Source organism: Lolium perenne, chromosome 4, assembly GCF_019359855.2.
Source record: "Lolium perenne isolate Kyuss_39 chromosome 4, Kyuss_2.0, whole genome shotgun sequence".
Lineage (NCBI taxonomy): Eukaryota > Viridiplantae > Streptophyta > Magnoliopsida > Poales > Poaceae > Lolium > Lolium perenne.
In genome coordinates, this window is record NC_067247.2 from 363853509 (window position 1) to 363959281 (window position 105773).

The following is a 105773-nucleotide window of genomic DNA, read 5'->3' on the forward strand; positions in this document are numbered from 1 at the left end:
GATGTTTGTTCCCAAATAGTATAGTAGTTATGTGCAAGAGCTCTATTTGCCTCTGCCATTCTATGAGTCGCTTCCTTTTTGCGTATGGCACCCCCACTCCCTTTGGCAGCATCTACTAACTCGGAACTTAATTTGAAAGCCATATTTCGACCCGGACGCTTTTGGGATGCTTCTAATAACCAACGAATGGCAAGTGCTCTTCCTTGTTTAGATCCTATTTCAATCGGAACTTTCTGCGTCGATCCTTTTTTATTACGTCTTGTTTTTACTCCTATATTGGGAGTTACTCTATGTATTGCTTGACGTAAAACCAATAGTGGATTTGTTCTGTCTTTTGTTGAATCTTTTTCACGGCTCGATAGAAAATTTGATAAGCCAATGATTTTTTTCCGTCTTTCATAATACGGTTAACCACCATGTTAACTAATCGATTACGAAAAATAGGATCGGATTTTGCAGTTCTTTTTTCTGCAGTACCTCGACGTGACATGAGCGTGAAAGAGGTTCAAGAATCCGTTTCCTTTTTATAAGGGCTAAAATCACTTTTTTTTTGGCTTTTTGACCCCATATTGTAGGGTGGATCTCGAAAGATAGGAAAGATCTCCCTCCAAGCCGTACATACGACTTTAATCGAATACGTTCTATATCTATGAAAAAGATATGTTTCTTTCTCTTATTCGACAGAGCCTTTGTGTTGAAAATATTCTTACTGTTATTGTATTATTTTCTTTATAGTGAAACAAGTTGGAAAGAAGTTGTTAATAAGAGATTGCCCAAGGAAATAGGTAAAAGAAATTTCCATCCAAGATTTAATAACTGATCCATTCTCATCCTGGGTAAAGTCCATCTTATTGTGATAGAAATGAAGAGAAATAAATAAGCTTTAGTTAATGTAATAAAGATACCCATTGTTATTTCCAAAATTCCAACTGCGTTATTCATTTTGAAAAAATCAAAAAGGATATATAGGGAATAGATAAATCCCACCCACCTAAGTAGAGAACTGTTACAAATAAAGAGGAAACTAATAAATTTAGGTAAGAAACAAGATAAAATAAAGCATATTTTATACCGGAATATTCGGTTTGATAACCTGCTAATAATTTTTCCTCCGCTTCTGGTAAATCAAAGGGTAATCTTTCACATTCCGCCAAAGAAGAAATTAGAAAAACCAGAAAACCTATAGGCTGGCGCCATATTTAGACTGTGCTTCAACTATATCAACTGTACTTGAACTGTTAGATAATCATAGTCGATGATCTATGATCAGAAAAAAAAGACTGTTTCGTTTCGTTATTAGCCTCCGGAGCGTAGATAGAATTAGGGAAAATAAAATATATTGAAAATTCCTAAATTAGACCAAAGGAATTCTGTCTGCTAGAATAAAAAAAGCGCTTCCGAATTGATCTCATCCTTTATAATATAAGAATTTTTTCTTTGTTCAGTAATAACTTAATCTTGGAATAAAACACTTGTTATAGTAATTAAATTAATAAATGAAAAGATTTAGGCATTAGTTTATAAGGAATTCTGTATGAATATGTATTAGAGGAAGGAATAATTCCATTTTTTTTTGGATTGCACTCCATATCTTTTGTCGAGGAAAGGCTTGCGGTGGATACCTAGGCACCCAGAGACGAGGAAGGGCGTAGCAAGCGACGAAATGCTTCAGGGAGTTGAAAATAAGCATAGATCCGGAGATTTGATAAAACATTCCTAGAAAAAAATTATGCCAATTAGACTTTCATGATATTCTAATCAGATTGGATGGCAAATATTTCTCATTTTATTTCCTTTCTATTAATGTAATAAAGCTATAATTTAATATAATAAATAGACTAGAAAGTTTGAGAAAGTTTGGCTTTACTTCGATTTAGAATAGCGCGCTTACTTTAAATTTCAAAAAAGAATTTGCGGGTTCTTTTTTTATTTTGGAGTAGTAGAATTGCTATAAAATTTAGGATTTCCTTGTAGAATTATAAAATAAAGTAAGTCCTTTTTTAAGTACATGCCAATCTAGTTATCTACCTCTCCACATAGCTATGCTTTTCTTTTATCGTAATTTTTTTCACTTGGACAGACCAAGATAGTCAGGTTATACTCTATATCGGAGCAAATTTCCTTTTTTTATTCAAGATATTTAATGCTTTGAAAAATGAAAGCACGATTCCCCATAGAGATATGTATATAAGGGGGATCTTTGGATAATAATGCTGTTCAGGCCTAGAGTTTATCTATACACGGATTAGGCATAAAGCCATAATAATTTTTTTATGCCATTAAAAGGACGGGGGAGATAATACCTATTTAAGTTTAGGAAAACGCTTGCTTTCGGGAGACCGATCGTTGGCACGCGATCGGTCCCTTACTCGCTCGCTCGTCCGGCGGTCTGCCAGTAGCTTTTCCGCATAGGCCCATTAGCCCATAAACACTCCCTGCTGCGATTTTAGCCCATGCAAGCAAAGCAGTCAGCGCAGCCCATGCAAGCAAAGCAGCCAACGCCATTCTAGCTTCGTCATGCCGCATGTAGAGATGTTGTATACGTTCGTTAGTTTTGTAACAATTGCGTATAAAATTTATTGGACCTTTCTCTTCTGGCTGTGTGTCTATTTGTGCACCATTTTTTTTGTTGTAATTATTTGTGACTTTTGTAAAAAATAGATGCCAACTTTTATTGTAATTCAATCTATAGCAAATTAATTATTGATTGACCACTTTTGATTGTTTGCAAACATATGAATATTTGTTGTATTTGTTTCTAACTTTTGTAAAAATAGACGATGATTTTTTTTTGTAATTCAAGTTGTAGCAAATTAAATTATTTCTTAACAACATTTGAATTATTTGCAAAAATATTTTTTTTTAGTTGTAAATAGTCTGTGGTTTTTGTGGATGATGTTTGCGACTTTTGTTGTAAACACCCAAATTATTTGTGGCCTGTGTTGCTAATTATTGCTGTAAATATTTTACTGGTTTGTTCTAAAGATATTTCTGGAATGAAAGCATACTTTTATTGTAAACATCCAAATAAAATAATGTTGGTTTTTGTTATTAATTATTGTTGTAAGTATGTTTCCGATTTGTTGTAAAGATATTATTGCATGGAAACAGACTATTATTGTAAACACCCAAATAAAAAATATTGTTTTTGTTGTTAATTATTATTGTAAATATATTGATAATTTGTTGTACATATATGTGAAGATTTACTGTGAAAATTTTGTTGTAATACTTTTTATTTTTTGTACACAAAGCGGCGGGTTTTTGTTGCTATACTAAACAGCAGGTTTTGTTGTAAATATCTGAAAGTTTGGGGGCAAAGGGAAACACGTGTTCGGTTTAAACTGATAGGCTTAGGATCGCGGGTTGATTTTCCAAAAACCAGGGGGCAAAATGCAAAAATCAAAATGCTGCTAATTCTGCACGCCGGATTACGATCGAACGGCGCTGGTACTACCGATCCCCGCGCGCGGATCGGCCGACCGACGGCCAGCGCGCGCCTTAAGTTTAAGAGTCATTCACTACTGCAATTAAAAAAGATAGAATTCTAGTTAATGGTTCCAATTTGTTCTAAATTTTTCAGCCTGTGACTATAAATCCACTTTTTCTCCTTTTCTAATCTCAATAGAAAGAAACAGAAAGTTTTATTGCGTTAACAATGTATGTTTTAAGATAGAATCTATTGGAGAGAGTAATAGAAACTGGAGCAAAAAAAGCAGGAATCTTTTTTTTTAGATTGGAAAAAAGTAAGTAGAATTATATTCAAAATAAAAGGGTTTTTCGTAAGAAAACATGGATAAATAATGCAGTCATCAATTTCAGGGGGATTACCCCAGTTTTTCTCCTGGCTCTCTGGAATTTTAACATTCCTCCTAGAGTTCATGTTTTTCTGTGGTTAGTTTCTCATAGTAAATTACTCACTAGAGATAACTTAAGCAAACGCCAAATTAGTGACAAAACATGTCTGTTATGTTCTGAACTAGAAAGTGTACATCATTGGTTCTTTTCATGTGACATAGTGAAGTTGTTTTGGTCCGAGCTTTCTGGAATCCTAAACAATACAATGGTGGTAGATGTTGAAGTAGCTTGATTGTGGATAAGTAACAAGGTGAATGTTGTCATTACTATGGTGAATTCCGCTCTTATGTGGACGGTATGGAAAAATAGAAATGATATTCATTTTGGGCGATGCTTTGGGTCTGGTTATTTGGTTTCGCCTCACGAAAATGCTGAGGAGATGGAGTCCATTGTGGCCCAAAGACATACAGAATCTTTGAATCAATGTGTACGTCACCTCGAGCAGAAAGCAAGAGGGCTGCGAAACTGAAGAAAAGAAAACTGATGCATGGGCCGAGCATATCAGAGGAGATTTTTAAAAGGACCACAACAACCTCTTCAGAATATCCGTCTCTCCTCCTTATCCTCTCGCTCGTCACTGTAGCAGGCGATAAGGAGGCGAGTTTGTGTTCCCCACCGTGCCGCCGGCCAGGCCGGTGGTTCCTTCCCTCTCCGCCGGCCGCTTCGGCGGCGGGAGAGTGGGGGAACCCCGGTCCTGCGTCTCCGGCTAGTTAGATGTAGATTAGGTGTGAGTGCCCTGCTGGCGGCGTCGAGGACGGTGGCGGTGCTGTCGGCGTTTCTGGGCGTGGTCCTCCCCCTCCCTCCCCCGTTCCGGCCGTGTGGTCGGGGAGGTTGTGGAGGTTTCCGTCGGGCGCAGTTCGCCGTTTGTGCTTCTCTGGCCGGCTGTGGCAGCGAGGGGAGGAGCCAGCGGTGTTCTGTGGTCCGTTTTTGGTGGTTCCGTTGCTGGTGGTCTTCTTCTTCGGCGTCTCTGCTCTGGCCGGCCGCGGTGGCGAGGGGAGCAGCTTCTGCCGGAGCTTGGGCGGTGCGGCTGGTGGACCTTGAAGGCGTCGGGTCGGCTGGGAGTTGGGTGGAGCTGAGGAGTTGGTGCTGTGGCCGTGTTCGTTCAGAGAGCTCAGATTCCGTCTCTCGGCGGCGGATGGATCCTGCGGCCGTCTACAAAGCATGGTGGTGCCTCTTCTCCGGTGGCTGGTGGTACAGCGACGCTGGCGTCAACTAGGTTTCTCGGGAGCGTGGTGGTGGATCTGATCGTGATCTTTCCAGGAGGCTCGGGGTGCTTTGTGCTAATTGCAGGGTTCCTTTGTTTTTTTCTTTTCCGTTTGGATCTCCTTGTAATTTGTACTCTGCTTCTGAATATATGTGTCAGATCCTTTCCTCAAAAAAAAAAAAAATATCAGAGGAGATTTTGAGGTGTCCGATGATCTATGAGTAGAAGACAAGGAGACCTGGGAATCAGGAAAAACTATGTTCGTTGTAGTTTCTTTTCATGTTCCTTTGCTCTTTGAGTTAGTGGTGAGATGTTTCGAGGCTTTAGCCTAGAGTTTCTGAACCTTAGAGGTGATCTGGAATGTGCTGTAATGCAATAAAACAAACTTTACATTTTGTTTTTCTATGGAAAATGGAATGAGGCGGGAGCCTGTAGTTCTAAAAAGAAGGGACGTCGCATAATAATAGATTTAGATCTAAACTTCCTGGTGGTGAAAAGCCACGCGCGCTCATTTGTTTACAAGGAGCACCACCCTGTGCTGATCTCCATTGTGCTGCTCGACGACATCAGTTGTAGCAGAAGACCCGACAATGGATTGCTGGAGAGATATAGACTCTACTCAATGAACCCAATTTCTAACTACTGGCTGACCACAAACTTCGCTTATCCTGTACTCACTCTGCGTACCGCACGATATTCATCGGGCAGGGTAACGCGCCATCTCCCACCATTAGCCACAAGTCAACGACATTTCTCGGTGCCTCCGCCCACGGAGAGAGAGCGTATCACCCATTTGTTTTCTCCCCCAAAAACCTCTCTCCCTGTTGCTTTGATCCGGGCCCCCACCTCGTCGGCGCCGCCATCCACCACACCCAGCACCACAGCTCTCCCCCGCGCCTCCCCATCGCACGCCTTCACTCCGTTCCCTATTCCTGCTTCACAAGCGAAGTCTGGATGCCACGCGCCGCCGCTTCTGGCCGGCTCCGGCCTCTTCCTCCGCCCCCTCTCACTGGCACAACACCGTATCGAACTCCTCCATTGATTCCCCACCGAGTCGCACCTCCTCCAGGTCCCTCGCACCTCTAATGCACCTCGATAGCGGTACCCAAGCTCGGTAGTGGATGCATTGGATGCGACGTTGGGCGCATGGTGGGAGCACGGACACGATGGAAGAGGATCTGGCTGTGGGACGGTTCTCCTCATCCAACGATGACGAGAGGCGCACACTACAGTAGGGCAAGAGGGCAGTTTCCCTTCTTTCCCGTCAAGCTATGGTTCCATTTGTTACTTACTCCCTCCGTCCACAAATAAGTGTACATCTAGCCTTCTAAGAAATCCACAAATAAGTGTACATCTAGACTTCTTGGTATATTTTTTACGTTTAGATCTCTAGTGCATGCCTTGATTTCAACCCCCATTAATCATTTTCGGTTTCTCAATGTTGTTTTATTGGTTACTAGGCATGCACACCATTTATTAGCGCCTAAATCAAAGCATCTTTTTGATTAATGAGCAGATTGATTAAGGAATGATAATTTTTTAACAAAAAATTTAAGGTCTCTTGGAATCCGCACGCGTCCACTTATTTGTGGACGGAGGGAGTAGGTGTAATATCCCAGGTTTAGAGACGATCGAGGGGTAGAGTTTAGAAAGGGATGTGCATTGCATCGTAAAATCTGAGGAAATTTCGCGCTTTTATTGAAAAACTGCATAAAAGTGCGACAAGTTTCTCTCTCGACACCACACAGAATTAGGGTTTCGAGAGTGCGATAAACTTGAACCTATTTAGTCATATTTAGGGTTTTCGAGAAGAGAGAGGGACAACTTCTTTCTCAACTTAAGTTGCATGATTGAATTCCAAATTCAAACATTAATTAAGTATTTATAATTCAAATTTGGGAAATTCAACAAACAATTATAGAAATTGGAAAAGTATGAAATATAGAATAATAGAACATATATTAAAATCTCATTAGGGAAACTTGAGCTTTATTGATTATCACACAAGATACATTGTCATTTACAATATTCACATGAATAATAATAATTACAACACATTATAGAAATTGAAGAAATGAAAAAGAAATGGAAAATTACAAAGTATTGCAAATGGCTAAACTAGCTAAATTCTTCAAGAACTTCTTGATCAACACTTGATAAAGAACTTCTTGATCATCTTCTTAAACCCTGCATAAAGAAACAGCAAAGACAAAAACAAGAATTAGGCCAAGTGGCAAAACCACTTGGCAGGTTAGCAAATAAGTGGAATTGAGAGGATATGATCATGGATCAGCCGAGCTGATCCACACCAAAGCACAAGTCCCAACCTGTGAAGCACACAGGCAGCTCACAGGGCTTGCTGCATGCCCAATAGCACACATAGACCAGGGGAGAGTCACCAAGTGACCAGGTTTGCTGTCGACCATAGGAGCAAGGAGAAGCTCTTATAAAACCTTTTCACCAAGCCAAAACCCTAGCAACTCATCGATAGAATCTCCAAAGGGTAAGAACAGCAAGAACAGGAAGAACATCCAGAGCTGTTCAACCTATCCAAAACCACCAAATCATCCAGAACAGTTCCATCAGGAACTGTGATGTTGAGCAAACCACAAGGAATTGATCAAGCACAAGCTAGCTGGAGGAGCAGGGCAAGCTGAAGCCAACAATCAGAAGCAAAACCTCTACATCAACACATATTCTAGGAGCTGGAGTGAGGTATACCCAAGAATCATGAGCAAGCACTGTTTTGCTCATACAAATCAAGCATATGCATAAGCCACCAAGCCAGAGGGTTGAGATACCCTGTTTGTATCATCATTTGGCACCCAGCCATATGGTGCAAGCAAAATAAGGGAAAAGCCATTAGGAAATCATCCAAGGGAACACTGATTAAGTCAACCGAATTATAAGTGACATAACCAAGGAAATCCAGCATGGATTTAATCCCTATCTAGCCACCTAGACTCACCTAGCACCCTATAGCTAGCTATACCATCAGAATATAGACATTTACATGTCTATTTTTATTTCAACATCGAATATACTGGAAGCACTTGAATAACTACCAGTAGTATTGCACAGAAGCATACAGAAATGGCAGGAGGAACCATCACTAGCAGGCGAAGCTCTGCTAGGGTCACAACAACTACCCAGCCACACATAAAAGACAACCAGAGGAGCCTATCATCACTCCAAGGAGTTCAAGCATCACAGGAGGTGCCAACACATGTTGGTTTCCATCCAGATATTGCACAGAATAAACAGGAATCACCATTACATCAGTAGATCAAGTTTGTCTGTCAGAAATAGGAAGCAAAGCTTCACTGACAAGCACAAGTAATTGATATAGCTCACACAGAGACATCTAGGTGCATCAAATTAATGAAATAGCCAACAGAATTGCTTTCACGAGCAACAGTCAGGCACATGCAGGGAAATAGCAAGCACATAGCAAGGAGCTGATGACCACATGATCATCAGGGCCTGCTAGAGCATGCTGAGGCATGCTAGATTCAAGCCTAGCAACAATACATGAACCAATTATATGAAATGGCCACAGTTAAGCAACAATTGCATCATAGATAATCAGATAAAGCATATCCAGAAGCAAACCATCCACGGATGGAGCTATCTAGCAACAGTCATGCTCAACAGGGCATTTCTATGAAGCATAACACAATGAATCACACACCAAGGGCACTGGCACTTGCTAAAAGCAAGAACTACTCACAGTAGTGAGCCAGGAGGGCCAGAACCAGAATCTAGCACAAGGATGAAGCAACAGTAATGGCTAGGATCGACCAGGAGAGCATCTAGATAGACAGTAACATGCACAACCACAAGGATGAACAAAGACAGCAAGCCATGTCAGCAGTAGAGAGCCCAGCAGCATACGCACAGCAACAACAGAGCCATAGCAGCAGCACAGCAGGTCTCTCCATGAGGATAAACAGCCGCGGCTCAAGCTAGTAGATGGAGGAGAAGAGCAGAGAAAGAGAGAAGGAGGCGGTGGAGCACTTACAAGTGAAGCAGATCGAAGGACACGGCCATGGCGGCCATGTCGGCACACACGCCGGGGGCACGGCGGCGCCAGGCCAAGCCAGGCCAGGCACAACCTCGCCGCATCACCGCACCACCGTGGCAAGGCTCGCGGCAGCGCCACAGCCTCGGAACGCCGACGACCACCAGATCGCTGCGGAACCGTGCAGGCGTGCAGACGAGAAGGGGGCGAACGGAGGAGGTGACGAAGACCAAATCGATGCGGATCAATGGGTGCGCCGTCGAGGGGAGGTTTGCCAGCGACCAACCACGTCGCTGGGGATGGCCGGAGATGGCCGGAGTAATTCGACGACGGCGACGCGAGTCGCCAGAGCGTCGAGGAGATTAGGGTTAGGCAGGGGAGGCGTCTACGGGGGCGACTAAGTCGGTTGGACCGAGCCCAAAGGGCTGGTCCAACCTAACCAGCTCGGCCACCTGACGGGTGAGGCCCATAGGGGCATTATGGTCATTTCAAAATTGGCCATTTAAGTAAATCTTTCCAGGATTTTTAGAAAATAAATATAGCTCTAAAAAAATAAATAAAAATATGTAAACCAGTAAGCATAAAATTATCTATCATAATAAAATATGAAATGGAAATTTTGAGACAATTAAAAATTAAGTCATAATTAAATACAATAAATGAATATCTTTATCATTAAAAATCAACCTTTATATTTTTGATGATAAAATAAGTCCATAAATTCATTTGGACTTAAAAACACCTTGGCAATATTCCAAGGTAGTAATTTACTCCTAAGGAGTCATCTTGAAATTGTTCGTTGTAATCACCTCTGACATGAAATGATAAAACACCGGGAAGGGGGGAAACTAAACCCTAAAACTGAAAAGCATGCATATTTGCTTCTTTAACCATTGCCCTTATCGGACAATGATGCTATATTTCAGAAACAGAGGACAAGGGTGAGTCCACACCTTCCAACTGCAACACTTTGCAGTCTTCAGGCAAGTTCATCGCTTGCTCATGTCATTTGAGTATTTTTACCAAATTACTTGCAAAGTACTATACTTATCACTCTTGCATGAAAAGCAAAAGTACTATTTTCATAACTATGAATATGACTATGTGGTTGGCAATGGAACCATGGTATGTGTTGAAATGGTGGAGGTTCCATTGCAATGGTTTTATATCCATCTAGGATTGAACAACAAATGTCGTCCAGTGATTCTTGTGCCGTAAAACTCGTGTTAACCATAAGATCTGGAGTGGGACAGAGTAGTCAATTGTACTTCCACCTCTCGTTCATCAACGGATGCGCTTATCGTAGTCACTTGATCCATAGAAGGACAAGCGGAGTGGTTGGGGAGCCCCAAGTCCCCACGGTAATGCGGTCTATGATGGGTTGCATCTACCGGCAAAATTTATGGTAGAGCCCTGAATTGACGTCGTGGTCGGGGGATATCCATAGAGGTATGCACCGGCGAGGACCCAGGGTCGGGGATTGCAAAAAAGGGTGGGTGTTCGAGGTAGCAGAGGAGTATAATTGGCTAAGACCTTATACCGGGCCTCACACCAAAGGCAGTGTGGACGGGAAAGCTGCCCGGTTGGCACCAAGGTTAAGATCTCTTATGGGTAAAGCAACACACCTCTGCAGAGTGTAATGAATCGTGACCTGTCACTCCCTGTTCCAGGATTTGGAACTGCGAACGCTGCCGGAAAGGAATTCCATGAAGTTCTAGTAAACCGGTGAAGGCTGACAGACATAGTTCTTCTGAATAAAAGCAACCTTTTGAAGAAATGGTTATTAAAACATGCATTGGTATTAGACTTTCTGGTCTAGTATCATAGCTAGTGCATTAAACACCTCTTTCCTAATATGAACTTGTTGAGTATGCTCGTACTAATACCTCTTATAATCCCTTGCTTAGAATGTCTGAACCACCTCGAGGAGGCATCTGATGGACAAGGTGGAGCCGATGAGATCTGCTATGAAGAGCCCGACCTCTCAGGCGGAATAGAAGGAGTAGACTATCTTATTGTCTACGAAAACGAGGAGACACCCGAAGGAAACAAAGTTTAAACTACCTTAGTACTAGTGGTAACCGAGCAATACGAACTTCTTAGTATTTAGCTGCTCGGAAGGAAATAAATGTATAACCTGCTTGAACTCTTATATTGTAAGCTATGTCAGGTTCACCTCGAACCCAGGAGTATTCCTCTCTGGACCCAGGAGGAGCTCCAAGATGATGTATATATTTGATTTGCAATAATGTATGAATGAGTTATGGACCAGCTATTTTCCGTTGTACTACTCTGAGGGATGTAATATTTGCGGATTGGTACTTCACGAATGTTATATCAACGACTGGCATACTACAACATGCGGTGGTATGCAGGGTCACCACATTAGGCGAGTATGTGAAATCATACTAGATCTTCAAAATTTGGCTTATGATCCTATCGTTATTGAGCTAGATGTTTGATGTAATATGTTTTACTTTTTTTGTGGGCATGGGCCGTGATTTCCGCATCTAGTGATGCATATGTGGTTTCTACCTTGCAAACTGATGAACAAATGTTTGCTGCAAATCTGCAATAACAGAGGCTTGTTGGATTAAGCAAGGAGAAGTTACTGTGTTGTATTATGTGTTGTTTATCCTCTGTTATCCATGTTATCTCATTTTAACTACTATGGTGTTTTGCTTTTCCTTACCATGTATGTAAGCATTGAATATAAGTGGTAGTTTGCTTCAATTGCAGTGTGCACCCGTAAGGGGTCGTTTTTTTATAGATGATCCTATATCAGTTCATTTATAGATGTGTAATATCCCAGGATTTGGGGTTACAAAAATAGAGGAAACAAATATGTGCATTGCATCCGTGCATAGAAAATCCAGGGAATTTTCGCGCTTTCAAGTAAAACATGTCCCAGTAACTGAAGTTTCACTTGACCTTGATGGAATTGAAGTAGATTATTAAGCCAAGTGCTACAAACCTCAATGTGAACTTTGCTAAACCTTGTTTTGGGTAGAGATGATTGGATCTAAGGGGTTACATCAAATAGAACTAAAACTAACACGTTAATCAAGGATTAATTACTTGATCTTATAAAAGATCATAACATGGTATTCCTTGCCATAACATATGAATATCTATCCAATTGGAAATCAAGTAACAATAAAATGGAGAGACTATTCTTGCCTTATCTTTTCCATGTCTTAAACTAATCTATGTTCCTACCATGAATCCCATGGTATTAATTCCACTTAAATCTTGGAATCATGACAAGGAGCTCAACTCTAGAAATGTTCTCTAGGTACCATTTGTTATATTCTTCTCTATTCCAAATTATTATACATCAAAACTAGATAAGAGAAAGTTCTATATTTATTAGAGAAGCAATGTCAACCCTTGAGCTAAACCTTGAATATATATCCAATTACTCACATCATCATCTTCAAGAAGAACCCTAGGATATTGTTCAAGACATTTCCTAGAGAGAGAACCCATTTATGTTAAACATAGATATTGATGATCACATCATTATCTATGGAGCCTAACCTTAGGTTATTATTATTAAAGTCCTTCCCAAATGTGAGAAATCATTCATACCAACCTTAGTTATACCTAATAAAGATTCAAGGATAATTCTTGAGCTAAAGCATTATGGTATTTAATCTCATCTTGAAGTGGTGAGATAATCCAATATTAAAGTGAACAAGACTATATCCATGAATTGATGAAATAAAGTAGAGACTAGTTCAACTAAGTTATCCAGGTGGAGACTTAACCTTTTCATACCTAATGAGATCTTGTGAGTACACCATGAACCCTAGAACAATCCATTCCTATATAAGAGAGCTCAAGCTATGGTGTTACACTCAAGTTAGCTGAGCCAACACTTGAATTTGTGAGAGAGAACTATTCATAGAACCAGATGATTATATCATCATTCCTTGGAAAGAACTCTAAGTTAATATCTCAGGCATTCTCCTGGGATATAAACTATTGAGGCAACCATAGTCATGACCATCCATGAAAGTATAATAGAAGTATTGCACCCCAGTTGATCAAGACAATACTTGATCTTGGAAGTGAGAAACCTAGTTCATAAGAGATGCCCTAGGAAGCCAAACCCTTGATCATTATAAATTGAGTAATGATCATAAACCCTAAGGACTTGAGGTAGAAGACATTAAGAACACGTTGATCATGTCTAATTATGACCATGCTTTGGAGATATATATATATATATATATTTACCAATTAAACCTTAGTTGGTTAAGCAGATATAATCCAGCACATAAAATCATAGGGGAACTACTAGCAACCCTAAAACCATTTCCAATATATTAATTAGAGAAACAACTGAATAGTAACAAACCTTGCATAGTTTAGCCCTATATCAACCTAACTGATCTTTGATGGAACCATCCTATGAGTGGTGAGGAAGAGAAACCCTAGCTAAAGTAATATGGTGTTAAATTACATATAGAACCTATACCCATATTTCCAACTAAATTGTGAATTACTTGATCATTACAAGTAAAACCCTAAACCATACTTCAATATGAGTTTGTGCATCACTTGGGTGATCACAACTACAAACCTAGTCCACATTTGAGTTTCAAAACCATGTGCCATTAGGTGAATAGAATTAGAACCCTAGAATTGCTCACTAGTTAAAGCTTATGCATAATTATGGAACATAAGAAACACCTAGTGCTAAATCCCATAATTAAACCCAGATGTGGTGATTAACCACTTAGATACACCACTTATCCTCATAAACCAAAACCAAACCATGGTGAGAGTAATATCTACTCTAAGTATTTCAAGGTGTTGTTAAAAATATAATACTAGTGCTAACCTTGAAATAGGGTTATAATAAACCTTACAAGACCTTAATAAATAAGTGTTCACATAAAATCATGTGCAAGTGACCAAATTCTCAAATATGAGATCAAGTCCTTAGAAATATTTAGGTGCATGAAATCATGCCATTAAATCACCTTCTTAATAGAAATCCATAAATAAATATTACTTTGTAACTTGTTTCTTGCAAAGTAATACCAAATAAAACCCTACATATCACTAAGTAAGAAAATATCATTTGGAAAATAATTTGAATACTTCCAAGATGATATTCAAATTCATGCCCATATGGATACTTAATTCAAATCCCAATAGTAATTAATAAACCAATGTTTTAATATCCATATTAAATTTTCTAATACATAACAACAATCTTGAGTAAATTCCATTAGATTTCAAACAGTAAAGTTCTACAAAAGTGATTGAATTCTAAACATAATTTAGATCAACAAATTAAAAAAAGGGAAAAATAAAACAGAAAAGAAAAGAAAGAGATAGAGGCTTACCTGGACCTCACATGGCCGCAGCAACCCAGAAGCAGGCCCCAAACCGCAGCCCATGGTCCAGCCCAACCCAACATAAACTAGCCCACGTACCTATTCGAGCGGATAAGACTGGAGACGAAGCCTTCGTCTTCGCCATCCTCGACGCACAGGAGAGCGCCACGGCACCGAGAGCTCCACGTCCCGCGGTCACCGCCGCCGTTGCTGACCGCCAGCGCGCGACAGAGACACTATAAAACATGCAGACGCCCTCCATTTCCCCTCTCTCTGCTCTATTTTTCCTCGTAACCGAAACCCTAGCTGTACCGGCCAATGTCCATCGCCGTCGATTGGGACATTCCCGAGCCATGCCGAGGACGCCATCAGCATCGCCATGCTCGACTTGCCCGCCTGGCAAGAGGAATCGAGTCAGAGCCTTACGGAGCGTCGTTGTCGACATCGTCTTCTCCGACGACAGGAGCGGACGAATCTGGCGAACCCGACCGCCTCTAGCCTCGCCGTCACGCGCATCGTGCTCCTGGTGAGCCACTGATCCTCCTAGCATGCTCGCCCGGATCGATTACACACCGTAGCCTCGCCGCGCCATTCGTATGTGAGCAGCGCCGCTCGGCCTCGCCGGCGATCATGCTCCGGTGACCAAATCGGAGCGGCGCCACCACCACTAGCACCGCCTTGGCGTGCTCGCTCCAACGAGCCCCCACACAGCCCCGCGGGAACCCCGTAACGCCGGCGACCATCGCCAACTGCCGCCGGCCAGCAGCCCCGTCGCCACGGCGTGGCGGATGAGGTCGACACAACCCCACCAGTCAGTGACTGTGTGGGTAGATAAACCGGGTAGATTTAGTATTTTTTCCGTTCTAATTTAAATCCCATAAATTGCTGAAACTTTACATGAATATATAAAATTCATTTTAACTCAGAAAAATGTAAATAAGATATAAAAATTCTTGTAAAAGTAAATTCTATCGAATAAAAATATAATATGAAATTTTTATTTTAAATAAAAATTTAATTGTTAATACTTATTAATTAAGCCTTTTCTTTTAATTATAAATTCAATTAAAATTCAGTAATTAAGAAAAGTTTCAAAACTAAATAAAAATCAGTAAGTAAATAAAGAAAACTTTAAAACTAATTTTATTTATCATTAACTTATTAATTCCTTATTTGAAGGATTTAAACCCTAAATGTTATTTATCCTAATTAGTAATTCTTTAAAAATAATAAAAGGCCAAGTCCAATATTATTTTTAATTCAAAGTTATTAATAACTTTAACTCAATAACCAAATTATTACCTTAAGAGTTGCATCACAAATAGTTAACCCTAAATTCCATGTTGAAGAAAACTATGACCTCATAATTTCATGTGAAACTCCAAAACCCTAATTCCACTAGAAACCCTAGCTCCACTATTTCATGTGAATCCTAATTTGCTTCTAACCTAAACCCTAGGTTATAAAATATGATCATGGTAATTTATTTTCAATTATAGCTTCATAATTAGCAGCTAAATACATACCCATGTTCACATAAAATATAGGAACCCTCTTGATAATAAATTGATATTCCATGTGTTCATGCTAATAAAACCTAAAAGATCAAGTAGGGCCACTTATAAATGTAAACCCTAGTTCTTCTCATCCAAATTATAATCCTTAACTATCCATATTTAGCATCACACCATTGTGATCCATCCTAATAATAACCATGTCTAGTATTGAACCTTACATGTTTATACCCACTAAACCCTACTAGTGTTAGATACTTATGAACCATCCCATTTAGGAACCAACTATTCTTTACTTAGTGGATCCAATAGCAAACCCTAGACAACCTCAACCTTAATTGAGATACTTCTTATTACTTAAGAAGTATGTTCTTCAAAAGTTATTCTTTTGAAGTAAATAAAGAGTCATCATCAATCTTGCCTAATAGGACCTATAAACCATAGCTATCTACCACCAGTAAGATATACCAACCATAATAGTAACCATGTATTCTTAATTTCTTAAGATGTGCTTCACTAAAACCATATAAGCTCTAGATGTTAATGAATCCAACTTTGTTGTGATCCATCTAATCCTTATTTCAGAAACTACTTGGAACCATAGTAAACCATAGAGCCCCACAACCATCATTATCATACTTGTTCTTCATTCAAGAACATGTTCTTCAAAAGTTATTCTTTTGAAGTATATGCTAAGTAATCACGAACCATGCCATCTAGTACTAAAACCAACAACTTTTCATTACATGTTAGGACTATACCAAATCTTATTGTTGTGTGCTAGCAATATTATTGTTGTGATATATTGCACTACTTGTTTATGGTACCAAGTAATCAACCCTTAATAAGAACCTTGTTTGTGAATCACTCTAAAAGTGCAACACACCCTAAACCAATCATACCAACTCACTAATCCTAAATCATCGGGGTTAGGTCACACTTAGCGCGATTGCATCTCATACTTATGCATTATTGCATCCTTGCCAATCTTTTAAACATCGTCCTTACCGGACGATGATGCTATTTCAGAATTTGGAGTTACTGCGTATCAAAGACCTTGCCTGCATAATCTTGCAGTCAAGAAAGGCAACTTCATTGCTTGGTCATGTCAATTTGAGTATTTTTATCAAATTACTTGCAAAGTACTATACTTATCACTCTTGCATGAAAAGCAAAAATGCTAATTTCATAACTATGAATATGACTATGTGGTGGGAAATGGAACCATGGTATGAGTATGGTGGAGGTTCCATTGCAAGGGTTTGTATCCATCTAGGATTAACAAACAATGTCGTCCAGTGATTCTTGTGTCGTAAGACTCGTGTTAACCATAAGATCTGGAGTGGGACGGAGTAGTCAATTGTATTTCTTCCTCTCGTTCATCAACGGATGCGCTTACCGTAGTCAGTTGAAACCCGAGGGACAACCGGAGTGGTTGGGGAGCCCTAAGTCCCCACGTTAATGCGGTCTATGATGGGTTGCAGCGACCGGCGAAGGTATCGGGTCAGAAAACATGATAGTAGTCGAGGTCGGGTGGTATCTTATGGATACGCTGGCCCGCGAGGACCCAAGGTCGGAATTGCAACAAAGGGTGGGTGTGCGAGGTCGCGAAGGAATACAATATTGACTAGGACCTTATACCGGGCCTCACACCACGGAAGTGTGGACGGGTTGCGCGCCCGGTTGGCAGCAAGGTTAAGATCTCTTATGGGTAAAGCAACACACCTGTGCAGAGTGTATCAAATCATGACATGTCACTCCCTGTTCCGGGTTTTGGAACTGCGAACATGGCCGGAAAGGAATTCGACGAAGTTCTAGACACCCGATGAAGGCTGACGGACATAGTTCTTCAGAATAAAAGCAACCTTTTGAAGAAATGATTACAAAAACATGCATTGCCTTGGACTTTCTGGTCCATGGCTGTAGCTAGTGCATTAAACACCTCTTTCCTATAATGAACTTGTTGAGCACGCTCGTACTCATTCCACCTTAAATCCCCTTCTTAGATATGGAGTCATCGAAGGAGGATCTACAGTGCAACTCGAAGGACGAGGAGTTAACAACTACTTCAAAGGACATAACCCTGTCAGAAGAGTCAAACACCACATACACCACGGATAAAACCTAGATTAGCAGTAGAAGGGAACTAACTCCCTAATCCTAGCACGTATTTAGCTAGAATCTAGTCATAGCCTCTGTAGCTAGTCAAATCCTCTATAAATAGAGTTCGTGATAAGATTAAACTACGAGTCGTTCTTCTGGAGTTTATTTGTAGTTTTACCTCATTGTAAAGTAGGAGGTTGTGTTGATCTTCTGTAAACAGTCAGTGTTGTAATTCTATAGATATGCCTTGGACCCGCATATGTTTATGTTGTACCACTCTGAGCGATGTAATACTAATGGAACGGTGTTTCATTAGTGTTATGTCAACAACTTGCATACTACACCATGCAGTGGTATGCTGGGTCACCACAAGATGTATATTACGTATCTGTGAGATGGTAGCTCCAATTTGTAGATGTATATTACCTTCTATCTCAGTGTAACTTGTCTTATACATATGTGTATATCAGGACTAGGTGGATGTATGTTCTGTTTATACTGGATCCATCTTAGTTTCTAATGTTAGCTTCTATATGCATGTAAAATGCTGATATCTAGATGTAAAATACTCACTCAGTCCATAAAATGATGTCTTAACTTTGTCACAATTTGCATGTATCTAGACACAAACATGTCTAAATACATGTATATTTTGATAAAGCTGAGACATCATATTATGGACAGATGTAGTAGCATATATCTAGATGCATATTTAGGCTACTATGATGTATCATTTTACCTGCTAGTTAGATCTTTGATGTATATAAGTTTATGGTTATATGTATAATAGCTTTTATCTAGATGTAAAAAATCATATATCTAGATTATTTTAGCTAGTAGTATAATGTGTCTTTTACCTGCTAGTTAGATGTATAGATGTATATTATCTTGTATATGCATGCAAAAAAGCTTTGTATCTAGATGTAAAAGATCCTACATCTAGCTCCAATTTTTGATGTACATTAGTTTATGGTTACATGATGTATATATTTCTGCGATGTATATATTTCTCTGCTCACCCTGGTACATGGTGTTTCTGAATGTGTATTTTGTTTTGTTTTTGGCGTGTTGGATGTGACTCGAGAAAGAGTAGAAATAAGATGGGGTTGGTGGTTTCGTGTTTATACTTTATAATTCTCATTGCACCTTTTCCTGCTAGTCTGAGCCTCCTAGGTAGCTAAGGGCATGAGCTATGGTGGCATACGCTTTAATGTCGCTCCATGTCTAAAAGAATAATAAATAAAAATGAAGTAGTAGTTGAAACAAAACTCTCACAGCGGAAGCCACTACTTTACCTGGGACCCACCTTCTCTCTCCCAATATTATGTTTCTTCTCCATGTGAGTGCGCATGTCCCGTTTGGTTCTACCTTTAGGCTTGATCTCCTCTCTCTCTATAGCGTTTGCTCTTTTTCTTTCCATTACCGTCGAAGGCGGCAGCCTCCCCTGTAAGACACTAAGGGCCACTTCTTTTCGGCTTCTTCAGCGGCTTCTGGAAGAAGCTTCTCCCCACCAGCTTCTCCCAGAAGCCCGAACCTCAAATATGTTCTGGCTTATAATCTTATTTAGCCCAAACTAGAATATAAGCCAGAAAAAATTTAGGGTCCGGGTTTCTGGGAGAAGCTGGTGGGGAGAAGCTTCTCCCAGAAGCCACCGGAGAAGCCCAAAAGAAGTGGCCCTAATTTGTATGCGAAGCGACTACCGAACCTGAGATCTGACATCCGAGTCTGATATGGCAGTAAGTTGGAGATACGCGTTGGCCATGCCCTAGTTATGGGGGCAGTGGTATGCTGCTTTCCCATTATTTAATACAGGTTAAAATATATGGAGCTACTATTGAGTATCACAACCATCCAACGGTGGTAGCATTTTTTGTGATATTGTTTCAGCTTTTTCTCTGTCTCACATGGTTATCTTTCCCTCCTTTGAGTCTTGCATGCGTGTGTCTAGTCAACCTTTTGCTCTGAAGAGGTAACATCTCCTGCAGGAGACTACGTTGCTCTGCAAGCTACATGATTAGCACTTCCGGGCCACCCCAACCTACGTGGATAGCTAGAGAAGTAGTCCAGGGTGGAGTGTTGGCCATGCCCTAAACATGTTAGAGCATCTCCAACCGCGTCCCCCAAAGCGTCCCCAAACGGCGCCGGATGGAACGTTTAGGGGACGTGTTTTGTTCGTGTCGCGTTTGGGGGACGTCGCTCACCAGTCGCGTCCCCCAAACGCAGCCCCAAAACTTTTTTATAGGGTTTTCAAAAACACAACCATTTATTAAATATAGCATAGAAATAAATATGTTTGTCGATATTTGTTTTCAAATTAAAATACAACAAAAAATAAAACAACTAAACAAATGTAATAATAGCGCTAGATCAAGGTGTCACGGAATTTGCTGATAATCCTTTGATCCTCCACATATGCTCAACGAGATACTTTTGAAGTTGCTCATGAACATTGCTGTCACGGATATCTGCATGCATGGTGAGAAAATCGGCAAAATCTGTAGGCAACTCATGATCAACCTCCGCCAGAGGACCCTGATACTCATAGGGACCAACATGTCTCCTGACATGATTCTTGCGGTCATCCCCGATGATCATGTTGGGCATGATCACACAAGACAACATCACCTCCCACATTTGGTCGTGAGACCGACTTAGAGCAGGGTACCGAACAATTGCAAATTAAGCTTGAAGCACATCAAATGCACGTTCGACATCCTTTCTGCAAGCCTCCTGTCGTGAAGCAAAGTGGCAATTCTTTTGACCTAATGGAGCCAAGATTGTTTTGACAAAAGTGGCCCATTTTGGATATATACCATTGGCTAGATAATAGCCTTTGGTATATTGGTGACCATTGATCACATAGTAGCATGGTGGAGCATGACCTTCCACTAGTTTGCTGAACACCAGAGACTGCTGCAACACGTTGATGTCATAGTGTGATCCCGCCATACCAAAGAAAGAATGTCAAATCCACATGTCATAATCTGTCACAGCTTCAAGCACCAGACTGCAATATCCATGACGCCCTTTGTATATACCTTGCCAGGCAAACGGGCAGTTCTTCCATAACCAGTGCATGCAATCGATGCTTCCAAGCATTCCAGGGAATCCTCTGGCATCATTTTGTGCCATGATTCGTGTAGTCTCTTCTTCAGTTGGCCCTCTCAAGTAGTATTTGCCAAATTTTCCCACCACAGCTCGGCAAAACTTGTATGTGCACTCAATGGCAGTAGACTCACTCATGCGAATGTAGTCGTCTTGTGTATCAGCAGGTGCTTCGTATGCAAGCATTCTCATGGCGGCGATGCACTTCTGAATCGACGAGAACCCGACAACGGCTACATCATCGTGCTTCAGCTTGAAGTAGTTGTCGAACTCTCGAACGCCGTGGAGGATATTCATGAACAAACCCTTGCTCATCTTATACCGGCGCCAAAAAATTTCGGCATGTGTTGCCTCATATGCGAAGTAGTCGTTGTGCAGCATGGTATGCCCCTCCATCCTCTGCCGGGGCTTCGACTTCTTTCTCCCCGGCTTTGATCCTCCGCGGCCTCTTCCACTTCTCTGCCTCAGCGTCAATCATGTCCTGGAGGGACGCGATGATAAACAAATGCTCTCGGATGTCGTCGTCGAAGGCTTGCTCGTCCAGCAGTCGGACAAGCATCTCGTCATCGCCATCCATGTCTGAATAAAAATTAATGGTTAAAATTGCGTCACAGTAGACGAGGCAACGAACGGCGGCCTATCACGCCTACCTGACAAGTTGTCGAATATCTTATGTGCGCGGAAGTGGGGCGGATTTGACGCCGCGTTCTGGGACGCGCTGGCGAAGCGACAGAGGCGAAAGGTCAGCGAGAGCCAGCCGCGACGACGGTGCCGACTCAGAAGAGATCAGCTTTCGTAACGGCTGGCAAATCGAGCTGCGGCGGAGGGGTGGGAGGCGCGGGAGGGAAGACGCGACGAGAAATAAAAAGGCGCGAACCAATGGTTATGGAAATAGTCGCTGACAGGTGGGAGCCTGGCTTGCTTTTCGTTGTGTCCGGCGTGCCCAGAGCGTGTCTCCTGTGTAGCGGGGACGGACTCGAGATGCCGATACTGTATTGGGCCGCGCCGGACAAAACAATCCTTTGGAGGAGCGTTTGGGGGACGCAGCTGGATATGCTCTTACGGCCTGCCAGAAGGCCTGGGTGTGTGTGATATCGCCCGCATCATGCCTCCTTTTTTTTTTTTGGTAATATTTGATTTTGATTCCGTAACAAAAAAGAAAAGAAAAATCACCTAGTGTAAGAAGGTGTAGCTGACCACAATTTCCGATTTTTTTCTTAAATAGGGCTACATGTAGCTCGGTCTCCGTTTGCAGTTTTCGGCTCTCTCCGCTATGTCTCTCCAATTTTGATATTGTTGGGCTTTTTATGAACAGACGGACTAGTAATAATCCGGGAGAAAAAGAAGTTAAATCCGTTTAGGATACATACAGTACATGATAGTGCTGCGTTGAAGGTGGATTCCTAGTTTTACACGTTACTATCAAAACGTTTTCAAGTCCAACTGCACGGTCTACGCGCACGCTATATATATATAGACGGATGTGGTGTCTAGGGGGGAGTAGGGAGCAAGCATAATCATCAATACTCGGCGAACGCAAACATAATCGCCTTGCCTTTGCTTGGGCGCGTGACCGACGGGTGGTGTCGATCGTAACCGCTGGGAACAGAACATGTCGTCGCTGCCTCCTTCGCCGTATGTCCTCAATTGCATTATTATTTCGAGACGATCTAGCTTTCGTTTTCACCATCTTTTTCCGTTCAGTGGCAAGTATAGTCTTGAATGTCATTTAATTTGAAAACGGACGAAGTATTTTATTAATTTCCCTTCCGCTGCTTACTTATTTTGAGATGAGATTGGAAAATCGGGAGAAACTCTTTTTATCACCAACTTAGGATTTCTGAGATGAATACCGACGGGGTTGGATCCATGAGGAAGGAAGGTTCTCGTAAGTCGTAACCCATACATATTCTTTCAGCCAGTTTTTTTTTTCTCCTAGTGTGTTGTTAGCGCAACTCCCCTCCTCGCATGTCGCCCGAACGCAACCGCGGCGACCAGCGATACTCTTGGTTCCCCTATCGTCTTCCCAACGGCGAAGAAATTCTTGTCTACAAAGATAAGGATGGGGTTCTCTTCACCGACCATGGCGGGCCGACACGACCCGTCCAAGATGTCATCAGGGAATTCCTCTCCGGCCTCAGCCGCGATCCTCCACCGCCGTATGCGACTTTTTTATGCATTGGTTATCAATTTATCATGTGTATTGTCTCCTGACCAAACATACATAATTGGATAGGACTGTTGATGAATCTGGCTCCAAACGCCCCGAGGAAGATCAACAAGGGGCCACTCCGAACCCTGCACCATCCCCAGCGCAATACACCAAGGAATATCAACAAGTGTCGGAATCGTCCATCACCGCTGCATCTTCTTTCTCTCTGCCACAGCCTACATCGTATGAACCTCTCTCTTTCTCTCTCTCGCTTTAAATTGTGAGTTGTTTCACTTTGAACTTTTGCGTGGGGATAGTATGTTGATAGCTAGCGCTAGGGTTCATGTGTGTCTCGAGTGGTGTAGGTCACTGTGATATCAATATTTCTGCATGAACTTCTGACAGAACATTGCCACTTAAACTACTAAAGTAATCCAATGCCCATTTTGAACCACTTAGCCCAACTTCCTTTACTCCCTTGCCGGTGGCAGTTTTCTAACAGACAGATCAAGCACATCAACAGCAGTTCAAAGCGTGGTATTTTGATGAAAAGATCATTTTGATCTATGTTCCTAGCTTGTCGTTGCTTCTTTCTTTACTCTGTTGAAACCATATTGATTTTTCTACATGACAGTTTGCCCCTTTTTTACTTCAGGCTCTTGAAGTTGAAGGAGTTGCTTGACACTACAGCAGTGGACAAATCGTGCATCACTAGCGTTTCTCCCTCTTTGCTGCAGTCTCTATTGTATGAACCTCTCTCTCTCTCTCTCTCTCTCTCTCTCTCTCTCTCTCTCTCTCTCTCTCTCTCTCTCTCTGTTTTAAATCGTCAGTTGAGCACTAAAAGTTTGTTACGACTGGGGTTTCATTTTGGTCTAAGCTTGATGGTTTGGAATGGGCTTGAAGCGGGTGAACTAATTTTGCAATGCATGCATGAAGTAGCATTTGCTTCTGTTCCACCTCATTTCATATTTCTGATCTAATCGAATCATACTTTTTGGGTTTGGAGCGGGTGGACCAATTTTGCAATGCATGCATGAAGTAGCAGACTTCTGTTCCACCTTATTTCCTATTTCTGATCTAATCAAAATCATACCTTTTTTGTGTTCCACTTCAGGTCTGGGGTGCCAGATCCCTTGGCATTGAAGCTTGGCATGGCTCTCATATCATCTTCATTTGTTTCTTCGTTGGTGCCCACTGGTCTATTTATAAAATATTTTGTCAGAGTTGACAAGGAGGGATTTTTCCATACATATCCTGACCGTGGAGGGCCATTTAAGACCTTAGAGAAAGCCCAGGAAGCTATTGATTCACATCATGTTGTTCAGCGAGAAATGATGTAAAGTCACTCCACTTTACTACCTATATACTATGTCCGTGTGTACCTTGCATGCAAACTTATTACTACATTTATGTCCTTGTGCACCTGGAATGCAAACTTATCAACTCAAATCCTTTGTCACTGGCTATTATATTTATGTTCTGCACTTTCCATTTAATAAAATATGCTGTCGTTAACAATACTCCATATCTGAAATAGGTGCATGGATGGCCTTTCTGATGAGGAGAGGGCCGTACGGAACACTCTATACTGGTATCATGATGGCACAAGGAAGCACTCAGCAGAAGCTTTTGCTTCCTGTACGACCCGTTGCACAACACGGGAATTGCTTAAGGCTTTAATAGACATGCACAACGAGGACAATGATCTTCTGGGGGTCTGCTCCCTCTCTCTCTCTCTCTCTCTCTCTCTCTCTCTCTCTCTCTCTCTCTCGGTTGCAGATTGCTTAAACGACATTGTATTCATGCTACGCTCGCTGACACTTAACAATTCTTACATTTTTAGGATCATGCATATGAACTAAAAGGTATTGTGGGTCACAATTCATGTTTTGATGGGAAAGACTGCATTTATAGGTCTTATTCTCATTTCAATCTGACCATGAAGACTAAAGGAGCTGATCACAACAACGATCTATATTTTGCTGAAGTCACGTGTATGAGTGGTGATTATGAAGCATATGTGCTCACCTGTATCTGCATAGTTAAACCTGATCACAATGGTATTTTCTATTTGACCTTTACAGTTTTAATTTATCAATTTTTTCCATGCACTTCTACTTGGTAGCTTTTGCATGCAGTAGTGCACTCTTAAGTAAAGGCGCTAACTAATAATAAGTTAGCAAGCAAACATGTGAAAGGCAAAAAAAAAAAATTCCAAGCAATTGTTGAAGATTGTTTATAAGACTGACTTAAGTTAAATGTGGATGCTAGCTAGCTATGGCAATGTTGTATACCTCACCTATTTTTACCTCTTTTTGAAGGTGAATGCGCTGTGTGTGAAGATAAAAAGGATGACATTAAGCACCCTAATGATGACGTATACAACCGTGGTCGCCGCAACAAGTTTCATGTTATTCGATCACGTCGTCGTTCTCATGCACTTGGAGTTGATTTGTTTGAGAAGGTGTGATAATTTACTGGAGGATATTTTTATGTTTAATTCACTGTTGTGGTTTTCCTAGCATGTATACAGAATCAAATTAGTTAGTCCAAAATAAACAGCCAACTACAGGCTGCAGCTTAAATTATTATCTATTGCACTTGTAAGTTAGCTGCAAATTAGGATAGGTAACTGCATCCAGAGAGGAGGTTACCTCTGAATTTATCAAAAGCATTCAAGGACCCTGAAGTCTAGGATCAGAAAGAATACCAGGCAGGAGTTGAATATCACAACTGTTAAAAATTTGAGTTATCATTCATGTGAAATCACTAATTTGTAGAGAACGACAACTGACATCTTGCCCCATTTTGTAGTTATTCGCCGTGCGTGAAGAGGCTTGGCTGATAGAAGAGGAGGCTAGGGTGAGACGAATGATTAAGGAAGGGAAGGATGCTAGGAGCAGCAAGTTGGAGGTGGACAGAGGGGAGGGCATGATTAAGGAAGGGAAGGAGGCTAGGCGCAATTTGGAGGTGGACAACATCCTGAAGCTGGCTAGTCGCAAGTAGAGGGGGGACAACATCCCGAAGGAGGCTAGGCGCAGCGAGTTGGAGGTGGACAACAGAGGGGATGTCATGATTAAGGAAGGGAAGGAGGCTAGGCGCAATTTGGAGGTGGACAAGATCCTGAAGCTGGCTAGTCGCAAGTTGAGGGTGGACAACATCCTGAAGGAGGACAACAGAGGGGATGTCATGATTAAGGAAGGAAAGGAGGCTAGGCGCAGCAAATTGGAGGTGGACAACAGAAGGGGTGACCATGCAAAGAGGGATAAGTATGTCGTACCGGCTAGACGAAAATCAGTCGAACGTGATCTATCCAGAGTCTGTATCTAATGGCCAGACAACTAATGCTCTTGAGCAGCGTAATTGCCCTCGAATGTTGCCTTGACACATCATTTATATGTGTCCCTAGGAGAGTAGCTGCACGCCTGCACCTACGGACCTTACCCATGAAAATTTGTCCGGCTCTTGTTCATCTCTGTTAATTAGTAAACGTCCAGTGCAATGCACATGTAACATTAGGATGAGTCGACATAAGCCATCTTTCTCGAGCTCGATGGACAGCAAATAGGCCATATTAAAAGAAGGGTTTGCGTGCACACATAATGTTATTGCACCTGTTTTATTCAGCCTTCTGGGAAAGAAAAGTTGTTTTCAACTACCTCTCTCTATAAAAGGATGTAAAAAATTTAAATGAATTTCCGACAACCTTTTATGGACGGAGGGAGTATAACATACACTCCTTGATTTAGAAAAAGTACTGAAAGTAGCATGTCGTTAATACATCTTGATCATGAATTTGCATATGAAACTTTGGAAATAATTTGGTTAGCGTTCTTTACTATTATGTTCCTTATATTAAAAACTTGATTAAGAAAATCGCTTCCTGTAAAGGATTCACCTAAGAACAAATTACATCAAAAAAGTAGTACTGAACAACATCTTAGAGAAAGGCTTGGAGAAGAATGGAGATAGCAATATAACATCAGTAGTGAACACTTAAATTTCCACTTGAAAGCTGATTGTCAACATAAACCTTGCCACTCTAAGATTGAGATATGGTATGTCCTTAGACTCCTCACGAGACGAGTAGAGCTTTGCACGGAGAATGGTAGGTGTCTCATGTACATAGGTAATGTTTCCTCATTATTCCATAACTTAAATAGTTACAATACACAAATTCCAAATTGCGAGAAGCACGTAGGGAGGCAACAACAATGTGCGTAGACCTAGGGAAGTGAAGTAGGGAAATGTTTCCTACTCAAAGTAGTTATACCCGAAAAGGATTCTGATCCTTTGGAGGTTGCATTGCTAGTCCTCCGTCATACAATCCAACCTACGTCCCGATCCTGAGTTTAAAAATCATGTTTTTAAGTTTCATAAAAATCTGAAATTAAATCATGATGTAGCCAGCATTGTATCCCACAAGCGTGTAAACTTTCAACTGGAAATAAAGTGTATTTTGAGCTACATAAAAATAACAAGTGTGTGGATATAGTGATTCAAATCTCCAAAAGAAATCAGACTTTGTCATTTTTTGTAGCAGACCTCGATTCTGATACATGAAACCAGTGACCACCTTACAGAATGCAATAGTGTGAAATACCTGTTGCAGTCAGCAGAGATTATATATCCTCGTATACTGAGCTATTTTTTCATTCTGAGAAACAACAATGTGCAATGCAACAGTTGGCTACAGTCCATGGGTGATCAAGTAGAGTGTCTGAACCCTCTGTCTCTTACCACACCCTGGGATCCTGGAGTTCTGGTAATTCTGCACTCGTATACTGGAACTCATCGTATTGTGACACATCCTGGAGCATTCACTCATGTGCTGCAATCCATTTTTGCTTCTGCTACTGAGTGTTACTATGTCTTCTGCTTGGGATGGATAGAAGTGAAAACAGCAACTGTACTTGTTCTAGTCGTTCCGCATTCTAAAGGCAAGTGTATAGCTAGGCATTCTCTATGTTCCTGTCAACTGGTCATAGTAGAACAAATCATTAATTTCCTATGGTGTGCAACATCAGTACACGTGACAAAACAAAAGCTTCCCCTGGATGTCCTTTTAATGGCTGAGACATTGCATAATTTGAGTAAGCTCAGAGAGGTACAGCTTAATTGTTCAGGAATGAACGTTGGGCTTAGTTTTATCCAATTTCTACAGACATCGTGTGAGTGGATACATAAGATTATCACGGCAGTGTCAGTTAGACCTCTCATAGAGCTTCATCATTCATATGGCAGGCTATATACGAAAACTGCATCTCTGGACGGACTGGACATCGAAGAACAGCCAACGTACATGTGCCATAGTACAATGCTTAACTCTTCTAAATTGCTGAGGCATATGGTTACTGTTTTGTCTTGCTCGTTAGCTTTATTTGGAAACAGGTCCAACTTACAGTGGGACCCTGGAATTGCATTTGTCTATCAGCAAGGTGTCCATAAGGATTACAATGCACCGAATCTGCTACCTACACAGAACTGTCTTCAAATATTGGAAATGAATATTATCTTCGTTACATTCCTACCTCCTTGATATGGTGAAGGAATCCTGAAGAATAGTTGATAATGACAAAAGTTTCTGAAGAAACTTGTCAGGACTGTATGGGTATGAGTAGTGGGTTTTCTAGTGGCTTAATAGTTGTAAGGGTAGTATCGGTATTCTACATATGTTGTCATGCTGTAGTAGTTAGGTCTATAAAAGTCTATCCTTGTATCCTGTTGCAATCAATTAAGAATATGAACCCTAATTTTATCTTTATTTTCCTGCAATTTATTTTAGTTTCATTCCAGCAATTTATCAGTTTTTCTACCGATTCCTCCTGAATCCTTCTTCGATGATCCTCTTCGCCAGCGATCCACCGGGATCCTGACATGACTTGACCATGAAAGCTTCCTCGGCAGCTCATGTCTCTCTCTAACTTCTTCACCATGCAAATTCATTTCTGTTTAAACTTACAGTGATTCAGGATTGTGCAAATATATGACCATGAAGAGTTTCCCGACCGTGCATAACCCATCGTCAAAATGTATTTGCCCCAAGGTTACACATTATAGGCAGCCAGGACTTCTGCGTCATATCATTCATTCATTCATGGACACCTGCTTCTGGAGCAAACACGCATTCTGATTTTACACTCGTCATCTGTCATTCCTCTGTGCTGCATCATCCTCTGTGCAATAATAGAGTGTGCGTATGCTACAACAGCTGAGCTGAAAGTTAAAAAAAAAAAACATCAAAATCATCCTCCGCACTAGTCCAAGGATCAGCTCTGTGCAGGTGACATCTTCTGTTTCTTCCTTCTCCTTTCATCTCCGCCGGCCGTCCTATCTGACCGCTTCGACTGCTTCTGCCTGATCTCCATCAGCTTCGCCTTGGCGTCTCGGAACGGCGCACCTGAACTCATGGCCAACAACTCCTGAAAAGATGTAAACCCACCAAATTAAAGGCCATGAAAATGTCCAACAAAACTCAAATTTAAGGCCCAGATTCACTGAAATGTCATAAAAAAGGGGGCATCTTACTTTTATGATCCATCGCGGCAAGATTGAAACCGATAGTATCCTTGCACCCCTGGAGGACGAAAATCAAAAAGGAAATGATCAGACTGCTGCAAGCTGTCTGTTGAACAGGGAGATGATTGCAAGCTATTTACCTTTACTCTACCGTAAAGAATTTCCTTCAGTTCTGTCAGTGTGGATCTTGCCCCTGGTATAGTAGTTAATTGGTTATGATGTGTTTGAAGCTCAACCTGCAAGGTTACGGAAGAGATCAGGATTTGGGCATATCAAGTTATTCAGGAAAATCTGCAGCAGGTTACACAACATTCAGCCAGCAATAGAATAACATGTTCAACCAGCCTAAAACTTTTTTTAAACATAAGGCTCGAAAGGCCGACTTGGCAGAGCCGCGTGAAGAGGCTGCAAAAGTCGATGTAGAGCGGCAGGCCGAGGAAGACAAAATCGGCGAAGCGCGGGAAGAGGCCGCGAAAGTCGGTATAGAGCGGCGAGCCGACGTAGACGGAGTCGGTGAAGCGCGACCAGAGCCGCGTGAAGAGGCCGCAAACGGCGACGAAGAATGGCTAGCAGTCATGCACGGAGGCAGCGGACAAATACCAAGAACCGAAGGTGGGCTCAGAGATAAGGCGGGGTCAGCGGAAGAAGACATCGGGTAACAACAGACGACGACAGTTTTTTTTTCAGCTTTAAGTCAAACGTAGGACGAGCAGGGAGATCCGGGCCAGCACTTGCACGCGCGGGCCGATCGAAGCGGGGCTGAGCGGGGAGATCGATCTGGCTCCTGGAGACGGAGCACCTGGGGGCGAGCGACGGAGCGCCTGGGGGCGAGCGGGGAGATCGGTGCCTGGGGACAGAGCGACGGAGGACGGAGCGCCTGGGGACGGAGCGACGGAGGACGGAGGACGGAGTGACGGATCCTGGCGCGCCAAGCGGGCGGATCGGGAGGCGGGATCTCCGGCCGATGCAGCGCGGTGGAGAGCAGGGCCACGCGCGGGAGCAGGGCCACACGCGGAGATCGAAGCCAGGGAGCAGGGCCACGCGGGGAGACGGCCGGGAAGAGATCGGGCGGGCACGGCCGGGAAGAGATCGGGCGGGGCGGGCACGGCCGGGAATAAGACCGGCGACGGAGACGGCCACGGAGACGGCCGGACGGAGAGCGGCGGCCGGCGGCGGCGGACGAAGAGCGGCAACTACGGCCGAGACAACATAAAGACTAGGACCAAGTTTTGCTCTGATACCATGTTAGACAATATGCATGATGTCTTACCAGGGGGCCAAAGGCCACAATATATAGTACATGTACAGGTGCAAATATGCAGGAAGCCCCCTAATATATGGGGAAACTACAATATACAAATATATACTCTAACACCATCAACCGGCCAGGCGTACAACGGTAGCAACAACAGATAAGAAAAAAACAGCGAAATGCTCGGGTTACCAGCTTACGATACACCAAAAGGAGCAACAAAGAAGAAGAGAAACAAGCTACAAAACACTAGATAACTAGGCAGAGAGCTTGAATCCATCGATGGAAGCTCTATCTTCTGTTGCAAGGGCACGGCGCCGAGAACTGCCCCGAACTAACAGATCTCCCAAGCTCACGCAAAGCGCACCCATGACCATCAGGGTGTGGTTATCTTCCTGTCTCGAGATACTAAAGAGGGAGGACTTGATGGAGACGCCTCCAAGGAGGAGAGCGGCGCCCCAGGGCGTCGCCGTCACCCGCACCGGCCGAGGCCTTGCCGGGCTTTCGCCCGAGCCCAACCACCACCCCTCAAGACGCATCCTTGACACTTATCCTACGACACATTGCTCCCACAGCGTAAGGAAGAAACCACCGGCATCGCCTGCGGCATGACGCCGGCCTAGGAAAGCACCCCTGGGTATCTAGGAGGCCGCCCAAACCAGACCGAACACCGTGTATATGTAGCCACGGAGACAATGGCGGCGACAAGCACAAAGAAGGTGGAGAGGGTGTGCCTAAAGCCAAAGAAGAGAACTTTGCGTCATCGGAGAAGCACGCAAGTTAAGCCTGGCGGCGTGATCCAACTACGAAAAAGGAGGGACATTTGGTGATGCCTCCAAGAAGGGACACGGCGTCGAGGACGTCGTCATCACCCGCAGCGGCCAAGGCCTTGCACAGCTTTCGCCGATGTCCCCCCATAACCCAAGGCCGGCCACCACCATGAGACCGCAGAGTGGGAAACGGAGCTGGCACTGCCGGCAACACTACAACCAGTCTTGCCAACCCAGGGGACGCAGTGACCTAGACCCCGGGTCAACTACGCCAAGCTCAACGCCGACACCAGCCGCGCACCGCCAAAATTGCCGCAGCAACCATAGCATGTACAAGCCGTCCATGCTGCCCTGGAGCAGCCCCTGCTGTCCATGGCGAAGCACAGCGCCCCGCCAAGCATATGGCGAGGCAGCGACAAGAGCCGGATGCTAACACCGCCACCACCGCATCGCCCGTGCGCGATCGCGGCTGGCAACCATCAAGCATCAGCAAGCGCCGCCCACCCCTGGAGCAGCGTCGCACCACTGCCCGGAGCCCCTGCCCCGGCAGCCAAGGCACAGCCCCAACTATGCCTGAGGCGACACGGAGCCAACCGTGCCGCCAGCCTGACTCCAACAACGCAGGGACCAGCAGCCTGAGCCAGAAGCTTATCCCGAGCAAATCCAGGCCAGACACCCACCACCACGACGGGAGGGCGGAGCCAGATCTGCAGGGGTCGGAGGCTACGGTCGATTTCGGCCAGAGACGATGCTGAGGCCCGTCACCACGATGGGGCGGCGCCGGAGCTGCACCGGGAGCCCGCAGCAGGCCTGGGCCACCGGAGACGGCGCAGAGGACCGGCGAGGGGCCCCAGCGCTGCGTTGACCTCCATCCCGCAGCGGGGAGGGCCACGAGACCAGATCCCCGCCGCCCCCATCACAGGCGCAGCACGGCCTTTGCCGGCGGCGGCCTCCAGGGGCGACGAGGCGGGGAGGGAGGGGAGGGGGTGGCGGCGCTGGGGGCTAGGGTTCGCCCCCTGCGTCACCTGGAGGGGACGACGCGAGGGCGTTTTCAGCAGATGAGATTCAACTTACCAGCCCAAAACTTTAGCAAGTGCACGCCACACAAAATCAAACTACGTCATGCTTCTCCTGGATTCTATCATAGAAACCACAACTACAAGAGGACAGCATGCATATGAAATATCATGTATTCCCTCCATCCCAAAATAGATGTTGCAAATTTGTCTAAATTTTGATGTATCTAGACACTACCAACCAGAGCAACCCGATGCCAGAACTAGAAGCACCCAAGGAAGACATAGCCATGGATGACGCAGGTCGGGGCAATATCCGCCTCCATATCTGTTTCCACCTCAGCAAGATGTGTTTCCGCCCGGAACTTCAAGACCCCCACATGGAGTCAGCGATGATCCCACCAAATACGGAGAGCTGTTGGTCACACCCATCACGTTGGATCGTGTGAAAGAGGTAACCCAACTTTATGGGATGCGTGAAGAGCTGCTCAAGGAGGCTAAAAGTATCAAGAATAAGTCCAAGGTAAGCCTAGCGATCCAAGCAAACACCATAGCATACAAGGAGAATGCTCAGAAACTCCATGAGAAGCTCCAGACAAAGTATAAGCGCCAAGAGTAGCATGCAAAGAGTAGCGCCAAGGTTGCCCGTCGCAACATCAACTTTGACACAGCTGTTGTGAATGAGCAACTAGTATTCACTGTTGGGCCAAAAGACAATACATGTACGTGGTACAAATATGCAGAGAACCCCTCATACACTAGGAATATACAGTAAAAGGGTCTTAACACCCCCCCTCGCAAACTCATGGTGAATCAACAACACTGAGTTTGGAGAGAAAGAACCCATGCTGCGCTCTAGTCTAGGCCTTCGTGAAGAAGTCAGCAAGCTGTAGCTCGAAGGGCACATAATGAAGAGCCATAACCTGATCCTACACAGCCTGACGCACATAGAAGGCATCAACACCAATGTGTTTTGTGAGCTCATGCTTCACCGGATCACGCGCAATGCTGATGGCACCAGTACTGTCCGATAAGAGAGGAGTCAGGGCATCAGCAGAAACACCAAAATCTGCAAGTAACCAGCATAACCAAGTCACCTCAGCCATCAATAGAGCCATCGCTCGCAACTCATCCTCGACACTCGAACGAGAGACTGCAACCTGCTTCTTGGTCTTCCAAGCAATGAGAGAGCCACCAAGAAAGACACAATAGGCGGAAAGAGACTTGCGATCCTCTGGATCGCTAGCCCAGGTAGCATCTGAGTAGGTCTGGAGCTGTAAGGAGCTGGATCTAGGAAAGAAGAGGCGACGGGAGATAGTGCCACGAATATACCAGAGGACACGAAGGAGATGACTATAGTGGACACTAGTGGGAGCAGACATGAACTGACTCAGAATGTGGACCGGGTAGGAGATGTCAGGACGAGTGACAGCAACATAGACAAGGCTCCCAACCAGGTGACGATAGCGAGTCGGGTCCGGGAGAGGATCACCATCAGTGGCACGGAGGCGGACATTGAGCTCCATAGGATTCTCGACAGTGCGGTCATAACAAGAGCGGCACGAGTGAGAAGGTCATGAATATACTTCTCCTGGGAGATATAGAAGCCATCGGAGGTAGAGGAAACCTCAAGCCCAAGAAAGTAGCAGAGAGGACCAAGATCAGTCATGAGAAACTGATCACGAAGACGGGCCTTGACAAAGGCAATGTACTCAGGGTCATCACCTGTGATGATCATGTCATCGACATAAAGAAGAAGGAGAGTCCGACCACGAGAAGATGTGTGAACAAAGAGCGCAGGGTCATGTGCGCTAGGGGCAAAGCCAGCAGAGGTCACCACAGAGCAAAACGCTGAAACAAGGCGCGAGGGGCTTGCTTAAGGCCATAGAGAGAGCGCCGGAGACGACAGACCATTCCATCGGGAATAGAGTAGCCAGGAGGGGGCTGCATGTATACCTCCTCACTTAACTCACCGTTAAGAAAAGCATTCTGCACATCAAGCTGAGAGACAGACCAATAACGAACAGAAGCAACGACAAGAAGAGTACGAAAAGTGGTCATGTGAGCCACTAGAGCAAAGGTCTCGTCATAGTCACGGCCATGCTCCTGCTGAAAGCCGCGAGCGACAAAACGAGCCTTGTAGCGCTCAAGAGAACCATCGGAGCGAGTCTTAATCTTGTAGACCCACTTGCAGGTGATGGGAAGAACAGAGGAAGGAGGAGTGACAACATCCCAGGTGCCAGTACGCTCGAGAGCAGCAATCTCCTCAGCCATCGCTAGCTGCCATTCGGGATGAGCAAGAGCATCCCGATAAGAGGTCGGCTCAAGGACAACAGAAAGACCGTAGTGAGTGGGAGAATAACGATCAGGAGGAGGACGAGCACGAAGATTATGAGTCGGCTCGGATGGAGTGGGCATCACACCAGAGGTGGAGGGCATGTCAGGAGGAGCAGCATCATCCTCACGTGGACGACGGGAGTAGTGAAAAGGGTAGGGAGGGACCACCGTAGGCGAGAAAGGTGACATGGGAGAGGAAGGTGTGGAGGATGGGGAAGGTGGTGAGGAAGGAGAGGGTGGCCTGGTGGGCGCGGAAGGAGAGGGTGGTGAGAGACTCGGCGGAGCAGGGACCTGAAGCACAGGAGGAGGTGAGTGTCAACACCCGGATTTTTAAGCCCAGATGCCTATTATGCCATTCATCGCAATCCCAGGAATATTGTTGTTGCGAGACATAACAGTCGAATATCATAAGTCATCATTCATTACATACCATACTTGTCTTACAAATTCATATCACATGATCCATATTACACAAATATTTGATCTATTGATCAACGAACACAAAGTTCATAGCGGAAGCGTAAATAAAAGGGGACTCTCTAGTCCACAGGCCAACGCTTGACGTCAGAAGACTCCTAGTTGTCGTAGGCGTCGTGCTGGTCATCACCTTGGTAGTTCTGTTCATCTTCATACTCTGGCCATTTGAATAGCCAGGGACACAGCCGTGAGTACTTTAAGTACCCACAAACTAATACTAGTGTAAGTGCTATCAATTCTAGTAAGGGGTGCTAAGCTCAAGTTTCTTTTGCATAAAGCCAATTTTAGTTCACAAGTATTTGATAAAGATTCTTTCATGTGCCAACTAACTCAAGTGGGAATATTAGTGTCATTCCCACAACTCAGTTGTGATTCAAACAATTCAGTTCAATTCACCATTCACTTCATCAATATTTCCAAGAAATATCTGACACCGGAAACTGTATGGCCTTTCCAACCGTTCGTAACCGTGGACACGGCTATTCGAATAGGTTTACACTGTGCAGAGGTTGCACACTTGTGCCACAACATTTGATTTCATCTATCGGGATAACCCCGAATCATCGTAACTCAGTACGCGGATCATCAACCATAACTTTTCACTTACAAACCCTAGTATAGGCACCTCTCCCCATGAGCTTGGCCTCCCAGTGAAGACCAACTGTCAACCTGGGAACTGCACAGGGCTTGGCCGTACAATTCACCTCATTTCACATCATTTCTCATACAACGGAGGCAGCCTCGACATAACCCCTATGATGCTTGTTTAGAGGGAACCCATACTAAGATGTATAAATTTCCAGTTAAGCCCTACCCATAATCAGATATTGTGGGGGTACTCAAAAATTGGAAAGGTATCGCATCCAAACCAATATCAGTTTTAGTCAAAATTCACCATCTCATTCAGGTCATATTCACCTTCAAAGTTCTTCCAATAGAATGACTCATCATTCCAAAGTTTTCAAATTCATTTCAAATCACATGTTCCCATCTAGAGTAGTCAATTTTAGTTGTTAGCACTAGCACTAATCATGAGGGGTGCTATCTTGCTTGGCCATCTATGAGGCTAACTTTACTACTCTAGTACCATTCTAAACTTAGACCAAAGTTAACTATAAAAGTAACTTCTTCATAAATCAAGTAAAAACTTGTAAGGTAAAAACTTGGGATGGGATTATTGTAAGTAAGGTAAGACTAATGGTGCCTTGCCCCAAAGGGCTTTGCACTTGCAAGAATATTAGCTTGCCTTGAGTAGGGTAGTGATCAAAGTTCTCTTCCTCCTCTTCTTGGTAGAAGCCTTCCTCTTCTTGGTATTCTCCGGTACTAGCGTCTAAAAACGAATATGAGATACGATCACCCAACAAGGTTCAAAAGCTACACTAAGCACACCATGGCTTCACACAAACTATTCTATCATTATGACACACATAACTTATTAGTTGCATTTGGTTTTCTTTCTTTAAGAAAAATAATTTCCTCTCATTACATATGTAAATGATAGTTTCCATTTAGTTCTTGGAGGAAATAGTTTCCTCTCATTGAATCTTCTTAAGATTTAATTTCCTCAAACACATGCATGAAATCATGTTGACCGAAGTCAACCATTCATTCTCATCATTTGGGAAAATAATTTAAATGAGTCAGAATACCTCATACCATTTAACCATACTAATTATGATTTAATATCACCAAGTATTTGATGGGATTCGTAGCATAGAAAACAAAAAATTCCTACCGCAAGAACGAAACACAAGCCAAGATCTAATCTAGAAGACGGTAGCAACGAGGGGATCACGAGACTAACCCTTGAAGATTTCCAAAGCCTACGAGATTAGGTCTCGTTGTTGCAGAAGATGATCACTTGCCGCTTTCAAAAGCGCGTAGAAGATCTTGACGGTGCCACAATCGGGCAGCACCTCCGTACTCGGTCACACGTTCGGTGTTGATGACGACGTCCTTCTCCCCGTTCCAGCGGGAAGCGGAAGTAGTAGATCCTCCTCGGAATCCCGGTAGCACGACGGCGTGGTGGCGGTGGTGGTGGAGATCTCCAGCAGGGCTTTGCCTAAGCGTTTGCGGGAGAGGTGGAGGAGGAGGGGAGGCTAGGGTTTGGGAGAGGGGGCGCCGGCTAGGGCAGCCTTGAGGGGTGCGGCCAACTCATGGCTTGGAGTTGCCGGCCCCTCCCCTTGCTCCTCATTATATAGGTGGAAATCCCCAAGTGTTTGTATCCAAGTCTTCGAATAAGACCCGAAACCAAAACCTACCAAAGGGACAAAACCTACCCAAGGGGGGAATCCTACTCAAGGTGGGACTCCCACCCCTTCCTTGGGGGGGTTGGCCGGCCACCTTTGGGGAGTCCACCTGGGAATCCTCCCCCTTAGGGTTGGCTGGCCATGCAAGGTGGAGTCCCTCCGGGACTCTACTTTCCATGGTGATTTCTTCCGGACTTTTCTAGAACCTTCCATAAATGCACCGGATCATTTCCAAACTTGGAATATGACTTCCTATATATGAATCTTATTCTCCGGACCATTCCGGACCTCCTCGTGATGTCCTGGATCCCATCCGAGACTCCGAACAAAACTTCGAACTCCATTCCATATTCCATATCTTACTTAAACGACATCAAACCTTAAGTGTGTCACCCTACGGTTCGCGAACTACGCAGACATGGTTGAGACCTCTCTCCGACCAATAACCAATAGCGGGATCTGGAGATCCATAATGGCTCCCACATATTCAACGATGACTTTAGTGATCGACTGAACCATTTACATACGATACCGATTCCCATTGTCACGCGATATTTTACTTGTCCGAGATTTGATCATCGGTATCTCTATACCTTGTTCAACCTCGTCTCCTGACAAGTACTCTTTACTCGTACCGTGGTATGTGGTCTCTTATGAACCATTCATATGCTTGCAAGCTAATTAGACGACATTTCACCGAGAGGGCCCAGAGTATATCTATCCGTCATCGGGATGGACAAATCCCACTGTTGATCCATATGCCTCAACTCATACTTTCCGAATACCTAATCCCACCTTTATAACCACCCATTTACGCTGTGGCGTTTGATGTAATCAAAGTACCCTTCCGGCATAAGTGATTTACATGATCTCATGGTCGAAAGGACTAGGTAACTATGTATCGAAAGCTTATACAAATACTCCCTCCGTTCCTTTCTATAGTGCCTATAGATTTTTGGCATTTGTTTCACAAAATAAGGCTGTAGCTTGGCCTTTTTCAATTACCCCCTCCCACCGGTCAACTCCCACACGACATGCATGAAAACAAATCCACACAAAATAGGAAATAACAAATTGAGATTCCTAATGCATGGTCCCAAGAATTGCTTAGATTTAGGAAGCAATGTTTTTTTCCTTAATTAAATCTGGCTGCACATATATGCAGAGTCAACCAGACAGATTTGTGGGATTTGTTATGGTAATTTAGGAAGTTATCGATTTTCCTAATTTTTGTCCGATCTTAAATCGTTCAGCCAGGGGGTCTTGTGTAAAAAATACTCTTGCGCTAATTTCCGTGCCAAAAAACTATAAGCATTATAGAATGGAACGAAGGGAGTAGAACTTAATGACGTGATCATATGCTACGCTTAATTGGGTATGTCCATTACATCATTCATATAATGACATAACCTTGTTATTAATAACATCCAATGTTCATGATCATGAAACTATGCTCATCTATTAATCAACAAGCTAGTTATACAAGAGGCTTACTAGGGACTCCTTGTTGTTTACATAACACACATGTATCAATGTTTCGGTTAATACAATTATAGCATGGTATGTAAACATTATCATAAACACAAAGATATATAATAACCATTTATTATTGCCTCTTGGGCATATCTCCAACAGTATTTTCATGTGAGAGCATTTAGACCAGGGTCACAACTTCATATGAAAGTACTTGGGACAAGATTTAAATGAAGCAAAACACTTCATATGATTTACATAATAGTTTTGGACAATATCACTTGAATAAACTAGCCATATAGTCCTTTATTTAAACTAGGCCATGATAACTCAAAGTAACCACACCATATTTTTGCAGAAACAATTAGCGTAAGTGAAATGTGAGCTATGAGAGTTGAAAACAACTTAATATCATTTTTTGTTGATTTTTAATAAATATTTGAATGTGCAAAAGTCCCTAACTTGTTATTTTTGTCACATTATTTCTACAATTAATATCACAGTGAGGCCAGTTTAGTTTTGTAGATCTTTTTCTTACCTTTCCAACAATATAAAATTCATCAAATTTGGTTAAGCCAATTTGAATCTATTTAATTTTGAACACAGGGCCAGTATTGAATTTGATTTAAACAATTTTCATATTTGAAATTGGAAACGGGCCGGCGGGAAAACTAAAGGGCCCAAATCATTTAAACGGACAGAGTCCAGCCCACCACGCGTCCACGCACGCGTGGGCTGTCTAACGGTGGGCTCCACCCGTCAGCGACTGTTTAACACCGAAACGGTACGGGGGACGTGGAGCGTTGGATTAGATGGCGATCTAACGGCCAGGGTTCATCATCGTCGCCGGCGAGAAGCTCTCACTGGCACGGCGGCGCTAGGGGGTCGGAGAGCTCACCGTGGCTCTAGCGGCGGTGGGCAGTGTGCTCGACGAAGTGGTGGACGACGGTGAAGCGCCTGGTAGCAGTGGCGCGTCCTGGGGCGACTCCAATCGGCGGCGAGCTTCCGCGGCGGCGTGCGGCAGTGAGGTAGAAATTGAGCAGTGGTGGTGGCTAATCGAGGCAGTGGAGTGGCTCAGGCGGTCGAGGGAGAAGAGGTGAGTGTGCTGGTGTGCTCAGATCGACGAATGGGAGTCTCCTTTTATAGGCGAGGGAGTGGCCGTGGGTGCTGCGGCGAACTCGACATGGGCGCGGCTTCTCCGGCGAGCTACTGGGCTAGGCGAGGGAGGCGCACTGTTCTGCACATCATGGCGGTCCGATAGGCAGCGCTAGCTAGCTCAGGCGGTGCCTAACTTGGTCGGGGCGCTGCGACGTCTAGCGCGCCCAAGGCGGGGTTTTGTCCTCGTCTCCGGCGGTGACGGGCACGGGTCGCGGTTGCGAGGTTGTCTGGCAGATTCGTGGTGGCGCGGCGATGCTCAACGTGCTCAAATGGGGGTCCAGGCGATGCGGGAGGTGGCCAGGCGACAGGTGGCCAGTGGGCGTCTGCGGCGTGCATGCGCGACGGCGTCGGCATGTCCTGGCCGCCATGGGCGCGAGCTGGTCTGGCTCCTATCGTGCTCCTCCTCGATAGTGGCTGGTGTAGGCTGATGCAGGGGTGCGAGGTGGCGCAAAATGGCACGGTGGCCGTGGCTGGTGAGGGAAGGAGAGGGAAGGGGCTTGCCATGTGGAACATGGCCGGCATGGCCATGTCCATGCCATGCATAGCTCCTCTCCTAGGGTTTCTATGCTGGTGTGAGAGAGAGGGGACCAGGGAACCAGTAGGAAGCAAGTGGTGGAGTTAGGGTTAGGCCAACACTATTCCAAATATTGTTTGAGATTTGATCATATTTGCAAATTCAAATTTGTGCCAAATTTGGTCTAGGAAAAGTAGTTCCAAAATTTGAAAATGGGTGGTTTGGTTTGCTTGCAAATGACCACAGACACTCAAAGGTGGTGGTGGCATTGCAAAAATAAAAGAAATGCAAATTTGGCAAAGTGTGAGATTGTTGCATTTGTTAAAAAGTCTCAACTTTGCATGAGCATAGTTTTTGATCCAAGATGAATTTGATATGGTGGTATTTACAAAAGTTTTTCACCTTGATGTGTACTTGGATGAGGTGAAAAGAATTGGATTTGTTTGGTTTGAAAATCTTGAAATCCAGGGGCTCAAAGTAGTGATCAGATTGTAAATGGCAGAAATGACCATTATTACATGTGATCATATTTTGAGTTCAAACTTGATTTGATTTGAATTTCTTTGATTCCAAAAGTTGTAATAAGTGTTTAGTAACATAATAAAACTAATGGTGAAAGTCAAATTGGTCTAAGGTAAAGATTTTGAAAAATGGCCTAAACCATATGTGAGGGTTTTAGGGTTTTTCTTATTTGATTTCTTTTCTTTTTGTTTGATTTGATTTGTGATCTTCTCTTGATCAATTTAGGGTTTTAGGGTTTAGTGCATAAACACATAAGCACTCATCATGGCATATCACACAACAATGCACAATTCCTATGCATAGCACTATATGCAAATAAAAGTTTTTGTTGGTTCTAAATTTGGACTTTGAAATTATTCTTCTTCCTTTATTTGAAATTTGGGATGTTACAAAACCTTCCCCCTTACAAAAGATCTCGTCCCGAGATCTAAAATAAAATTAGGTACTAAAGAGATCTGGGTACTCCTTCTTCATATAGTCTTCACGTTCCCAAGTGGCCTCATCTTCGGTGTGATTGCTCCATTGTATCTACAGGAACTTGATGCTTCGGGTGCGAGTGGTTCGGTAAGCTTCCTCCAATATGTGAATCGGCACTTCGCGATACGTCAAGTCCTTGTTGATATCCACTGATTTGTGATCGATGTTCTTGAACACTTCGGTCTTCTCGGGCACTTCTAGACACTTCCGGAGTAGTGAGATATGAAACACGTCGTGCACCGCCGACATTTCTTCCGGTAACTCCAGTTGATAAGATACCTCTCCTCGGCGGCTCAGAACTTTGAAGGGTTCGACATATCGGGGTGCGAGCTTTCCTTTCTGCTGGAATCTCTGCATTCCTTTCAGGGGGATACTTTGAGATAGACGAAATCTCCGATCTCGAAGGTCATCTCTCGGCGTCTTTTGTCGGCGTAGCTCTTCTGTCTTGATTGCGCCATTTTGAGGTACTCGCGGATTTTTTGCACTTTCTCTTCGGCTTCACGAAGAACATTTGGTCCAAAGACTTGGCTTTCTCTGACTTCTGACCAATTCAGAGGGGTACGGCACTTCCTTCCGTACAGGGCTTCAAAGGGGGCCATCTGTAAGCTGGCTTGGTAGCTGTTGTTGTAAGAGAATTATGGGTAAGGCATGCAGTCTTCCCACTTGGATCCATATTCCAGTACACATGCTCTCAACATGTCCTCCAGTATCTGGTTGACTCTTTCCGTCTGTCCATCGGTCTGCGGATGATAGGCGGTGCTGAAATTCAACCGGGTTCCTAGTCCTTCATGCACTTTCTGCCAGAATCTTGAGGTAAACTGAGATCCTCTATCTGACACAATTGACTTCGGGGTTCCATGCAGGGCGACTATTCTGGAGATGTACATCTCAGCTAACTTTGGGCCTTGGTACGTGGTCTTGACGGGGATGAAATGGGCTACCTTCGTTAATCTATCGACAACTACCCAGATTGAATCATTTCCTTTGCTGGATTTGGGCAAACCTGTGATAAATTTCATTCCTACCGAATCCCACTTCCATTCTGGAATCTGCAGTGGCTGCAGCAGTCCTGCGGGTCGCTGATGTTCCCCCTTGACTCGTTGACAGATGTCACACTTGGCGATGTAGCTTCCAATTTCTCTCTTCATTCCATGCCACCAGAATTGTTCCTTCAAGTCTTGATACATCTTGGTACCTCCGGGATGAATTGAGTAAAGGGTGTCATGGGCTTCCTTCAGGATGACTTGCTTCAACTCTGAGTCTGATGGCACACAAAGGCGTCCTTTGTACCAAAGAACTTTGGCTTCATCTACGGTGAATCCTGGTGCTTTCCCTGCAGCTATCTTGTTCTTGATTCCGTCGATGCTAGCATTTCCTTTCTGGGCTTGTTTGATCTGGCTAATCAAGGTGGGTTGAAGTTCGATGCTGGCTAGGAATCCTTCACTAACAAGTTCAAGTCTAAACTGTTCAAACTCCTGAAACAGGCTGGGCTGCTCGATTGCGATCATGGAGTTCAATTGACACGGCAGTCGACTCAAAGCATCCGCTACCACATTGGCCTTGCCGGGGTGGTAGTGAATTTCCATGTCGTAATCCTTGATCAATTATATCCATCTGCGCTGCCTCATATTCAGCTCCTTCTGGGTGAAGATATATTTCAGGCTCTTGTGGTCGGAGTAGATCTCGCATCGATTACCCATGAGGTAATGCCGCCAAACTTTCAAGGCTAAGACTACGGCTGCAAGCTCTAAGTCGTGGGTTGGATAATTCTGCTCATGTTGTTTCAGCTGTGTTGACAGGTATGATATCACTTTGCCTTCTTGAATCAGTACACATCCAAGACCAATCTTGGAAGCGTCGCAATAGACATCAAAGGGCTTGGTGATGTCTGGCATGATCAGAATTAGGGCTGAGGTCAATCTACTCTTGAGTTGCTGGAAGCTCTCTTCATATTTGTCAGTCCATTCGAACTTCTTGTCCTTCTTCAACAGTTGTGTCATCGGTCTGGCGATGCTTGAAAAGCCTTCGACAAATCTTCGGTAATATCCGGCTAATCCAAGAAAAGCGCGGACCTCGGTCTGGGTGGTTGGGGCTTGCCATTTTGTAACAGTTTTGATCTTGGCGGGATCTACGACAATTCCTCCTGCAGACAAGATATGTCCCAGGAATCCTACTTCCTTCAACAAAAACTCACATTTGCTGAACTTGGCATACAACTGGAGATGTCTCAGGGTTTCTAGGACAGTCTCCAAATGATGTTCATGTTCTTCTTCGGATTTGGAGTAGATGAGAATGTCTTCGATGAAGACAACGACAAACTTATCCAAAAAGTTCATGAAGATCTTATTCATGAGGTTCATGAAATAAGCTGGGGCATTGGTTAATCCAAACGACATGACGTTGTACTCATACAACCCATATCTGGTGGTGAAGGCAGTTTTTGGGATATCTGTGGCACGAATTTTCAGCTGATGATAACCAGTCCTAAGATCAATCTTAGAAAACACTTTGGCACCGGTCAACTGATCGAACAGGTCTTCTATCTTGGGTAGGGGGTACTTGTTCTTGACGGTGACATCGTTAAGCTTACGGTAATCCGTACATAAACGAGTGGCACCATCATTCTTGTCCACAAACAAAACAGGTGATCTCCAGGGTGATGCACTAGGTCGAATCAAACCTTTGGCTAACATATCATCAATTTGCTTCTTCAACTCCACAAGCTCTGTTGGGTTCATACTATAGGCTCTCTGGGCTATAGGTCCAGTTCCGGGGATCAACTCGATGATAAACTCGATATCCCGATCAGGGGGCAAACCGGGTAGATCATCCGGAAACACATCAGGGTATCGACAAACGACCCTAATCTGATACAGAGTTGGCTTGGCTACACTTTGATTACAGGTAAACTTTCTGGGCAATCTTTCAGATACATGCTCTACTAGGATTCCGGTGCTACTAGTCATGGTGATGGCTTTCTTAGCACAGTCATTCAGTCCATGGTGTTTTGACATCCAGTCCATTCCTAGTACGACTTCCAAACCTTTGGTACCCAGAACAATCAAATTGGCATAAAAATCTACTTCATGGATTCTGATGGGTACATCTTTGCAAATTTTTCTAGCTTTGGTGGTTTACCCAGGTATTTGAACTATCATAACATGCTTCAAATTGATGGGTTGGATTTTACTTGTGCATGCAAAGTCTTCAGTGACAAATGAATGCGATGCTCCGGAATCAAACAACACTCTGGTAGGTACGGAGTTAACAGAAAACATACCCAGTACAACATCTGGTGCTTCCTGGGCTTCTTCGGCGTTCATGTGGAAGAGATGGCCATTGCGGTTATTGGGGTTGTTGGGGGCGAACTTTTTGCCGGTGGAGACGCGGCGTTGCTGCTGAGCAGGTGCAGCGGTGTTGGCGGCATTCTTGGCTAACCTCTTGGGGCACTCGTTGGAGTAGTGTCCCACCACTCCACACTCATAACAAGTGATGGTGGCCTTGTCCTTGGGGGCGACGGGGATGGCGTTGCTCCCAGTCCTTGGAGCGGTGTTGGTGTTGTTGTTGTTGTTGTTGGGGGCTCTGGGCGGAGCGCGGTTGAAGTTGTTGTTGTTGTTGTTGTAGTTGTTGTTGCTGTTGTGGTGGCCTCCTGGCCTGGGGTTTCCTCCACTCTGGATCAGATAACCCGGGCGTGAAGTCTGCATCTGGGGCTTGTTGTTTCTTGGGGCGAAACCTCCGCTTTACCTGGGGCGATACTTCGGAGCATTGCTGGGCCCACTCTAGTGCATCATGCGGCGTTTGCGGTTCTCGTTGGCTTGGTTGAGCTTGCCTTCCATCTGGATGGCGGAATCCACTAAGGCTTCAAGGTCGGCGAAGGGGATGTTGACTAGGACAGTCTGCATCTCATCATGCAGTCCGTTCAGGAATCTCTCCTGCCTCTTCTCGGTGGTGTCGGTCTCGTCGGGGGCGTACATTGACAGGGTAAGGAACCTGTCACGGTATTCTACCACCGTCATCCGTCCTTGCTTGAGTTCGTGGAACTCATCCCTCATCTTCTTGATTAGACCCGGGGGCACATGGTACTTGCTGAACTTGAAGTCTGCCCAAGTCATGACTTGACCTGCGTTCATGGCACGGGTGCTGGTCCACCAGGCTCGGGCTGGTCCGGCAAGGTAATGGGTTGCAAACAAGACCTTCTCAGCGGCTTCCACTCCTGCTACTTCCAAGTTGTTCTCCATAGTCTGGAGCCAGTCGTCGGTGTCGAGGGGTTCTTCGGTCTTGCTAAACACCGGAGGGTTGGTGTTCTGGAAGTTCTTGAGCTTTGATCCGGGGTGGTCATGATTTCCATGGCCTTGGTTGGCAAGGTTTTGCAGTGCAGCTATGTTGGCTTGGCGTTCAGCTCTGTCAGTCTCTCGATCTGACATCCAAGTCTGCAGCAGTTGCATCATGGCATCGTTGTTGTTGCGATTGGGAGGGGCCATCTGAACATAGAGAAGATCATGAGATAAGAGGGAACTTTCTATGGCTTATTTTGAGTAAGTTCATAAGTTTTAAAACTTGAATTCTTTTGATGACAAACACAAACATTCATTCATTCATTCAACATCACACATTACAAACTAACACTTCCCATGGTTTTAAGAACCATTCTCTCATGCTACGATACAACGGACGGGATACAACTCACACCTACATAAGTGATCAAGTGCAACTACTCCTCATCATCAACATCGATCGGGACGAAGTCATCGGCTCCGGCCTCCAGGAACTCGTAGTCCTCCTCCTCGGTGAACTCGTCCTCCTCAAAGTCATCGTCGTCACTCAGGAAGGCTCCTCCTCCCTGAAGGTCTTCACCTCCATCATCTTCCTCCATCTCTCTCGGCTGGTCTTCCCGGGCCTTGACAGTGGCCTCCAAAGATGCTATCTTAGCGCGAAGGCGCACAATGGTAGCGTCCTTCTTGGCACGCTGCTGGCGGAGTGTCTTGCGATCGCGGGCAAGCAGCTTGATTGCCTCACCCTGCTCGGTGATGTGAGCGTGGGTCTGGTTGGCGTACGCGCGGGAGGCGTCCAGATCCTTCTGAGTCTGGTACAACATGAAGTCGAGGTACTCAGCATGGTGCCTCAGCTCGGGGTGGGGCTGCAGCTCCATGGGCACTCCCATAGAATCACGCCTCATGAGATGCGCGAAGCGGGACGCGAGTATGCGCACCACGTTCTGTCCGCATAGACGGGCGAGTGCTTCCTGAAGAGCACGCGCGAGTCCGTCGAGCCAGTTGCTTTCTCGGAAGGAGAAGAGGATCCTCTCCGAGGTGGGAGGCTCCATCTTGCCCCTCAAGTCAGCGGTGATGATCCACTGCAACTCTCCTCCGGCCTGGTCGTTCACCTCGATTCCGTGGAACTCGGGGTGAGGGCGTCCAAGAAAGTCCGAGAGGGCGTTGAGGTCATGCTCGAAGATCAAGCTTCCTCCATTCCCAAGCTGGTAGAACTTGGTGTTGATGGGTTCATTCGGCTCCATCTGAAAGCGAAATGGATAAGTAAGTTAGAGAAGTGCAACAAGTGTGTCAAAATTTTAGGTAGATTCATAAGGAAGAGCATGATTCATCAATTTGAAAAGATCTCAAAGACAAGAGTGTGAATAAATTTTCATAAATATTCTCTTCATTTGATTTCAAAGTTAAGTTTTTCTGAACGTCCATTCTAACTAGGGTCTTCTAAGGTCAAACAATGGCTCTGATACCAACTTGTCAACACCCGGATTTTTAAGTCCAGATGCCTATTATGCCATTCATCGCAATCCCAGGAATATTGTTGTTGCGAGACATAACAGTCGAATATCATAAGTCATCATTCATTACATACCATACTTGTCTTACAAATTCAGATCACATGATCCATATTACACAAATAGTTGATCTATTGATCAACGAACACAAAGTTCATAGCGGAAGCGTAAATAAAAGGGGACTCTCTAGTACACAAGCCAACGCTTGACGTCGGAAGACTCCTAGTTGTCGTAGGCGTCCTGCTGGTCATCACCTTGGTAGTTCTGTTCATCTTCATACTCTGGCCATTTGAATAGCCAGGGACACAGCCGTGAGTACTTTAAGTACTCGCAAACTAATACTAGTGTAAGTGCTATCAATTCTAGTAAGGGGTGCTAAGCTCTAGTTTCTTTTGCATAAAGCCAATTTTAGTTCAGAAGTATTTGATAAAGATTCTTTCATGTGCTAACTAACTCAAGTGGGAACATTAGTGTCATTCCCACAACTCAGTTGTGATTCAAACAATTCAGTTCAATTCACCATTCACTTCATCAACATTTCCAAGAAATATCTGACACCGGAAACTGTATGGCCTTTCCAACCGTTCGTAACCGTGGACACGGCTATTCGAATAGGTTTACACTTTGCAGAGGTTGCACACTTGTGCCACAACATTTGATTTCATCCGTCGGGATAACCCCGAATCATCGTAACTCAGTACGCGGATCATCAACCATAACTTTTCACTTACAAACCCTAGTATAGGCACCTCTCCCCATGAGCTTGGCCTCCCAGTGAAGACCAACTGTCAACCTGGGAACTACACAGGGCTTGGCCGTACAATTCACCTCATTTCACATCATTTCTCATACAACGGAGGCAGCCTCGACATAACCCCTATGATGCTTGTTTAGAGGGAACCCATACTAAGATGTATAAATTTCCAGTTAAGCCCTACCCATAATCAGGTATTGTGGGGGTACTCAAAAATTGGAAAGGTATCGCATCCAAACCAATATCAGTTTTAGTCAAAATTCACCATCTCATTCAGGTCATATTCACCTTCAAAGTTTTTCCAATAGAATGACTCATCATTCCAAAGTTTTCAAATTCATTTCAAATCACATGTTCCCATCTAGAGTAGTCAATTTTAGTTGTTAGCACTAGCACTAATCATGAGGGGTGATATCTTGCTTGGCCATCTATGAGGCTAACTTTACTACTCTAGTACCATTCTAAACTTAGACCAAAGTTAACTATAAAAGTAACTTCTTCATAAATCAAGTAAAAACTTGTAAGGTAAAAACTTGGGATGGGATTATTGTAAGTAAGGTAAGACTAATGGTGCCTTGCCCCAAAGGGCTTTGCACTTGCAAGAATATTAGCTTGCCTTGAGTGGGGTAGTGATCAAAGTTCTCTTCCTCCTCTTCCTGGTAGAAGCCTTCCTCTTCTTGGTATTCTCCAGTACTAGCGTCTAAAAACGAATACGAGATACGATCACCCAACAAGGTTCAAAAGCTACACAAAGCACACCATGGCTCCACACAAACTATTCTATCATTATGACACACATAACTTATTAGTTGCATTTGGTTTTCTTTCTTTAAGAAAAATAATTTCCTCTCGTTACATATGTAAATGATAGTTTCATTTAGTTCTTGGAGGAAATAATTTCCTCTCATTGAATCTTCTTAAGATTTAATTTCCTCAAACAATCATGCATGAAATCATGTTGACCTAAGTCAACCATTCATTCTCATCATTTGGGAAAATAATTTAAATGAGGCAGAATACCTCATACCATTTAACCATACTAATTATGATTTAATATCACCAAGTATTTGATGGGATTCGTAGCATAGAAAACAAAAAAATTCCTACCGCAAGAACGAAACACAAGCCAAGACCTAATCTAGAAGACGGTAGCAACGAGGGAATCACGAGACTAACCCTTGAAGATTTCCAAAGCCTACGAGATTAGGTCTCGTTGTTGCAGAAGATGAAAGTACTTGTGACAAGATTTAAATGAAGCAAAACACTTCATATGATTTACATAATAGTTTTGGACAATATCACTTGACTAAACTAGCCATATAGTCTTTTATTTAAACTAGGCCATGATCACTTAAAGTAACCACACCATATTTTTGCAGAAACAATTAGTGTAAGTGAAATGTGAGCTATGAGAGTTGAAAACAACTTAATATCATTTTTGGTTGCTTTTTAATAATTATTTGAATGTGCAAAAGTCCCTGACTTGTTCTTTTTGTCACATTATTTCTACAATGAATCTCACAGTGAGGCCAGTGTAGTTTTGTAGATCTTTTTCTTAGCTTTCCAACAATATAAAATTCATAAAATTTTGTTAACCAAATTTGAATCTATTGAATTTTGAACACAGGGCCAGTATTGAATTTGATTTAAACAATTTTCATATTTGAAATTGGAAACGGGCCGGCGGGAAAACTAACGGGCCCAAATCATTTAAACGGACAGAGTCCAGCCCACCACGCGTCCACGCACGCGTGGGCTATCTGACGGTGGGCTCCACCCGTCAGCGACTGTTTAACACCGAAACAGTACGGGGGACGTGGAGCATTGGATTAGATGGCGATCTAACGGCCAGGGTTCATCGTCGTCGCCGGCGAGAAGCTATCACTGGCGCGACGGCGCTAGGGGGTCGGAGAGCTCACCGTGGCTCTAGCGGCGGTGGGCAGTGTGCTCGACGAAGTGGTGGACGACGGTGAAGCGCCTGGTAGCAGTGACGCGTCCTGGGGCGGCTCCAATCGGCGGCGAGCTTCCGCGGCGGCGTGCGGCAGTGAGGTAGAAATTGAGCGGCGGCGATGGCTAATCGAGGCAGTGGAGTGGCTCAGGCGGTCGAGGGAGAAGAGGTGAGTGTGCTGGTGTGCTTAGATCGACGAATGGGAGTCTCCTTTTATAGGCGAGGGAGTGGCCGTGGGTGCTGCGGCGAACTCGACATGGGCGCGGCTTCTCCGGCGAGCTACTGGGCTAGGCGAGGGAGGCGCACTGTTCTGCACATCATGGCGGTCCGATAGGCAGCGCTAGCTAGCTCAGGCGGTGCCTAACTTGGTCGGGGCGCTGCGACGTCTGGCGCGCCCGAGGCGGGGTTTCGTCCTCGTCTCCGGCGGCGGCGGGCACGGGTCGCGGTCGCGAGGTTGTCTGACAGATTCGTGGTGGCGCGGCGATGCTCAACGTGCTCAAAGGGGGTCCAGGCGATGCGCGAGGTGGCCAGGCGACAGGTGGCCAGTGGGCGTCTGCGGCGTGCACGCGCGACGGCGTCGGCATGTCCTGGCCGCCATGGGCGCGAGCTGGTCTGGCTCCTGTCGTGCTCCTCCTCGACAGTGGCTGGTGTAGGCTGATGCAGGGGTGCGAGGTGGCGCAAAATGGCACGGTGGCCGTGGCTGGTGAGGGAAGGAGAGGGGAGGGGCTTGCCATGTGGAACATGGCCGGCATGGCCATGTCCATGCCATGCATAGCTCCTCTCCTAGGGTTTCTATGCTGGTGTGAGAGAGAGAGAGGGGACCAGGGAACCAGTAGGAAGCAAGTGGTGGAGTTAGGGTTAGGCCAACACTATTCCAAATAGTGTTTGAGATTTGATCATATTTGCAAATTCAAATTTGTGCCAAATTTGGTCTAGGCAAAGTAGTTCCAAAATTTGAAAATGGGTGGTTTGGTTTGGTTGCAAATGACCAGAGACACTCAAAGGTGGTGGTGGCATTGCAAAAATAAAAGAAATGCAAATTTGGCAAACTGTGAGATTGTTGCATTTGTTAAAAAGTCTCAACTTTGCATGAGCATAGTTTTTGATCCAAGATGAATTTGATATGGTGGTCTTTACAAAAGTTTTTCACCTTGATGTGTACTTGGATGAGGTGCAAAGAATTGTATTTGTTTGGTTTGAAAATCTTGAAATCCAGGGGCTCAAAGTAGTGATCAGATTGTAAATGGCAGAAATGACCATTATTACATGTGATCATATTTTGAGTTCAAACTTGATTTGATTTGAATTTCTTTGATTCCAAAAGTTGTAATAAGTGTTTAGTAACATAATAAAACTAATTGTGAAAGTCAAATTGGTCTAAGGTAAAGATTTTAAAAAATGGCCTAAACCATATGTGAGGGTTTTAGGGTTTTTCTTATTTGATTTATTTTCTTTTTGTTTGATTTGATTTGTGATCTTCTCTTGATCAATTTAGGGTTTTAGGGTTTAGTACATAAACACATAAGCACTCATCATGGCATATCACACAAGAATGCACAAGTCCTATGCATAGCACTATATGCAAATAATTTTTTTTGTTGGTTCTAAATTTTGGACTTTGAAATTCTTCTTCTTCCTTTATTTAAAATTTGGGATGTTACAGTGAGTCAGGAAACATGAGAAAAGAGATATCATCCACCGAGGAGGAAGAGGAGGAGGGATGAGGATAGAAGGAACAAGACTCATCAAAAGTGACATCCTGAGATATGCGCATCCGACGACCAATAGGATCCCAACACTTGTATCCCTTGTGCTCAGGGTTGTAGCCAAGGAAGACACAGGTTGATCAGTCAGCTTGGTGCGTTCGCGTGGAGCAAGAAGAACATAGCAAACGCAACCAAAAAGACGAAGGGTCGAGTAATCAGGAGTGTGACCAGTAAGACGCTCAAGACGAATACCACCCTGCAAGGCTGTGGAAGGCCGAAGGTTGATGAGATAGGTGGAAATAGACACAGCCTTAGCCCAGAAGTGAGGAGGATGAGAGGCAGCGATCATCATCGCATGAGCCGTCTCAAGCAGGTGACGATGCTTGCGCTCAGCCACGCCATTTTGGGCATGGGCGCCAGGGCATGAGAACTGGGCAAGAGTACCCTGCTCAGCCAGAAAACCACGCAACAGCTGGGAGATATACTCACCAGCAGAATCAGCCCGAAAGACACGTATAGGCGTGGAAACTGAGTATGAACCATGACAACAAAACTCTTATATATCGAGAGAACCTCGCTGCGAGAAGTCATAAAATATATCCAAGTGTGGCGAGAGAAGTCATCGATAAAAATAACATAGTAGCGATGGCCCCCCTTGGAAGCAAAGGGAGGCGGACCCCATACATTAGAATGGACTAAATCAAACGGACGCTGAGATACAGACTCACTAGTAGGATAAGGTAACTGATTCTCTTTACCAAGCCTACAGCCCTGACAACCCTGAAGCGAGACATCTCCTGAGACGGGCCCCAGAAGACCTCGACGAAGTAAAGACGACAAGCGAGAGCCACAAAGATGACCAAGACGATGATGTCACTGCTGAAAGGAGGCGGGAGTGGAAGCAGCAAGCACACGTGGTGTGGTCGGTGAGGTGGTAGAAGAAGGAACATGAAGCCAGTCAAGCTCCCAAAGTCCCTGGGAGTCACGGCACCGAGGGCCAGCCCCAACCAGAGCCCGGGTGTGAGTGTCCTGAACAGAACAAGAATCAACATCAAGAATGACCCGACAACCAGAATTAGCAAGTTGAGCAGCGGAAAACAAGTCCATGGTAAGATGGGGAACATGAGAAACATCAGGAACGGGAAAGGAGGGAGTAGAAAGAGTGCCACGACCAGCAACAGGAAGAGAAGTACCATCGGCAATGAGAACACGGACAGGTAGAGGAAGAGGGCGAAGCGAAGAAAGAGAGGAAGAATCAGGAGACATGTGAAAAGAAGCTCTAGAATCCAGAACCCACGAAGATGTACCTGACTATGTAGAGGAACCGGCCGCAGAGGCAGCAGTACTCGTCGAAGCAGAGCCAGAGGAGACAAGGAGATGCTAAAGCCTCGCGATATACTGCTCAGTGAAGCCGGTGGTGACAGACGCTGAAGGTGGAGCACGAGGAGGCACACCCCGCTGCTTCTGATAGCAGTCAGACTCAAGATGACCAGGCCGCCAACAGTGAGTGGAGAACCGAGGAGGACGAGAGCGACCCCCACCGCGAGGAGGGCGGGCTCCTCCAGAAGCAGTAGGCGGTGGTGTGAGGAGAAGCGGCGGTGCAGGTGTAGTGGCAACTCGAGCAGCAAGAACAGAGGGTGTCCCAAGCAGTCAAGCACCATGCAGACGAGTCTCCTCAGCACGAAGCTCAGTCAACACCTCTGAGATAGCAACACGATCTCGAGCAAACAACTGAGCACGACGGGGCTCAAACTCTAGACGAAGTCTAGACAGGAACTCATGGATCCTCTGAAAGTCCATATTTGAATGACTGTCCGGCAACACTGGTGGCAAGTACCAAAGACACTACTGCGAAGGGAGTCAAGCTGGCGCTAGATCGCCGCACTCTGGATGACTGGGTGTAGAACTCATCAACAGTAAAGTCATCCTGCTGAAGATCATACTCCTGACGCAACACAGACAAGTACAGAGAATCCCCAGAAGGCTGGTAGCGCCGACGAAGGTAAGATCACATCTCAGTAATAATGCAGGCACTAGTGGAAAACGGGGCAATAGGCCCGGTCCATTTGGGCCTTTAGACCCGGTTCCTGAACCGGGACCAACAAGGCGGGACTAAAGGGGGTACCCTTTAGTCCCGGTTCAAAGATAAACCGGGCCTAAAGGGCTCAACACGTGGTGCGACCAGGGAGCTCGCGCTGGAAGGGCTTTGGTCCCGGTTCGTGGTACGAACCGGGCCTATGTTCCTCTGCCGCGGCAGAGAATTGCTATTTCTCTGCCGCGGCACAGATTTCGGCTGTACCAGTGTTTCTCTGCCGCGGCAGAGAAACAGTCTGTTTCCCTTGCCGCGGCAGAGTTTCAGCAATGCATATATATATCATTCAAGAAACCACAAAAAATCGTCATGAATATATATAGACATCGTCAACAGTACACGACATAGTCAACACAGTACACGTAATGCATGCATATTTACAATACAACTTTTCCTGAACGAATATCGTCCGACGTCACGATCTTCCGATAGTGCTCTCCACCTGGGGTAAGGACCTCGGTAATAAAGAATCCCGCGATTTCCTCTTGAATTGCTTTTATTTGATCCGCTGTTATGAGAGTGTCCCGCAGGCGTGTCATCTATATTTAAAAAAGGAGATCAATATATGAATGGAACTCAATACAATAGATGGTACTAATTAAGATTAATTGTGAAAATTTGTTATCGTACACGAGTGTGGTGTATTTGGGGATCCCCACCCTTGGGACAGGACATGTCACGCATGAAGGTGCAGACGTAGTATCCACATAAGTTATTCCCTTTTTCCTGCCTCATACACTTTACGAAAAAATAGTTCGATCAAACTAATAATCAAGCATCGTATTGAAAGTAAATATCATATATAAAGTTTCACGGACATAGCTATATATATAGTACTACTTACAGGGTAATCTCTAAATGTAAGCTCCGGTTTCCATTCACCCGGAACAGTATTGATGAACCGTTTCCAAGCCCTGCCCGGCAAAAAATAATGAGTAAATGAGTAATTGATTAGTTGATGATATCTTCGAATTAGAGCAGATGAAGATGCCAATACGAAATTGATTGAAACTACCTCTGGAGGATGGCAGCCATGTCCGCCCATTCCGCATATTCTTTACGTTTCGAGTCCATGACGTTTACGACTCCAAGGTGAAGATCAATGATTAGGAGAATAAAATGGAAACTGCACAAGCATAGCTCAATGATTACGAGAATAAAGTGGAAGGTGCACAAGCATAATGTATGTTATATATAACACTCACTTGAAGTTGTAGGGAAAGAATATATCCTCTTTGTCTGCTTGCTTCTCTAAAAACATTACGATGTTGTCCTCTGTGTCCTTGGCGAAGTCTGAAACCGTAACTTCATGAACTGTGTTTGGGTCTATGACCCCAGCGGTAGGAGCTTGCCTCTTTTGTATTCCAGCTTCTTCATTCTGCATAATTAAATGTATAGCGTACACAAAGAATATAATGAGGATAATTGTTAGTGCAAATGAATGAGCTACAAACTTAATTACACAAATAAATCACTTACAGGCAGTAGCAACTGATGACAGCTTTGTCGAGGGCGTCTTGATTGAATAACTGAAACAGTTCTTCTACGTCAATGTTTATCTCGTCTTCCCCCCGGAAGTAATGCTCATCTCTAAGATACACCGTGAGGTAGCGATCACCTCTTCGACAGGCTTTCAGGTACCAGTCATGCAACCTTCGCATCTGAGTCCCTAGACGCGCGAGCTCGCCAGGTTTGACGAGATCAGATCCGTATCTATACTTGTTTACCACTTGAGCCGTTGGATAGTAATCTTCGTACTCAACCGATGCTCCACGAGCTCTAGCCGCCCGTTCGATCATCGATGCCGTCTCTGGATCATGATATGGCTCCACGATGAAGTGGGGTGCGGCCTGAATGTCCCGCTGTCCAAGCTGGGCGACTTTTTTTGCTTCTTTCATCGCTTTAGAGGACTGTCCAAGAGAGCGGTCATAATCAGCTCTCAGCTCAGGTCTCTTCATTCTCGTCTCGGCAAAGTGCTTCACTGTCTGCGGTGGAATAAACATCTTCTTCGGCGCAGTTGCAAGAAATGCCTTTTGCTCTTCAGTCTGCTCATGTGGCAACAACTCTGGAGTCTGTTCCCTCATTGGAGTTGATGATCTCTTCGGAGCTGTAGGAGGTGCCGCGGACCGCTTCCTCTTTGCTTAGGTGGAAGCGGCGGAGTCTCCTGACGAGGAGGAGGAGGCGGCGGAGTATTTTCACGCGGAGGAGACTGGTCATGGATAGGGGAATCATCATCGCGCAGAGGAGAATCATCACGCGGAGGAGACTGAGGTGGCGGAGGAGGCGGAGGTGGCCTGCTTGTTGGCTTCTCACATGGAAACACAATTTTCTCCTTCCGCCATTGCACGGTGGTTCTACGGGCTTCTCCAGGTTCTTTGATTTCCCCATCTTCACCTGCAGGGTGCTCAAGCACCAACCCCTCATACTCTCTCAACACTTCATCCACCATCACAACAGCAAAGTCGTCTTGGACCGGACGGCAATGGTAAGACCTTGTAGGTAAGAGGATGCCGACCGCCGCCTTGAAGGATAGGTTGAAAACTTTAACATGCAGCTCACAAGGACGGCTCTCAGTGAGATCATCCACGGGGGGGTAGCGAGGAGGCTCGACCACCTGGTCATCATCATCATCATTATCCACCTGCTGAGAGGAAGCCACGCTGCTTTTCCGGTGTGGTTGAGATTGCACGGGGCGATGGCATTGAGCAGTGCAGGGATCTACAGCCTGCCCCCGAGCCATCCGAGATGTAAGTACTTGTGTTACCATGGTTAATTGGGCTTGCATGGTGCTCATACCCTCCTCTAAGTTAGCCAGGCGGTCTGTTTCCCTTGCCTTCCTCCTCTCATGGCTTTTATCGTGAAATCTCTTCCTTTCCGCAGAAAGCCATACTTCCACGGAACGGAGCCTGCCGTGCCTCGTGTTCGTCCGCCGTGTTCTTTGTTCCCAAGGGCGCGTGTCAGCTCATCGTTCACTCTTTCGGGCTGGAACAACCCCGCCTCCACCTCCCTATGTGCATTATCCATGGCATCAATGCGCACGTTCAGATGAGCTTTATTCTAGATGCACTTCCTCGTTTCTCGGATCCAACGTTCCCCCAATCCCGTAGAACCACTCCTTGCACCGTTCGATCCAACCGTGTGTCCCTAATCTGATCCCTTTATCGGTCGGTTCCGCCTCAGCTGCCTCCCACTTAGGACGGTTAGCCCCGTATCCACCTGGACCCAGAATTTGGTGATATAGCTTCAACGCAGCATTTGCCTTATTTATTTCCGACCTTCTCAAAAATTCTTCGACTCCGTGCGGTACTTCACGAATTCGTCCCGGTGACTTTTTACCTTCTCACCGTCCAGGAGTCTTCTTTAACTTGATAAGGCGGCGCAATCTTTTCTTGTGGCTCTTGAATAGTTCGGCCATCTTCTTCTTGCCAAACTCGCGGAGGGCCTGCTCCATCTTGGCCTTCTCAGCGTCACCCCCCTCTTCGGGTACTATGTTGAAATGTGCCATGAGCTTGTTCATAATGCTGTTTTTGGCTACATCATCGATATAAAGACCTTGAGCTTCTTCCTCTGCAGACAGCACTAGTCCCTTCGGCTTGTGCCATTCTCGAACGGTGATCGGGACGTGGTCCCTAACAAGCACTCCACATTGAGCTATAAATGCCTTTGCACCTTTCTCTGGAGCAATCGGTTTACCATCCTTGTCGATGTGGGTGATGTCGTGCCTAACACCGTCATCCAACTTTGGCCGGGCCTCGCTTCCTCGACTTTACGTAAGAAGTGCTCGATCCGGAGGGCTAAAAAAGAAATAGTTCATAGTCAGTACAATTTCATTAGTTAATGCATCTAGTCGATCAACAGCGGCTTAATTAATTTATATACCTCGGTGATAACTACAGTTCGGGAGCCATTACGATGATCTTGTTCCTCACCGGCGCCACTAGGATCTTCTTCCTCAATATCCTCCGCTCCCTCACCGGAGTCATTCAAATAAGTTGCGGTGACATCGTCACCGCCATCATCTGGAATAACGTCGTCGTCGCGATCATCCAGAGTACCGTTTGCTATGAGTTCCTCCATGAAATTTTCTTGAATTTCATCTCTCTCATGCTTTCTACAACGACCTGCAAGCTATACATAGGAACCATCATATGATCAAATTAAGGATAATGCGTAAAACTGAAAATGGAGTTACATATGTGTAGTTCTTAACTAAGGATCGATAATATAGTGCTGAAAGCAGATACTGCATGATTACATGCATACATAGATCGGGTTCATGTTTATTTAACCCTAATACATATCAATCACTACTACAACCACTCAACCGCGCAGACCGGGTCCTAGAGGGCGCCGACCGGGTCCTGAGCCGCGCTGGGTGTGCCCCCAAAGCCACGGAACAACAACGGGAGCATAGCTAACATGAGATCCCCGCATAACGCTCCATCCGGTCCTATACATGTTGTCTAACGCGTACATGTAACGGCGAACGTGCTGGTCCTCCGCTTCAATGCGCTGAGCTACCTCCTCCGGCGGCCGGCTCCTCTCGAAACGACCGTGGCCCATAAGACCTCCACCAAAGAATATCCGGGTCGACAACGGGACCCGGATTCCGCACCAAGGTGCGCGACCCGGAAGCTAAGACCTCCCAGTGCCACCCCGGCGGAGCCCAGTCCCGGACCTCCCCCATCTGCTCCATCTCCTCGGTGAGAGTCAGACCACGGCCCGCCGGCTGTCGCTGTCGCGGCATCGTAGCTACGAAAACAAATCATATATGTATACTAATATAAATAAAAAACATGATATTGTGCTAAATAAAAAACTTCACTACTTTTGTACTAACGCCGCGTTCCACGACCCTGTTTTGGGGCGTCGGCAGGGCGCGACGTTACCGCCACGGACTCGGCGCTCCTCCTCTATAGCACTATCTCAATTTCGCGAACCTAAGTCTATGTCGCGGCGTCAACGCTACGGACTCTGCACCGCAACGGTCTAAGCCGTCGGCGCGCTAAGCGGCGCCGACACAAATGAATCTATTTTCTAACTTTTCTAACTTTTTCCTAACTAATTTTACTAACTTTTTTCTAACTAATTTTACTAACACTAACTAACTAATTTTCTAACTTTTCTCTAACTAATTTTACTAACACTAATTTTTCTAACACACTAACTAATTTTACTAACACACTAACACATTAACTAATAATTTTAACACACTAATTTTACGTACTAACACACTAACTAATTTTACTAACACACTAATTTTAACTAAATTTTCACTAAAACTAACTACACTATTTTTTTTTTTTGCGGGGTAAAACTAACTACACTATAATCTAACAAATGAAAAAAAAAAGAAGCCGGATAGGAGGCTTACCGGCGGAGGGAGAGGAGCGGTGGCGGCCGGCGGGGTCGGCGGCGGCGATGGCGGCGGACGGCGAGGAGAGGCGGAGGCGGGCGCGGCGAGGCGGGCGCGGCGAGGCGGGCGCGTGGCGGCGGACGCGAGGGAGGAGTGGCGGAGGCGGCGCCGACGTGCGCGGCGAGGCGAGGCGGGCACGGCGGGAGGGCGGCGCGGCGATGCGCGCGGCGGCGAGGCGGGCGCGGCGGAGGCGGGCGCGCGAGGGCGGCGGCGATGGCGCGCGGCGGCGGCGCAGCGCGTGGGCGCGGCGATTGGGCAGCCTGGCGGCGTGGGCACGCTTCGTCTCCGCGGGATTGATCGCCGGGAGACGAAGTCCTTTCTTTATACTCCCCTTTGGACCGGTGCGTTTTACAAACCGGGTCCAAAGACTTTGGACCCGGTTTGTAAAACAAACCGGGACTAAAGGCCTTTTTCTGCGTTTTTGCTGCGGCGCAAAAAAAGGCCTTTAGACCCGGTTTTTAATACAAACCGGGTCCAAAGGCCAATTTTTTAAAAATTTCATTCCCGCCTTATTTCAAATGAAAAAAAGCCACCGCACCGCCACCGCCTTTGGCCACCACCGTCACCGCCGTGTATTGGCCACTGTCGCCACCGCCACCGCCGCCCACCACCGCCACTCACTGAGTATCACGGCCACCCCGTCGGCACCGCTGCCGTGTACTGCCCACCACCGCCACCGCCACCGCTTGGCCAGCACCGTCACCGCCATGTACGGGCCACCGCCGTGTACTGCCCACCACCGCCACCGCCACACGTGTCCCTTCCCGTGCCACGTGTCGCCGCCGCTTCCACGTGCCTCGCCCGCCGCCACCGCCGTGCGACGTGCAGATCCCGCTTCCACGTGCCACGCCCGCCGCTTCCCCGTGCCACTGTCGCCGCCGCTTCCACGTGCCACGCCCGCCGCTTCCCGCGCCACTGTCGCCAAACTTGCCGCGTCGTTTGTGCTATAAAGCGCCGCGTGCGCGCGGAACCACACGTCGCCGTCGCCTCCGTTCATTCGTCGCCGGGATGCCGCCGCGCCGTCGCGTTCGTCCGGTTTCGTGGCGTCCGAGCGCGGCCGAACGGTAGGTTCTACGCCGAGATGCGTGCCGGTGGCTTCCGGCTCACCCTCGGCACGTACAACACCCCGGAGCTGGCGGCGCGCGCTTACGACGCGGCCGCATGGCGATTTCGGCGGCCACGGTGCGACATGAACTTCCCAGACGTCGAATCGCTAGAGGAGGCGGAGTTCCTCGCGCCGACGACGAGGACCGTCGCCGCCACCGCCAGGTGCAGCGCCGGATCGCAATCGCCGAGCACGACGAGGAGTTGATGCGCCAGTGGAGGGCGCAGTTCCCCAACGACGTCGACAACACCGCCGCGTTCTTCGCTGACCTCCGGGCACAACGCAGGTCCAACAGGCGCCATCGTCGGGCCGTCGCCGTGTTCGAGCTCGATAACCCGAATACAACTTGGGCCGACAACGACCCTCGGTGGGACGACATTTGGACCGAGACAACCTCCGACGACGAGTAGATCGACTAGACTAGTTGTTTATCTATTTTATTGTATTTTCAATAAAGTCGTTGTGGCAGACGCTGATGATGAGAAAACTTTCCCGCCAGATTACATGTGGAATTAAAGTACAGAACTCAACTGAAAATTAATTAAGATACATGGCCAGATAGTACTCGTGCCTAGCCCTATAGTACTCGTGCCTAGCTCAACTGAAAATTAATTAAGATACATGGCCAGATTCGACTGTTCGAGTCATTCAGTCATACTCGTGCCTAGCCCTATAGTACTCGCCACTGTAGTCGTCGTAGTCGCCGTCATCATCGTCGCTGGCATCGGGGTCGCGGTAGTCAAACCTCGGCGGGAGAGCACGCGTGGGCTGGGACTGAGGGTAGCGCAGGCGGGGGCCACGGTGGGCCATGACGCCCTGGAGAGTTCGGTCGCGCCACCACAGCCGACGGCCGGCCTCGTTGAAGTTCGAAGGAGGCGGGCCGCCCTCCTCGTGCCTGGCGAGCGCCCTCTCACGCCGATTGATGAAGAAGCTCTCCCAAGTCGGGCTGTAGTCGGGATGCCATCGGGGATTCCTCCGCTGCTGCGGCGTGAGCTCGAAGTAGTAGTGGTTCGTGATGGCCATCTCGCGCGCCACACCTAGAGGGACAGGAGGGACCGGTACCCCTCCGACGCTCAGCAACCAGCCGGTAGGGACGCGGTAGCCCGGCGGGCAGGGGTAGTTCGACGCGCAAAGCGCCTCCGCCTCCCGGAGGGTTAGAGATACGATGGAAGCCATGTGACCTGGTGATGAGGTTTGCGGATATGAGTCTAGATGTGATATGTAAATGGAGGCCAAGCCAACATATATATAGTGAAAAAATGGCGGGAGGACGGAGGCGGGAAGCAGTGGAAAGCGCGGGAAGAAAAATAGGCGGGAACGCAGTGGCGCCAAAAACTGTCGGTGGGATAAGGACGTGTGGGTAACCTTTAGTCCCGGCTGGTGGGTACAACCGGGACTAAAGATCGTTGATTGTGTCGTCTAACATGGCGGTCGGTGGGATCAGGGCGGGTGGGTAACCTGTAGTCCCGGCTGGTGGGTACAAACGGGACTAACGATGTCGGCAGGATAAGAACGCATGGGTGGGCGCTTTGCTCGATGAGATAAAGCATGTAGCGCACGACGCCTGTCGAAGGAACAAGACAAAGTAGAAGAGGTGCCGTGCCTATAAAAGGAGCATCGATACGCCTTGCCAAGCCCCTGAACGACTACATCTCATCTAACAGTGTTGGGGAAAGGGTTGGGAAATCTCCCGTGGCGCATCTCCACTTTTAATATCTTACATACAGTTACATGATTACACAAAAATAAATGGGAAATTGATTGCCATGTTGAGATACTCATTTGTGCCATGAACATTCTTCAATTAACTTGATGATGGAGCATCTTCATCATTTAATTAATCTTCTTCGGCCGTAACCATGGAGCATCTTCATCATTTAACTTGATGCTTGGATCAATGTTCACTCTGAAGGGTGGAATTTCATCAAACTGATTATAATCTTCTGACATGTCTGTCTTGTCCTCCACTCCCACGATGTTTCTTTTTCTAGAAAGAACTATGTGGCGCTTTGGCTCATCGTTTGATGTATTTGTTTCCTTATGTTTCCTTTTTCTTGGTTTGGTAGACATATCCTTCACATAGAAAACCTGGGCCACATCCTTGGCTAGGACGAATGGTTCGTCTCTATACCCAAGATTGTTGAGATCCACTGTTGTCATTCCATACAACTTGTCTACCTGAACCCCGCCTCCTGTTTTGTTGACCCATTTGCACCTAAACAAAGGGACCTTAAAAGAAGGTCCATACTCAAGTTCCCATATATCCTCTATGTAACCATAATATGTGTCATTTGGGCCTTCATTCATTATTGCATCAAAGCGGACACCACTGTTTTGGTTGGTGCTCTTTTTATCTTGGGCGATCGTGTAAAATGTATTCCCATTTATCTCGTACCCTTGAAAAGTCACTACAGTCGAAGATGGTGTCTGGGCCAGCAAGTACAACTGATCTTCAATATGTTCGTTATTCAGGAGATGTTTTTGCAACCAACCGCCGAAAGTTGACATGTGTTCACGTCTAATCCAATCGTTCGACTGCCCCGGGTTCTGGGAGCGTAGAAAGTTCTTGTGGTCACCGATCTACGGAGCCACCAAGGTGGAACTTTGTAGGACTGTGTAGTGTGCTTGAGTCAAAGAAATCCCGTCCCTACATATCATTGATTTCCTTCCTAGCGTGCCTTTTCCACTTAGTCTCCTTCATGCCGCGATTCGGAACACCAATCGGCTTAAGGTCAGGAATAAAGTCAACACAGAATTCAATGACCTCCTCTCGTTCCATAGCCCTTGGAGATGCTTCCTTCGGCCTAGCACGGTTATGAACATATTTCTTCAAGACTCCCATGAACCTCTCGAAGGGGAACATATTGTGTAGAAACACAGACCGAGAATGGAAATCTCATCGACCAGGTGAACGAGGAGATGTGTCATAATATTGAAGAAGGATGGTGGGAACACCAGCTCAAAACTAACGAGACATTGGACCACATCATTACGCAACCTCGGTGAGAATTTCTGGATTTATTACCTTCTCGAGAAATTGCATTGAGGAATGCACATAGCTTCACAATGGGCGATCAACATTTTCCGGTAGAAGCCCCTCAATGCAATCGGAAGCAACCGTGTCATTATCACGTGATGTCATGAGACTTCAAGTTCTGGAATGTTTTCTTCTCCATATTTATTATTCCCTTTATATTGGAGGAGAAGCCAGACGGGACCTTGATACCGCTAAGACATTCAAAAATATTTCCTTCTCTCGCTTTTGTAAGAGCGTAGCTGGATAAATGACGTCCTTTAACTCTCTCATGCAGCTTTTTGGGGTCTTTCCAACGTTGCTTGGTCCTCCCGTGCTTCGGTGTATCTTTTGTCTTCCGTACACACCCGTAAAGCCTAGCAGGTTCACGCAAAGATTCTTCGTCACGTGCATCACATCGATTGAAGAGCGGACCTCTAAGACTTCCCAATAGGGTAGATCCCAAAATATAGATTTCTTCTTCCACATGGGCGCGTGTCCGGCATCGTCATTCGGAACAGACCGTCCGCCAGACCCTTTCCAAATATTACATCTAGATCCTTGACCATACCAAATATATCAACACCATCACGATGGGGAGGCTTCCTCCGGTGATCAGCCTCACCGTTGTAATGCTTGCCTTTCTTTCTTACGGGATGGGTAAGCCTAAGAAATCGACGATGCCCCAGGTACACGACCTTCGACCTTTTTCCAAATAATCACCTTCGAGCTCATGTAAACAGTGTGTGCATGCATTGTATCCCTTGTTTGACTGTCACGAAATGTTACCAAGAGCAGGCCAGTCATTGATGGTTACGAAAAGCATCGCTCTTAGGTCAAATTCCTCCTGCTTGTGCTCGTCCCACACACGTACACTGCTAGGGACCACAGCTGTAGAAGTTCTTCGACTAATGGCTTCAGGTACACATCAATGTCGTTCCCGGGTTGCTTCGGGCCTTGTATGAGCACTGGCATCATAATGAACTTCCGCTTCATGCACAACCAAGGAGGAAGGTTATATATACAAAGAGTCACAGGCCAGGTGCTATGGCTGCAGCTCTGCTCTCCAAAAGGATTCATGCCATCCATCGAGACCAAACCGTAAGTTCCTTGCATCCTGTGCAAAGTTTGGGAACTCTCTATCGATTTTTCTCCATTGGGAGCCATCAGCAGAGGTGCCTCAACATCACGTCTTTCTTACGGTCTTCTTTGTGCCATCGCAATAACCTAGCATGCTCTTTATTTACGAACAAGCGTTTCAGCCGTGGTATTATAGGAGCATACCACATAACCTTGGCAGGAACCCTCTTCCCGGGGCGCTCGCCCTCAACATCACCAGGGGTCATCTCGTCGATCTTATACCGCAATGCAAAGGTCACACCGGGACATGCATCCAAATTCTCGTACTCATCGCGGTAGAGGATGCAGTCATTAATGCATGCATGTATCTTTTGCACATCTAATCCTAGAGGGCAGACAATCTTCTTCGCTTCGTGCATCTTGGCGGGCAATTCGTTACCCCTTGGAAGCTTCCTCTTAATTATTGTCAAGAACTTTCCAAATCCTGAGTCGGTGACACTGCTTCTTCGCCTTCCATTGCAACAATTCCAGTGTGGCCTAGCTTTTTATGGCCATCTTCGCAAGTTGGGTATAACAATTTGTTGTGATCTTCTATCATCTTGTCGAAGGCCAACCTTTCCTTTTCAGTTTCACATTCTCTCCTTGCATCGGCAATGGCCCGCCAAGATCATCATCAAGCAGGCTCATCTCGGTGCCTCTTGATCTTCTACTTCATTGTCTTCATTGCCTTCTGCAGTATCATCGTATTCATGGAAATTGGGATAACCGTCATCATCCTCTTCCTCTTCGTCATTGTCTTCCATCATAACCCCTCTTTCTCCGTGCTTGGTCCAACAATAGTAACTGGGCATGAAACCGGATCGCAGAAGGTGGCTGTGAATGAGACTCGAGCGAGCGTAATTTACGGTATTCTTGCAGTCCACACATGGACAATACATGAAGCCACCATGTTTGTTTGCCTCCGCCACGGCCATAAAATTATCCAGGCCCGCAGTGAACTCGTCAAACCGTCGATCAATGTACATCCATTGCCGATTCATCTGCATGATATAATTAAGCTGATCAAAACCATTACAGAACATCACGATGTATATATACACATGCATTTTATCAATTGCAGATGAAAAGGATAAAGTTGTTAACCTCGATGAAGAAGAAAAAAGCAAGTTAAGTGTGGCTTGATTTGTGTAAACTCAAGTGGCAAATCCTCTTAAGCATTTCATCAAACACCTCTTGTGCATGTGAAGAAGAGAGGAGAGCAATACACCCTCTTGTGAAGATAGTGAAAAAATGGCTAAGTGTGGCTCACACTTGGGCAGGGGCAAGGTTATATAGCCAGAGGGGGGCCTTTGGACCCGGTTTGTCATACAAACCGGGACTAAAGGGTTCCCCAGCCGACACGGCCTGCTACGCATGCGGGTGGACCTTTTGTCCCGGTTTGTATTACAAACCGGGTCCAAAGGCCGCTACGAGACAGGCGCCACGGTGGGGTCGTCCTGGGCAGAAACGAACCGGGTCCAATGGGGGCATTGGACCCGGTTTGGTTCAGCAGTGGGTCATTTGCTTGGGTCCAAAGGCCTTTTCTCCACTAGTGAGGAGAAAAAGAAGTTAAATCCGTTTAGGATACATACAGTACATGGTACTGCTGCGTTGAAGGCGGATTCCTAGTTTTACACGCTAGTATCAGAACGTTCTCAAGTCCAACTGCACGGTCTGCGCGCACGCTATATATGTATAGACGGATGTGATAGACGCGCGTGACCGACGGGTGGTGTCGATCGTAACCGCTGGGAACAGAACATGTCGTCGCTGCCTCCTTCCCCGTACGTCCTCAATTGCATTATTATTCCGATACGATCTAGCTTTCGTTTTCAACATCTTTTTCCGTTCAGTGACAAGTATAGTTTTGAATGTCTACGGACAAAGTATTTTATTAATTTCCTTTCCGCTGCTTACTTATTTGAGATGAGATTGGAAAATCGGGAGAAACTCTTTTTATCACCAACTTACGATTTCTTAGATGAATATCGATTTATCTCAAAAAAAAAAGATGAATATCGATGGGGTTGGATCATGAGGAAGGAAGGTCCTCGTAAGTCGTAACCCATACGTATTATTTCAGCCAGTTTTCTTTTTCTCCTAGTGTGTTGTTTCCCACGATATTTGCTTTTCCTTTATTTACAACACTAATAAAGGGCAAAGAGAGTCTTTTTCCGCGGAAAAACAAAAAAGGCATCCCATTTTTGTTTGGACCTATACCGCTATTCCGACGGGCCTCGCCTCCACTTCGTCCACCTCCTGGCGGGCGACTGCCCGGCGTCGCACCTCCGTCTCCCATCGCCTTCCTCGCGACATGGTTAAAAAAGATGGCACGGTCCGCGGCGGAGTTCGGCCGACTGTGGGGAAGCCGACCTTGATTCTGTCGATTTGGGGCCTGGATGCGGCCATCAACAGAGAAGAAGAGGAGGCGGTGACGGAGCTCTGCAGATGCTAGGAGAAGCTAGGGAAGACGCGGATCAGCGGGGAGATGTGCGGCCGGGCTTGGGTTTCACGAGCTCACGCGGGAGAGCACACTATTGGTGTCGCCAGCCCTAACTCCTGCACCGGCGTGCTTCAACCACCGATATGGTGTACTGCGGCCAGCGTGCAGGACGTGGCCGGAGTCGGGTGCGATGGAGGGGACGCCGGCGGTTGGGCGAGCGTCGCCGGACGAGACAAGGGCGTTGACTAGAGGCAACCTTATCCCTTTATATAACTTTTGCATTTTAGCCCGTTTTGGTTTTTATGATTCTGAATAGTCCTTCTATAAAAGGTAGTGGCTAACAGGTGGGCCAATTAGACGCCACATCAGCAGACACATCACTGTACACTCACTAGTGACCGTCAATACGTCTCTCAGTCGTATTTAGTGACCGTAGAATGTGTATTTACGGTGTTGGAGGCAGGCTAGGCTGCCCGCTGCCGAGTTTAGGTACCTTATTTTACTCTATTTTCACCAGGAGTTTACAAAAATTCCAGTCACTCAGTCCAGTCCAGAAGCACAAACCCAACAACGCACCTTTCCCCTCCCAAGGCCAAGAAATCTCCAAGCCCTAGGACATTCCCCGCCATGGCGCCTCGACGCCGCCGCGACAAACCACAGCGCTCCTCCCCTCCTCCGCCTCCTCCCATGCCGCCCGGACGCCGCCGCCGCGACTACCAACCACAGCTCAACTCCCCTCCTCGCGTGTCGCCCGAACGCAACCGCGGCGACCGCCGCGACCAGCGATACTCTTGGTTCCCCTATCCTCTTCCCAACGGCGAACAAATTCTTGTCTACAAAGATAAGGATGGGGTTCTCTTCACCGACCATGGCGGGCCGACACGACCCGTCCAAGATGTCATCAGGGAATTCCTCTCCGACCTCAGCCGCGATCCTCCACCGCCGTATGCGACTTTTTTATGCATTGGTTATCAATTTATCATGTGTATTGTCTCCTGACCAAACATACATAATTGGATATAGGACTGTTGATGAATCTGGCTCCAAACGCCCCGAGGAAGATCAACAAGGGGCCACTCCGAACCCTGCACCATCCCCAGCGCAATACACCAAGGAATATCAACAAGTGTCGGAATCGTCCATCACTGCTGCATCTTCTTTCTCTCTGCCACAGCCTACATCGTATGAACCTCTCTCTTTCTCTCTCTCGCTTTAAATTGTGAGTTGTTTCACTTTGAACTTTTGCGTGGGGATGGTATGTTGATAGCTAGCGCTAGGGTTCATGTGTGTCTCGAGTGGTGTAGGTCACTCTGATATCAATATTTCTCCATGAACTTCTGACAGAAGATTGCCACTTAAAGTAATCCAATGCCCATTTTGAACCACTTAGCCCAACTTCCTTTACTCTCTTGCCCGGTGGCAGTTTTCTAACAGACAGATCAAGCACATCAACAGCAGTTCACAGCCGTGGTATTTTGATGAAAAGATCATTTTGATCTATGTTCCTAGCTTGTCGTTGCTTCTTTCTTTACTCTGTTGAAACCATATTGATTTTTCTACATGACAGTTTGCCCCTTTTTTACTTCAGGCTCTTGAAGTTGAAGGAGTTGCTTGACACTACAGCAGTGGACAAATCGTGCATCACTAGCGTTTCTCCCTCTTTGCTGCAGTCTCTATTGTATGAACCTCTCTCTCTCTCTCTCTCTCTCTCTCTCTCTCTCTCTCTCTCTCTGTTTTAAATCGTCAGTTGAGCACTAAAAGTTTGTTACGACTGGGGTTTCATTTTGGTCTAAGCTTGATGGTTTGGAATGGGCTTGAAGCGGCCGAACTAATTTTGCAATGCATGCATGAAGTAGCATATTGCTTCTGTTCCACCTCATTTCATATTTCTGATCTAATCGAATCATACTTTTTGGGTTTGGAGTGGGTGGACCAATTTTGCAATGCATGCATGAAGTAGCAGACTTCTGTTCCACCTTATTTCCTATTTCTGATCTAATCAAAACCATACCTTTTTTGTGTTCCACTTCAGGTCTGGGGTGCCAGATCCCTTGGCATTGAAGCTTGGCATGGCTCTCATATCATCTTCATTTGTTTCTTCGTTGGTGCCCACTGGTCTATTTATAAAATATTTTGTCAGAGTTGACAAGGAGGGATTTTTCCATACATATCCTGACCGTGGAGGGCCATTTAAGACCTTAGAGAAAGCCCAGGAAGCTATTGATTCACATCATGTTGTTCAGCGAGAAATGATGTAAAGTCACTCAACTTTACTACCTATATATGTCCGTGTGTACCTTGCATGCAAACTTATTACTACATATATGTCCTTGTGCACCTGGAATGCAAACTTATCAACTCAAATCCTTTGTCACTGGCTATTATATTTATGTTCTGCACTTTCCATTTAATAAAATATGCTGTCGTTAACAATACTCCATATCTGCAATAGGTGCATGGATGGCCTTTCTGACGAGGAGAGGGCCGTACGGAACACTCTATACTGGTATCATGATGGCACAAGGAAGCACTCAGCAGAAGCTTTTGCTTCCTGTACGACCCGTTGCACAACACGGGAATTGCTTAAGGCTTTACTAGACATGCACAACGAGGACAATGATCTTCTGGGGGTCTGCTCTCTCTCTCTCTCCCTCTCTCTCTCGGTTGCAGATTGCTTAAACGACATTGTATTCATGCTACGCTCGCTGACACTTAACAATTCTTACATTTTTAGGATCGTGCATATGAACTAAAAGGTATTGTGGGTCACAATTCATGTTTTGATGGGAAAGACTGCATTTATAGGTCTTATTCTCATTTCAATCTGACCATGAAGACTAAAGGAGCTGATCCCAACAACGATCTATATTTTGCTGAAGTCACGTGTATGAGTGGTGATTATGAAGCATATGTGCTCACCTGTATCTGCATAGTTAAACCTGATCACAATGGTATTTTCTATTTGACCTTTACAGTTTTAATTTATCAAAATTTTCCATGCACTTCTAGTTGGTAGCTTTTGCATGCAGTAGTGCACTCTTAAGCTCTTAAGTAAAGGCGCTAACTAATAATAAGTTAGCAAGCAAACATGTGAAAGGCAAAAAAAAATTCCAAGCAATTGTTGAAGATTGTTTATAAGACTGACTTAAGTTAAATGTGGATGCTAGCTAGCTATGGCAATGTTGTATACCTCACCTATTTTTACCTCTTTTTGAAGGTGAATGCGCTGTGTGTGAAGATAAAATGAATGACATTAAGCACCCTAATGATGACGTATACAACCGTGGTCGCCGCAACAAGTTTCATGTTATTCGATCACGTCGTCGTTCTCATGCACTTGGAGTTGATTTGTTTGAGAAGGTGTGATAATTTACTGGAGGATATTTTTATGTTTAATTCACTGTTGTGGTTTTCCTAGCATGTATACAGAATCAAATTAGTTAGTCAAAAATAAACAGCCAACTACAGGCTGCAGCTTAAATTATTATCTATTGCACTTGTAAGTTAGCTGCAAATTAGGATAGGTAACCGTACTGCATCCAGAGAGGAGGTTACCTCTGAATTTATCAAAAGCATTCAAGGACCCTGAAGTCTAGGATCAGAAAGAATACCAGGCAGGAGTTGAATATCACAACTGTTAAAAATTTGAGTTATCATTCATATGAAATCACTAATTTGTAGAGAACGACAACTGACATCTTGCCCCATTTTGTAGTTATTCGCCGTGCGTGAAGAGGCTTGGCTGATAGAAGAGGAGGCTAGGGTGAGACGAATGATTAAGGAAGGGAAGGATGCTAGGAGCAGCAAGTTGGAGGTGGACAGAGGGGAGGGCATGATTAAGGAAGGGAAGGAGGCTAGGCGCAATTTGGAGGTGGACAACATCCTGAAGCTGGCTAGTCGCAAGTAGAGGGGGGACAACATCCCGAAGGAGGCTAGGCGCAGCGAGTTGGAGGTGGACAACAGAGGGGATGTCATGATTAAGGAAGGGAAGGAGGCTAGGCGCAATTTGGAGGTGGACAAGATCCTGAAGCTGGCTAGTCGCAAGTTGAGGGTGGACAACATCCTGAAGGAGGACAACAGAGGGGATGTCATGATTAAGGAAGGAAAGGAGGCTAGGCGCAGCAAATTGGAGGTGGACAACAGAAGGGGTGACCATGCAAAGAGGGATAAGTATGTCGTACCGGCTAGACGAAAATCAGTCGAACGTGATCTATCCAGAGTCTGTATCTAATGGCCAGACAACTAATGCTCTTGAGCAGCGTAATTGCCCTCGAATGTTGCCTTGACACATCATTTATATGTGTCCCTAGGAGAGTAGCTGCACGCCTGCACCTACGGACCTTACCCATGAAAATTTGTCCGGCTCTTGTTCATCTCTGTTAATTAGTAAACGTCCAGTGCAATGCACATGTAACATTAGGATGAGTCGACATAAGCCATCTTTCTCGAGCTCGATGGACAGCAAATAGGCCATATTAAAAGAAGGGTTTGCGTGCACACATAATGTTATTGCACCTGTTTTATTCAGCCTTCTGGGAAAGAAAAGTTGTTTTCAACTACCTCTCTCTATAAAAGGATGTAAAAATTTACACTTTTCCTATTAAACAGCCATTTGTTTTTCAATTGGCAAACAGCTACTTTTTGGACCGTGCGATTCTTTCCCGAATCTTGGCGCATCGCTGTTTCAGTTTTGGCTGCGCGCGGTTGTTCCCGTTAGGAGTAGGCGTTTTCTTTTCCTTTTTCATTTTTTTTTCTCATTTTATCTTGTCTGGATTCATTCACCTCCCACCACACATCTCGTCCGTGGTCTCGCTAGCGTCGCCGAGGCGAATCCATGGCGGATAGCGGCGCTCCTTCGCCCGCTCCTCGATGCTTGTCTCCCTCCTCTCGTTCGCGTCGCCGTTTTCGCCGGGCGGAGGTGGCTGCTGAAGGGGCGTGTCGTCGTCTTCGCGGGGCGGAGGTGGCTGCTGATGGGGCGTGCCGTCGTGTTCGCCCGGTGGAGGTGGGGGCTGATGGGGTGTGCCTTCGTGTTCGCCCGGTGGAGGTACACGCTCCGCCGCTCTCTGTTGGTGGGTTGACGCCGCAGTCGCCGGAGGAGGTGGGAACGGAGATGGGGAACAGCGCTGTTCGTGCTCCTCGACGTTCATCTGCGAAGAGGTCGGCGAATCTCGAGCGCGCAAGTCAAGTTCGTCGGATGCGAGATGGGTAATTTCTCCGTCTACTTTGTCATGAGTTCGCTTTTTTTTGTTGTAGATTTTCATTATTGGTGGCTGGTTATTCAGTTTGAATAGTGTGGGTGCCTCGATCTGTAGCATGATCTAGTGAAACACGATTTTGGCGGCGGGTTTTGGCTTGTGCTTTTTTGCTAATTCATGCAGGTTTTTAGTGATGTTTTTGAGTATAGGATTTGGCGCACTAATAGAATCACAAATTCTGCATTGGCCTTGGCATTATCATCAAGCCAGCACAATTGCAGCATATGGTCTTCATGGAACGAACACACTGGTGTACTGCATGCCGTAGCAGCGTAACCTGTTGTAATTTCTGCGATGTTTACCTGAAACTCCACTGTTAGTATTTTGGAAATAGCACCTTAGGCGTGGATATGTGTTAGTGTGCAGCAGAGTGTGTACAAGTACCTGCTGGAATTGTCTGTTCATGATATAGGATTTTTGAGTTTGGGCTGTTTTGTTTAGTTCTCTGAAATTCATACTATTATGTGTTGTGCTGTATGATTTTGGAGGTAGCTTTGTTTTTTGTATCAGATATATGTGTCTTGTTATATTTTATTGGATGTCACTTTTAGTACTGAATTTGTGCGGTAGTGCACCTTGTGTGCATAGGAAACCAAGGTTTGTGACTAGTAATTTATGTCTGAATGCATTTGGTGCTGCTCTAATCTATAACATGTTCTGCTCTAATTTCTTAGGTTTCGTTTATTTAGTTGCCAATTGTTTGAGTATCCTTGTTTCATCTCAGTTTTTCCAGATCGCAATAATGTGACAACTCAGTATCGAGTTTGATGATTCTTTGCTCTTTTTTTACTATGCAGTGGTCATACTGGGAGAAGATTTGGTGATGAATTGTCCCCAGGGATTTCAAAACGCGTGGTTTCATCAGATTATGATGCTGATTTTGGGTTGTCACATGTGGATAGCTTTGGGAATAGCTTATCATCTAGTGATAAAGTATGTTTTAGTGATAGTTTTTTGTGTTCTTGTGTTGCTTTTTCTGAGGTTTTGTATTATGCATATCTGCTTCACACATTGTTTGTCTCCTTTTTTTAAAACGAAAATGTGAGGCCAGGGAGTAAAAGGATCTTGGACGATGCAATGTTCGAGTTTTTTCGCAAAGAGGTTCGTTTAGATATACTTCTAGCTCAGTTTTTCATCTTCACCTTGGATTTTACGATAACCTTTTTGTGTTGTTTGGTTAGGCTGTTAAATCTCTCAAGAGAGACTTTGCCAAGTTTTGCAATGAAGCTGTCATCATCTCTAAGGTGATTTTTTCTACTGTTGTTTTATTTGGTTTTAGTTAAATGTATTTTTCATTTATTTTTCATATCATGCTCTTCTCTTGACTTTCTGTCTTTTTTTACTCGATGCTTTTATCTATTTTTTCAGAGCAAACGGGTTAAGGAGCATGTTATTGGCAGAGACTCATTTACCTCTTATTCTCTTAAGTATTTCTCTGAGATTTTGAAATCATTGACTAAACGTCGGAAGGATGTCATTAGGAAATTTGGTTTTGGTTGCCTCCTTCTTCTTGAGAAATCTGAGATTCCACGACCATGTCTCTCATCAGATAGTTGTAGATTATTCCAAGCGTATCTCAATCTCCAAGCATTCAATTCATCATGTCATTGGTTTGCCAAACTCTGGTTGTGTTCCTATGCCTGATTACGAAGCTGGTGCAAAGTTCATTTTGTCAATGTTTGGACTGGCAGAGCTTCCTCACATCACTTTCTTCGGTAACAAACTAAAGTCTCAGAGAAGTTTTGACCGACAAAGAAGTATTTGTTTGTTTCATGGTAATAGCATTCAAATGCTTTCTGTTTCCTACGAGTAATGATCTCCCTAACACGGACTACTTGTCAATCCTTCAAGAACCAGAATCTGCAAGTTCCTTTGATTTTTGCAACCTTGTTTTTGAACATCTTATGTCTGGAGTATATAAATACAACATGGCTTGTAAATTGAATGGGAAGGCAAAGGTTTTTGAATTCTCCTACTACATTCTTGCTGTGAGTTCCTTTATTTTCCTTCTTTAATTTCTCTTTTGTGCTTTTGGTATAATCAATTTTTGGGTTTCTTTTTTTCTGCATGATGTGTAACATGAAATGTTTTTTGCAGGTCTATTATCTTGATTCTTTGGATTTTGGGACTAAAATTCCTGATCAAAGTGCCCCTAGGATTTCTGTTTGGAATGGGAACTTGATAAGTTTCTTCTCTGATCTAGACCGCACAAAGAACAATGTGTTTGGAAAGACTCATCTGAAAAAGAGCCTACCGTCTTGCTATATAGAGGTGTGAGTTTGTTTTTCATTATTCATCATCTGTATAGGGATTTTGTATCAAAATGGTATTTGATCTGTTTATCTGCATTTTTTCTATTTTGGAATGCAGGATTTCTCGAAATGTGATAAGGATGCTTCAACTATCTATTTTGAACCAGCTTCTATTTCTTTGGCCTTTAAGAAGAATTCACACTTGAGGTTTGGCAGTACCGCTTGAGGGCAAGGTAAAACCTGCAGAGAGCAATTAGGTTCAGTCAGATGCTATGAGTGGAGTATTGCCAGTCAGGTGCACACGAAATTAGGTTCAGTTTTAGAAGACTGCAGAGAGCAATTTAGGTTCAGTCAATCTGGTTGTTAAGTTCAGTCAGTCTTGATCCATTCATAGATAGCTTGTGTTATGTTTAGCTAACGTCCAGATTGTCTGATCAAATATAGGTTTCTTATGCTATGTGTGGAAAGAGTGTCAGTTTGGTGCACACTAATTTAGGTTCAGTTTCAGAGGATAATAATTTTCTTGCTAGACCAATTCTCTATCCACAGTGTAACATATTTTACGGTAGACTAAGTATAGTACTTGTACAGTTATATCTAACTCCTCGTAATTGTGACATTTCTGCAAGTAGAATTAGTCATAAATATGTGCCGTCGTCTCTAAATGTCTATCTACAGAAATGTCCATGGCTGACTGGCTGTGTAAATTTTGTTTTACTTTTGTTTACTGTTTGTAGAATGGTTCGTGACACTACTTACCCCTGTCTAGGCTTGTAGCAGTAGTAATAATATTAGGCTTGTAGCAGTAGTAATAATATTAGGCTTGTAGCAGTAGTAATAATATTAGGCTTCACAATGATCTGTCATAATTAGGGGCTCGGATTATTTTAAGCAGGAATTTATTTCTCGCTTTGGGATTTTGAACACATCATTAGCATACCAGCTAAGTTCAGGGGTAGACTTTTTATCTCCTTATATGTGTAACTTGCTAACAGTAAGTTATGTTTGGTCAGAAGACTTAGTTATGTTGCTAAAAGTAAGTTATGAATTAGAAATGTTTTTTCTGCTTACTGTCTGTTTCTTTCTTTTACTATAGATTATTGATGGCATCATTGAGGCAGTCCAGTATGCAATTACTGCTAAACATCGCAATGTCTCCAAAGCTGAATTGTGTGTTACTAATGTGTTCGAATTCTTGAAGAATTTGAAGTCTGAACCTAATCTAGTCACAAGAGAAGCTACCATCCCCAAATGTGATGTGATACCTAATATTGTTGCCTCTCCAGACGGGAAAATGAAAATCAGTCCCAAACGAAATGTAAAGTGTTTGTTAGCTTTGATTTATCGCTACTTTACCCTTTTTGTTACCTAATATATGACATTTTGTTTTTAATTTTTTCGAGGTTAGTCTGACATAGCTAGCAACCTTGGGTTCATTAACCAACATGAATTATTGCAAAGAGCAAGCAATGATGCAGTGGATAATAATTTTATCGAAGTGTTTGGTAACTTCTCGTTTCCTATGTGGCTTTTTCGCAAATAGTTTCTTTGAAGCATTTTTTGTTGCATAATCATTTACTTTATTTTTGTTTCTTTTTCTCCAACAGAGAGTCCGGAATGTGTGATGACAAATAAAGCTGAGCAAAGCTCTGTTACAGGTGTTTCTTTTTCTTCTGATACTCGGTTCACTTTTTTGAAAGTGGTTGTGCATGCTTTTTCTTATTTTTGCAGTATTTAACATATATTTTTCTGTTTTGTCTGTAGCTCCTGCAATGCCTCCTGTGTGTAAGGTTATGTCAAGGTTTCCTCATTCAGCTGCTAATGATAACAACGATGTCCATCAATCTATATCCTTTGGAGGTTTTGTTGTGGAGAACAATATCACATCTCCTATTTCGAAGATCAATTTTGCTCAATGTTTTGTTGACAAGGTAAATTTTCTTCTATACTGCTTGTCCCTATATGTTTGATTCAGTATACATGTAGTCGTTTGTATTTTTCTTTAATTATTCTCTCTTCATTATTTGGTGGTTTTGTAGGATGTCTCTGGTATTCAAATGTCTCGAGGAGTTACAGTAGAGAAGAAAACATGTAGAAGCAGCACTATTAGTGGATCAAAAGCAGCTCCTATCCTCGTAGCTGAGAACTCTCCGAAACCTGTAAGTTTTTTATCTATTTTTGTGTATATTTTATTGTGTTTTATTATACCTCAGTAATGCTTTTTTCTACTTCTTTTTCTTGTGTCTTTGTACCTTTCATGCATTTACATTTATCAACTACATTTTTTTTTGTAGATTTTGAATTCTCCCAAAGTTAATAATGGGTCAAAGGATTTCCGCTTGAGACAAGTTGAGCTTGCTAGCAAAAGCGATGAACTGTATAACAAGTTGAATAACAATGCTGTTCAGAAGGATATACACCACTTACTGGAAAAATTCAAATTGATAATAACTTGGATCAAGATATAGATCTGTCACAAGCATGTTGTCGAAGAGAAGTTCCCGAAAGATGATATCATCATTCTGCAGCCCAAAAACTCTTTGGAGCTCCCTTTGCTTCAGAATCGTCGGTTTCCTGTTACAAACGATGATGTCAAAAACTTCTATTCTATTGTAGAATTGGCATACACAAAAGGAGTGCAAAAGTATGTATGTCTGATTTTTAATTTTGTATGGTGTCTTCTTTTTGTGTGTTAATTCCAGTAACTTTGGATTTCTTATTATGCAATTGCCTATTTGTTTTGCTAGGTCATGCTCTGTTAAGTTCTCTAAGGTTCATTGTAGCTTCATATCACTTGGGCAATCTTTACAGAGGGAAGGCCACGTTGACAACTTCTTGATTCCAGTTTTTTGTCGGAAATTGTTCGAGGATAATCATCCTAGTAAATCTGGGAGGCACCATTTCTTCTCCTTCATTGGTGTTAGTAAATTCTTTCTTTATCTATATTTTCTTTTTAACTACCTTTTCCATGGGAGCAACTTACTTGTGTTAATTGTTTCTTTACATTTATTTTCTATCTTTTATTTGTTGTTTTCCAGGAAAACATTTTGGACTATAACAATGAAGTTCAGCTAGGATTAATTTCTAAAGCTTTTCTTGGTGCAGCATCTGCAAGCAAAGGGAAGAGACTGGAGCTATCTGACATGGTATTTGTTCTTTATTTTTTAGCATTTTAATGTTCATTCACCACTATGCCATGTTCTTGCTTTTTAATATGTATATGTCTATGTTGATTTTGTAGCTATTTTTCCCAATATGCCGCTCACGTCATTGGTTTACCTTTTCCGTTAATTTCAAGTTCATGTTATTTATCTTTCTCGATTCTCTTTACAACCAAGACGATGAATTCCATACTTCCATCAAAAATGTCCTTGTAAGTACCCCCTGTTTGGTTTAACTACATGTGTGTACTTGTGTCAATAATTATGACAGAATCTTTATTTCTGATTTCTTTTTAGATTAACAACTTTGTAAAACTATGGCAACTGATATTCCAAACCGAGGAGAATATTTTTAGGAACTTTTCAATAATGTATGCCAAAGTCCCAAAGCAAGGCAACGTGTAAGTTCTGAATTTTTATATATAAATATTCAACTTGCTAAATTTTATTCTGTGAGATACACTTTTTCCTTGACTTTTTTAGGTGATTTTTTGAGGCGTTTTTTTTCATGTGTTTTCAAACAGTGATGACTGTGGGGTGTTTACTATGAAATTTATGGAGATTTTCAAACCCGAGGTGGACACATGCTCATTATTTTGCAAGGAAGACATTATTCATATCAGAATTCAGATTGCCAATCAGCTATTTTTCTGCAAAAGGAACAATGTAGATAAATCAGTGGTTCTGAACTATAAGATCCAGGTTTGTAGTTTGTGTTTCTTTTTTGTGATTTGCAAATCTCTTGTAGTGTAGTTCATTTTTTTTAGTATAAGTGAATTTTCTTCTCCTTTTTCTTTTTGCAGGCATAGGTCCTTTGTGGCGTTATTTTTTGGGAATTAAGAAGCAGAATACTTGTGTCATTTTTCAATTCTATAAGAACTCTTGATTAGTATATATTTGTATTGTACTTATCATTTCGTTTTTTATGTAAAACATTACTAATCCATATAAAAATATATGTGGACAATTTGCCTCTGGTTACATTTCATTTTTTGCTTTTATTTATTCTTTGTGTTTTTAAATTTTGGGGGCATGGGGGTATATATGGGGTAACTCCGCCTATCCAACATTTCTTTTTCGCCTTTTTAATATTGGATAGCCGGTTCCAAGCCCGGATAAAGGAGGAGGATCCACTCATTTGTACATATATATGCTGAAGCATTTACTATTTTTCTTCACTAGGACAACCTTTGTATTTCTTTCGCTCTATTTTATCACTCATGAAAACACTAGGTGTTCCTAACAACGGCACCAACGATATCAAAACCACATACATCAATTTTGTGATTTAGATTATCTGAGGCAGTCCATTGAGGATAAATCCCTCCCTTTGGTAAGCATAAGATATTTATCTTACATAAACTGTGTGCAAAATATGTTGTAGTCCATATTTTCTAGTAACAACACAAAACGACCATACATTTCAGTATATCATGGATTACATAATTCTCATGTTTTTTACCAAATACAACTGCATTTGTGTCATTAAGTTATCGATTTTCATCTTTCTTGAAGCTTCTTCAGATATTTGTAGATGCTTCTCCGCTACATGTGTCTGGTATATTGACTTGAGTTTGCTTTATCTGAGGATCCAGTTCAAGCGGAGAAGCATACAATTGCTTGAACTGGATCCTCCGCTTTCTTCCCCTTCTTTGCTAATTTCTTAGCTGGAGAATTTGTCCCTGCATCCAAACATAATAAGTTTTTTTGAAACTAGCATGGTAATATGGTTTTTAAGATGCAAGATCTCGGTAGTACTATATGTTTACCTGCACCTTTAGCTTTTGATTTCCTGTTCCTCTTTGTTTTTGGCAAATTGAATTCAAGATGCTTGTTTGTACAATTTTTCAAAGTGTGTTTATCACTTCCACAGTGTGAGCACTTGTAAAATTTGTTTTGCTTTATCTTCTCCTTTATTGTTAGCATCCTTGGACGTCCTCTCGTGTGAGCTTTATCAGGGTCATGAATATCAATGGTTGCACTTGAACCATCATGCAAAGATGCATTGAACAAGTTTGAAACTGTTCTTGTTGATGTTGGCTGATCTGTTGCTTGTGTTTCCCCGGTGTTTTCCTTTACTCTGTCCATTGCGTCCATGTGTTCTTCTATTCTTTTTTGCTTCTTGTATCAAATATTGGTACTTTTCTCTGCTTTTAGATCCTTTTGAAGCCGTCTGTGTCAATATTCTTCTCAATAAGCTGTACCTTAGACTATCATTGTCCATTTCTTGTGGCGCAGGGAGTTTGTAGTTTAATTTTTGGCTCTTTTTTCGCCACCTTTCAATAATGTATTTCTCTGGAATCTTCTCTACTTCAAGGTGCAGCATAACTTTCAGAATATGACAGCAGAGGATGCCATCCTTTTCAAATTTGCAGCACACACATGAGTATTCCTCATTCTTCAAATTTACTAGCACTATGAAATTTCTATGGCGGTGCTCTTTTATTGCACAGTTCTTTGCCTGGAATACGACAAAAACTTCATCTCTTTTGTGCTCTCGGACATTTAACCTTGTCACATCCTTGAGTGTGTGTTGAAATTTTCTGAATATTGCCAAGTTGTACAGGTCATGAGCTTGTCTTTCTATATAGTACTTCGTCAAGAAGTTTGTTGGTTCTACCTTCTTATTTGCAACCTTGTGGTCCAATTCATCTTCATTTGCATGTATTGTATCCATTATCCGTTGATATTCTCTCAGGAAACTTGTCATGCTAAACTGTGCACCAACTCCTTTCTTGAACAAAGCATTTGTCGCTTCACTTCTAGCTGTTGTTTGGATAAATGGGAAAAATTTAGTTTTGAAGTATACTGGCACAAACTTCTTTCTATTTGTCCACATGTCCTCAAAGATTTTGACTCCTCCAACATTGTACTTCTCAATCATTTGTGGCCATAGTGTTTCAAATTCCTCTTCAGTCAACGAGTTATCTATAATGTCCTGCATTTCTTCATACAATCCTTCATTTTCTGCAAATGTTGGTCCATTTTTGTCATCACAATTCTTCTTCACATGGAACAAGCAATGTCTGTGTGTTGCATTTGGAAAAACTAATTTAATTGCACTGCCCATGGACCTACACTGATCAGTCATTACTGATTGTGGAGGTTTTCCACCCATTGCTTTCAGAAATTGTCTGAACAACCATTCAAATGTTGTTGCTTGTTCATTTTTGATGAATGCACAAGCAAACAAATAAGTCTTTCCATGTGGCGATATGCCAACAACTGGTGCGAATGGTAAGTTGTACTTGTTTGTCAAGAAAGTGGTGTCGAAACATATGCAATCTCCGTATAGATCATAGTACTGTCTTGCTCTTGCATCTGACCAAAATATGCTTGTAACCTTGTTTTCTCCATCTAAATCCATAGAGTAGTAAAACCCAGGTTCTTGAGCTTGTTTGTTGTTGAACCAGGATAGAACTTCCATTAGATCATTGTGCTTTAATTCTCTGGTCACAGTTGATCCATAGTTACACACCTTGCGTTTGTTGATCCATAGAGACTATGTTTCTTGTAGGTATGTTACATAGTTTCATCGTTCTTATTATCGATTTCTCCTCCTTTGTCATGTAGGCATGTGACCGGAAGAACCTACCTCCTGGCTCAAGCGGGTGATTGTGCTCAAGGATTAGGTTTGTTATCTTCCAAATACCGCCTTTCTCATTTATGACAATCTCTACTTTGCAATCAGTTCTGACAAATACTGTTGTTTGTCTCTGCGCCATGACTTGTTCATTTTCAGCATCTGTGTTGTGTCCATGTTTATTGCACTTGAGAGTCGCCCTTGTGATCTCATTTTTCCTTTTTTTGCTAGTTGTACGGTACACTGACACCACAGCTATCGAGAAGCCAACAGCATATGAATACACGTTCAAGAAGTTCTGAGCTTCCTCTCTTGATTGAAATTCCATCCCTTTCACTTGCATTACATATTCATTTCTTGTTGAAGATCCTGCTTCATTTTGCTGGTCATTGTCCTGGTCTGCCCCTTGCTGTTCATTTTGTAAGAATATATCCACATCTTCCTCAGTTATGTTTTTGTTTTTTTCTTCACCATTTGCAGCTGCTCTGCCAGGTTGTCTTTCCCCTGCATCACCATCTTCAACATTGTTACTGTTCTTCCCATCCAGATTCCATGTATGGTCAAAGTCTTGTTTATGTGTTTCTTCTTGTTGCTCATCTTCATCAACAACCTATGAAATAAATGAAGAATTTATATGCTATTTTTTGTATGTGTAAATTTTATGGCACCAATACTGTATTATATATGATTTTGAACATTCATAGTAATTTTTTACCTCATCGAGTTGCATGTCATCAAATAAACTTGAGTTCCATGGATTTTGTTCATGGTCCTCTTTGTTTGTATTGTTTTTGTATGTCGAACTTGTAGATTGTCCTTCACCATCCACTATTGTTTTATCCTGCAGTAATATCTGTTAAGCATAGTGTAGTTTACATGATAGAATATTTTTGTCTGTTTGAAAAAGATGTTTTATACATAATAATTCTTTAATAATTTTTGTATGTATTTTTTCTTACCTTTATATTTATATTAGATGATGAGCAGTTCATGTCGATATCTCCATTTAGTAAAGCCATGTATGAAAAGTCTTCCTGCAAGAATTGATCAGATGTGTTATGGAAACATTATCGTTCATTTTATTAATAAAAGTCATATTCAAACTTTTTGTATGTAAACATCATTTACCTTGAAGAATATTGATTCATCAAATTCATCATGAACATGTGTCATCGCGCTGCCTGCACTTATGTCCTGCAAAAATAGATACTATCAGTCATTGTTTTAGTTCAGAAATTCATTGAACCTTATTTTTTGAGCTTCCAATCTCAGATTCTCATATTCTGAGTGTATGTTATTCAGTTTCCCATCATTTCCATGTATTCAGTTTTCAGCCATCAGTACTTGTTCAGTTTTCAATCTCTCAGTCTGCATTTCCATCATTGCCTCAGCTCCTCAGTTTTCTGTATCTCTCAGTTAAACTTGCTCACTAATTGAGTTTTCAGTATTTCGGTCCATCAGTTATAAGTGTTTTTTCTTAATTTTTCAATCTCTCAGTTTGTATTCCCATCATTGCCTCAGTTTTTCAGTTAGCATTTCTTTTCTAAGTTCTCAGTTTAGAAATCCAGTTTGAATTTCTTGAGTTTTTCAGTATACCTTATTTCTTAAGTTTGTCAGTCATTCATCATTGCCTCAGTTTTTCAGTATGCATTTCTTTTCTCAGTTAAGAAATTCAGTTTGAATTTCTTGAGTTCTTCAGTATGTCAGTCATTCAGTTCCTCATTTTTATTTTCTACAGTCAACTATCTCGATAGTTTCTCAGTTTTTCATCTTCGTTTTGTTTCTCAGATTCTCAGTTACTCATTCTGAGCAACGGGTTTCTCTCGGTCCCTCAGTTTTCAGTCTATCTCATTTTTATTTTATTCAGTCTTTCTTTGTTTCAGTCATTAGCTTAGTTTCTTTATTCAGTATCAATTTCTATTTCTTAATTTAGAGCGGCATTCTTTCAGTTTCTCAGTTTGCAGTCACAAGTTACTGTTTGTTTTCAATTTCAGCTTTTCAAGTTTATATGTTTCTCAGTCCCTCAGTTTTAGCAGCAGCATTCTTTTAGCAGAGAGGCGAAGGCTGCCTAAATCTTGGTGTTCCTCAGTTTTTAGTCTATGTTGTCTTTTCAGTATCACTTCTTCAAGTACCTATGTTTTTGTGTTTCTCAGTTTGAGCAGCGGCATTTTTTTAGTTCCTTAGATTTGTTTCTCAGTCAGAGCAGCGGCATTCTTTTAGTTTCAGCCTTTAGTTGTTCAGTCAGTAGATTTGTTTTCCTTTAATTTTTATGCATTTTAGTAAATCATTCTTTTGATAATTTCATTGTTTCAATCTCTCAGTATGCATTCCCGGACCCCTTGTATTCCTCGCCGATCGGATCTACCCCAACCTACAGCCGCAGTCACTCGTCTCCGTCATGTCACCACTTCAGCCGCTATAATCCTCCTCAAGGTAGCTCTCTCTCTCTCTCCAGTGCTCTCCCCCTCTCTCTGTGCTTATGTCTCTTTCTATGTGATGCGACATGGCAGGGTGCTTATGTCTCTTTCTATGTGATGCGGCATGGCAGGGTGCTTATCAATCTCATTAGTCAATCTGTTTTGTTCTCTTATTTCGTCAGCTACTCAGTTTCTCTCATTGAGCAGTGGCATCGTCGCTCATGGCTAGTTTAAGATTGTTAATAAGTTCAGTTAACTTGGCTGTTTCAATTCCTGATATCTTTCCTGTAGTTTTTCAGAACCATCGAGCCAGCACACTCTGGAGTCAAGAACCTAGTGTAGTATCATATTGTCAGTAATATTTTATCTATTTTTTCTCATTGTCAAGTCCATCCATTTATCTATTTTTCCTCATTGTCATGTTCGATTAGTACATAAGTCCTCATCTACTCATCTCAATGTTGTTATGAATCATAACAGATAGACTTGACGCTAAGCATCTCTTTTTCTCTGTCTTTTTCATGAATCAACTGCTTACATCAGTAGCTTGTGAATCTCTCAATCTCTCAGTATTGTCTCCTATTTCAGCAGTGGTCATCTCCGTCAGGGCACCACTCCTGTTGCTGCAATGGTCCTCAAGGTAGCTCTCTCTCTCTCACCTCATTTCTCAGTTTAGTTTTTGTTTCTTCAGTGCCTCACAGTTTTGTCAGTTTTGCATTATGTTTTTAACCCATGTATTTCCTCGCTGACCAGAACCACTCCAACCCACAGCCGTAGCCACTCACCACCGTCCGCCATGAAATACATTCCCTGCCGGATCCTATCCGACCTACAGCCGCAGTTGCTCGTCTCCGTCCATGCGCCACTCCAGCTGCTGCACGAATCAGGCGCTAACAGGATATGTTCCGGTCCTCATCAAGGTAGCTCTTTCTCCGATTCTCTCGGTCTTTGTTTATGTCTTTGTCTCTGTATATGTCTTATGTCTCTGAATTCCCTGACACCCTGTATTGCTTTTTCTAACCCATGTATTTTCCCTTACTTACCAGGTACTGTTGGACCTAAGGTCATATTAGGTTATCGTCATTCCACATGTTAGCAACCTGTTTTCATGGGTTTGGCTTTATTGCACGGTACTTTGCTATCCGATGCTTTTTCGCTATCGTAAATCTGAACTTTTCTACCATTTCGAGTCTGTCTCTGTTCGGGGTAGTTTCCAGGTACTAATTTTTCAAGTGTTCTTTGAGTATGTGAATTATTTTTAAAGCGTGTTGTTTTTCAGGGAACTACACTAATTGAGTTTCTCCGTCCGATATGAATCAGGCGCCAACGACACAGCTGCTTCACTCCTCCTCAAGGTACATCTCTATTAGATGACATGATTTCTCTCGTTTTGTCTCTTTTCTGTCAACATGAAACCTCACATAGTTCTGCTAAACTAAATCCCTGTAGTTTCCCAAGGTTTGCATTTTACCTACTCCTCCGAGGATCCAGATGTAGTTCTGCTAAACCTGTTTGCATTTTGTCAAAGATTTTCCAATGGATCCCTGTTAAGGGCATAACTGGCACAATGTGCACTGTGAGTTTCCTAATGCAGGTATTCAAGTGCAGAAATTTTTGGATTATAAACCAAAATGTTTGACAGATTCCACCCTTTTGTTTTGATCAGTGATTTTTTTTTGTGATCCAGGTGTTGAAGGAATAGGCAACATACCTTGTAGTGCAGCGGATCTGCATGTGGAAGTAAGTTTTCTTGAAGAATTTGCGTCCCTTTCTTCTTGCCCGGTGGTTCTTCTTCTTCCCTGTCCATGGTTTTGGGGATCCTCTCGATCTGGATCCTCGGAGGAGTAGGTAATCGATGGGAGGGAGTGGTTGGAGTTGGTGGGAGGCGATGTGCAGCACGTGAGTACTTTTCTTGCCGAAGAAGAAGGTCAGGGCAGCTGTCTGGGCTTGGACGTGATTTTTTGTGTTGTGTCTTTAGTGCTGGGTAGGTTTTTCCTGGGCTTTTGCACATGTCCCTTTTTAGTTGATGTATAATTTTCGTCCTGGGTTATGTGGGCTTTTGCACATGTCCTTTTTGGACATGTCACACAGCGGACTGAAATTATTTGGGCTGAACTGAAATTATTTGGGCTGAACTGAAATCTGTCTGTTTTTGGTTTACTCAAACAGACGCTTTTTTTCATTTGACTGAGTTTTTGGGAGACAGCTGTCACGTGTTGATTGGTGCAGGAAAAGTGTCTGTTCCCGAATTGAGAAACAGGCAGCTGTTAGATAGTCACTCCCAAAATTTAAATAGATTTCCGACAATCTTTTATGGACGGAGGGAGTATAACATACACTCCTTGATTTAGAAAAAGTACTGAAAGTAGCATGTCGTTAATACATCTTGATCATGAATTTGCATATGAAACTTTGGAAATAATTTGGTTAGCGTTCTTTACTATTATGTTCCTTATATTAAAAACTTGATTAAGAAAATCGCTTCCTGTAAAGGATTCACCTAAGAACAAATTACATCAAAAAAGTAGTACTGAACATCTTAGAGAAAGGCTTGGAGAAGAATGGAGATTGCAATATAACATCAGTAGTGAACACTTAAATTTCCACTTGAAAGCTGATTGTCAACATAAACCTTGCCACTCTAAGATTGAGATATGGTATGTCCTTAGACTCCTCACAAGACGAGTAGAGCTTTGCACGGAGAATGGTAGGTGTCTCATGTACATAGGTAATGTTTCCTCATTATTCCATAACTTAAATAGTTACAATACACAAATTCCAAATTGCGAGAAGCACGTAGGGAGGCAACAACAATGTGCGTGGACCTAGGGAAGTGAAGTAGGGAAATGTTTCCTACTCAAAGTAGTTATACCCGAAAAGGATTCTGATCCTTTGGAGGTTGCATTGCTAGTCCTCCGTCGTACAATCCAACCTACGTCCCGATCCTGCGCCACAGTCTCCAGGGATTCCCACCACTTCCTTTTCTTTATCTCGGACAGAGATTTGGTGTACATGGACACGACCGATTTAAAAAAAGTTTAAAAATCATGTTTTTAAGTTTCATAAAAATCTGAAATTAAATCATGATGTAGCCAGCATTGTATCCCACAAGCGTGTAAACTTTCAACTGGAAATAAAGTGTATTTTGAGCTACATAAAAATAACAAGTGTGTGGATATAGTGATTCAAATCTCCAAAAGAAATCAGACTTTGTCATTTTTGTGTAGCAGACCTCGATTCTGATACATGAAACCAGTAACCACCTTACAGAATGCAATAGTGTGAAATACCTGTTGCAGTCAGCAGAGATTATATATCCTCGTATACTGAGCTATTTTTTCATTCTGAGAAACAACAATGTGCAATGCAACAGTTGGCTACAGTCCATGGGTGATCAAGTAGAGTGTCTCAACCCTCTGTCTCTTACCACACCCTGGGATCCTGGAGTTCTGGTAATTCTGCACTCGTATACTGGAACTCATCGTATTGTGACACATCCTGGAGCATTCACTCATGTGCTGCAATCCATTTTTGCTTCTGTATGTCTTCTGCTTGGGATGGATAGAAGTGAAAACAGCAACTGTACTTGTTCTAGTCGTTCCGCATTCTAAAGGCAAGTGTATAGCTAGGCATTCTCTATGTTCCTGTCAACTGGTCATAGTAGAACAAATCATTAATTTCCTATGGTGTGCAACATCAGTACACGTGACAAAACAAAAGCTTCCCCTGGATGTCCTTTTAATGGCTGAGACATTGCATAATTTGAGTAAGCTCAGAGAGGTACAGCTTAATTGTTCAGGAATGAACGTTGGGCTTAGTTTTATCCAATTTCTACAGACATCGTGTGAGTGGATACATAAGATTATCAGGGCAGTGTCAGTTAGACCTCTCATAGAGCTTCATCATTCATATGGCAGGCTATATACGAAAACTGCATCTCTGGACGGACTGGACATCGAAGAACAGCCAACGTACATGTGCCACAGTACAATGCTTAACTCTTCTAAATTGCTGAGGCATATGGTTACTGTTTTGTCTTGCTCGTTAGCTTCATTTGGAAACAGGTCCAACTTACAGTGGGACCCTGGAATTGCATTTGTCTATCAGCAAGGTGTCCATAAGGATTACAATGCACCGAATCTGCTACCTACAGAGAACTGTCTTCAAATATTGGAAATGAATATTATCTTCGTTACATTCCTACCTCCTTGATATGGTGAAGGAATCCTGAAGAATAGTTGATAATGACAAAAGTTTCTGAAGAAACTTGTCAGGACTGTATGGGTATGAGTAGTGGGTTTTCTAGTGGCTTAATAGTTGTAAGGGTAGTATCGGTATTCTACATATGTTGTCATGCTGTAGTAGTTAGGTCTATAAAAGTCTATCCTTGTATCCTGTTGCAATCAATTAAGAATATGAACCCTAATTTTATCTTTATTTTCCTGCAATTTATTTTAGTTTCATTCCAGCAATTTATCAGTTTTTCTACCGATTTCTCCTGAATCCTTCTTCTTCTTCGATGATCCTCTTCGCCAGCGATCCACCGGGATCCTGACATGACTTGACCATGAAAGCTTCCTCGGCAGCTCATGTCTCTCTCTAACTTCTTCACCATGCAAATTCATTTTCTGTTTAAACTTACAGTGATTCAGGATTGTGCAAATATATGACCATGAAGAGTTTCCCGACCGTGCATAACCCATCGTCAAAATGTATTTGCCCCAAGGTTACACATTATAGGCAGCCAGGACTTCTGCGTCATATCATTCATTCATTCATGGACACCTGCTTCTGGAGCAAACACGCATTCTGATTTTACACTCGTCATCTGTCATTCCTCTGTGCTGCATCATCCTCTGTGCAATAATAGAGTGGGCGTATGCTACAACAGCTGAGCTCAAAGTTAAAAAAAAAAACATCAAAATCATCCTCTGCACTAGTCCAAGGATCAGCTCTGTGCAAGTGACATCTTCTGTTTCTTCCTTCTCCTTTCATCTCCGCTGGCCGACCTATCTGACCGCTTCGACTGCTTCTGCCTGATCTCCATCAGCTTCACCTTGGCGTCTCAGAACGGCGCACCTGAACTCATGGCCAACAACTCCTGAAAAGATGTAAACCCACCAAATTAAAGGCCATGAAAATGTCCAACAAAACTCAAATTTAAGGCCCAGATTCACTGAAATGTCATAAAAAAGGGGGCATCTTACTTTTATGATCCATCGCGGCAAGATTGAAACCGATAGTATCCTTGCACCCCTGGAGGACGAAAATCAAACAAGGAAATGATCAGACTGCTGCAAGCTGTCTGTTGAACAGGGAGATGATTGCAAGCTATTTACCTTTACTCTACCGTAAAGAATTTCCTTCAGTTCTGTCAGTATGGATCTTGCCCCTGGTGTAGTAGTTAATTGGTTATGATGTGTTTGAAGCTCAACCTGCAAGGTTACGGAAGAGATCAGGATTTGGGCATATCAAGTTATTCAGGAAAATCTGCAGCAGGTTACACAACATTCAGCCAGCAATAGAATAACATGTTCAACCAGCCTAAAACTTTTTTTAAACATAAGGCTCGAAAGGCCGACTTTGAATTAACAAAGCCATCAACCGGCCAGGCGTACAACGGTAGCAACAACAGATAAGAAAAAAACAGCGAAATGCTCGGGTTACCAGCTTACGATACACCAAAAGGAGCAACAAAGAAGAAGAGAAACAAGCTACAAAACACTAGCTAACTAGTCAGAGAGCTTGAATCCATCGATGGAAGCTCTGTCTTCTGTTGCAAGGGCACGGCGCCGAGAACTGCCCCGAACTAACAGATCTCCCAAGCTTAAGCAAAGCGCACCCATGACCATCAGGATGTGGTTATCTTCCTGTCTCGAGATACTAAAGAGGGAGGACTTGATGGAGACGCCTCCAAGGAGGAGAGCGGCGCCCAAGGGTGTCGCCGTCACCCGCACCGGCCGAGGCCTTGCCGGGCTTTCGCCCTAGCCCAACCACCACCCCTCAAGACGCAGCCTTGACACTTATCCTACGACACATTGCTCCCACAGCGTAAGGAAGAAACCACCGGCATCGCCTGCGGCATGACGCCGGCCTAGGAAAGCACCCATGGGTATCTAGGAGGCCGCCCAAACCAGACCGAACACCGTGTATATGTAGCCACGGAGACAATGGCGGCGACAAGCACAAAGAAGGTGGAGAGGGTGTGCCTAAAGCCAAAGAAGAGAACTTTGCGCCATCGGAGAAGCACGCAAGTTAAGCCTGGCGGCGTGATCCAACTACGAAAAAGGAGGGACATTTGGTGATGCCTCCAAGAAGGGACACGGCGTCGAGGACATCGTCATCACCCGCAGCGGCCAAGGCCTTGCACAGCTTTCGCCGATGTCCCCCCGTAACCCGAGGCCAGCCACCACCATGAGACCGCAGAGTGGGAAACGGAGCTGGCACCGCCGGCAACACTACAACCAGTCTTGCCAGCCCAGGGGACGCAGTGACCTAGACCCCGGGTCAACTACGCCAAGCTCAACGCCGACACCAGCCGCGCACTGCCAAAATTGCCGCAGCAACCATAGCATGTACAAGCCGTCCATGCTGCCCCGGAGCAGCCCCTGCCGTCCATGGCGAAGCACAGCGCCCCACCAAGCATATGGCGAGGCAGCGACAAGAGCCGGATGCTAACACCGCCACCACCGCATCGCCCGTGCGCGATCGCGGCTGGCAACCATCAAGCATCAGCAAGCGCCGCCCACCCCTGGAGCAGCGTCGCACCACTGCCCGGAGCCCCTGCCCCGGCAGCCAAGGCACAGCCCCAACTGTGCCTGAGGCGACACAGAGCCAACCGTGCCGCCAGCCTGACTCCAACAACGCAGGGACCAGCAGCCTGAGCCAGAAGTTTATCCCGAGCAAATCCAAGCCAGACACCCACCACCACGACAGGAGGGCGGAGCCTGATCTGCAGGGGTCGGCGGCTACGGTCGATTTCGGCCAGAGACGATGCCGGGGCCCGTCACCACGATGGGGCGGCGCCGGAGCTGCACCGGGAGCCCGCAGCAGGCATGGGCCACCGGAGACGGCGCGGAGGAGCGGCGAGGGGCCCCAGCGCTGCGTTGACCTCCATCCCGTAGCGGGGAGGGCCACGAGACCAGATCCCTGCCGCCCCCATCACAGGCGCAGCACGGCCTTTGCCGGCGGTGGCCTCCAGGGGCGACGAGGCGGGGAGGGAGGGGAGGGGGTGGCGGCGCTGGGGGCTAGGGTTCACCCCCTGCGTCACCTGGAGGGGACGACGCGAGGGCGTTTTCAGTAGATGAGATTCAACTTACCAGCCCAAAACTTTAGCAAGTGCACGCCACACAAAATCAAACTACGTCATGCTTGTCCTGGATTCTATCACAGAAACCACAACTACAAGAGGAACAGCATGCATATGAAATATCATGTATTCCCTCCATCCCAAAACAGATGTTGCAAATTTGTCTAAATTTTGATGTATCTAGACACTACCAACCAGAGCAACCCGATGCCAGAACTAGAAGCACCCAAGGAGGACATAGCCATGGATGACCCAGGTCGGAGCAATATCCGCCTCCATATCTGTTTCCACCTCAGCAAGATGTGTTTCCGCCCGGAACTTTAAGATCCCCACATGGAGTCAGAGATGATCCCACCAAATACGGAGAGCTGTTGGTCACACCCATCACTTTGGATCGTGTGAAAGAGGTAACCCAACTTTATGGGATGCGTGAAGAGCTGCTCAAGGAGGCTAAAAGTATCGAGAATAAGTCCAAGGCAAGCCTAGCGATCCAAGCAAACACCATAGCATACAAGGAGAATGCTCAGAAACTCCATGAGAAGCTCCAGACAAAGTATAAGCGCCAAGAGTAGCATGCAAAGAGTAGCGCCAAGGTTGCCCGTCGCAACATCAACTTTGACACAGTTGTTGTGAATGAGCAACTAGTATTCACTGTTGGGCCAAAGGACAATACATGTACGTGGTACAAATATGCAGAGAACCCCTCATACACTGGGAATGTACAGTAAAAGGGTCTTAACACACCCCCCCCCCCCCCCCCCCGCAAACTCATGGTGAATCAACAACACTGAGTTTGGAGAGAAAGAACCCATGATGTGCTCTAGTCTAGGCCTTCGTGAAGAAGTCAGCAAGCTGTAGCTCGAAGGGCACATAATGAAGATCCATAACCTGATCCTGCACAACCTGACGTACATAGAAGGCATCAACACCAATGTGTTTTGTGAGCTCATGCTTCACCGGATCACGCGCAATGCTGATGGCACCAGTACTGTCCGATAAGAGAGGAGTCGGGGCATCAGCATAAACACCAAAATCTGCAAGTAACCAGCGTAACCAAGTCACCTCAGCCATCAATAGAGCCATCGCTCGCAACTCAGCCTCGACACTCGAACGAGAGACTGCAACCTGCTTCTTGGTCTTCCAAGCAATGAGAGAGCCACCAAGAAAGACACAATAGGCAGAAAGAGACTTGCGATCCTCTGGATCGCTAGCCCAGGTAGCATCTGAGTAGGTCTGGAGCTGTAAGGAGCTGGATCTAGGAAAGAAGAGGCGACGGGAGATAGTGCCACGAATATACCAGAGGACACGAAGGAGATGACTATAGTGGACACTAGTGGGAGCAGACATGAACTGACTCAGAATGTGGACCGGGTAGGAGATGTCAGGACGAGTGACAGCAACATAGACAAGGCTCCCAACTAGGTGACGATAGCGAGTCGGGTCCGGGAGAGGATCACCATCAGTGGCACGGAGGCGGACATTGAGTTCCATAGGAGTCTCGACATTGCGGTCATCAACAAGAGCGGCACGAGTGAGAAGGTCCTGGATATACTTCTCCTGGGAGATATAGAAGCCATCGGAGGTAGAGGAAACCTCAAGCCCAAGAAAGTAGCAGAGAGGACCAAGATCCGTCATGAGAAACTGATCACGAAGACGGGCCTTGACAAAGGCAATGTACTCAAGGTCATCACCTGTGATGATCATGTCATCGACATACAGAAGAAGGAGAGTCCGACTACGAGAAGATGTGTGAACAAAGAGCGCAGGGTCATGTGCGCTAGGGGCAAAGCCAGCAGAGGTCACCACAGAGCAAAACGCTGAAACAAGGCGCGAGGGGCTTGCTTAAGGCCATAGAGAGAGCGCCGGAGACGACATACCATGCCATCGGGAATAGAGTAGCCAGGAGGGGGCTGCATGTATACCTCCTCACTTAACTCACCTTTAAGAAAAAAACATTCTGCACATCAAGCTGAGAGACAGACCAATAACGAACAGAAGCAACGGCAAGAAGAGTACGAAAAGTGGTCATGTGAGCCACTAGAGCAAAGGTCTCGTCATAGTCACGGCCATGCTCCTGCTGAAAGCCGCGAGCGACAAGACGAGCCTTGTAGCGCTCAAGAGAACCATCGGAGCGAGTCTTAATCTTGTAGACCCACTTGCAGGTGATGGGACGAACAGAGGAAGGAGGAGTGACAACATCCCAGGTGCCAGTACGCTCGAGAGTAGCAATCTCCTCAGCCATCGCTAGCTGCCATTCGGGATGAGAAAGAGCATCCCGATAAGAGGTCGGCTCAAGGACAACAGAAAGACCGTAGTGAGTGGGAGAATAACGATCAGGAGGAGGACGAGCACGAAGATTATGAGTCGGCTCGGACGGGGTGGGCATCACACCAGAGGTGGAGGGCATGTCAGGAGGAGCAGCATCATCCTCACGTGGACGACGGGAGTAGTGAAAAGGGTAGGGAGGGACCACCGTAGGTGAGAAAGGTGACATGGGAGAGGAAGGTGTGGAGGATGGGGAAGGTGGTGAGGAAGGAGAGGGTGGTCTGGTGGGTGCGGAAGGTGAGGGTGGTGAGAGACTCAGCGGAGCAGGGACCTGAAGCACAGGAGGAGGTGAGTCAGGAAACATGAGAAAAGAGATATCATCCACCGAGGAGGAAGAGGAGGAGGGACGAGGGTAGAAGGAACGGGACTCATCAAAAGTGACATCCCGAGATATGCGCATCCGACGACCAATAGGATCCCAACACTTATATCCCTTGTGCTCAGGGTTGTAGCCAAGGAAGACACAGGTTGAGCAGTCAACTTGGTGCGTTCGCGTGGAGCAAGAAGAACATAGCAAACGCAACCAAAAAGACGAAGGGTCGAGTAATCAGGAGTGTGACCAGTAAGATGCTCAAGACGAATACCACCCTGCAAGGCTGTGGAAGGCCAAAGGTTGATGAGATAGGTGGAAATAGACACAGCCTCAACCCAGAAGTGAGGAGGATGAGAGGCAGCGATCATCATCGCACGAGCCGTCTCAAGCAGGTGACGATGCTTGCGCTCAGCCACGCCATTTTGGGCATGGGCGCTAGGGCAGCAGAACTGGGCAAGAGTACCCTGCTCAGCCAGAAAACCACGCAACAGCTGGGAGATATACTCACCAGCAGAATCAGCCCGAAAGACACGTATAGGCGTGGAAAACTGAGTATGAACCATGACAACAAAACTCTTATATATCGAGAGAACCTCGCTGCGAGAAGTCATAAAATATATCGAAGTGTGGCGAGAGAAGTCATCGATAAAAATAACATAGTAGCGATGGCCCCCCTTGAAAGCAAAGGGAGCCGAACCCCATACATCAGAATGGACTAAATCAAACGGACGCTGAGATACAGACTCACTAGTAGGATAAGGTAACTGATTCTCTTTACCAAGCCTACAGCCCTGACAACCCTGAAGCGAGACATCTCCTGAGACAGGCCCCAGAAGATCTCGACGAAGTAAAGACGACAAGCGAGGGCCACAAAGATGACCAAGACGATGATGCCACTGCTGAAAGGAGGCGGGAGTGGAAGCAACAAGCACACGTGGTGTGGTCGGTGAGGTGGTAGAAGAAGGAACATGAAGTCAGTCAAGCTCCCAAAGTCCCCGGGAGTCAAGGCACCGAGGGCCAGCCCCAACCAGAGCCCGAGTGTGAGTGTCCTGAACAGAACAAGAATCAACATCAAGAATGACCCGACAACCAGAATTAGCAAGTTGAGCAGCGCAAAACAAGTCCATGGTAAGGCGGGGAACATGAGAAACATCAGGAACGGAAAAGGATGGAGTAGAAAGAGTGCCACGACCAGCAACAGGAAGAGAAGTACCATCGGCAGTGAGAACACGGACAGGTAGAGGAAGAGGGCGAAGCGAAGAAAGAGAGGAAGAATCAGGAGACATGTGAAAAGAAGCTCTAGAATCCAGAACCCACGAAGATGTACCTGACTATATAGAGGAACCGTCCGCAGAGGCAGCAGTACCCGTCGAAGCAGAGCCAGAGGAGACAAGGAGATGCTGAAGCCTCGCGATATACTGCTCAGTGAAGCCGGTGGTGACAGACGCTGAAGGTGGAGCACGAGGAGGCACACCCCGCTGCTTCTGATAGCAGTCAGACTCAGATGACCAGGCCGCCAACAGTGAGTGCAGAACCGAGGAGGACGAGAGCGACCCCCACCGCGAGGAGGGCGGGCTCCTCCAGAAGCAGTAGGCGGTGGTGTGAGGAGAAGCGGCGGTGCAGGTGTAGTGGCAACTCGAGCAGCAAGAACAGAGGGTGTTCCAAGCAGTCAAGCACCACGCAGACGAGTCTCCTCAGCACGAAGCTCAGTCAACACCTTTGAGATAGCAACACGATCTCGAGCAAACAACTGAGCACGACGGGGCTCAAACTTTGGACGAAGTCTAGACAGGAACTCATGGATCCTCTGACAGTCCATATCTGAACGTACTGTCCGGCAACACTGGCAAGTACCAAAGACACTACTGCGAAGGGAGTCAAGCTGGCGCCAGATCGCCGCACTCTAGGTGTAGAACTCATCAACAGTAAAGTCACCCTGCTGAAGATCATACTCCTGACGCAACACAGGCAAGTACAGAGAATCCCCAGAAGGCTGGTAGCGCTGACGAAGGTAAGACCACATCTCAGTAATAATGCAGGAGAAAAAGAAGTTAAATCCGTTTAGGATACATACATACAGTACATGGTACTGCTGCGTTGAAGGCGGATTCCTAGTTTTACACGCTAGTATCAGAACGTTTTCAAGTCCAACTGCACGGGCGCACGCTATATATGTATAGACGGATGTGATAGACATAGGGGGAGTAGGGAGCAAGCATAATCAGCAAGACTCGGCGATCGCAAACATAATCGCCTTGCCTTTGCTTATGCGCGTGACCGACGGGTGGTGTCGATCGTAACCGCTGGGAACAGAACATGTCGTCGCTGCCTCCTTCCCCGTACGTCCTCAATTGCATTATTATTCCGATACGATCTAGCTTTCGTTTTCAACATCTTTTTCCGTTCAGTGACAAATATAGTTTTGAATGTCTACGGACGAAGTATTTTATTAATTTCCCTTCCGCTGCTTACTTATTTGAGATGAGATTGGAAAATCGGGAGAAACTCTTTTTATCACCAACTTACAATTTCTTAGATGAATATCGATTTATCTCAAAAAAAAAAAGATGAATATCGATGGGGTTGGATCATGAGGAAGGAAGGTCCTCGTAAGTCGTAACCCATACGTATTATTTCAGCCAGTTATTTTTTCTCCTAGTGTGTTGTTTCCCACGATATTTGTTTTTCCTTTATTTACAACACTAATAAAGGGCAAAGAGAGTCTTTTTCCCCAGAAAAACAAAAAAGGCATCCCATTGTTTGTTTGGACCTATACCGCTACTCCGACGGGCCTCGCCTCCACTTCGTCCACCTCCTGGCGGGGCGATTGCCCGGTGTCGCACCTCCGTCTCCCATCGTCTTCCTCGCGACATGGTCAGAAAAGATGGCACGGTCCGCGGCGAATTTCGGCCGGCTGTGGGGAAGCCGATCTTGATTCTGTCGATTTGGGGCCTGGATGCGGCCGTCGGCAGGGAAGAAGAGGAGGCGTTGACGGAGCTCCGCAGATGCTAGGAGAAGCTAGGGAAGACGCGAATCAGCGGGGAGATGCGCGGCCGGGCTTGGGTTTCACGAGCTCGCGCGGGAGAGCACACTGTTGGTGTCGCCAGCCCTAAAACCTGCACCGCGCGGCACACTGCTCCCTCGGCGTGCTTTATTTACCGATATGGTGTACTGCGGCCAGCGTGGAGGACGTGGCCGGAGTCGGGTGCGGTGGAGGGGACGCCGGCGGTCGGGCGAGCGTCGCCGGATGAGACAAGGGCGTTGACTGGAGGCAACCTTATCCCTTTATATAACTTTTGTGTTTTAGCCCGTTTTGGTTTTTATGATTCTGAATAGTCCTTCTATAAAAGGTAGTGGCTAACAGGTGGGCCAATTAGACTCCACATCAGCACCAATTAGACGCCACATCAGCAGATACATCGATGTACACTCACTAGTGACCGTCAATACGACTCTCAGTCGTATTTAGTGACCGTAGAATGTGTATTTATATGTACGGTGTTGGAGGCAGGCTAGGCTGCCCGCTGCCGAGTACCTTATTTTACTCTATTTTCACCAGGAGTATACAAAAATTCCAGTCACTCAGTCCAGTCCAGAAGCACAAACCCAACAACGCACCTTTCCCTCCCAAGGCCAAGAAATCTCCAAGCCCTAGGACATTCCCCGCCATGGCGCCTCGCCGCCGCCGCGACAAACCACAGCGCTCCTCCCCTCCTCCGCCTCCTCCCATGCCGCCCGGACGCCGCCGCCGCGACTACGAACCAGAGCGCAACTCCCCTCCTCGCGTGTCGTCCGAACGCAACCGCGGCGACCGCCGCGACCAGCGATACTCTTGGTTCCCCTATCCTCTTCCCAACGGCGATGAAATTCTTGTCTACAAAGATAAGGATGGGGTTCTCTTCACCGACCATGGCGGGCCGACACGACCCGTCGAAGATGTCATCAGGGAATTCCGCTCCGACCACAGCCGCGACCCTCCACCGCCGTGTGAGACTTTTTTTCATGGAATGCATTGGTGATCAATTTATCATGTATATTGTCTCCTGACCAAACATAATTGGAATAGGACTGTTGATGAATCTGACTCCAAACGCCCCGAGGAAGATCAACAAAAGGCCACTCCCAGCCCTGGACCATCCCCAGCGCAATACACCAAGGAATATCAACAAGCGGCCACTCCAGACCCTGCACCATCCCCATCGCAATACATCCAGGAAGATTCGCCTGCACCTCAGCAAACGCCCACTCCAAACCCTGGACCCTCCCCAGCACAATTCTGGGCTGGTCTGCTGGACAAAGCTTTTGCTGAACACAAGCTGGAGATGGCTCAAAGGTATGCGCTTTTTATCCGACCTGTGTGTGCCAGTGCCGTTGAAATCATCACATGGTGTGAATGAAATGGAATAAGCCACAATGTAATAATTTTGCTGCAAGTAATCCACAAATAGCAATGTAACGCCAACTTAACCATAAAAAAAAATAGAGCAGAAATTATAGACCAAAGTAGATCCTTGATCAGATACATCGCTCACTGTAAAACTGTGCATAGCTAGCCAAAGTAAATTTCCCTCTATTTTATTTCAGGCGCAAGGAGTTGCTTGAGGCTACAAAATTGGAGGAATCGTCAATCACTAATGCTTCCTCTTCCTCTTCTTCTCTGTCGCAGTCTCCTTTGTATGAACCTCTCTATCTCTCTTGTGCTCTCTTCTATGTTTAAATTGCCAGTTGTTTCTCTTTGATCTTTTGCTTGGTGAGGGACTGTTGATAGTTAGCGCTAGGCTTTCATTTGGGTTTCAGCTTGATTGTTTTGATTTTCGAATGAAAATATAAATGAGAGTGGAAATTAGGAATGTACATGCCTGGCTGTAAAACTGTGCATAGCTAACTACCATCATTCCTCAATGGACATGGGCTTCTAATGAAACTGTGCATAGCTGTCTAACAGCATTCATCAAATCACTCAAAAGATTTGTCCTTTTGTTGAGCATGCCATCAACATTTCAAGAATCTGACATCACGCTCAGCACAGGCAGTTCTGCCACCGCACCTCCATGAGCTTCATTGAGTATCTTGGTGTCACCACGCAAGGACGGAGAAATTAATTGACAACACCAAGCCTTGTAAACTAATAGTAGTAGTAGTTCCAGTGAGCTACTGCACACTCTGATATTAATGTCTCCCCATAAGCTTCGGACAGAACATTAACCACTTAAATTACTAAATAAACTCGATGTCTATGTCAAACTAGTTAGCCTAAACTGTCTTTAGTCTCTCTTGCCTGTGCAATTTGTGAAACATTCTGATCAAGCACATCAACAGTTCTCAGAGTGGTATTTAGATGAGAAGATTATTCACATATAAGCCGCTTGTCCTTTCTTTACTGTCTTTAAACCAGACTGCTTTTTGTGCATGACAATTTCCCTGTTTTGTTTCAGGAGCAAGGAGTTGCTTGACACTACAAAAGTGCCGGACTCATCCATCACTGATGCATCTTCCATCTCTCTGCCACAGCCTACACCGTATGAACCTCTCCTCTCTCTCTCTCTCTCTCTCTCTCTCTCTCTCTAAATTGTGAGTTGTTTCTCTTTGAATTTCTCCCTTGGGATGGTATGTTCATAGCTAGCGCTAGGGTTCATGCATGTCTCCAACGGTGTAGGTCACTCTAATATCAATATTTCTCCATGAACTACTGACAGAAGATTGCCAATTAAGCTACTAAAGAAATCCAATGCCCATTTTGAACCACTTAGCCCAACTTTCTTTACTCCCTTTCCTGTGCCAGTTTTGTAACGGACAGATCAAGCACATCAACAGCAGTTCACATCGTGATATTTAGATGAAAAGATTATTTTGATCTATGTTCCTTGTCGTTGCTTCTTTCCTTACTCTGTTGAAACCATATTGATTTTCTACATGACAGTTTGCCTCTTTTTTACTTCAGGCTCTTGAAGGAGTTGTTTGACACTATAACACTGGACAAATCGTGCATCACTAGCGTTTCTCCTTCTCTGCTGCAATCTCTATTGTATGAACCTCTCTATCTCTGTTTTGAATCGTCAGTTGTTTCTCTTTGAGTTAATGCTTAGGGAGGGACCACTAATAGTTAGTTAGGACTAGGGTTTCATTTTGTTCTAAGCTTGATGGTTTCGAATGGGTTTGGAGCGGGTGAACCAATTTTGCAATGCATGCATGAAGTAGCAGATTGCTTCTGTTCCACCTTATTTCCTATTTATGATCTAATCAAAATCATACTTTTTGGGTTTTGGAGCGGGTGAACCAATTTTGCAATGCATGCGTGAAGTAGCCGATTGCGTCTGTTCCACCTTATTTCATATTTTTGATCTAATTAAGATCATACCTTTTTGTGTTCCACTTCAGGTCTGGGGTGCCAGATCCCTTGGCATTGAAGCTTGACAAGGCTCTCATGTCGTCTTCATTTGTTTCTTCCTTGGTGCCCACTGGTCTTTTTATAAAATATTTTGTCAGAGTTGACAAGGAGGGGTTTTTCCATACATATCCTGACCGTGGAGGGCCATTTAAGACCTTAGAGAAAGCCCAGGAAGCTATTGATTCACATCACGTTGTTCAGCGAGAAATGATGTAAAGTCACTCAACTTTACTACATATATGTCCGTGTGTTCCTTGAATGCAAACCTATTACTACATATATGTCTGTGTGTACCTTGACTGCAAACTTATCAACTCAACTCCTTTGTCATTGGTTATTCTATTTATATTCTGCACTTTCCATTTAAAATATGTTGTCATTAACAATACTCCATACCTGAAATAGGTGTATGGATGGCCTTTCTGATGAGGAGAGGGCCATACGGAACACTCTATACTGGTATCATGATGGCACAAGGAAGCACTCAGCAGAAGCCTTTGCTTCCTGTACGACCCGTAACTCAACATGGGAATTGCTTAAAGCTTTACTAGACATACACAACGAGGACAATGATCTTCTGGGGGTCTGCTCTCTCTCTTGCCTTTCTTGTTTGCAGGTTGCTTAAATGACATTGTATCCATGCTACACTCCCTGATACTTATCTATTCTTACTATTTTAGGATCGTGCATATGAACTAAAAGATATTGTGAGTGACAATTCATGTTTTGATGGGAAAGACTGCATTTATAGCTCTTATTCTCATTTCAATCTGACCATGAAGACTAAAGGAGCTGATCCCAACAACGATATATATTTTGCTGAAGTCACGTGTATGAGTGGCGATTATGAAGCATATGTGCTCACCTGTTTCTGCATGGTTAAACCTGACCACAATGGTATTTTATTTTTGAGCTTTACAATTTTAATTTATCAAACTTGTCCGTGCACTTCTAGTTGGTAGCTTTTGCATGCAGTAGTGCACTATTATATAAAGAGACTAACTAATAATAAGTTAGCAAGCAAACATTTGAAAGACAAATAAATTCCAAGCAATTGTTGAAGATTGTTTATAAGGTTGACTTGAGTCAAATGTGGATGCTAGCTAGCTAGCTATGGCAATGTTGTATACCTCTATTATTCATATCTATTTTTCACCTCTTTTTGAAGGTGAATGCGCTGTGTGTGAAGTTGAAATGGAAGACATTAAGCACCCTACTGATGATGTATACAATCATGGTCGCCGCAACAAGTTTCATGTTTATAGATCACGCTGTCATTCTCGTGCACATGGAATTGATTTATTTGAGCAGGTGTGATAACTTACTGGAGTATCCTTCAAAGCTCGCCTTTTTCTTATTTTTATGTTTAATTCACTGTTGTGGTTTTCCTAGCATGTATACAGATTACAGAATCAAAATTAATTAGTCAAAATAAAAACAGGCAACTCCAGGCTGCAGCTTAAATTATTATCTATTTCACTTCTAAGCTAGCTGCAAATTAGGATAGATAGTTGTACTGTGTCCATAGAGGGTCCAGTAATATCTAGGTTAGCTCAGAATATATCAAAAGCATTCAACGACCATGAAGTCACTGTAGGATCAGAAAGAATACCAGGCAGGAGTTGAATATCACAACTGTTCAAAAAATGAGTTACAATCATATGAAGTCACTAATTTGTAGAGAACGGCAACTGACATCTTACCCCGTTTTGCAGCTATTTGCCGTGCGTGATGAGGCTTGGCTGGTAGAAGAGGAGGCTAGGGTGAGATGCATGATTAAGGAAGGGAAGGATGCTAGGAGCAGCAAGTTGGAGGTGGACAACATAGGGGATGACATGATTAAGGAAGGGAAGGAGGCTAGGCGCATCAAATTAGAGGTGGACAACAGAAGGGATGACCATGCAAAGAGGGATAAGTATGTCGTACCGGCTCGACGAAAATCGGTTGAATGCCATCTATCCAGAGTCTGTATCTAACGGCCGGTCAACTAATGTTCTTGATTGGCGCAGTTGGCATGGAATGGTGCCTTTATATGTGTCCCTAGGAGAGTACTGACCTGAAGCTGCAATCTAATGTCATCTATCCAGAGTCTGTATTTGACAGAGCATTTATATGGACGTGATTGGTAGGTCGTAGGACCTTGAAACAGGCCACGGGGAGCAAATTTTGGCCTGTTTGGTTGCTCACGACACCCCTGCGTAGCAGTCAACGGGGAAAACCTATTTATCGCTTATTAGGGAGGTTATAAGGCAGTATCGGTCTGTGCGTTTGTGGTTTTTTTTTTCGATTTTTCTGGTTCTTCGCGTTTTTTTTTGTTTTCCTTTTTCAGTTTTTCCCAGATTCGAGCAAAATTTCGGTTTGAGCAATTTTTGAATTCGAGCAATTTTCGAATTTGAACAAATTCGAATTTGGAAAATTTCAAATTCGAGCAAATTTTCGAATTTGAGCAAATTTTCAAATTCGAGCAAATTCGAATTCGAGCAAATTTCAAATTTGAACTTTCTGTAGGTTTTTCCGAAGAACGCTAATGAAAAAACGACAAGAAAAAACTCAAACGACGGGACCGAACCAGTGTGGGCCAAGCTCAATTAGCGTTCACGTGATGAGTACAAACCATTGCTACGAGCGATAGACCATATGGGCCAAGCTCAATTAGCGTTCACGTGTTAGCGATGGACCATATGGGCCAAGCTCAATTAGCGTTCACGTGTTAGCAATGAGTACAAACCATTGCTAATGAGCGATGGACCATATGGGCTAAGCTCAATTAGCATTCACGTGTTAGCAATGAGTACAAACCATTGCTGACGAGCGATGGGTAGGTGCTCCCCAGCCAACGCGTGTATCTGTCGACCTAATGGAAATGTCTGAATTGGTGGTTTCTCAAGAGCTAGATGAGCAAAAAAAAAAAAAAAAAAAACAGCCTTGTTTTCTGCACCAGTTGCACGTGTGAAGAAGCGTAAGAGCCGCGACTTAACTCCCCTGCCCTCTCCCCCCACTCCAGGCACCAGTTGCACTGTCACCTCCTCTTTTTCACCTCACGTTCCATCAACCGCTCCGTCCATTGATGTTTTGCCTCCGCCAACTCCTCTCAACGCATTGTTGATCAAGATGATTGCCCAAGGGGCCACGTCGAGTGCTAGCGATATTTGCGACTACGTGCAGCTCAAGATGAGGGACCTTACAAGTTTGTCGGTGTCGCCACACATTGTGTCGGCGGTCGCCAGGCAGCTAAAGGTCACCACGCATGCATCTGTCAGCATGCCACTCCGAATAAGTACGTCAGAAAGACGATCATCCGAGGGAGTGGTCCCATGTAGCGTTGTACTTTATGAGGGGCTAGAACAAGTACGGCAGAAAGACGAAGCTGCGGAAGGACACCATTGTCTTTGAGTTAGAGAGCGATGGCTTCACCATGACGATCATCCTAGCCACACCCTCATGCTAGCCGTAAAGAAGTACCCGCGTCATGGCATGACGGTGTCGACCTGAGTATGCTCTCCTGATCAGTACAATTTCTAAATTAGGACTTTCCAAATCTGAACAAAAATTAAATCTGAACATTTTTAGAATCCAAAATTTTCCAAAATCTGAAGATTTTCTAAAACATAAATTATTTCAAATTTGAACAACATTTAAAACTGAACAAATTTCAAAATTCAACAAATTCTGAATCTGCATAAATTTTGAAACTAAACAAATTTTGAAGTGAACATTTCTTAAGTTGAATAAAATTTTAAATTGAAAAAAATCAAAATTGTACACATATTGAATCTCAGAAAAAGTCAAATCTAAATAAATTTCGAAAATGAACAATTTCTAAATCTGAACAATTTTCAAATTTACACATATTTCGAATCTCAAAAGAAGTTGAGACGGAACCGACCAAACCATGAAGTACCAGGAGCGCGTTTGGTAGGCTGCATCTATTTCCTACACCGCTGGCGCAACGGGAAGAAGCCCCCTGCACATCCAAGACGGGCCATGGGCCATAAAAGCCACGTTGTTTGGTGGCCTGCATAGAGTTTTTTCGGTCCCGTGGAGATTTGGGCTCTGCCCGTTTGGTAGGCCGGTTTTCAGGCCTTGTAGCAGCCTAGAACGGCGCCAGTACTGTTTGGTTGCAACCCATAATCCGCTTCTGCTTACCTCTTCCCTTCAGTGGTGAGGTTACCAGCGATCAACAGCACAAGCAAGAACACAATCATAGATGATAGAGAACTTAGCAGTGATCATAGACGACACAAGTTCACGACACACCATTTTTCAGACACGATCATAGTTCTGGACACAACAGACATGATCATAGTTCAACACACTAGACACGAACAACAACTAGACACGATATGGTACTAGGTTGGCTTCAGACATGATGCTCGAAGATGACACACCTGGCGTCATCGCCATGGTACGAGCACCTGCTCATCACCTTAGTGCAGGTGTGGTCGAAGATGACCACACTTTACTCGAAGGAGGACACCTTCCTGAAGGTGAGGAACTGACCTACCTTGAGCTGATGGGTGATGGTGAAGGCCGCCTAGCCATGGTTGATGAATGCGTCATTGCCTTCTCTCCTCGTAGTCATCTTCTAGTTGCATCCAGTGACGATGATGTTGGAAGGGATTTCTCTGAACCACTTGACGAAAGCTTGAGGGATCATGAGCCGGCCGAAGGTGAGCTTTTGAAGATGATGCAGAGGAAGTGGTCTGACCCTACGTCGTCGTGGAAGTGGCCGACATTAGCCAACCTTCCACGACGCTTCTTCGCTGGTCCCTCGCCGGGAACATCAGCAGGTGACCCAAGCATGATTTTCTCAGTCTGCCACAAGAACACATGCCATTAGAGGTGTGCATGCTCACAAGTAGTTTAGATGAACACAGACATTGATAACATTTGTAAGGCCTCATACATTGCCACACACACGGAAGGTATAGGGAGTGGCCACAAACTAAGTCTAGTGTGCAGCGACTGTGGCACACATGACTAAGTTTGAGGCCAGCACCTAGCCTTCCATTGTGCCTTTGTTGAATCATTGGGAAACGCAAATGAGGCCTCATACATTTGGTCACATGGCAGGCAGAGGGACTGTTCCCAAACTAAGTCTAGTGTGCAATGAATATGACACACACGACTAAGTTTGAAGGCAGCACCTTGCCTTCAATTGTGCCATATCATTGGACAATGCACTAGACAAACCAAAACGAGGCCTCATATCTAGGATCACATGGCAGGCAGATGGAATGCCCCCAAACTAAGTCTAGTGTGCAACGAATATGACACACATGACTAAGTTTGAGGGCAGCACCATGCCTACCGTTGTGCC

At 44.7% G+C, this 105773-nt stretch overlaps 4 protein-coding genes and 1 long non-coding RNA gene across 6 annotated transcripts; 4 read left to right on the forward strand and 1 right to left on the reverse strand.

Annotated features, from left to right (window-relative positions):
• The first annotated feature begins 22709 nt into the window (after positions 1-22709).
• On the forward strand, positions 22710-71366 carry LOC127296737 (uncharacterized). Of its 2 annotated transcripts, XR_011744001.1 has the most exons (9): positions 22710-23315; positions 23393-23551; positions 23964-24053; positions 24423-24644; positions 24846-25023; positions 25152-25368; positions 25630-25772; positions 26123-26494; positions 71280-71366. XR_011744001.1 is itself a non-coding variant. In XM_071819454.1 (8 exons), exons 1-8 carry the CDS (start codon positions 23125-23127, stop codon positions 26312-26314), a joined length of 1392 nt encoding a protein of 463 aa, XP_071675555.1. In that variant the 5' UTR covers positions 22710-23124; the 3' UTR covers positions 26315-26934. The 2 variants fall into 2 exon arrangements, 1 of the variants encoding a protein (XP_071675555.1); XM_071819454.1 differs by lacking the exon at positions 71280-71366 and having other exon boundaries at positions 26123-26934.
• On the reverse strand, positions 54659-55477 carry LOC127296740 (uncharacterized). Its single transcript, XM_051326949.2, has 4 exons — positions 55370-55477; positions 55199-55268; positions 54985-55092; positions 54659-54893 (listed from the first exon to the last, which is right to left on the reverse strand). Exons 1-4 carry the CDS (start codon positions 55426-55428, stop codon positions 54732-54734), a joined length of 399 nt encoding a protein of 132 aa, XP_051182909.2. The 5' UTR covers positions 55429-55477; the 3' UTR covers positions 54659-54731.
• LOC139829886 (uncharacterized) lies at positions 68030-71977 on the forward strand. The gene is made up of 8 exons (XM_071819453.1): positions 68030-68394; positions 68474-68632; positions 69039-69128; positions 69483-69704; positions 69903-70080; positions 70185-70401; positions 70668-70810; positions 71166-71977. The coding sequence occupies exons 1-8, from the start codon at positions 68078-68080 to the stop codon at positions 71355-71357; spliced, it is 1518 nt and encodes a 505-aa protein (XP_071675554.1). The 5' UTR covers positions 68030-68077; the 3' UTR covers positions 71358-71977.
• Positions 71978-78421: 6444 nt separating this feature from the next.
• On the forward strand, positions 78422-79036 carry LOC127296743 (uncharacterized). Its single transcript, XR_007848701.2, has 3 exons — positions 78422-78519; positions 78643-78820; positions 78922-79036. It is a non-coding gene; the product is annotated as an uncharacterized lncRNA (long non-coding RNA).
• An 18642-nt stretch (positions 79037-97678) lies between these two features.
• LOC127296735 (uncharacterized) lies at positions 97679-102700 on the forward strand. Its single transcript, XM_051326935.2, has 10 exons — positions 97679-98050; positions 98132-98398; positions 98650-98739; positions 99501-99584; positions 100007-100090; positions 100444-100665; positions 100859-101036; positions 101134-101350; positions 101622-101764; positions 102169-102700. Exons 1-10 carry the CDS (start codon positions 97734-97736, stop codon positions 102427-102429), a joined length of 1863 nt encoding a protein of 620 aa, XP_051182895.1. The 5' UTR covers positions 97679-97733; the 3' UTR covers positions 102430-102700.
• The last annotated feature ends 3073 nt before the right edge of the window (positions 102701-105773 follow it).

What these genes read in the sequence shown, in the direction of transcription:
- LOC127296737 (XM_071819454.1), top strand. Translation starts at nt 23,125, where the DNA reads ATGTCGCCCGAACGCAACCGCGGCGACCAGCGATACTCTTGGTTCCCC. An exon ending in TCTCTGCCACAGCCTACATC is followed by an intron (nt 23,552 to 23,963) that starts GTATGAACCTCT and finishes TTTTTACTTCAG; the next exon opens with GCTCTTGAAGTTGAAGGAGT. An exon ending in AGTTAAACCTGATCACAATG is followed by an intron (nt 25,369 to 25,629) that starts GTATTTTCTATT and finishes CTCTTTTTGAAG; the next exon opens with GTGAATGCGCTGTGTGTGAA.
- LOC127296740 (XM_051326949.2), bottom strand. Translation starts at nt 55,428, where the DNA reads ATGGACTCGAAACGTAAAGAATATGCGGAATGGGCGGACATGGCTGCC. An exon ending in ATGGCTGCCATCCTCCAGAG is followed by an intron (nt 55,269 to 55,369) that starts GTAGTTTCAATC and finishes TTTGCCGGGCAG; the next exon opens with GGCTTGGAAACGGTTCATCA. An exon ending in TTACATTTAGAGATTACCCT is followed by an intron (nt 55,093 to 55,198) that starts GTAAGTAGTACT and finishes TTTTTCGTAAAG; the next exon opens with TGTATGAGGCAGGAAAAAGG.
- LOC139829886 (XM_071819453.1), top strand. Translation starts at nt 68,078, where the DNA reads ATGGCGCCTCGACGCCGCCGCGACAAACCACAGCGCTCCTCCCCTCCT. An exon ending in TCTCTGCCACAGCCTACATC is followed by an intron (nt 68,633 to 69,038) that starts GTATGAACCTCT and finishes TTTTTACTTCAG; the next exon opens with GCTCTTGAAGTTGAAGGAGT. An exon ending in AGGACAATGATCTTCTGGGG is followed by an intron (nt 70,081 to 70,184) that starts GTCTGCTCTCTC and finishes TTACATTTTTAG; the next exon opens with GATCGTGCATATGAACTAAA.
- LOC127296735 (XM_051326935.2), top strand. Translation starts at nt 97,734, where the DNA reads ATGGCGCCTCGCCGCCGCCGCGACAAACCACAGCGCTCCTCCCCTCCT. An exon ending in TCTCTGCTGCAATCTCTATT is followed by an intron (nt 100,091 to 100,443) that starts GTATGAACCTCT and finishes GTTCCACTTCAG; the next exon opens with GTCTGGGGTGCCAGATCCCT. An exon ending in GAATTGATTTATTTGAGCAG is followed by an intron (nt 101,765 to 102,168) that starts GTGTGATAACTT and finishes CCCGTTTTGCAG; the next exon opens with CTATTTGCCGTGCGTGATGA.